We start from the raw sequence: 144,179 nt of genomic DNA, 5'->3' as shown, positions 1-144,179 counted from the left end.
AATCTTTGTCGTTGTTACAAGGTCATTGTTCGGAGAAAGACGCTTTGCACTTAAAAGGGATCAGGTTCAGTGGTTTTATTTTCACTCAAGCCTGCAGATGACAGACACTTCATCGAAGGATCGCACGCAAGCATGTTTTAACTCAATAATTTCACAAGCGATGTTAATATTTCTACAAGTTGAACAAAATAATACAGTAAACCCTGCTACACGATTAACATCGCAACTGATATTTTTACATCACCATAACAACGCATGGTCAGCAGTGGGTAAAGATGTCTCAAACACGTTCATTCCTTATGTCACAAAAACACGCAAGAAGTCTTCACATACAACAATAAAAAATTATAAACTGACAGCTTTCGACAGGTGGGCCTTTCTTCTTTAGGTTGTACTAAATGGAGAAAAATCCACTTTTCGAAAGCAGTCGGATTATAAAGTTTTCACCATTTTCCACATGTGCATACTTTCAGTTTTGTAAACAATACATTCACAATCTATTCTTTCCTATTATATCTACACACTATAACGATGCTAATTTATCGCGACTGTAAAATTACCGCCAGAGACGCAGTACCTTCATATTTATGTTTACCTAGGAGAAGTAATTAATTTTTTATTGTCCATCTTAGCAAATAACACAAAGCTGAGACGAACCACACATACCTGAGAGAGCCTGTACAGTCTTATAGAATGTTGGAGAACCACACATACCTGGGAGAGACTGTGCAGTCTTGTAGCGTTCTGGAGAACCAAATATACCTGGAAGAGTGTATCTCAAAACGGCTGGTATGGATATTAACACTTCAGGTTAAGAAGATGACCTAGGAGGTCGAAACGTTGTTTTCTCCTTATCAATAAAAGTGTCAATACCCATATCAGCCGTTCTCAGATACATTTTTATTTCACATGGGTTTCTCGTTATCAAGAATACCTGGGAGAGACTGTACAGTCCTGTAACATCTTGGGGAACCACAAATAACTGGGAAAGGTCACAGAATACTCTAGGAGTTACAGAAATAGCGTGTTCCATATTTGGAATCGTGAGTATGGTGTAAGAGGTACTGTCAAATAATATTATCCGATCATACAACAGAAGCCCAGGAGTTCGCGGTGGGTGTTGTTGGGTAACTGTCTTATATGGTGCGTCAGTTCAAAATTAATAACGGCTACGTGAAAAGCCTTTGTGCAGCTTGACACGATATTTGTTTTCACGAATTCTTTTCAAATAATCTCTAAACAACAATTCCGTCGTAACACGGAATACAGACAAGTTTCAAACAGTAAGACAGTTTATATCCGTGCCATCACAACACGAAACACAGACAAGCTTCAAACAGTGAGACAGTTTATATCTGTGTCATCACAACACAGAACAACAAAGACAAGTTTCAAATAGTAAGCCAGTTTATGTCCGTGTCATCACAACACAGAACACAGACAAGCATCAAACAATGAGACAGTTTATATCTGTGTCATCACAACACAGAACACAGACAAGCATCAAACAATGAGACAGTTTATATCTGTGTCATCACAACACGGAACACAGACAAGCTTCAAACAGTGAGATAGTTTATGTCCGTGTCATGTCAACACGGAACACAGACAAGCTTCAAACAGTGAGACAGTTTATGTCCGTGTCATGTCAACACGGAACACAGACAAGCTTCAAACAGTGAGACAGTTTATGTCCGTGTCATGTCAACACGGAACACAGACAAGCTTCAAACAGTGAGACAGTTTATATTTGTGTCATCAAAACACGGAACACAGACATGTTTCAAACAGTAAGACAGTTTATATCTGTGTCATCACAACACGAAACACAAGCAAGCTTCAAACAGTGAGACAGTTTATATCCGTGTCATCACAACACAGAACCACATAAAATAAGGAAGATAATACCTCTAAGAACAAAATATTTTCCTCAGTTTATCAGTTTTTCTCTACAGAAAGATAAAAGTGCTAGAAGTGTCATATTTGAACAATGATTCGAATACAAATTCACATTTGACGAACAGTGCTATAGTGTTATCCAAATACAAACCCTTATTTGAAAAGCATTCGTAAGTGCAGTTCAACTACATACCCACATTTGACGAGCAATACTATATTATGGTCAATATATTATACATACACAGATTTGGCGTGTATTATTACTCTGTGGTATGAACAGAAACCTATATTTGAGGAGCAGTAGTACTGTGTGATTCAAACAGAAACTCAGATTGGAAGGGCAGTACCGTAGTGTATGCGATTACAAACCCATATTTGAAGCGCGTGCTTCGTGTGAACTGTCCAAACAGGAAGAATACAGAAAAAAAAGGAAGTCACATTTTAAAATCTGAGACAGGAAAAGTTTTCACTAAGTTGTTTTTTTTCCTTTTTTTTTCACATCAGTCTGTAATAATTATTGTCCGTCAATGCAGAGAAACAATTACCGTATTGTACGATTTTCAAACATTTTGAATCAGTCATTAATAATTTCAATGAGAAATTTACTTTAACAACCAGTGAATTATTGTATATTCAACGAGCAGTAGTTTTCCTTCATTAGAATAAAATAACAGCAAGAATTTGAATCCCATCAAGTTACAGGATAATTTTTCCATAGTGACATGAAATATATGTACACACGTGTGTGATTTCCATGACACTTTTAGTCACCGATGCTTGTCGCTGCGAAAGTGAAGAAGAATGAGTGAAATTAACAGTCAGTGAAGTGAAAATTTTGTTATTTTTGGATATTTCCTGAATTGGTAGTAAGTGTGGCCTCGTGTGTAATTAAAGACGCACATTGTGTTCTGAGTGAACAGTTTATACACGCTCGCTAAAAGACCTGATTGTTGAAAATACATAAACTCAATTTATCAAACAATGCCTTCCACTCCATATACAATATTAACTGTATTGTTTACTGCGGGGTGGGCTGGTTGTCATTAAACCAAAAGTACACAGTCCCCTATGTTAACTGTGCCAAATAGTGGGATTGAACCCCGAATTTAACGGTGTGTGCTCCAAACGCAGGGGTCTGTTCAAACAGGTATTAATTTACGCTGTCAAGACTTTGTTTAAAGTTCGAGGTTTCATATCGTACCATCTCCATTCTTCCCGAACGAATGTTGACTGCTACTCTTTTAAAGTGCTCTACAGAAATTACACATGCAAGACCAAGAATATTGCTGAAACAGTAAATCAACTTTATTATTAGAACGTTATGTTTATCTTAATGTTGTTTAACTGCTAATTCTGATCAATAATTTAATTCTGTTTATTTTCTTTGGCTAATTTTGTCATAAGTGGTTTTAATTTCACGCCAATCAGTATTTAGGGAAACGTTTGGAAGACGGTATAGATTTGTCACGCGAAATATCCTAGTCAACAAAAATTAATGAGGAGCAGGTTTCAAAAACACTAATAATGTCAAGTAATTCGTAAATGGGTCGCATCGTAAGATCCTCCCGGGTGTATCTGTATACCCTAACCTCATTGGAACCATCCCAAATCCGTTACACCCCACATCCGGTACGCATTGTTGAAAACCCCCGACCTTCGGTTGAAAGTGAGTCACGTGGCTCCTACTGCACCTACCACCACAAAAACGTAATATGTTAATAAGAAAAATAATGGCAAACAAACTTTCACGACGCTTTGTTAAATAGCCTTCAACAATTAAACTCGTTGGCAATACGACTCACCAGTCACTTCAGTAAACATCACAAAGTATCTCATACCAACTTAAAAGAAGAGCAACTGACAACATACTTAATTATAGTTTACACCCTTATCAACAGAAACTAGTGTTTCGTTAACTTAACTAAATAATAACTGACACGTCTTTCAAAAATATGTCTACATTTTTAAAAATGACAACACTAATCATATAATGTCTGAGAAATTATGGGAGTTTCATGTAGGTTAATCGTTGCAAATACACAATAATATTTAAATAAACACCATTGTTATCTCACCTGGAAAAGAATTAGGTTGTCGAAATCGTTAGCAATAGGGTAAGCTGCTTTTCTAACCTCCTCCTGTCACTTACGATAAGCAAATGGATTGCTGTAGAGTGAGACAGAGAAAAAAACAACACAAGTTTAACAACACGTAATCTTTCTTAATTAGACTAATAAAATTGTGAATATGTTATAAATCGTTGACATGGCACTCGCTACACTTTCGTCTCTTTTCTGTTGTCCCCCCAAGCGTCTCTAACATACTAATGCCAGACAATCGTTGCTTTTCTAAGGCCGACCAACCGAACTACCTGTGACGCTTTAAACTTGGAATGTGAACGTGGTTTTGATTGGCTTATATTTCCAACAGGTGTTTTCATGCAGTGCTGCCGTCGGCCCTCCAAGCAGGTTGTGATGATGTGGGTAAAGATGAGGAAACCGGTTTGGTATTGCAAAGAGACTTAAGATCTGACCTTTTATGCGTGAGACCGAACAGTACCATAGAGTTTTCTTAGTTATGAAGAATATGAAACGTTACAATGAATAGGTCAGTATTCCCAAACCAACACTTTAACTGATCACAGTCACATCATCTCAAGAAGAGGGCCACACTTGATGCCACTGGGTCTTTTACTTGGCTGAGTGGTACTAGCTATTAATAATACAGCTTTTATATAAATACTACAAATATATCTCCACAGGTCAGCAGGTAAAATGTTTTTCTACATTTCTTCAAAAAAACTTGTAATATATATAGGAGCAAATCAACGAAAAATGTCAAATGTTAGAAAAGCAATTACCCCGCTTCCAAACAAAAATATAGAATAGTGAAGCCTGACAATGAAGTACTAGTTTTACGTTTGCTGTGTGTGTATGTTTATATGACCACGTATGATTACACTCTCAGTTAAGAAAAATCAAAGAGCTATGACCTTTACCCACGCAAAAATAAAAGTGTCACACGCCCCACACCAATTCAGTTTCGCTTACGTTGATAAAATCACTCTTGTGCTACGACTCTACGCGGTTTGCTATCTTACACAGTACGATTAGAGCTTTTGGTCAAAATTTAACGTTTCAGACTGTATATAGGGAGATCCAAGTTCGAGCCGTTATATGAAAACGATCCATAGTTTCATTTGTGGTAATCAATACCGCTATTCAGTTGAAGAGTAGCTGTTAATTAGTTCCTCATCTTTTTTAAAACAAGGGCGTCTTTGTCTGGGCTGTAGCGGTCTCTGATCTGCCCCTTTAGCTCATGGATCACATAATATCTGTTCATGTTAAAACTACCTAAATACTCTTTGCTTGAACCAAAATTTGTTTCATTACGAGAATAAATTATAAAATGTTTAACTATGAAACATTATATAGCAGTAATTGAAAATCATCTACATTAATTTGATTTTTTTTAATATTTGCTTTGAAACTTGCAATAATTATGAGTTACGTGCGCAAGAAAAAGTTAAGTGTCATCGTATGGAAGTTCCAATCGTTATGTATAGATTTATCAGGAAATAAAGTAATCTGAAACAATAAACTTTAATAACTAGTAATTAAAACGACACATTAGTGAACTCCAAACTCGAATTCTTAAATAATTCAGAATTAACTTATTTACATGTGGAAACCTTATTAAATTTGTTACTTAATTCACTGAAGTACATTTTTCTTTATGGTACGAAACTTGAAGAAATGCTTAATAATCGCGAAATCTGAAATTATTGTGGGCAGGATTAAATTCAATTCATCTATGACACCTTTATTTTTAATTAGCTATATTTTTGTGCACCAGCAATACCAACTATGAGACCCACCAGTGGCACAGCGATATGTCTGCAGACTCATATCACTGACAACCGGGTTTCGATATCCGTGGTTGGTAGAGCATAGGTAACCCATTGTGTGGCTTTGTGCTCAATTTTAAACAAATAAAACCAAGCGTAGTGTTCGCGTATACCCCATTCATTATTATTATTCATTAGGATGTCTACTTACCTACCCTCTAATGAAACTTCTTTTAGACAGGATTACATTAAATTAATCTGAGACATTGGGCGTGATTAAATATATCAATACAAAGTGTTTGATCTCCTGAGTCTAAAACTGTAATTAGATTTCAGGTTTGACAAAGAGATAACGGAGTTATGAGCTAAAAGTTTGTACTCGAAAAGAACCAACAAACCTAGAGCCATTCCATGAGCCGCTATGCCGCGGCTGAAAAAAGAAAGTGACTTAAGACACATTCTATACTGAATCTCATTTATCATAACAGCAGTAATATCATTACTTTTCACCTTCTTGAAATCATTATTACCTAAAACAAATTGTCAAAAGTAAGCTTTCTTTGCATAATAAATAAATAAATATTTATATTCAGAATGGGAACTGCGAATATGCGATTGAAACGAGTTTTTTATATATAAACAAATCCCAAGTATACTATCGACATCTGTCTTTATGTTTGGATATTAAAGCTTACTTTCTTTCATAATCATACGATTAAAATTGGATTTACTTTGTTCTTGTTTCTGCGTCAGTAATATTCTGGTAGGTTATGTTTGTTTCTTGGGAATTAAGCACAGACTTAGACAATGGGCTGTTTGTACTCTGCTCACCACGGGCATCGAAACCCGATTTCTAATGGCGAGAATCAGAAGACATACCATTGTGGGGAAGTATATTATGATAGAACGGCCCTACAAAATTATAGTGTAATCTTCTGGTCATATAAATCAAGTGGCAAGTCGACAATATATTTACTTCTACTTTTTTTTTCAACATGAAAGGGGTACATTTCCTTATTGACAAAAAAATCGTAACGTAAAAAAGCACATTATATATATGGATGAAGTCATGTGTTTGAAAATCCTTCTTTTTTCCTTTTCCAAATATCAGATTATTAATGTTTAGGACATTTTGTGATTGAAGGAAGAACGAAATATTTGTATAAGTTTTGTTTTTGATTTCTTCCATGCTCAGTAAAGCACATTTCAAAAACTTCTTTTGAAAAACAAAAAACTAAATTAACATTTTTATTTATCATGCACCTTTGTTTATTTGCAGTTCTCTCTGTATGGGTATTTGGGTATTGATGTTTATCTGCCCACGAGGGTCAGGTTTCGTTAACTTCTTCCTAATCCTTCAACTTTTGGTTTTACAACTGTCAAGTGTATTTACATATGGTACACGAGGGCCACTTACTCAGGCCCCTTTCAGGGCAATGTCCATGCACAATATACACATACATTTGGTGCAAATAAAACATTTCTCTTAAAGTTCCATAGATTATTTGCACTTTCATCAGTTAGGTATTAACTAAAAAAACGTTTACATGAAAGAAACCCTTTCAGCGTTTTATAATTAATCCCTAATCTAATGTGGAGTCTAGTCAATATGTGGCCTTTTATTTTTTTTTATTATTTATTTAGAAAATATATATTCACTGGGGAAAGGTGCTTAGGTCTATCATCATCATGTAAACAATACCTTGCAAGTTCGCTCACTAGTTCATTTTTTCTTCAATTTTTTTTTTAAAATAGTTTTATTACTATGTAGGAGTCTATCTCGTCTTGTTTCCATGCGTGCATATTTATACATAAATTCAGATGTTGTTGTTCTGGGTACTTTATAAGCTGTTGTGAGAAATGTATTTTGTATTGTTTGTAGTTTCGTTTCAAGTAATTTTTGCTTACATTTATCCATGCAGGAGCTGCATAGTCAATGACGGGTCTAATGTATGTTTTATATATTTTCATAATGTTGTCTGCCGTAGCTCCACTGTTTTTGCCAGTTAGACTCCTAGCATAGTTTGACCTTCGCCAATTTTTTGTTCTAATATTATTTATGTGGTTTACCCATGTAAGTTTTGAGTCAAACGTAAGTCCTACAAATTTTGCTGATGTAGCAATCTGGAGTTGTTCACCATTCATAGAGATCCGTGTTTGTGCTTTTTTATGTTTAGTTAACTTAGTGAATAATACTAGTTGTGTTTATCTTGATTCTATATTTTTGGCAATATTCACTTACTCTATTTAATTGTGGTTGTTTGTGGCTGCTATTGCTCCTGTTGGTACACTTTTCCAGATTGCTACACCGTCTGCAAACTGTGATGAGTATCCATTATTTGGATCTTTTGGAGACATATTATTCACATACATCATGAATAGGATAGGGCTAACTACCCCTCCTTGAGGGATACCAGCTTATGGAGTGAAACTCTCAGAGAAGGTCCCTTCAACATTTATTCTACATGATCTGTTTTCTAGAAAGTTTGACAGCCAGCAAATAGTTCCCCGCAGCAGTCCCATTTCTTGCATTCGGAACCGGAGACCATTGTTCCATACAGTGTCAAATGCTTTCTCAATATCGAAAAAGCAAGCGACAGTGCATTCTCATTCATTAAAACTATTTACAATTGTTTCTGTTAATCTGACTAAATAGTCAGTTGTTTGTCTGAATTTTCTGAAACCAATTTTTCTCCTGGTAATTTTGATGTTGTCTCCAGGAATGCTAAAGCCTGTTACTAATTATTCTCTTTAGAATTTTGCCTACACAGCTGGTCAGACTGATTGGTCTGTAGCTATTTGGGTTATTGGCTGACTTCCCTTCTTTATGGAACATAAATACATTTGCATGCTTCCAAGAAACTGGGATATAACCAAAATATAATGATAAATTAAAAATTGCTGTAAGTTGTTCAAATAATTTTGGAGTGCCTTTTCTAAGAAGAATGGCTTGTATACCATCTTCTCCTGGTGATTTATTTTTAGTGTTTGTCATTGCTTCTACGAATTCTTGTGCTGAAATTGTGTTTGTGTTGTTGGTTTGATAATTAAGTCTACTGGGAAGAGTGGTTTGAATAGTTCACTGTTGTTTGTTATAAAGTTATTTACTTTATTATAGAAGTATGTGTTCATGTCTGGGTCGTTGTTTGTTTTCAAGTTGTTGTTTGAAAATTTCGGCTTTTTCTTTATTTGTATATTTTGTTATTTGTAGTTAAGCACAAAGTTGTTTGTTTTTTGAATTTCACGCAAGACTACACGAGCGCTATCTGTGTTAGCCGTCCCTAATTTAGTAGTGTAGATGAAAGAGAAAGTAGCTAGTCATCACCACCCACCGTCAACTTTTTGGCTACTCTTTTACCAACGAATAGTGGGATTGACCATCACATTATAATGCCCCCATGACTGAAAGGACGAGCATGTTTGGTGTGATGGGGATTCGAACCAGCAACGCTCAGATCACGAGTCAAACGCTTTAACCCACCTGGCCATGTCAGGCCAAAGCACAAAGCTGCACAACAAGCTATCTGTGCTTTGCCCATCAGAGCTATCAAAACCAAGTCATTATGAGATATTCATCATGTATCTCAAATTAATATTCGTTTTTAGTGACTCACACACAACCATTCCTATATTTGAACAGATAAGACTAGATTTTTTGTTTGTTTCAGGTTAAGCACAAAGTTACACAATAGGCTGTCTGTGCTCTTCCCACTGCAGGTATTGAAACCCAGTTTCTAGTAGTGCAAGTCCACAGACATACTGCTGTGCCACTGGGGGGAGGGAGCAATAAGACTAGAAAGGTGGAAGGCAGCTTGTGAACAGCACTCACTGCCATGTCTAGACTGAAGGAATGGTGGGATGTGACCTTCACTTCAGATTATCAATAACTCTAAAGTGTAGACTAGTGCCAATCTAAACTTTGTAAAAAAAACAATTCATTCACTAAGTCACTCAGATAAAAATCTAACAATTACTTTATTATCTTGGTTCAGGTTACACTCCAAAGTTCAAGTATCAGTTCATTATCTTGGTTCAGATTATATGTCAAAGTTCAAATATCAGTTTATTAGCTTGGTTCAGGTTACACTCCAAAGTTCAAATGTGAGTTTATTATCTTTGTTCAGGTTACACTTCAAAGTTCAAATGTGAGTTTATTATCTTGGTTCAGGTTACATTTTAAAGGTCAAGTATCAGTTTATTGCCTGAATTAAAGTTACTCAAAATTATTACTCATCCATATAAAAAAATGATTTAAAACAGCAAATAAAAAAAGAGGGAACAAGTTACAGTATACAAGTTGATGTGATGCTGTAATGTTGTTCACTCATTAATGTTGCACAATAACTATTTTTACCTTGTGCACCTAAACTAATGTTTGGTGTATTAAATATTTCTACATAATTCAGATTGATTTGTCACAGCAGTTTATTGGCATTTATCTTAAAAACAAATATATTCTGTGTGACATTTACCCAAAATCTTTAGTAATTTTTATCAGAGATTATTGGTCCAAAAAATTTCTTCGTAACAGAAGTTTTATCTCAAGCTTTCATAAGAAATTCAAGTCTCATTAATAAAACTTGACAAATTCTAGACTACAGATGCTTGCATGTCTTTAATATCTAAAAATTATTTTATTAAAGTCCAAATTTGTTTCAGTTACATTACATAGCTTTCACATCTTATTAATCTGTTCACATTAAAGTTCAGTCAACAAATGTGAAGATTTTCTAGTTTGTTTAAATGAAGTCTTCTACTAATTCCAATTACTCACCAATATGAGAAGAACCAGATCAACTTTCTCATACTATTTTCGTTGTTGTTGTAAGGCATAAAAATTCTATTTTCAACAGCTTTCAAATTAACTACATATACTTTCAGAAAGCTGGACTGGATATCAATAGAATTATACACCATTACTGTAATTTGCAGTGCTTTTCAATTCATTCCAGTGATATATGCTCCACCATTCGTTATATGTAATATCAAAAAAGAAGAAAATTTGTATGAAAGTACAAACATTCATGAGAAAATAAGTGTCAGGATGTTTGCCAACTCTAGTCTGGGATAAAGTTATGCCTAGATGCATAATATGTAATCATAATGGCTTTTTATATTAGAAATTATACATCAAAGAATGTGATATTACCACAATCCTATGAATAGTTTAGTAACAATGTGGGTTTAAATGTAACAGCTACAGGTATACTAGACACCAGAATTAGTTGAAAGGCATGGTTCTGTTTACTACATAACTAGGATTAATTAAAATAATATCTTCTGTTTTCAGCATAACTACGATTAATTAAAGTAATATCTTCTGTTTACAACATAACTAGGATTAATGAAAGTAACATATTCTGTTTACTTCATAAGTAAGATTAATCAAAGTAATATCTTCTGTTTACTTCATAATAAGGGTTAATGAAATTAATATCTTCTGTTTACTACATTACTAGGTTCAATTAAAGTGCTATCTTCTGTTAACTACATAACTAGGATTAATTAAAGTAATATCTTCTATTTACTACATATGTAAGGTTAAGGAAAATAAAATCTGTTTACTATATAACTAGGATTAATGTAAGTAATATATTCTGTTTACTATATAACTAGGATAAATTAAAGTAATATCTTCTGTTTGCTACATTACTAGGATTAATTAAAGTAGTATTTTCTGTTTACAACATAACTAGGATTAATGAAATATCTTGTTTACTACCATAGAAGGATTAATGAAAGTATATAATTTCTTTAGTAGATAAGTAGGATTAATGAAAGTAATATCTTCTGTTTACTACTTAAGGAGGATTAATTAAGTTATATCTTCTGTTTATCATGTTACTGGGATTAATGTAAGTAATGTCTTCTGTTTATTATGTTACTGGGATTAATGTAAGTAATATCTTCTGTTTACTACTTAAGGAGGATTAATTAAGTTATATCTTCTGTTTATTATGTTACTGGGATTAATGTAAGTAATATCCTTTGTTTACTATATTAGTGGGATTAATGTAAGTAATATCTTCTGTTTACTACTTAAGGAGGATTAATTAAGTTATATCTTCTGTTTATTATGTTACTGGGATTAATGTAAGTAATATCCTTTGTTTACTATATTAGTGGGATTAATGTAAGTAATATATTCTGTTTACTACATAAGTAGGATTAATGAAAGTAGGATATGCCATTTACTACATTACTAGGACTTATTAAAGTAATATTTCTTGTTTGCTATGTTGCAGGAACATGGGGGATCAAAGCTTAATCATGCAACTAATGATTTATTGATATAAACACTAACTGTTTATAAATAATAAATAAATAAACACTTAGATTACTTTCTGAATGACTTTACTTTGCTCATGAACAAGCTGTAATAACACACAAGAAATAAGAGATGGGGCTTTGTTTAGCCTAATGATTTATTAGAATCAAATAAACACCAATTAAAACACTTAAAAAAGAAAAAATCTACTAAATTAAACATATTCAGCATTTTTCATCGACAAAGGCTGATTGTTTTGTCAGATCCCAGTCATGTATAGCATTAAAAGAAACACTTTTAAATACATCAGAATATTTTCACATTCTGTACATTAGAATATCATCTCTCCCTGATCATTTACTTGGTTCAGTGACAGGCGTCTGTCCTTGTGGTAAAATTCCTTCACCACTGTCCAGCTGCTTCAGAAGCCGGAACAAAGCAGCTGCTTCTCTGATACGACTGAACTCAATACAAAATGCTTGGACTTCAATAAATAAATCCTATACAGAGAAGGTATTCAAAAGAATAAAGTGATTTCAGATAAATGTGACCTCAGAAAAACAATAAAAACTTTTTTATTTTTGACAAATATGATCACAGATGAACATTAAAAAAAATTGTGATTTAAGACAAATATAATCAGAGATAAAAATTAAAAAATTAGTAACTTCAGACAAATATAATCATAGATTAAACCATTGTAAATTTGAAAATTCTGGAATTAAAATGGATTTCCCTTCATGTAAAATACACTATATGGCCAAAAGTATGTGGACACCCACCCATCACACCCATATGTGCTTGTTGAACATCTCATTCCAAAACCATGGGCATTAACATGTAGTTGGTCCCCCCTTTGCTGCTATAACAGCCTCCACTCTTCTGGGAAGGCTTTTCAGTAGATTTTGGAACATGGATGTGGTGATTTGCTGTTGTTCAGGCACAAGAGCATTAGTGAGATTGACACTGATGTAGGGTGAGAAGGCCTGGCTCACAGTCGGCATTCCAATTCATTCCAAAGGTGTTTGAGGGGAGGTTAGGGCTCTAGGTAGGCCAGTAAAGTTCTTCCACACCAACCTCAGCAAACCATATCTTCATGGACCTCGCTTTGTGTACGGGGACATTATCATGCTGAAATAAAAAAGGGCCTTCCCCAAACTGTTGCCACAAAGTTGGAAACACAGGATTCTCCAGAATGTCATTGTATGCTGTAACATTAAGATTTATCTTCACTGGAACTGAAGAGCCCCAGACTATTATTCCTCCTCCACAAAACTTTACAGTTGGCACTATACATTCAGACAGGTAGCATTCTCCTGGCAACCACCAAACCCAGGTTTGTCCATCAGACTGCTAGATAGTGAAGCATGATTCATCACTCCAGATTACAGCTGCTCAGCCAGAGAAACCCATTTCATGAAGCTCCCAATAAACAGTTTCCAGAGGCAGTTTGGGCCTCAGTAGTGAGTGTTGCAATTGTGGACAGATGATTTTTACATGCTATGCACTTTAGCACTCAGCAGTCCCGTTCTGTGAGCTTGTTTAGTGCACCACTTCATGACTGTGTTGTTGTTGCTCCTAGATGTTTCCAATTCAAAATAACAGCACTTACAGATGACTGGGGCAGCTCTGGCAGTTTAGAAATTTGATGAACTGAGTTGTTGAAAAAGTGGCATCCTATGACAGTGCCATGTGAAAAGTCACTGAGCTTTTCAGTATGATACATTCTACTGTCAATGTTTGTCTATGGAGACTGCATGGCTGTATGCTTGATTTTATGCACCTGTTAGCAATGTGTATGGATGAAACAGCTGAACCCACTAATTATTGATTGATTGATTAAGTGTTTTATGGCACAAAGCAGCTAGGCTGTCTGCGCCAAACGTCCAGTAAAAAGGTAAAAATAAATTAAATGAAGTAAAAAAAAAAGGAAATGAAGGTTAAACAAAACATCATTGAAAAACAGAAAAAAGTATAAAATCAATGTTGACACCTAGTCTACAATGTTAAGAGAGAAAGCAGAGTAAGAGAAGTTGTAAAGGACTTTCTCTAGCAAAATGGTAATGATCATAACCCACCAGGAAGACTAATAGGTAAGTACAAGAACCACTGTCAGTCACCTGAAGTTGGCCTTTCCAGTCCTGGTTCCAGGTTATGTTGTCATAACAGCCATTATCAAAAGGTAAAATAAGAAAAGTGTTAAAAGACATACAGCAAAATTGTAATAAAAATTAGCCAAATGTCCTGTGAAAAGGTAAAAGTAAAGTAAATGTAGTAAAATTTGTAAAAGGAAACAAAGGTAAAAACAAAACAGCAATTAAAACAGAAAATGGCATAAAACCAATGTTGACATACAGTCTACAAAGTTGTAAAGGACTTCCTGTAGCAGAATGGTAATGATCATAACCCACCAGGAAGACTAATAGGTAAGTACAAGAACCACCGTCAGTCACCTGAAGTTGGTCTTTCCAGTCATGGTTCCTGGTTATGTGTCATTATGGCCAGTACTAAAAGGTAAAGTGATAAAAGTGTTAAATGACATGCAGCAAAAGTGTAATAACAACTTGCCAGGACGACTAACAGGTAGTTCAAATGGATAGTTCAAACAGCAGCGTTAGTCACCTGAAGTTGGCCTTTCCAGTCCTGGTGTTGAGTTATTTAATGTTCTGGCCATTTTACAATGTCAAATTGAACTAGAGAGATTGAGACTGAAAAGGGAACCACAATTAAAAAAGGTGTAATGAATAAATATCAAACACTTAAATGAGGTTAAAAAAATTAATGGCCAGTAAAAAACTAAAAACATTATCAAGGTGGACAGTGTCACCATCACCAACAACACTCTAGAATGTTACAGACAAACCCTGGGACAGAACATGTTTAAAATAGTGCCGTTGTTGAGAGTTGTAACGATGGCCAGAGAGTAAAATGTGGCGTACAGTGATTTGAGTGTTACACAAACTACAGACTGGTGCATCAGTTCCAGATAAAAGAAAATGATGAGTTAAAAAACTGTGACCAATGTGTAGTGTAGTTAGAACAACTTCCTCCTTCCGAACCTTACGGAAGCTAGATGGCCAAAGCCCAATTTTGGGTTTTATTTGAAAAAGCTTGTTGTCACATTGCTCATTCCAAGTGGACTGCCAGCTGGCACGGAGCCGAGCCTTGAATACAAGACCATAGTCTATGTACGGAATAGGCACAGTGGTGATAGTGCCGGAGCAGATAGTTTTAGCTGCCATGTCTGCAAGCACATTCCCACGAATACCAACATGGCCTGGTATCCAGAAAACTGGATAGAAGTAGATGTTAATGAGAAATGGGCCAGTCGGTTTTGAAATCAGGGATAACAAGGTGTGAGCCAACGTGAAGTGAATCCAAGGCCAGCATAGAGCTAAGGGAGTCAGTATAAATAGTGCAGTTGGAGTACTGCTAAGCTTCAATATGATCCAGGGCAAGAGATATGGCGTACAGTTCAGCAGTGAACCCTGAAGCTGTAGAGGGGATTCTGCGTGCAACCACCGAACCACAACAAGCTATGGCAGAGCCCACAGAGTCACCTGATTTTGAACCATCCTTATAAAGTGGAATAGAAAGGTTGTTCGAAAGATTTTCAGTAAATAAAAGAGGGTACTTCCAATCGTGAGTATCTGCTTTTCTCAGATGACTGAAAGAAAGGTCACATTTGGGGGCTGCTATAAGACATGGTGGGATGGGCTGACCAGTGGATTCTGCAATGTTATCCAAGGATAGACCAAATTTATCTAATTGCGCCTGGATGTAAAGGCCAAAAGGAGCAATGGCAGACTGTCTTTTTTGAAAAAGTAAGGCCCACTGAGGAAGGAAAACACATCCCCAAGCAGGATGCTCTGGTAAGGAGCAATGTTTCGAAGAATACAGTAAAGACAGTTGCAAACGGCAAAGGTGCAGAGAAGGTTCGTGAGATTCCACATATAAGCTCTGAACTGGGGAGGTGTGGAAAGCCCCAGTGCAGAGTCGAAGTCCTTGATGATGAATGGGGTCCAGCATCTTTAAGGCCAAGGGTCTGGCAGAGCCATAGACCATTGATCTATAGTCAAGTTTTGAACGAATAAGAGCACGATATATCTTTAACATAGAACATCAATCCGCTCCCCAACTGGCAGTAGAGAGGACATGGAGGATGTTCAGTGCTCTTGTGCATTTGACCCATAGCTGCTTTAAGTGTGGTATAAAGGTCAGCTTACAGTCAAAGATAAGCCCCAAGAACTTGGTCTCAGGGACCACTGGCAGCGAAACTTCACCGATACGGAGTTCAGGATCAGGGTATCCACCCTGATGCATGCAATTGTGCCGCCAACGGTTTTAGAGAGAGAAAAATTAAAGCCGTTCGCCATAGTCCACTTCAGTACACGATTGAGGGCAGTTTGTAGTTGCCGCTCAATACATCTCATGTTCGATGACTGACATGAGATGTGAAAGTCGTCAACATAGAGTCCATTTGCAACAGCGAGAGGGAGTTGTTCAGTGATGGCATTTATCTTTATACTGAAAAGTGTGACACTCAAAACACAGCCCTGAGGGACTCCAAGTTCCTGTACAAAAGAGCGGGAAAGTGTCGAACTCATATGAACTTGTAATCTCCTGTCCATTAAAAAATATTTTAATAAACATAGGTAGATGGCCAAGTAACCCATATATATATGGAGGTCTCACAAAATGCCATACCTCCATGTTGTGTCATAAGCCTTCTCAATGTCAAAGAATATTAAAACAAGATGTTGGCATTTGAGAAAGGCTTCTCTGATTGATGTTTGAAATCGAATTAGGTGGTCCGTGGTAAAATGCTGTCGTCGGAACCCACACTGGGTGGGTGAGAGGAGGTTGTTTGATTCGAGGAACCAAACAAGACGAGCATTAACCATCCTCTCTAAGATCTTACAGAGACAGCTCGTTAAAGCAATTTGACAGTAGTGTGAAGGAATCTTGGGATCTTTCCAAGGTTTAGAGAAAGGTAAGATAATATCCTGGTGCCATACATCAGGAAAAACATTCTCCTGCCAGATCCGTTTAAAAACAATTAGAAGAATATCAAGAGAAGCAGGAGAGAGATAGCTCAGCATGTCATAGTGTACATCATCACGTCCAACAGATGTACTGCCAGACTGATGAAGGGCCATTTTCAGTTCCACCAGTGTAAAGGGACAATTATAGTAAAAAAGACAGTAAATTAGAAAGGAAAGAGGTGAACGCTCTGCCCAACTCTTGATGGCCAAGAAGGTGGAGAAACAAGCAGAATTGTTAGATACCCGGCAAAAGCTTTCACCTAGAGTATTGGCGATGGTCCGGACATCAGCTACCTCTTGGCCATCAGAGAGTAAGATGGAGAGGGGGACAGAATTTTAGTGCCCACTGACCTTTCGAACCCTATCCCATATGACCTTGGAACTGGTGGTAGAAGATATGCTAGTTGTGAACTTAATCCAAGATTCCTTCTGGCTTTGATGTCTTACCCACCAAGCATGTGCACAGGCCCATTAAAAAACGATGCGGTTCGAAAGTGTGGGATATCTACGGAAAGTATCCCAGGCCCATTTTTGAGCCTTCCTAGACAAGTGGCGAGCAGGACTCCACCACGAAGAAGGATATCGTGGAAAACGTGTTGAGGCTTTAGGAATACACTGAGCAGCTGCTTGTATAATACAGTCAGTTACTGCTGCCACACAGTTGTCTAATGATGGCTGATTTACGATGGCAGGATCAAGTGCTGCGAGAGCAGTGAAAGTGGACCAGTCTGCCTGATCCAGCTTCCACCGGGGCACGTAGGTAAGGTGGCATCGACCACAGCCAGTCTCTCTCAAAAATATAGGAAAATGATCACTACCTAGTGGATTATTGTCAACCCTCCATGAAAAATGGGAAAATAATGAAGGAGAGCAAACCGAGAGATTAATAGCGGTAAAGGACTGACTAGGTGCATGAAAATAAGTGGAAGAACCAGTATTGAAGAGAGAAAGATTGTGATCAGAGAGCATACGTTCTGCAGAGCAACCCCTCCTATCAATAACAGCACTTCCCCAGAGGGGATGATGTCCAATAAAGTCCCCCAGGATTAGAAATGGAGACGGCAACTGTTCAACGAGAACATCAAGGTCTGATTGATCATATGTCTCTCCAGGGAACAGGTAGAGAGAACAAACAGTGATGGTATGACCCAAGGAAACACGGATAGCTAAGGCCTCCAAGGGTGTGTTGAGTGACAAAGATAGGGTGGGCACATGCTGATCAAACAATAGTGCCACCCCTCCATGTACTCGCCCATCACACAGCCTGTCATTTCTGTACAGAGAAAACTGCCGAATGGTGATTGTATCAGCAGGTTTTAGAAATATTTTTTGTAAGGAAAGACATACAGGATGGTAGGAAGCAATCAGTGTTTTGATATCATTCAGATTAGAACATCAACCTCGACAGTTCCGTTGCATCAAGGTGGTCATATTTAATGATGGGTAGGCGAAGTGGCTGGAGAACCCTTCTGTTTATGACCACGTCTTTTTTCCTTACTGTCCTTATTCGGAGGAGGTCTATCGACCTCCATGGATCCTGCCCTGGATCGATGGGGCTGGTCTTTGTTGTTGGAAGGGGATTCCAGTGACTGAGAACACAAACGAATGATTGTTTTGCATCTTGGGGTTGGAGAAAAAGATGTATCAGAAGAAATGCCTGTATTTGAAACCGAAGGATGTGGACCTTGAGATTTGTTGGACTGTATGGGAGGAACAGAGATGGGTGTAGAAGTCGATTCATCAATCTTTTTAACCATGGAGGTCAAAAGGCTTTTCATTTGTTTTGAAAATGATTCTCTTGGAGGTACAGAGAAATCTGTCTGCACTCCCACTGTAGTCGTGGAACAAAGTGCAGCAGCATATGTCCGAGATGGAGTGGTGGACAGCAATTTCCGAGCCTCAGGATAACTAATGTTATGGGTCATTTTCAAACGCTGCACCTCTTTTTCCTCCAACCATTTTAGGCAAGAACAAAAGTAGGAAGGGTGGGAACCATTGCAGTTGACACAATGTGAGTCTGTATGACACTCAGAGGCATCGTGGTCCTTGCCACCACAACAAGCACATGTCAGGGAACCACGACAGGACGTCTTTGAGTGGTCGAACCTCTGACATTGGAAACATCAAAGAGGGTTTGGAATGTACGGCCGTACCCTGCAAATTAGATAACCTGCCTTGATGGTGGCAGGTGCATGGGATGATATAAATGTCAAAACGAGGATATTTGTCAGCAGTGTAACTCCAACATTGCGAGTCGAGATGCACCTCACTGTAGAAACTTCTTGAGTGGAGAGACCAGCGAGAATCTCAGATTCGGGAATGCTCTTCAAGTCCCTCTCAACAATAACTCCTCGTGATGAATTCAAGGTAGCATGAGGGGTAACCTCAATAGGTATATCCCCAAGTACCTCTAGTCCCTTCTGAATAAAAAAGGGAGACATTTGCCCTAAAGGTTTTTCTGAAAGAGAATGTAATATAAGAAAATGGGGTACAGGTGTTACAGATGTTGAAGATTGCTGCCCAGAGTCTTCAAGACGTGGTCGTTTACCTATTGACTGTTTTTTCACTATTTTATTTAATTTTTTTATTGGAGGATCCATAGGAAAAAAGGAAAATTTTGGTACCCACTGACCCCACCCACCATGGAGCTCTACGAGGGGACACACTACAACACCCATTGAGAACTTCCAACACTGGTACTTGGTTGACTCATTGGTCAAGTGGACCAGCCGATTGACCCAAGGGGGGCCACCCAAAGGCTGCCCGTCTACAGGAATTCAAGGCCAAAGTGGTATGTTAGAGTTGGACCCCTCAACCACCAGGATCCTCTCCTCCCCTTCACGGGTCGCCATGCATGGCAAACACCTGGGTGGATGTTTAGATCCCAGAGGAGGTAAATTGAAAGAACAGAACCTTCCCTTGGAGGTCCCCTCACCACGTTCAGGAATCCACACTGAGGGGTCCACTAATTAGAAGGGATGTCCATATACTTTTGACCATGTAGGGTATGTTACAAACAAGGTGTTTGAAATTATTTTACTTGAGAAGATATTCAGATGAGAAATTAAAATAATTGATTTTAATTCTATCCCAAACTTTAAACCTACTTTCCTCTGTTTTAACTTTTAAAAGTAAGCCTAGAGGTAATGAATAATATTCTGAATGGTACACACCTGAACATTTATTATCTTGTTTCGAATCAGAGACTGGAGGAACACACAGACGAGCCTCACAAGTCTGTTCTGCATGTAACGGTCTTTGATTGTCTCGCAAGTCGAGATACAGTTGGAAATATAAAGGTGAACAAACTCAGTTGGCAGCTCAACAGCCTAGCCACGATGGAAAACAGTAGAAAAACATGATTCATTTTAAGAAGAGGTTTTGTTGTGCCTTGTACTATTAACACTAATGTTGTAGATAGTATTATTATCAAGGCTCAGTATACAAGGGTAAGAGTTGATACATTTCTTACTAATCTATATGCATATAAATAAAACAATGTAAAAATGATTTTAAAAAAATGTTACTAGTTGTTGTGATACATTGAAAGCCATCAAAGTTACAATTTCAGTTATACCACAGACACGGATTATGCTATGAATTTATGTAAAGTTGACACTACATACAGTTGTCAATCTGTTGACTACTTCCATCGAATGAAGAGACATCTCCATGTTGACAAGCACTGAAAAATACCTGACAAAAAAACAGAATGCTACACTGTAAACCACTCACTGCAGAAAAGTTTTAAGGCATGTTGATATACTTATAAAAATCCCTGATTTAAGCTGCAAAAATGAAGAATAAAATATCCAATTTTCCTTAAACTAAAAAAATACTCCTTGAATCCAGAAATAAACTTGCAGTATCATAGTTTGAGACCACTGTTATTATTTTTAGTATAATTACTAGTGGAATATTTATATTTAAGCTTTAATAGGGCATATTCACAATTCATCTTCACTAAGACTAATTAAGGTACTACTTTGAACCTGAATTTCAACAAAACTAACTGATGGTTATGTTCTGAGTTTACTTCCTGATTAATTGTGTTATAAGTTACAGATTTTAAAGTGAGGAAGATTGTTTTTATAACAGGTATGACGTTTCAATCATAAGTGTGATCATCACCAAGCACACAAGATTTTACAGTAAAGAATGTTTTAATATTTAAAGCAACATTTAACAATCTAACAATGTATTCATTACATGGTTAAATAGAAGAAAAAAGATATAAAAAATATTCAAGCCATAAACCAAAACACATTAACAAAAATTAATTTTTTTTTTAATACGTTGCACATTTTTTTAAAAAAGGGACCTTAGGATACAAGCTGCAATGTGGGATCATAAAATGTATCCTTGGTTTTGGAGGTGACTACATAATTAGGACCCACACTGCAGTGGGGATATACCTTCTATCAGTCTTAACCTCCAATTTTACTAGTCTCAAATAAGAAAATTACTTTTTTTTAAAAATTAGGAGAGTGAGATGTGGGTGCTCAAGCCCACAACTTCCCACATCAACAGACAGTTGTGGGAAGGTGACTACTCTCCCAAGTTAGAATAAGAAAATGATAAAGATAAAAAGATGAAAAAATAAAATAAATAAAAAATGAAAATAAGGTACTATCGTTTGGGAGTAAGTAAGTTTGAACTTACCTCTTGAAGTTAGCATTCTTGCCCCCAATATGGTAGAGGCACTAATTAACACGATATCAGCAAAGTGATAGTTTACTGTGACTGTAATGCTTTAATATGTAGCTCAAGGTGTACATCTGCATAAAGTAGTGCCAAGTTCTTATATTATCTTATTTTTAACTAAAATTTTTTTTAGTAATTTTTAATAGAATTTTTCTGATTTTAATTTTTCTGTATTTATTTAATACATTTTTATATTTATTACAGAATAATTTAATCATTTTATCCAATATTATTAATGAATCCATTAGCTATTAGTTTTCATGTCAGTATATCACATTGTTAATAAAATATTGTAATTTGGGTCCTACTTCTTCAGTTACCTCCAAAACCTAGGATACATTTTATAATCCCACATTGTAGCTTGTATCCTAGGATCCCTTTTTAAAAACAAATGTGCAGCATATTTAAAAAACTTTTCTTAATGTGTTTTGTTTTATGGCTTGAATATTTTATTGTTATAATATAATTCATCAGAGGTTGCGATTTTCTGTTTTCAATGCAGTCCTTTCCTCATGACTTTGTTTATTCATTTAACTTCATTTAGATATCAATTATTTAATTTCACTATATATATATATATCTATGAGGAAATAATGACACATTTAATCATGTGTAGCAACTGCACACGTACTACATGACCAGTCCTTCCATGATTTTGAAACTAACAATTTCAATAACATATATCTCAAAACTACTCTAGACTGTAAGGTCCTTTTTTGGCATAGCATGTGTGCAAAACAGTACATGATCTAATTCATCTAACATAGAGATGTTGTAAAACATATAACAATGTAATAAATCATTGTGGATAAAAAATACTTGACTCATAACTTGGTTCAAGTTAATTTAATGATAACAGAAATAATGAACTAGTGATTGTGTTACTTGCTTAGATGAACTTAAGTTATTGTGTTACTTATTGTGATTACTTGATTTTTGCTTCTTTACCCTTCATTAAATTCTGAATGATGTAGTACTTACTCAGTAATTTGGTTAGACTGCATCAACTTAAGTAAAGCTTCAATTGCTATTAAAGGATTCTTCTCTACTAAGTCTGGCAGCTGTGTAGAAAAGATTATATGAAAACTTGAATCAGATCATTTGAAAGTTATAATATTCTTACACCAAAGATACACTTCCGACAGGTACTTTCTTCCCCACACGTGCATAGCTATTCAGTGCTGCCCTCTATTTGCATTTGTTTTTTATAGCACACCACAAGCCTTTTAGTGCTATGTACCCTCTCAGTTCACATGGTTCAACTGATTCATGTATGCACCAAACCTCCATCAATATATGTGCCACACACTCAAACACACGTGATGCATGTGACCCCTTTTATGTTATTCTTCCTAACTATCAATTCAGGTTTAAGCAAAAGGCTAAGCAGTGGTAGACAGTGGGGGAAGGAAGTATGAGCAGAAGCACCTGTCAGAAATACATTTTCAGTGCAAGAGAATTATAATTTCTAACAAGGTACCTTACTTTCACTCGCATGCATAGCTAGAACATCACATTGAATAGATGGAGAGACTAGTGCAAGTAGTAAAAAAGAATCATCCTCCAAATGTGCACAAAGGTTTTCCCCAGAAAGGAACCCTTACAGAAGAGGATAATACATGGAAGACTTCACCACTTCTATACCAGGTACACTCTTTACCCAGACATTGAAAATATGAGATCAAGTCAGGTAGAGAAAATGAAGAGCACATCTCATTGTGGAGAATAGAAAGGATGCACCTCAAGGTGAGGAGTGGCAAAGATGTAACAGGCCATACACAACAAGTCAACTGTATCCCAAACTCTACTCTTGGGAGCATACATCCAAGCAAAGATAGAACAAATATCAAATACTTTTAACCTCATGTGCAGTCAATCAGAGGGAGAATTATCACTACTGATTGGTAAACAAGGCACATGTGATCAGAATGAAATATAGATATATCCCTCTCAAATCAAACATACTGAAACCATCCCAGATGCAGAACCATACCCATAAAGATATAAAGAAGAGTGCAAGAAGAGGAAGCAGAGCAATCACCAAGTGAACCCACTGTGACCCATAACACAGGGAAATGTGCCAGGGATAAATGAGTAAGTTAACAAGAACACCTAGAACATATATGAAAACTTACAATGATTGGTTCAGCTCTAAATCTAAAACCCAACTGATGGATCTAATATCCATGTGGGAGTTGGATGAGGGATCCCAAATGAAGAGATGAACTGCTTTGACACTTGCACACTATTTGTATGAGTACATCATGTCAATTGATTCAGTTCTAAATTCAAAACTCAACCACCAGAAACTGACATCCATGCAGGGGTAGGATAAGGGATCCCAAATGCACAATATGTGTGAGAACATACTGTTGATTGGTGCAGCTCTAAATCCAAAACTTGATCACCTGGAAGTGACATCCAGGCATGGGTAGGATGAGGAAACCCAATCATCAGCTCATGTTTGCACAAGCAGAACACAACCAACCTATTATCAACTGAATGGATGTGTTATTTTAATATGGTATATTTCACATTCAGGAGGAAGCCATGATCCACTACCCCAGCAGCTTGGAACTGGAAAGTGAAAAGAACTCTCTTATTCCATTGGAAGAAACACAAAGAAAGATGCAATAGAGGTCTCCAGTGCAACAGGTTACCATGAAACCCAATACTGAAGAGCAGACCAGACCTGATTTATATATGTAAAAACGGCTTGTTTGGGTTGAGAAAATTTTTTACGTAGAGGAGTGAACAACGTTTTGACCTTCTTCGGTCATCGTCAGGTTCATAAAGAAAGAGAGAGGTAACTGACCGGAAGCTGACCACACGTTTGAAAGGGGTTGCGTAATGAGTGTCGAAATGTAGAGGGTGGGCTTAGATGTTTGAATATACAATTTTATATATTTTTTATTATTATTATTTATTATGTTATATTTTAATATAGATATAAAGGTGTTCCTTTGTATTGGTTTATTTTGGGCTTAAGTTGTTGTATAAGTAAGGGTTTTTTAATTTTGCGTTTGTTTATGTTTGTTTCTTTATTTAGTATTTGAGTGTTTTCTATGGTTATGTTGTGTTTATTTGACTTGCAGTGTTCCAAAACGTGTGAAGGTAACTTTTTATGTTCTTTAAATCTGGTTTCCATTTTTCTACTTGTTTCTCCAATATAGAAGTCGTGGCAGTTATCACATTGCATTTTATAAATAATGTTGGTCTGATGTTTGTCAGTGTAGTTTTTACATAGTATAGACCTCAGTTTTGTGCCTGGTTTTTGAATAAATTTGGTATTAACTGGAATGTCATATTTTGTTACTAGTTTTTGCCAGATGTTGGGTATTTTTCTGATGATGTCAGTAATATATGGTATGCAGCAGTATATGGTTTCGTGATTTTTTGATTCGCGAGATATATTTACTTTTGTTGGTTGATTTTGCTTTATGTCTAGATGTGTGCATATAATGTTTTCTATGGTTTGTGGAGGAAACTTATTGATGTTGATGAAGTATTGTTTTATTTTGTCTAATTCATTGTTAATTTTATCTGGTGAGCATAGTTTTATGGCTGTGTTTATTTGGTTTCTTAGTATGTTGAGTTTTTGTTTTGTTTCATGTGCTGAGTCCCAAAGAATGTATAGTCCAATATGGGTGATTTTTCGGTGGATTTCTGTTTTAAATTGTGTATTGGTTCTTGTAATTTTGAGGTTAAGAAATGATATTTGATTGCTTCCTTCTTGTTCACATGTGAAGTTGATGTTGGGATTTATAGAGTTAATGTGATTGAAGAAATTAAGTGTGTGTTCTGTAGATGTGAATCTCACAATTGTGTCATCTACATATCTGTACCAGTAGAGTGGTGGATGTAATGCTGTGTTAATTGTTTGTGTTTCAACTTGTGTCATAAAAATATTGGCTAGAACTGGTGATACTGGGTTGCCCATGCTTAGGCCATTTGTTTGTATATAGTTGTGGTTGTTGAACTTGAAGTTTGTCTTCATCGTGGTGAATTCTATGAGGGTTGCTAATTGGTTGCTGGGAATGTCTATAGATGGGTTAAGGTCTTGGATATAGAGTTCTAAGGCTATCTTGCAGGCTTCAGTGGTTGGAACTTCTGTAAAGAGGGATATAACATCGAAACTGGCCATTAAGGCTTTATGATTGAGTTGATTAAGATTAGACTTGAAATTAAAAGAGTCTTTGATGAATGAGCTGGCTGATGTTACATATTTGAAAAATGCCCATGCTATGTATTTACCAAGATTGTAATTAAACTATTCATATGTGGACATTATTGGTCATAATGGACAATCTGGTTTATGAGGTTTGGGGATGCCGTATATTTGTGGTGTGCGTGAGTCAGTTATTCCTACCTATGCAAAACCGACTCACGCACACCACAAATATACGGCATCCCCAAACCTCATAAACAAGATTGTCCATTGCGACCAATAATGTCCACATGTATCACAAGGAATAACCTCCAAGTGATGTTGTGGAGCACCTCATCTCTAGTATATTACAGAACATTTGATGGCCATGGAATAAAAATAAAATCAACATAGCCTTCCAGTGAATATTTGAATAACAAACTAAGTAAGTGAAGTGTACACAGCCAAGTACCAATTGCCACAAAGTGGGATTGAGATCAAAACATGGGATAGGTCCCTTAAAAAAGATAACTAAGGACAAAAAAGGAAAACTTATCCAGTGATAACTGCACAGGACTCTGAAGGATGACTGTAGATGGAAGACAACAACCAATTACAAAGAAACAGCAACATGATACAGATAGTGAGAGATGAAAGTATGTGGAGTGGTCCAAATGCCTGCTTGGAAAATGTCTTCTAAAGGGCAATTCAGATGAGATGTCAGCATAAATGTAAGGTGTCTGATCTGAGAGGAAGACACCTAGAATAAATTATGGGAAGAAGGAGACAAGGAAAAATAAGACATTCAAACTGAAATACAAACTCAATTAGTAAAGATGGAAGGAGATAGATCACAAACAAAGGATAGTTGCCATGAGGTGAATAGATGGGAATGATTATGACAGACAGCAGCTGTGCAACATAAAAACAGTATCAACAGGAGACACCAAACTATCCAGATCAGATCAGGAATAGAGGTGAGAAAAGGAAGGGACATTGGAAAGGAGGAGGAATTACCCTCCCTAACTGTCAAGGTATTGTGAAGGAAGGATTTATCTAGATAAAGGAGAAGGAAATATACTTTAGGGGATAAATAAAACATGAAGGCAAAGTCTAAAACTGAGGTAAAGCAATGCAATTAAGCACTACATTAACATTCCAATCCAGAATAGCTGCAAGGTGTGTGAGGCAACTCATTTGATAGTAACATAATAGGAGGGACAAGGTATAAGAGGCAAAAACTTTTTGGTACCAAGAAACACAAAAACTGAGACATGAAGCCATCTGATAACTTGCAATCAGGGAGACCAAAGACCCCTAGTCAAACAATCAAGTGAAGAAATCTGCAATAACAGGACCAATGGAATGAGCAGGGGAGAACCCCCAGCCCAAAGGTCAATGGCAATGGTGGAAGATGTTCCACTTATGTTTATAAACCTCCTTGTAAAAAGGTAAAAAAAGAACATACCAACAAAGCTACTTGCCATGATAAATTAGATTTCTTTGCCAAGGTCTTGACAAAAACTAGGTGTGAAGACGAAGTGCAGGATTGGCAGGATGAACTACACAGGGGTGAGGCTGCCATACAAGGAATGGAGTGTTGGGAAGAGGTAATGGTGGAGCAAACTGGATCTGAACCAGCCATAGAAACAATGGATAAACCATCCAATATGGAGCAATCAGAAGGATTGAAATGAAGTAAAGTGCATGATAGAAATCATCCTTTGAAGGAGACAGACAGGAAGATAAAGGGATCTGTCTGTCCAATCCTGACTGAATGCATCAACAGCAAGAGCAAGTGACGAGGTACTGGAAACCAAAACTGAAGGAATTTGGTATTGAGAATGGTGACAAATGCATCCAGGTGCTGATTACCCCCCTAAATGCATAACCACTGTAAAACCTGAGGATCTGAAGGCCATTCTGTTGAATAAGTTTGTCCAGGTGGAAAAAAATTATTTGCAACCCGGATAAAAGCACCTGGAACACGACATGCAAGGAGATGAATACCTTGTGTGTGTGGGTCCAAAACAGACAATCCAGTGTTTGAGAACAAAAGTGAATAAGAATGTGTGTTACATTAGAGACTGATATACATCCATTATAACTGTAAAATTGTCTGTATTGATCAAAGCTAGATAATTGCAGATAAGAGGAAGAAAATAATCCAAAGCCAACTGGAAAGTAAGCAGCTCTAAGGTCTTGATATGGGAAGACCTTTCTGTTACAAACCACAGACCTGAGGCAAGTTAGTACTTGACCCATGCCCCCCATGTGGGAAGTATCCATAAAAATATAAAGATTTGAATGTGGAAGAGAAAGTAAAGTCTCTGCCAAAGTGTGAGCCTTGTTCAATCATCAATACAGGTTATCAACAATAGAAGGAAAAGGATAATATGTGTGAACTTCAAGTGTGCACAAGGTTCTATTGGTTATAAAGAGTCCACTGAAGGGATCTCACATGAACACAACCCATGGGGATAAGAGCCACCATAGGTGATCACATCCCCAAAAGAGACAGAACCTTGCAACTAGTAAGAAAGGGAGCAGGAAGGGTATTGATGACTGCTTGCTTCAATGAACAGAATCAAGGAGGAGAAGGTTAGACATGACTGAGATGTGTATTGAATATAAATCCCAAATGGATAAGACACTGGGTAGGAATAAGGAAAGATTTCTCCAACTTGATTAACCAACTACCCCAAGCAACTTCCAAGAGATGAAGGTGAATGTGTTGGGTAGACTCCAGTTCAGAATGAACCAAGAAAGGCCAGTTGTCCATGTAATGGTGGAAGCACAACCTTCAAGTGTGCATAAGACCTGCAAAAGCCTTGGCCACCTGACAAAAAGACATATGAGGCTGTAGCAAACCCAAAAGAAAGAGTGCAAAATTGATAAATCACACTGTGATGAACAAACCAAAGATGGTGTATCAATACAGAAATATGAAGATAAGTATTCAAGACATCAACCTTGGTCATCCATAAACCCAGAAAAATGTCTATCTGAGAGTGACAAATTACTCCATAGTAAAATGAAGTAGCACCAAGAAGGGATTAAGGCATGACAGATTTGGCACAAATTGTCAATTTCTTTCTAAACAGTCTGGAATAAAACACTGGAGAAGGATGAATTATGGGTTTGATGGCATATTTAAAGAAAATATCTTGTCATGCCTTATACAGATGCTGACATTTGGTAGGATTCTTATGCAACAGAAAAGAAATGGGAATCTGACATAATGGAGAAGGGGAGAGGAGTTGGATGACAAGTCCCCCTGATAAAACTTAAAGGAATGACAGATTCCTGCCAAAATCATGTTGCAGAAAAACAAACTGGGATGAAAAAGCCCCCAACAGACCAGAACTCACAAGGTGGTCACTTAAACTGTTCATGATCCTTGTCATCAAAGAAAAAGATGAGAAAAAGAATCCCTTATGGAAGGAACAGGTAAGAGTTGGGAAAGAGTAAAATGGGAACAGATGTAGGGGATTATTGAAAATCCATGCAAAATAAAATTAGAAGAGTTAACTGATGTCTCACAGATTCAACCCAAGATTCCAAAGTCACCAGAAAATCTACAAAGACGGACTGATAGAGAAATGGTGTGAGGTGAAAGTCGCAGAGATAAGAAGATGGTAAGTTAATATGGGAAAAAACTGCATATCTCCCCATAAAGTCCTAACAACAAAGGAACCATGTACATAAAAGAAAGAGCCAAAGTGAACAAACATGCCAACAAGAACATAATTAGGGCAAATGTATGCCCCAAAAAATCCTCAGATTCACAATGGATTACTTTGGAGAGAATACAGATGTGGTCAAGTACTACAGGATAGATGCAAGGGCAAGATGAAGGAAGAAAATTGGACACGAGACAAGAGAAAAGGACTATCAGAATCATCCTGCAAATGTATTCCAAATTTTGTGAATCCAGGAATGAAAAATAAGCCAAAGAAAACTGGTCCGCAAAAGGTGAGGCATGCATGTGCCAACATATAACTGAGATACAAAATGTTCATCGTGAACTCCAATATTAGGAGATAGTGGAAACACAAAATCTTGAAAACATGGAACAAGAAAAGGAGAGGAATTCAGGAAATCAGGAAGATGAATAAAACAGAACACATCCATGAAATCATGTCTATATGAGGTCAATTGCAAACTCTCTTAGTTGACCTGAAGATGACCTAAGAAAATAGAAACATTGTTCTGTGCTTTATTCCAATTTAACTTTAATACCCATGACAGCCGTCTTGAGAATAAATTTGTATGAGGCCTCGTTGATCATGCAGTATAAACTTGGGAAGACACAACAATATGAGTGGAGGTAAAAGATTGTTAAATACTTTGTCAGCCCTAACAGTCTTGGTTTATTCATGAAGGTTATCAATCAAGAGAAGAATAATTCAAGTAATGATCAATATTAATGAAGAAGTGCCAATAATTCCTTAGTTGAGGTCCCCCCACCTGAAGCCTGAGTAAATATGTAAAACCTTCAATGTGTGAACAATTATACTGGAATTCATAAAGTAAACCAAACACAGCTGTGATGGTAAAAAAAAGACAAACATGGAAAATTAATTAATATTGGTAAATGAGTTTCAAAGTGAAATAATTCCACAATAATTAATAAAATAGAAATTACTGGTTGTAAATTTATACTTTAAAAAAATTAATTAAAATTTGATTTGAAAGAGCACTAAAGAAAACATCTTAACACAAACTTTGCCAAATGAGAAGTGATAGTTAGGTAGAATAGAACAGAGGGAGTGACATGAGTCGTGTGCATGAAGCATATCTTCTGGGGGAGGTTTGTCATAGGATAAGTTGCACATGTAAATTAGCTAAACCACATGATCTGAGAAGGTAAGTAGGAATAAGAGGCTTGTGAAATGCAAAAAGATTTTTTTTAATTGCTTTACTTGTTGAACAAGCAATAGGGATTTGGTTCATATCAATAAAATATTACATTTACTTGTTTTACTGTTCAACATTTAAAAGTTATTGTCTTGTCTACAATTGGCTTTTTGGAATGTTAAAAAACCAGTTACTACTCATAACTGTTTATGAAGTACTTCATATTTATATATTATTTGCATACATTCAGATTGTTCTTATTACTGCTTACACTTTTTCAGGTTTGTGTGTGAAATTTCTATAAAATCAATCTGCTACACTAAAAGGAAACACCTTTTGTTTCAGTCTGACTGATATAAAACAGAAAATTAATCAATTCAGTCGTTAATATTTTTTTAATGAGTATAGAAAGCAGTAATGAGTTTTATACAACTGAAGCAGAATACTTGCCTTTGCAGGAGTTAGGCCTATGTGGTAAACTATCTTGGGATCTTGCTTCAACTCTGACAGCAGCTGTGACTGTTGGGCCAATGTTAAGGAACCACGAAATGCTTTAGCCATTAGTCTTTTAGCTTCAACCCCAACGGCATTACTGACACACATTGACGTATCCCAGGCTACTTTGTGATCCGCTTTCTGAGTGGGATTCATCCACACCAGCTATCATGTAGGATAAAATCTAATCTTAGGTGCATGTTTAATTTTGCTCAATGATTTTCAGAACTGAAAATATGCTTTTCACAATATCTTACCCAATTAATTTTCAGTGAAACAGAAGCCATGACTAATTGTAATTAGTTTTCCATCTATGTGGGTAACCTGATTTTGTATTTTGCTTTTGTAATTTACGTTAAAAATCAACCTTTTATTTTAGATATGAAATCAATTTCTATCACTCTAATTTAGAAGAAAAAAAGTTATATATTCTGGAACTTTCAACTTTTCCTATATTTTGTTATATATCAGAGAGAGTATATTTCACATTCCAAATCAACTTATAGCTTGTAAGTTGAGATTTAAAATTAATTGTTGCTTTAACTTTTAGATCTAAACTTGTTGCTGTGTATTTTAGATTCATAACCAGCTTTTGTCACTCATTCAAGACATCTTTTAGGGCTATTAGAACAAATCAACTTTCCTTCAAAAATTCACACACAGGTGGCATTTTTATTGGCTTGGCTGCAGTACACGATTGCTTATTTGGATAAAAATGTAATACAAAGAAGTTTTTAAAATAGTGTTATATTATGGATCAAGATCCTTCAACACAACCCAACATCAAAACTACAGACTGTATGGCTGTCTCTACATAAGATTAATCAACACTTTTAAAATACACAACCTGATGAAACAGCACAATTTGTTGTACTTCATATGATTTCTAAGGTAAGATGTGAAATCAAATAATTCATAAGAATAATATCCTCAGATATGTGACACTATAAAATTAAATTATCCTCTTTGTTTTTATTATTATTATTACTGTCATGTTACCTACAGTTTTTGGAAATTTAAACCAGGTGTATGAATCTACCAAATAAAACTGATATTTCTGATAATGCAAAAAAGAAAACAATTACCGAAAGCTTTCATTACAATACATGAGAAACTCCATAAAAAGAAAAAAAACATGATTATTACCAAGATCTTTTTCTATAACATATTAAACTTCCAAGGTTAAAAAAAATAATAACACAGATTATCAAAAGCTGTTATTATGAAATATCAAAAATATAAATTTAAGTTAACAAACAAGGGTTAGCATAGCCACTGTAACAACTGTCTGTTTGTAGTTGAGCACAATTGGCCAACTATCAGAGCTGTGGTTATCAAATATATTAAAATCCAATTTTTAGCATTATGGATCATAAGACCTACTGCTGAGCAACTGGAAGGGGGAGGGAGAGAGAGCAGCTTGATTCACATCACAAGATTTTGTATGTGAGGTACACACAGAAAAAGAAATATAACAAGCTTTGTTTCTGAAACTGAACTAACCTCATCTTCACAGACGTGGAGAGGTGGAGCTAAGCGAACAAACTCAGGTCTGAAACACTGTTCGACAGGAGCATTTTGACCAGTTAGAAGAAACTCGGCAGTTTTTCTCTCTGAATCTTTTTCTGCTGTTGAATCTCTAGATGAAATAAAAACCTTGTAGATATACATATACATAATTATGATATTTTCAAGTGAACAAATAGAAGCCTAAACAAAAATCAAAAACATTGCACAAAAATCAAAAGAATCCCAAGAATACAGGCTCTAATATGGGATAAAAAATGTATCCTAAGTTTTCGAGGTGACTGTAGAAGTAGGATACACATTGTGGTGGGAATACACTGTCTATCAGTTTTAACCTCCATTTTCCAGTCTGACATGAAAAAATTAGATTAGATTTTTTTAGTATTTAATTTTGATTATTTTATTATTATTATTTATAAAGTTCTTCATGTTAGATGGGTCCTACTTTTGCAGTCATCTGAAAAAGTAAGGGTACATTTTGTATCCCACATTACAGCCTGTACCCTGGGAATCCTTTTGATTTGTGCAGAGTCTATGATTTTTATTTGGTCTTGTTTTTATTTATCAGTAAATATCATTAATCAGAGGTTTAAATTGCTATTTTTAATGCAGTCCTTCATTTTGGTTTGATTTCATTTGACTGTTGAATATTAATCTTCTATATGTAATTATGATATACATATCACTAACCATACCATCAATTATACATTACACATAAAGTATGTAACCTGGAACTATATGCTTGCAAGGCAAAGAATATCAGCATTTGTATATAAATGTGAAGAAATAACTATTTTGATTTCCACACAGAACTGAAGGTAAAACTTATGAATAAATTCTACCATTAGTAATAAACTGAATGAAAATTTCATGATCACCAAATTCTGTCACAATTTATAAAACATCAAAACAAGGACAGAAGTCATCTCTAAAACTTATTGTAAAGTAAGAATTAAAGTATTAGTGTTTTAATGAAGTCTTTAATTCTAAAATGTCTGTGTGTGTGCACTGTCAATTCAACCAACCTCTCAAACGGGTTTCTTACTTTACTGTAAAAAGAAACCATTCAAACCTTGATGTCAACATTTTAGACATTGTGTAACTTCTACAAATAAAATAATTTTTATGTGCAATATATATAGAAATTCAGGTGAATGGAAATGTAAAAGATTTCACTGTAAAAAAAAGATTTTAACAAACAAAACTGTTACACCTCTTCTTGTAAATGTCAATTACTTTGTATTTTCCTACAATGTTTTAAAACTGTCCTATAAAATTTTATAAAATTATAACGTGTTATCTTTGGTTTAATTTGACACATACGAAATGTGTCACACCTCTTCTTGTAAATGTCAATTACTTTGTATTTTCCTACAATGTTTTAAAACTTTCCTATAAAGTTTTATAAAACTATAACATGTTATCTTTGGTTTGATTTGACACATAGGAAATTATACCATATCATCATGCTAAGCAAAATTTTGGGACTTGAGATTACCAGGATAAATCATTCTGAAAATAAAATATCCACCAGTAATGGTTGACATGTTTCCAAATGATAAAATTACTTAATCTTATAAGTTTAAGAGTGCCTAACTTCTATAACTACACTTATTTGAATTAAAAAAACAACTAATTGTAGCTTACATCCTGACTGGATAAAATCACACTTATATTGATATTACAAGGTACAAATTAGTGCTATTTTATTTTAAAACATTATTTCCACTTTCAGATGTAGTACTACGGGTACCATATTATGCTTCATTTGTGGTAATAAATGTTTTTAAGATCAACAAAAAGTAACTTCTCACCCACTGTTTCTGGTATCAGGATCAGATATGACCACAGGTATGCCCGACTTGCTCATCTGAGTCATTTGAGACTGCTTTTCTGCTAAAGCCAACTGCAGTCCACTTATATCAAAAGACTGCAAGCACAAGATCAAACTTTTAATTGAAAAGAATGTAAAAATATGCCTAACTTACACAAATATATTTCAATGTTTATTACACCTAAAACTCTAGTAAACTGCTTTACGACTTAATCGTAATTTGAGAGGGAATGGGTAAAACATTAAAGCAACAAATCTAATAGCTCATTACACATTTACATTTTCACTAAAAACAATTTACCCCTCTATATCTGTATTCATAACACGTGTTTACCAAGATATTTGTCTATATCTGTATTCATAATGTTTACCAACACTTCCGTCTATACCTGTATTTATAACACATCTACCAACACTTCCATCTATATCTGTATTCATGACATGTGTCATGTACAGTCACTAAGTATTCTTAGTTTCTAACATTTGTTTGGATTATTGAAGACAAACATGCGCATAGTACATTGATATTATAAAAAGATACATATACAGTTACTAGGTAATCTGAGTCTAATATTTGTTTTAATTAATAGACATAAACATGTACATAGTATATACATTTCAATAAGTAATCTTATATTCGTTTTGATTAATAAACTCAAACAAGTACATAGCATACACATATCACAAAAAGATGCCCATACAATAACTAAGGATTCTCAGTTTCTAATATTTGCTTCTCAGACTTTTAATACATGATATGAGCATATAAGTCAATTTTTACCTGCATGCTTCCAGTGTCCATACTTAATATTTGTGTTGGAGTTTTCTTAAATAGCTGTAATTATAGTAAAGCTTTGTTAATGAAAATAATCATCATGTTATCTGTTTTATGACTTTTACTTCATTTCCCTAAAACTATTTCTGTTAAGAAAATCAAACAAGCACTGAAGATAATAGTTTACAAGAAAAATTATCTCAATATGTATGGAGGTCTCTTCTGAAACACACCGTATCCAGAATCTGAGCAAAATTTTGGGTCTCAACATTACCAGGATAAATCATTCTGAAAATAAACTATACATCAGTATTGGTTGACAGGTTACCAAATGATGAAATTACTTAATCTTGTAAGTTTAAGAGTGTCTAACTTCTATAACTACACTTATTTGATTAAAAACAACTAACTGCAGTTACATCCTGAATGAATTTGCTTAGTGTTTGATTATACAGAGCCTTTGATTGTTTAGTTGAATTTCCTGCAATGATACTCAAGAGCTATCTGCATTGCTGTCTCTAATTTTGAAGTCATAGACAAGAGGAAATACAGCTGGTCAACACCGCCTACAACCAACTCTTGGACTGTCATTTATCAACAAATAATGGGATTAACTATCATATTACAATGTCCCCACAGTTGAAAAAAGCATGAAAATATTGTGAGTTAAGCTCCTTAACCATCATGCCATTTTAACTGTTGACAAAGTATACTAAATTTTTATCACTAACTATAAAAGGCTTATTCCCTTTGCCACTCTATCAAGAATGCTTCCTTACTCCTTTTTTGGTAGTGCTCAAAAATATACATCACTGCTTAGCGAAAAACTATCATTTGATTATTCTTAAGCTAACTATGGTGTTTATATTGGATGCTCAATATTCATGTTGATTTGTTAGAAAGGTTATACATACACATATATATATATAATAACGAAATAGTTTAATTCAAAAATTTTACGACATTGCTTTGTAACCAAAAATAAAATAAAATTTACCAAGTAGTGTTCAGCTAAGCCTTACATTACATTCATTTATTAGGCCTAATATTTAAATTAAACTATGAATAGGACTACTATTACTAACATCATAAAGTCAGTGTATAAAAAGTTTTAAATGGCAAATAAACATTAGTTAAAAAATATTCTTGTGGTATTAACACATATATATTCCTACTTGGCCTTAAAACATAAAGAAAAATAAACGTTTACTGCTACTAAATATCTTTTACTCTTTGTGCAGTTGAAAATGTGCCAGTGTTAAAAAGTTTTAAGTGGTAAAGAAATGTTAATTGGTGATATTACTTTGGTATTTTAACATATATGTATATTATCTACCAAGTCTTTAAAAAAAAAGAAAAATACACACTTATAACTACTAAATATCTTTTATCCTTTATAGACTTGAAAGATTTAAAACTTGTCTCAGAATGTCTGCTATGTTTTCTACTTCCTGACCTACAATACTGTGAAAAGGCTTAATAATGCAATTTAATTTTCTTTCAGAGTGCACACATACTTTTGTTTACAATAAAACTTTATTTTTCTCCATAGTTTTTAAAAAATGTGGTGTTTGAAGAATTATTTTAAAACTGAAGAAATAAGAGTAGGTGCATTCTGAATGTAGGGAAAGATTCATTTTAATTGAATTCTATAAATTTCGTTTATCATTCAACAATGGTTTCCCATCATTTTTATGTGTTTTATACTAGTTTTCAATTATCTGCCTACATGTTTTATAATCTGTAATACTTCACCTAACAGTTTTAACATTTTTCCCACCTAACTGTTTTATCATTTTTAATATTCTAAATAATTCTTTTATCAAATAATAATTCATTCTGACTAAAAATTCACACATGAATAACCTGATAATTATTAGAAGAATGGCTGATATAAGAATACTTAAAATCATGATTCTTGTTATATTTTTTTTCATTTTAATCACTACAAGTTAACATTTTCCTAAACTGAAAATGTATTTCCAATAGAAACTTAACTCCACTCATAAAAACCTTTCTCAATTTGTACAGACCAATACTGGCACAAATGTTCACTCATCACTAACCCTGTTATTCCCACTTATTAATGTACACTAACATACCAATCATACAGCAACCTTATAACAACAGGAGTGCAATACTACCCTTATCATAACTAGAACTCTCTCTAATTGTATATGTTAATCACATTGAAATCAGTTGTAACTAATCAAACCGGTTCACACAAAAAGTTACATATCTACAGAAATACATTACCAGTTTAGGAAAATTTTGACTTCCAATATGATGTATCACCTCCCCTCAAAAAAAGCTAAAAATCAACACTGAACTGGTGGAGGGCTGGTGAGAAGACAATCCTTCTTCAGAAAGCACCCAAATGAAAACCATAAGGTAACAATAAGGAATTTGAAAAAAGCATCCAAGTGGGAGACTGCACCACTTCTGAGCCAGATATACTCTTCATCCTTGAGTAACGAGTCACCAAAACATAAAGAGCAGAATCTGGAAAAAATACAAAATAATGGGAACCTCTGATGTAGAGTGGCTAGGGCATGACAGACTGTAAATTGGAGTTATATCTCAGCTAAAGTTTGGCTGAATCTGGAATTGTACATCAGGCCTTTGGTAAAGAAAAAAGTCCTCTACCTTTCATTTCAAAAATGGGTAGAGAAGCTCCCATCCCAAGCACCCAGATCTGGATGCACCTCAAAAATAACCAACACCAAATCAACTGTAAACTGACAGATGGTAAGAAGGAGGAGGACCCAGGTGAATGTTCATCTTTAGTCCAAAAACTGGTTGGCAATGGATAATTTGTTCGTCCAGTTCATAGTAAGAAGAGAGTACCCAAACTAATACAAGTGGGAAGTTGTATTTTCTCTAGTTACAACCTACATCATATCCACCAAAAAATAACATCCAGTGGGTGGTAAGAAGAGGGTACACAATTTTGGCATTACATCTTAAGTCCAAAGTCTGGCAGCATTGGGAACTTCTGATCTAGTGTGTGGTAGAAGGGTACCAGTCAAACACATATGAAGACTTATATCCCTGAACCTTCTCTGACCAATACCTGATCCCCAGGAACCAGTATCCAGAGGACAGTTGGAAGGAGGAATATCTCAGGTAGAGGAGCAAATTGCATTTTTTATTAAGTTTTTGTTTATATATATATATACATAGCAGAGTGCAAAATCAACACCTGATATCATCAGGAATTGTATATCATGTCCACCACAGGAAGGGTATTACACCATTAACACCCATAGAATACCACTTCCCTACTCTCAAACTGAGTGGTATTGTGCACATCTAGGAGAACATGCCTCTATGGTCCACTATCCCAGCAGCTAGAAATTGACAAGTGGCAAGGACTCCCATACTCCACTAAAAAGGGAAGAAATAATGCATTGAAGAATATGGAGGACCACAGCATCGAAGATAGAGCAATGGGTGAATGACTGTAATACCCTATATTGAAATGTAGAGCAATCATCTTGATTCAGTGTATCATCCACCACTGGCACCATCTGGAATTATATATCAGGTCCATGGGAGGATGACCATTAAATACCACAGATCATCAAAGATGGGAAGCAATCCCTGTCTGTTTTACTCATGTTAGTCCATCAGTGTATGGTCTAGGACAAACACACTAATGATGCAAAAGGATGTTAAGTACACTTATAAGTGATCCAGTGAAAGACCCCATCTCAATGGTGGACAGAAAATGACCTTGTAATGTGTTATTTTGCTTCTGTTTTTTACATTTTATCGATGCATAAAAAACGTATGGGGTAGAGTCAATCAATTAATGGCTAGTGGCATCTGGGACAGTATATCAGGTCTGTAGTAGAAAGAGTCTCAACATACAGTCATCTAGCATATTCACAGGTCATGCAGTGTGAATTTAAGACTAAGTATACCTGGTCAGCCAACACATACCATAGAATGGGATCCAAATATGCTATAAAAGCCCCTGTAAAGAAAATGAACAGAGTATTCACCACCGTAGATAAACAGTTACAGCACCAATGATGTCTCCCTAAGGAAGATGAAAATATACTGCCAGGAACATAGTAAGGTGACAGGTCTAACAGGAAGATAACAAGAAAAAGCAACAATCATCAGGAGAAAGGGTACAAAATACCAGACAAATGAACTGTTGAATAAAATCCAAAAGAGTGATGAGGAAAGCTCACGGAAAAGATGAGTATTTCAAGGAAGAAACAAATGGACTTGGGAACCATGGAGGAGAACAGTATGTATCATATAACCTCAGAAAGCCCTAACTTGACAAAGGAGGTGGTAAGATTTGAACATTCTAGAATGACAGGGGTGGAATATAAGAATGGGGTGATAAGTACAGAACAAAACATACCTGAATAACAAATACCCCAAAAGGGGAAATGGTCTGATCAACTTGTGAGTAAGACACATATTCAGGAAAGGTGAAAAGGCTGTCCAAATCCCAAATTAAAAGATCACTAAAAACCTTGTTAGGACCACCATCAATGTTCTGACTGTAGCATGAAAGTGGTCAACTCTTGATGGACCAGAGCCATCAATTCGTGAACTGAGAATCATGGTTTCAACCAATTAGATGTGTTCAGGATTTTCACTACCACATTAATAGCATTTGTAGTTATAACCACCCAAAACTAAGAGCACACAACTCTCAAAATGGAAAGAAGAAAGAAAATAAACAAAACAGAAAGTAACTTTCTAAACAAAACAACATACAATAAATTAACTGAAGCAGAAAGTCACAAAAGTAAAAACATGTGGATAAGTTAATTAAACCATAAACAAAATCCATGTCTAATTAGTAAACTGCCAATCAAGAAGTAATTAATGTGCATAATTAAAGAGTATGCTAATTTTGATAAAATTAGTGTTGCACTTCTATTGATCTGTGGTTCTTGCATGTTAATATGCAATAATAAGTTGTAGTAACAAGGCTAGTGGCAATCAAAAATTTATAAATGTATGCCAATAAAGGGTGGTACAAGTTGAGAAATCTTTTGTGACAAGTAGTAAGATATTATACCAGAATAAACACTTATTCATCTGTACAAAAATAAAAGACTATTACATCTTTTGATGGCATAAGTATTAATTGGGACAAAAAGTATATTTCAGGATTTGACAGTGAAGGCATTATTATTCGAGCTTCCTGCTTCTTTCCCGACTCTTCTTCGGATGAATGCTGTAGAAGAAAATAAAAGCTTTATAAATATATATCACCTTATACTAAACAAGTACAAGATAAACACCTTGTATTAAAAATGCAAAATAAAAACTTATGATAATTAATTATGTTTAAATTAGAATTTAACAACTGTAAGAGGTGTTTGTTTGTTTATTTGTTTTTAATTGTGCTCAAAGCTACACGAGGGCTATCTGTGCTAGCTGTCCCACATTTAGTAGTGTAAAACGAGAGAGAAGGCAGCTAGTCTTCACCACCCACCACCAACTCTTGAGCTACTCTTTTAGCAAAGAATAATGGGATTGACTGTAACATTATAATGCCCCCACAGCTGAAACAGACAGCATATTTGGTGCAATAGGGATTCGAACCTGCAAACTCCAGATTACAAGTCAAGCACCTCAGCCACCTGGCCATGCCGTGCCAGTATGAAAGGTACTGTTATTGTGTTTTTGAATAATATTAAGTTCAGTATGTTCCTTGTTAAGCAATGAATACAAGATAAACACCTTATATTAAACAGTACAAAATAAAAACCTTATATTAAACAAACACTAAATTTTGCTATATGTTTATTCAAACATACACTTAAAAGTTAACACTATCCTTGTTCATCTTCCCAATAAGGTAAAGAATATCTGTGTATAGTGATTAGATACTCAAGTCCAGAATGTAAATGTAATTATCAAACAGTTTAGATATTTCAGTGTTTGCAACACTAAGACACTGGTAACTAAACAGTGAAGATAATTTAATCATTGAAAGAGAAGGAGAGCAGTGGGCAGTGTTTACTACATGGTTTGGGTGCTCATGCTCCAGTCCTAACAAGAAAAAGAGGCAATGGTTACCACACAATCTGGATGTTTCAGTTTTTGTGGGAAAAAAAAAAAAAAGACCAACGATTACCATATGGTTTGGATGTGTCAATTCTTGTGTGAGAGAGAGAGAGAGCAATGATTACCACAGTTTCAATGCTTCAATTTTTGTGAGAGAAGTGATTACCACACAGTTTCAATGTTTCAGTTCTTGTGTGAGAAAGACAGCAGTAGTTACTGGATGCTCCAGTCCTTGTGAAGAAAGTACAGCAACAGCTAAAATTATTTGCAAATTTCAATTATTGCAACCAAACAGAATAAAAACTAAAAGGTCAAAGTGTCTTGTAAATGCAGTTTTCATGAAAGCAACCACAGATTTGGAACACTTGTTAGATTTTAAAAGCATGCATGTAATGAGCAAAAATAATACATTTTATTAAAATATATTAATATTTGAAGTTGTTCAACAACAATCACTTCAAGATTTATTTCTGGAAGACAGATATACTTGTTATCTGACAGACAATCTTAATTTAGAAATAATATTTTAAATAAAAGTTTTCTCAATTATCAAGATTGTTTTCAAAATGATTCTCAAGCACTCTGACATTCAGAATTCAGTTAAACTACAAACATACTGATATAGAAAGCCAATAACTATTATGAAAAACCAAATCAAGAAATTTCATATCAAGTAAAAATGTATAAATGTTTCTTTGTTTTTTATTGTGCAAAGCTGCTATTTGCAGTTCCTATTTTGAACTGACAGACTACAAAGAAGGCTGCTAATTAATAACACCCACTACCAACACTCATCTGGCTAAATAGTGGGAATTGACTGTCACCCTTATAATACACCAAAGATTCCCAAAGTGTGGATTACAATTTTTTTTCTTTACTAATGGGGCACAAATGTTGGAACCACAGGTTTGCAGTCCAGCACAATACCCACCACATCACACTCAACCCTTTATTATTGCAGTATTGGATAAAACCTAGTTTCAACCCATAAAAAATAAACACATATTCACACAATAGCATTCTATCAAATAAGCATTACCAAAAGATGCACAAACACTGTAGCAAAAGGATTTGATGCTGGTGGATCATTTCGATACATTTCATACAGCAGAAATATAGCAGCTAGTCGCTGGGTTTTACCAGGAAGCAGATCATGTTGTTGCAGTAGAATTACCTGTAAGAAAAACAATGTCCTGTGGTATCCATACTCTCGAAATTAAACCAAACCAAAATTTTCAATATTAATTATTTTAATACACCAAGAAATAAAACAAAAAAACCCAACCATTATTTATTAGCATAAATAACATTACATCACCATTTATCTTTATACCAAAGACAAAAACTATTAACTCTATTCACAGACTTTAATGTTTATGATACATAGAAAGAATGCCAAATATGCACCACTGTCATCACTGGATGCCAGTCTGCATCATATTGGCAGTAATAAGTTAAAAGTGATGTTTGAAAAGCGTGGTATCTCTTACAAATAAAGTTTCACAGACTTTAATGTTTATGATACATAGAAAGAATGCCAAATATGCACCACTGTCATCACTGGATGCCAGTCTGCATCATATTGGCAGTAATAAGTTAAAAGTGATGTTTGAAAAGCATGGTATCTCTTACAAATAAAGTTGGTTAAAGGGTCTTAATACAAACAAGATAAATACGAAATTCGGAATTTAAAAACCTGCAATTAAGGGTTGTAAAATAACATAAGCAAACAAGGCTGGAGATATTGCAGACATTACTTGCACTACAAACCCATATTTTGGCTCCATGCTACAACCTAGAATTACATTTGAGGGTGTCATAACAGTAATTTATAGTTTGACTAAATAATTTCTATAGTATCTCCAGCCTTGCTTTCTTACTTTTTTAACAATCCCTATTTTCAGGTTTTTAAATTCTCAATTTCTTATATTTATTTTATTTGCTGTCTTTTTTTATGCTTAACTATGGACAAAGGATTACTTGGTATGGTAGCTAATTTTAAACATTGTAATGACAATAAACCTAGCTGATACAGTTCATTATGATTTACTGTAGCTATGAACTATTTGATCTCATTAGTTCAAGCTGTAAATCTCATCAATTAACACTCCTACAAAAAGTGGGGCCTAATAGGCTCCAGAGCAACTTGAAAGGTTATTAATATTAGGCTAATAATTATACTAATTATGAAATGGCAATTTCATTTAAATACAAAATTATTAGCCTAATATTAATAACCTTTCAAGTTGCTCTGGGGTCTATTAAGCCCCACTTTTCGTAGGAGTGTTAAAGATGTAAAAATGTTCAGCTGCACCTGAAGACTTGAATGAAAATATAGTAAATATTTCTAAGCAACTAAATTGTCAATATATAATGCACAGCAATGGGTAAACATAATCTACACTAAGAAACAACCCAACTAATCAAACATAAAACTTCACAAGTCAAAAAGCAGCATTTTCAAATAAAACATGCATCTAAAAAACTTTCATGTCTTTAAAAGTAATTATTACATGAAAATGTGTTACAAAATTTAATATTATGATTGATTTTTTTTATACTCCTACACTTCATATGAAATATATGGGTTGGCTGTCCAGAGACACTAATTGTATAAAGTACAAAGCAGTAAGTATCTACATGTTACAGTCATTTATGTTTCATCTATTACTGAGTGCTAATTCTTGTTACACCCTGTATTTAAGTTGACTTCAAAGAATAATGACAACATTATTTACACTAAAATTATTATATTTTTCACCTTATGGAAAATACAGGAAAAACAATTTCATTTTTAAATATCCCTACAATCTTTGTAGTACATTTAATATCCTATAAAAGGTTTGGGTACACCATACCAAGCCATGTTTGTCGTAGGCTGTAAAGAGAATAAGAAAAATAATTACAAATGGGCCATTTTGAGTGGGTTTTCTTTTCCTTGTAAGTCTAACATGCATGCTTTTCTTGTATATTTTTATTTGTGTACAGTCTTTAACAGTCAGTAGTAAAGGTTTTGAAGATTTGTTTGTACTAAAGTTTTTACTATTTAAGGTGACTTTTATATGAACATTCTGTTAGATTTCCTACAATTCCTTGTAATTCCTATCATAAACCACTGTTGTCGTTTACAATATACAGAGCTGGTTGATAAAGTTTGTACTCTCTTTTTTTTGTCACAGAGTAAATATTTCTTCTTCCCCAGTCTATAACAAGAAAGGGATTCAACATGATAAAAGTAAGATTCACACTCATATATTTATGGCAATTACAACAATAAATCTTAACATCTATTATTCACAATCATTAACCAAGACCTGCAGGTCTGTGTCTGTTAATTCTATTCCACTGTCTGAGAGTTATCAAAGGAATACCATAAAAGTCCATACCAAAGCACAGCCAACTCGAAAATGGTCTGCTTTACTAAAACTTTGGTGAAAACTTGAAGCCAATGATTCAAATGTTTGCTGTTCTGTAACATCCTCCTGCAAAATACTATCAACAAACCACAAGTTACTCATTTATAGTCAGAATGTTCATAGAGAATTTTATGTAACAACAAACATACTGGCAAAACTACATGTTTTACATTTCAAGTTTAAATCTGCTTTTGTGATATTAACTGTATATTACAGAAAAAGGAAAACCGAATTAGCAAAGCAGTGACACAAAGCACCTTAAAATAACAGGATTTTAATGTTTCAGTGTCTCTATACTGCAGTCAATTTTTTTAACCTCTAAATTACCTACTTGTTTTCATGATGGCTACATAGAACATTATATTGAGTAATGTTTTATCTGCCACAACACCCAGTGTAAAGTTCTAATAATTACAAAAAGTTGCTAATTTTATATTTAAAACACATAGGATATCACAGCCAGTAATTAATTATATTAATAGTATTTCTGTTTAAAATATTTTCTGAATCATGTTATTATGGAACTTATAAGCAACAAAATTATGTACCCACTGATAACTAAAGTGTATAAATATTTTGTCATGGTTACAGACTGTACAATCACTGAAGTCTAATTGATAATTAGTAATAAATTAATAATTACTGACAATCATCACACTGAATTATATCAAATCACCAGGGCCTTACCATCAATGCTTGGTGTATGAATAGTTCAGAAAAATGAGTTTCAAAAAAACTAATGACAGTTTTTTAGGGTTAACTGTGATATGATGACATTTGAGTAATTAGCCTTCATTGCTGATGATTTTAGATAAGTTTCAGTTAAACATGTAAATCATCTGTTCAAGTGATACCAGAAATTATAGTTTTCCATGTAATGCATAAAAAGTGTGGTTTACATTTAACATAATGAAAAATTAATAAAGACTTTGCAATATAAATTTAAAGAAATAAAAAATATGTAGGCAGCAATAAGAATTTTAATTCTAAATCTCTTTTAAAATTCTTTATATAAACTACACACAATAACCAACCATTTCATGCATTTTACAATAAAGTTAGTGTTACTAAATAAGTAAATTCTCATACAAGCTTGTTACCACTGTTTCTCACTACAAATAATGATTGTATACATGATAACAATATAAAGGTAATGCTTAAATATTCTAAAACTATATTAACAGTAAGTATGACTTGGTTATTACTTTACAGCACTGACAATCAGAACAATATTACCAACTCAGAATTTAGTGTGAACTGATCAAGCTGGAATAGTCATACAGAACAGCACTTGCTCAGATCCAACCCTACATCACTAACATAAGCTGACACCCTGGATAAACTATGCAATTTGCAGCATACTTACTTAGATGTAAAAATGTAATTCACATTATAATTATCTTAAGTACAATAAAAGAACAACATTAAAACATCTCTTATTTATTCTAATGGGAAAAATGAAATTGCCAAGAGCAAATGCATATGTTGTTGACTAATTAGATCATGATACTCTATTAGAAGTGATTAACCTTTGAAAAACAAGGCACTGGTTTATTGTTGACAGATGTAAAAAGATTTTGGGTTTTGCATGATAAAAGTTTAAACATTGTTGTGGCTGTTGTTTGGGATAGGGCAGGAGGAAAGCATTTTATATGACATTAGACAAATATCAATTTGCAATGCATACAAAGTCATCTTAGAAATAACTTTAGTGTTTCCAACTTTATATTTAACAAAAATAAATTAAAAAAAAATATACAAATCTCATGTCTAGATAGATAGATCTGGCAAATATTAAGCACTGACTATTAGTATTAGTACTAGAATGTTTTTAAATGAATTTGGTTTAGTTATTTTTGTGATGAAATTATCTGAAATTTACCAACAACCATATTCACTGATTCTGAACAAGGATGTACGACACATTCTATCACTACATCACTTGACAATATATGTTAATAATAACAATTAAATAAATTAACTGCTTTCATAAGAACATATTTTGCAATTACTCAATATCAATACCATGAGGTAATACGGCAACATGTAACTTTTTTTTTTTTTTACTTTTATGTTACTCTTACGAGTTTCACATAAGTTTATTATCAATGTCATTCACGTAAATCTAGGAAGAAACCAAAATTTTTTGTCCAGATTTAACGAAATTGTTCACCTATAAATTGTTAAGTTAAACTTGACGTTTTGAATTTTTTAAGCCTTAAGTATATTTGCTACAAATATAATGTTACGTATCTGGAAGTATGCACTTGATAATGGTAATTAAATTTTAACCTGGTGAATAATATAATGACACGGCTTCAAGAATGAATTTTGTATCAATATTGGTGTTAAATTAACACGTCCCTAACTTTACCTTCAACTACTACTAGTAGTAGCAATAGGTGTAATAATACAAATTTGAGAATACTTGATTAATTTATATCTTATACTATACTACCGTTAATAAGCTTTAAAATAAATGTATTAGTAAAGTGTTTCAATAAATATTATATGTTCCACCCGGGTGTATTTTTAATAACCACTGACCTTAACAAAGAATTTAATTCTTTTATGGACAGCGCCATATTCGATAAATACACTCTGCCACCTGCCACAAAGGACTAATTTATGGTATTTTATTTGAATAAATTATTAAAGAGGTAAATTGTCACAATAACAGTTTTAAAGCAAAACTTTCTTAAATTGTTTACGTATATCAAATATAGGGTAAGCCTTTGTTATTATTAGTAGCAGTCTTATTTTATATATATGATTAGAGTGAAAAACACTGTTAAAAGCATTTCGATTGTAATCAATTTTATGATATTATGACTCCTGACTGAGCATCATGTGACTAAAGACGAAAAGTACCATATTAAAATTCTTGTCAAAACTTGTATTTGCCTCTATGCGTATTACGATCTTCCAAACCAGGCCCAGCATGATTAGGTGGGTTCGACTCGTAATCTGAGGGTCGCGGGTTCGAATTCCTGTCGCACCAAACGTGCTTGTTCTTTCAGCTGTGGGGGCATTATAATGCCTCAGTCAATCCCATTATTTGTTGGTAAAAGAGTAGCCCAAGAGTTAACAGTGGGTGGTGATGACTATCTGCCTTCTCTCTAGTTTTACACTGCTAAATTAGGGACGGCTAGCGCAGAAAGCCCTCGAGTAGCTTTGCGCGAAATTAAAAAAACAAACAAACAATCTTCCAAACCACCAAGCAGAAAACATTCCCTAACTTTTTTGCATAATCAAGTTTAGAGTGGGTTACTTTGTTTAACCTATGATTAGAAAGCAATACAACTCAATAGCAGATAGTATTACTTAATTGAATGAATATTTTATGTAAATTATCGATTTTTTCTTCTGAAACCGAACTTTCATTACAATATATTGTACACTGTGCTGATAATTAAAGTGTATTAACACTAAAACGTTAAAACATCAGATCTAAAACACTGACAGCAGGATTATTATTCGAAAAATCGTGTAATGCTAAGTTGACTACTAATTTTGTTCCCCCACTCCTCAGCGACTAATCTACGGGTTGCAACTACTAAAACCTAATTAGACATTCGTGGTGGAGATAATAGAGATAGATCATTGTTTCGGTTTGTGCTTAGCAACAAACAAAGTAACCCATCCACCCAAAAAAAATGCAAATCTAAAAACTATGATTAAGTGGCATATTTAAAAACATGCAAAAAGTAATCATATGATTTCTATTTATTCACCAATAACTCATTTAGGTTAAGACTTTGTTTTTAGCAAATATAAGGATTTTCACTTTATTATTCAATAATACCTCAGTGTATTAACAGTAATTTTACGGGCTTACAGTGCTAAAATTTGAGCTTCGATTCATCCACAATGGACAGAGTGTCGATAACTCATTGTGCAGCTTTGTATTATGATAAATAACAATAACATTATTCAGTCGTCGATTCTGTGTCGAGATTTGGTCCAGCGTTGAACTCTTCCTCCCTGTCAGATGTTAATATTATTTTATTTGACTGAAGCTGATTCCTATGTATTATCCCCATTACTCACGGTAAATTAGCTATATTGTCCATTGCTTACAATTTTATTTTATATTTAACATACCCTTTTGAAGCCTAGTCTATTTTATAGGGTTATATTAACAAGTATATTTGCATTAAGTTTCGTATGTTCTATTAGAGTTTTTTAAGCTCATAGGCGATTCCTACCATGAACCACTATGGTGGTTCACGAAAACAATTGTAATTATAGTTCTTCAATAAAAACCTTTTTGTTTATCTGGTATTTCTTAACGAATATTTATAAAGGACAAAAATAAATAAAAAAAAACAAGGAAAGGAAACTAATTAACAACAGAGCCAAAAATCTGGTAACCTTACTCCAACAATGAAAGTTCCCAATTATTTTCTTAAAATAATTTTTTCATTGTATATCGTTTTATACTACAACCGACGATACAAGTGGCAACAAACACGACAAAAAATCAACTTAAAGCATGGTGACAAATTACTAGCGTCTTGTTGTGGTTTGTTGTTAACTACTGAATATGCGAAAAGTAAGAAAATTACTTTCTTTGAGTACGTATATATAAATATCATACGTGTGTTTCATTTTGCACAATTTGTTGGTCTATGAAGCTCTTATCTGAATATGTAATACTTTGTGTGCAATGAACGCAAACAACACAAAAATTAGCAAATAACAGTTGCAACACCATCACTTAATAGAGTTTAAACTAATCTAATAATGATAATATTTCACTGTTAAATAATATTGATGGGACATAACGTTGTTGTAGTTTTTTAACAAAAACGTTCAAAAGAATTTTTACACAAACATTACCAGGCAAATTGTTAGTGAGGCTCTGTTCACACGTCCTTGTCCGAGCTGGAAAGAGTTTAAATTGTGTTCTGTAGAGTGTTTCATTTATAAATATTCGGAAAATATTTTGAAATATAAATTTACAGTACATTTTAAGCTCCTTTCATTAAGTTAAATATGATTACCAAAATCAACTGTAACTATTAGGAATTGCGATTTAACTAATGTCGCAAAAACGATGCTTTTACATAAATCTGGGCTACAAACATTTAGAAATCTGTTTGATGGTGACTTTCGAAGAAGAAACATTTTAGTTCACAATGAAATGTTGATCATAGCATTAGATAAGTATACATTAAACCTCACCTTCCCTCATCCAAATATTATCCGAATCATGATGAAGAAGATTAACGTGCTATTAGCACTGCATACTCTAACATTTGGAAAGGGAGAAGATTGCTCTTAGAAGTTTCTTCTTTCACTGAACTCAAATGAGGCATAAACTAATGAATTTCCTTGTTCATTACGCTGATTTTAAAGTGGACCGAGCTAGTCAAACAACCACAACATGTTATAAAAAGCTGCTAATTTAACCAAAATGTGATATTTTTATGTAGTATTAGTGTTTTGAAACATGTGAATAGGTTATTTGTTTTGGAATTTTGCGCAAAGCTACAAGAGGGCTGACTGCGCTAGCCGTCCCTAATTTACAAGTGTAAGATTAGAGGGAAGGCAGCTAGTCATTACCACCAACAGCCAATTCTTGGGCTACTCTTTTGCCAACGAATAGGGAGAATTGACCGTCACATTATAATGCTCTCACTGCTGACAGGGCGAGCATATTTGGTGTGACAAAGATTCGAACCCGGGACCCTCGTATTACGATTCGAGTGCCTTCGCCACCTGGCCAGCAGGAGTGATAGTTTAGCGATTTTTCATCTCCTGTAGCTCAGGTAATCCACACTATCACATATTTTCAGTGAATGTGTTCTACTGGACTCTCACTTCACATACAAAATTTCAAGGTAATTCATTAAGAAAGATTTGAAATATAGCATCTCCAATGCCGATTGTATTTCTTCTTATTCTTCGCACTAAAAGTACAGTTTAACAAATATACTTAACAGTTATGGATATTTTTTTTAAATTTGGGAAAAAGATCTTTTTAACCTACAATTAAGGCATAAGAAGAAAGTTACGCAAGTTATTGATCTAACGTTTTTACTACAGCTTTAACTAAGAGTAGTATTTGACCGTTTTTAGTTTTTCATCCTTCGTATTAAAGATAGCTGATTTAGCGCAGCAAAATTATAAGATGGAAGATGATTGGTTAAACCAGGCAAACTAGATTATCAGTTTCTAGCTCAAGTTTTCAGCTGAATCATACGATTGGACAGTTATTATTAATTATTCATTATCAACTATTCATTACGTATTTACTAAATTTTATGAAATTATCATATTTAAAGAACGTTTAGCGTCGTGTGGTATTAGCTTAAGCAATTAGCGTAAATAATGATGTTTGATACAACTATATTTATTGCATTAGATAGGGGGTATTGAAGAGAAACTTAATCTTAATTCCATGGCATTATTGTAAAGGAACTTATTAACACTGTTTTAGATAAAAACACTACCATCATATATTTTAAATAAGCTGGTTGGTTCTATAAAGTTTTGGTCTGTTCTGGATAATAGGGTTACGATATTAAAGCTAATTATGGTTACTATCAAGAGTCACTTTGTTACTTACCATGGTTTGTTGGTGTGTATTGGTAAAATTTATGATGTACAATACAAAACACTTTAGTTGTGAGAAAACTGCAGCCAACAAAAGGTTAAGCATGCACGTGCAAGGAATAATATCAAAATTGGACAAAAAATGGCGTGTGGTTAATTAATCAATGAGTATTTGCTGCAAAATTCTTATCAATACTATAAATGTAGCTACCAGTTTTGATTTCATTCCTTTAAGTTTCACACTCAATCTCTTTTTCTCGCGTCGAAGGTGTTGTTTTTTTTTATTATATTTACGTTACATGAATATGCCAATCTACGTAATAGCTCGTGTTTAGAGAAACATATTAAAACTTGCTTATTCCAAGGTCGAAATTAAGTGTCGAATGTTGACTGGGCTTAGCCAAATGAATAGTGAATCTAAACGTGGTGTTCACGGTTTACCACTTATTGTAAGAACACGCTCAGCCGTCTGGGCCATGAATATTCTTTAAATGAGACAGCCAAATCCCATCCTTTAATCAGTCCAGAACTGATGGTAAATACTGTTGACTGGCTGGCTTCCTTTAGTTCAGTGGTTATTAATCTCTTCTACGTTAGTATGTCTACGGATTTACAACGCTAGAAACTGGATTTTGACACCCGTCGTGGTCACTGCACATACAGCCAACTGTGTATCTTTGTGCTTAACTTCACATACACACACACAAAAAAACCTTCCAGTGATCTAAATCATATTATAAATAATAAATTAATAAATTTTAATAAGCTTTAATAAACTATTTATTTTCAAAATCAGTCATAACATGACACAACCTGCTTTACTTAACAATGGAAAACTTCCAAGCTTTTAATATATAATTACAAAATAAAAATATTCATAAAAACACATACAAAAAAGAGCGCCTTCTAGTTCTAACATGGGTAATTCATGGTACTATTCGTGTTTTTACTTCACATTTCTCAAACAATATATAAAGGCTTCACATACTCATGGTGCTAGTTTTTTTCTATGTACCACATCCAAACTAAACAATGGTGACCAGGGTCTTCCACAGATCTCTCCCCCTCTATGTACCATATCCAAATTAAACATTAGTAACCAGTCTTCCGCAGATCTCGTCTTCTTGAGACACAAAGATTTTGCGGTGGGGTTACATTTATCCATTTTAGATAGACTCTTGACGTAAGTAAACCTCTGTCTTCATGATCTCTCCTCACTTCACTTTTTCCAGTTACAATGAGGCTTTTGTTTTCTGTTTTCCTCTTAACGTCTCCAATTGTCTCCGATATTACCAACTTCCTCCTAAAACCTACTCTTTACAAAATATTTTAAGTTGAGGTATGGCTTGTCCAATGTACCTATAAGATGCAACTTAAAAACTAAACTCAATTCCTTCCATTCTCCTTTTCATACTAGGGGTTATTGTTCAAAGATACGAGTTTTGGATTGCTAAATGTTGTCCTCGGAAGTTATACTATATTGACTTTTACTTTCGAAACTGGGGACGTTTAGCCCATTTAATCCTCAGAAAGCTTTACGCAAATTTCAACAAATAAATACAATTACAATGAAACTTTAGTGGGTTCTGCGTCATCAGAATTAACTGACGATCCCTCACGGGTTCAGGTCGACTGTAGAATCACCCACAACGCCCGATAAAAACAAAGCATGGTCCTAGTATAAAGCTTGAAGTACTATTGTGTTTCTTTTCCAGTTTAACGATCAATTGCGCTATAACAAAATTTAATTTCTTTGTTTAAATTACAAACGGTAATTTCTTCGAATGGGATCCGAAATCCGTCTGGAGAGGTCACCTGCTCTAACCAGTCATGCCACTACCCACTAGCACGCTCTCTGTCAGTACGCACTAACATGTACAACTATCGTGACGTCACTAAAAGTTGTGCGTGCCATAATCACACACAGAAAAAAAAAATTACACCTAGTAAGCTACAAGAAAGCCTGACAAGGAATCTTAAAAAGCAAGAAGTAAAAATATTTTTTACTATCAATTTACTGTTAAAAAATCTTTCGGAGACCGTTTGAAAGTGTATTTAGTTATCGACATACTCTTATGTAAACTCAAGAGGTGAACTTCTATTGGTATTTAGTACCTGAAATTATTTGAACTGCTTTGTTGTTCTTAAATCGTTTTTAACTTAAAAAAAACAAACAGGTTCACTTCACCCAGTCTGTGCCTCTACATTTTTTTGAATTTCACCCCTGTATAAATCTATGACAAATTTAGAGCCCGCTTCGGGAAAATACTCTTGCGTATTTTCTTGAAATATTACGTTTCCTGAACAGCTTGACCTCTCTTCCAAGTGGCAGGTTTTCATACATGTAAATACGGATGGTATGGATAAAGAAAGCACTATGCAGAGGAGCCAACAACTTTTCGATCTTCTTCGGTCATCGCCACGTTGACAGAGAAAGAAAGGGTTACTGATCACGTTTGAAGGCGGTTCTGTAATTGAGTGTAGGAATGTAGAGTGTGCTTAGATGTTGGATATATTGAGCTTAAGTTGTTGTATAAGTGAGACTTCTTTAATTTTGCATTTGTTTTTTTATTTAGTATTTAGGTGTTTTATAGTTGTGTTTGATTTGTAGTATTCGAAAATATGTAAAGGTGACTATTCGCGTTCGTTGAATTTGGTTTCCATTTTTCTACTTGTTTCTCCAATATAGAAATCGTGACAGTTAATACATTGTATTTTATAAATATTGGTGTCGTGTTTGTTAGTGATGTTTTTACATAGTATAGACCTTAGGTTTGTGCCTGGTTTTTGAATAAATTTGATATTAACTGGAACGTCTTTTTGTTAGGAGTTTTTGCAAAATGTTGGTTATTTTTCTGCATTTTTGTGGAATTTATCTCTGACAGTAATGTCTATTTCTACATGCGCAGTAGAGTAGACGGTAAAACGTCGAAATGTTAAAAATTGCTAAAACTTATATTCAACATTTCGTACATAAGCCTTTCGTCAGGCAGTTTAAATCGTGTAAAACAGAAAAAGGCTTAGACTCAGACGCTTTCATTCAGCCAGAGGTTAAAAAAAGTCATTTGTTTGAATCACGTGTTTACACTAATGACCGAATTTTTTAGTCGTGAAAAATATGGGAATTATACTTTAACATAGGAAAGAAATTTCAACTTTCTAATAGCTGAATGTTTTCTGCCATTGCATTGGTTTACCTTTACAGTTTTCATTGAGTTTCCGGCCACATCGTCGGATAGTACGCTACATTGGGAAAAGATGGCGCTGAACCGAAGAAAAATTATTTCCAAGTAAATCCCAGAAAACGTGGCAGATAATTTCCGACCGCATTACCTGGATTGATGTTAATGGTGATGCAGCAAAATGTTAATCAAGAATAAGGTTTTATAAAAAAAAAAGTTGAATCAGGTGTACGTGTCATAACTTAAATGACTAATCAAAAGTCCTCGAAAAGTAGCCATTGCGTTCATTACAAGGTAATTTTACAGTCAGTCTAGAATTATTATACACTCCTTATAGAAACCATGGGCATCATACAAGTTTCTTACTTTGATACATCGCACTAAGACTTAATAGGATTCTCGAAGAAGAAAAAAAAAAAAAAATGGAATTACTGACTAAAACCCTCCCAAGGAATTTTATGCTTCATTCCCACAACATACGTTACAGTTTTGATTAAAAGCTATAAAACATTACATTCCAACCCAAAAGTCACATAAAATGTTCCCAAAGCTAATAAGATAACTAGTATTCACCATTGATAACAAGAATGACTCACTAGGAAGATATTTCACACCGTTAAATCACAGTTGCTTTATTTGGAAAGCAAGAACTTTACATATCTTCAGAAATTTTTAAAAAAACATTACATATAAAAGATTATAATACCCATTTAAGTAAAAACTAAAGATTTTAAAACAAATAACAACTGGATTTAGTACATCTAACTTTTGAACCACACATACCAAAAGTAATTCTGTATGTATTAAATAAATGATTTTAACAATTGACTGAGCATGGGCAGTAAGAATTCAGTTAACATGATGTATAAATATCTACAGTGTGAAGGATTTAACTGGCTTTGAGTAAATGCACACAAGTTTTAAATAATGCTTCACTGGTTAATACCTTTGTAAGCAGTACAAAGAGGCATACTACTAGGAAAAGAAATTGTGGTACCAGTATTAAACGGAACAAGTTGGATGGCTATTTACATAACAACTCTATTGCTTTATTGATCTTGTCTATGGCAGCTCCACTGATAGTATGAACCTGAAAGTTTCAAATATATTTTTTACATTTAAAGTTTTCTTTGAATAAAAAGTTTAACATTTACTAAATGTGAAAAATCCAAGTTAGATAAAGTAAAGGCTACCCAAACCTCAAATCCAAGTTTAATGTATCCTTAAAAGATTCATTGTCTTTTAGTTAAAAACTAAAGTTACCAAGTACAAACCATAATACCAGACAAATCATTCAACAATCTATTATATTCCCAAAACTAACCTGCTTAAAGCAGTGCTCTTGAAATTAAACATTCACACAAGAAATACTAACCTACTAAAGCAGTAAAAACACTAAATTCTGACTGGAAAAAAAAACAACAAAACCTACAAATTAGTACATGAACACCCACCACTTTCTTATTCTTGAGAAAGACAAATGTTGGCATGCACGAGATTTCATATTCAGAAGAAAGTTCCTGTAATGAAAGAATGTTACACAATTATGATTGCCGTTTAGAACACACCACAGCTATTTTCACAGGTTTTACTGTTGTCAACAAATTAGACCAATTTCTCAGTCTTACAAGTACAGGCAAGATATTATAATACTTCAATACTTGGTATTTAAACATGTGGTTCACTCAGACCAATTTCAAATCTGTGGGTGTGTTTAGATTATAAAAATGGGTGAAATACTATGTATCATTAACCGCCAAAGTAACACCATAAAACATTTGCCAGACATGGAATTGTGATTTGAACAGTTCTCTTCAGGTTTCAAGATCTATCCTGGGAAAGTTAAGTGCTATTGTAACAGGTATATCATATTTGCCTTTGCAGACTTAGTTGTGTGCTAAAAATATTAGATGTTCATTAATTCTCTCTGCACTGCTTATCACATTTAACTTTATAGCATTGCAGGTAACCTTTGTCAATAAAAATTATCTTTGGAAATGAAGGGATATGGAGGTTTATAAACAATGATCTGAGCACAAAGTGTATCCAGATCATTAGCTGTTTATAAATATACTCTTTTTGTGAACTAGCTCAACCACTAGGAAGTCTTCAACAAAAACTATATGAATACCTAGCATTTTTGCTGTTTAGAAACTCCAAAAAATGAAAAATTATGCTCCTACAAGTCCTGTTGGGAATAAAACTGCTTTTTTAAATTTGGCTACAGATAGCCTACACACTAAGGAGTCTTGTGTAGATCACAACATTACACATGGCTTTTAATGTGCATTTAATGTTTGGAGTTTTAAATACTTAGTCCACTCCAAAAAATAATCAGATTAAGGAACATATGTTACCTCATTTTCATCCACATCCACTTTCAGAAACAATACTGTATCTTTCAACTTTTCGGATAAAGTCTGAAAATATAGTTTGCAAGAAAAAAATTGACAATTGTTATCATAAAACATTCACAGCCACGATTTTTAGATACCCTACCCTAAGTTTTAAAATAAAATTTGATAATGACAAATTACTTGAAGTGGAAAAGAACAACCCCTTCTAGATTTGTGCATTTCATCTCTTAAACTAGTTCCTTAATTATATCCAATCACAAAATAAATCGCGTCAGCTTTCGATTTTAAACTAAAAAATTTCTTCTATCATGCAAACTATCTAAACATACCTACTTTACAAAACAAAAGATATGTTAAAGTCACAACTATCTATATTCACAAAACAAGTTGTCCTTGGATATGAAACAAACTACATGGGTTTCTGACTTACTTCCAGTTGTGGCGCTATCATTTTGCATGGTCCACACCAGGTGGCAAAGAAGTCTACTATTACTAGCTTCTCGCCAGCTGCCTCCAACTTGGCACTGAAATCATCCTGTATTCATACGAAAAATAAAGTACAGTAAATCAAATCTAATTTCATATTCTCGGTTTTTACTGTAACATTTAGAGTGAGTGAGTGCTGGCTGAAGATACAGATGCTATCACTTCCTCAAAAGTACGAGTGAGACTACAATGCCCCACTGGTTATATTCCGAGATATTCCAATGGAGTCTAGTGTTATATTATTGATTTATGGCATTCTACATCCAAGAAATTTATTTACAAGAAAGCAAAAATTATAACAATGTAATGTTAGCTATTACGTTATTTGGATTTTAGTCAAGGCTGTTTTGAAGGGTGCAGAAAGTTATTAAGCCTAATCTCATGGCAAGGTTTAGTTGGAGATCAATCCATTTAAATGTTGCACCATCACTTTATAAAGGTGATATATATTATACTACACACAGTAGTGACAACAGTTTTACTTCTGTTTGAAAAATTAAAAGCAGTACGCAAGCTTGTTTTTCAAAGTTTTATTTTTAATCCAGTAAGTACTATTACTGTTAGTATTAGAATTAATATGTATAACAACTTCATTGTATTTTTTAAAGTTCAAGTTCCGAAAATATCCGGGTCCACGACCTATCTCCGTAATTTCATCAATTTTTTCTTTAAATGATGTATAGAGTAAAAAACATTTCTCGTAAAAGTATTTACAAGACTTAAAAAAAAAATTAGTTTTGAAATGCTGCTTTTCGTGTACCTGGTATCCTTTTCAGAACAAAAACATCGATAAGTTTGAAAATTCAAGAAATAATTTATTTTTAAAAGAGGTCCTAGGATATTTAAACCGTTAACTTAAATTTTAATTGTTAAAACTAAATCCGATATGGTCGGGTACATTAGCAATATTACAAAATATTACTACATTCTAGTGAAGTACTGGATTTATTAAATCTCATTTCACATGAATAGTCCTGCGATATTATGAAACCTTACCAATTTTCAAGTTTAAATTACGATAAGGCTGTAAGACTAATCATAAAACACATAAATAACAGACTAGTAACAATATTCTTCGCTTACCTTATCTACCACAGAATGAACCATTTTGCCTAAATCAAAGAGAAATGTAAGGATACCGAACAATAACTGTTTAAAACGCGAAACTTAATTTATATTAAAACTTCCAAATATTACTAAATGCTACAGAGTCTCAAACGTGAAAGAACAACACAAAGAAAGGAGAGCGTTTCACAGGGTTCCTAATATGTGCGTCTCAGTCACGTGACTTACACGTACGAGTAGACCGGGAAATCCACATCGTGTTTACACATAACGTGTGTAACACCTATTTGATATTTGAAATAGGTCATTTTGTGAATAATACGTGGAAAAATGATCGTCAATCATCAGTCTGAACAGTATTTAAAGTTAACAGAAAATTTTCTGGCACGTCTAACTATAATCCTTCTTCCTATTGGCTCATATGTCAAGTGGTTAATGACGTGAGGTGCCGCCGGACGACGTAACCACATTGCCTTGCGGCAACTGCTTGTAATAGGGTAAAAGAATGAGTCAGCGAATTTTCTAGATTTCTGCTGTTTACAAGAGTAGCAAATCAAATAAAAGAGTAGGCTTTTACTTATCCACGGATATTTGCTGTTTTTATTCCATCTAAATTATATATTCTAACCCAACAAGAAAAAAAATCACAATTAAAATCGAGTATTGTTTCAAAGTTTTCTGTTTTAACGCAGTGTTGGGGCAGTGGAGTTTTAATTTAAATAAAAGGCCAGACAAAACCTTTTGGGTGGATGACTTTTTTTTATTAACTTTCTAATAACTTTTTGACCAATCATATGATTATAATCACAAAGTAAACTGTCTATGAAATATTCCAGGACTGTTGAAGACCGCAGAGGTTGTTGTTATAAAGTTAAAATGTATATGAAATAATTCACTCAAAAACTGTGTCTCTGGTCTTTCATTTAAAATAAACAAAAAATAGCACATGTTTATCTTTAATGGACCTTTCCTGCTGAAAGAAAGCCTCAATATAGAAGCCAAAAAGTCGTCCGGTTCGAGAAATCTATAGGCCGAACCTTTAATTCTGAAAATTTTGTATACACATAGATGAATTTACTTTTATTGACAGTGCCGAAATAAATGTCAGGTTTTAGAACAGCAAAAACTTCTCTCATAATTTCTCTTCTCAAATATTATACTGGGTTACTCTACCAGAACTGAGGAGACTTTTTTAAGGATTAGTTGTTCAATTTCTTTTATTCACATTATAGCCCCCAAAATAAACAGAATGGAGATCTCATAACACTTCCTCGTTCTTTTAAACTGGATTTGCATTAAAATCACTGTTCAATGACGACAAACATTTCTTACATAGGCAATGCCAAATTGCCAATAGCTGCTTGAGTTTTACCTTGAACCAGCTTCAGATCAGTTGTTGCATATTATGATTCATTACCACTCGTAGCGATGACGACTAATAAAGAAAAAACGAAACGTCATCACAACTAACAGTTTAATCGAACATTATTAGTTGTAAGGGCGTCGCTATTTTTCGAAATGAAATGGGGCTTGGGTTATATGAACGGCTACCACTCGAAGTAGTTCAAACGTAATCGAGATATATCAGTTTAAATAAGGCAGAATCGGGGTACAAACACAACTAATGAAAGTAAAATGTATATTTAACACGGAAAGTGGTAAACTCATCATCAGAATGTTATCATTGGAATAATTTTGGTATATTGATAGTTTGTTTGTTTGTTTGAATTTCGCGCAAAGCTACTCAAGGGCTATCTTCGCTAGCCGTTCCTAATTTAGCAGTGTAAGACTAGAGGGAAGGCAGCTAGTCATCACCACCCATCGCCAACTCTTGGGCTACTTTTTTACCAACGAATAGTGGGATTAACCGTAACTTTATAACGCTCTCACAGCTGAAAGGGCGAGCATGTTTGGTGTGGCGGGGATTTGAACCCAGGTATATTGATAGAACAGTTTTGGCGTATTTATATAACTATTTTGATGTATTGGTGGAATAGTTTGGCATATTTATAGAATAGTTTTATGTATTTATAGAATAGCTGTAATGCACTCATAAAAAGTTTCAGACATCATTACGTGGACATGCTTTAAAAATTTTGAACACGAGGCATTGAACAGAGAACCTGTTTTCAGAATATATCCAATGTTTACATTCTATTTTGCTTCTAAAGATTAAATAACAAAACAACAACACACACAGAAAATTTTTATATCTCTCGTATTATATTATATTTCATTGACAATAATTTCAAGGCCTGGCATGGCCGAGCGCGTAAGGCGTGCGACTCGTAATCCGCGGGTTCGCGCCCGCGTCGCGCTAAACATGCTCGTCCTCCCAGCCGTGTGGGTGTATAATGTGACGGTCAATCCCACTATTCGTTGGTAAAAGAGTAGCCCAAGAGTTGGCGGTGGGTGGTGATGACTAGCTGCCTTCCCTCTAGTCTTACACTGCTAAATTAGGGACGGCTAGCACAGATAGCCCTCGAGTAGCTTTGTGCGAAATTCCAAACAAATTCCAAAACAGACAATAATTTCAGAGTGTCACCTATTTTGGTTTGTTTCGTACAATTGTGCAGAGTTACACCAAGAAAATTTGAACTAAGTCCCATAATTTTGAAATAATAGACGAGGGCAGACAGTCTTCTCCATTCAGTTAGCGGTTTGGTATTATTGTTGCTTTTTGTTATTGTTAACAAATGAATAAATGGAAGACATAATATCTTACCACTCTTGTAGAGCTCCCGCCTCAAACAATCATTCTACTGTTTCGTTACTAACAGATTATCGGGTTCTCCGAGGACATTTAAAATGGAAGAAGCATACTTACAGAAATGTTGTTTTATTTAATTCGGCCATTGAGCAGAAATTGAAGTTTGAATTAGATTTTCAAGACAATAACTAGTAAAATTGTAAGTCCGGCATGGCCAGGTGGTTAAGGCATTCGAGGGCCTCAGGTTCGAGTCCATGTTACACCAAAAATGCTCGCCCTTTCAACCGTGGGGGCGTTCCAATATTATGGTCAATCCCACTATTCGTTGGCAAAAAAGTAGCCCAAGAGTTGGCGGTGGGTGGTGACGACTAGCTGCCTTCCCTCTAGTCTTACACTGCTAAATTAGGGAAAGCTAGCGCAGTTAGCCCTAGAGTAGCTTTGCGCGAAATTCAAACCAAACTAAGATTATAAGACTATTTTCTCAAGACGGCTTTATCTCAATTAAAGTGCTAATACCCATACCAGTCGCCTTGAGAATACATTTTTACTTCAAGTGGGTTTCTCGTCATCGTGAGATTGTTTTGTTTGTTTGTTTTTTAATTTCGCGCAAAGCCACTCGAGGGTCATCTACGCTCATGAGATTGTAAAACGTTTTTAACCTGTATGATTTGACCCTTTATTTTGATTCATAAGTTTTTAGAAGAAGAAAAAATAAGAATGGTGCACGATTGGTATCTAATAACTCGATGTACAGGATTTCACTTTTACAATGTCACGTGAACATAATTAAGTTTCCTTGTCTATCGCTTGGTAAATCTTTCTATCCAGCAAACGAACAGAAGTATTTCACACAACATCCATAAATGTTTTAAAATCGAGGTCTAAAAATATACGTTTATAACAATACAGATCAGATATATCATACCGAAGTTGTTTGTTGTTAAGCGCTAAGTTCCACGATGAGCTCTTCGCACCATGCCCACTACAACACGATTATGAAGTGTTATAAATTTGCAGATTTACTGCCTAGCTACTGGGAGGCGTAAAGCCGAAATTTCTTTTACTCCAAAACAGAAGATGTAAAGAATACGTTTAGTGTTTCATTAAATAAAAACTACATTTTGATGTTATAAGGTCGTTTATTTCTGGCATTAATATATGTTCTACACGTAAATGTGAACTAAATAATTTAAATAATGTATTTTAATCTCTTTCGAACTGTCTCATTATGCTCAGCCTACATTGTTAATGTTATTTCATTTTTGTTTTTCTGATAGCAAAGCCACATCGGGCTATCTGCTGAGCCCACCGAGGGGAATCGAACCTAATGTTCTTTAATCAAGATAAAAAAAAAAAAAAAAACAGAAAGTATTCTGATTATTGAAACACAAGTCTATTTCTTAGTATCAACCCTAAGTTGGAAACATGGGAAAATTGAGCTTAAAAACCTAGTCAGCTAAAAAACAAATTGGTCCTAGCTACTTTATGTCAATACTATGCATCAAGCGAAGATAATATTAATAGACATCTGAATAAATTAATAGACGTCATAAATAAAATGAGATTAAACTGAGTTGAAGTAATTTATACCCCAAAACAAAAAATAACACATTATATATTTATAATTGTTGGAAATCTTTGTTACTTGTACCAAAAGCTTTCTTAAACCGAGAGATTTTTCAAAGATAGGCCTTCCGAAAGTTACAAGTTTTTAATTTGAACCTGCTTAGTTTCTTAATATCCTGAATAATTTTAGTGGATTCTATTGTATCTAACTAGCGTATAGGCCGTCAAAAGTGTCGAGGAAAGTACTATTACCCCTAACCCACAGAATATATACACTAACGTCATATTTCCTAGGTCACTGAAATATAAACAAATTTTGTGAAATCAAACTTGACTATCAAAGAGGCAGAAAAGAGCAGCCAACTCAGTTAAACATCAGTAATTTCCTTTGTGAGCCAATCAAAATTAAGATCACTCATGAAATGAAGGTGATCCTTACTTCAGGTTTTTATACCAAAATATCATATTTGTAAGGTTTCAAAGCCCTCTTGCAACTCCGTCTCAAAAATCCTAATTAACAAACAGTAGTCGAATTACTTTATCTGGATATATACATTTTGGCTTTTTTGACACACTTTCTATTTCTAGAAATCATTGGCTTTCACACAGGTAAATGAAGGTGAAAGAGCTGGTCACCGTAAATTACGACAAAAGGTGGCGCTACTGTTTTGTTTCCAGTGAGCCTTTTCAACTAAACTGGTTCATCACTTCATTCATTTATTTATTTTTCAGCGCAAATCTATACACAAACTGCGTGTAATGTCTGAACTGTGAGTATGAAACACCAATATTTAGCGTTATAAGCTTGCAAGCCTTTTACTTAGCCACATAGGAGGTCGCAAAGATGAAAGCTGTTTTCTCTCACATAATACTGCAAGTAGTTGGTTGTCCGACAAAGCTGTAGTAAGATTTCGTATATTATGTTTCTAATTCGCAAAAATATGTGAATGAAACAACGACAATATACCTCGAATCGTATAAACATAGAATTTTGTATAAACTCTAATTTGTTCTCCAAATATAGTTATAAATACATTCATGAGATAACATAAGACTTATTTTTAGGAACCGTAATACAACAAATGCTGGGCGAAAAATAGACAAATACTTATTTCCTTTTACATTACTGAAGTCAAAGGTTTCATCACAATCGTACAACTTTACAATAAAATGTTTTGTCACGCAAATCAGAAATTCGAAACAAATTTCATTTCCACCTGCTTATTACCGAAATGCAGGAATACTAAAACATACTTGCTTTAATACGATCATAACCTGTATTTTCAATGTTGTTATTTGTTTGTTAGGCAGAAGGCGCTTGACACTAAGGTCAAGGTACTTTGTGGAAGTAGGTCTAGAACATTCAAAGTTGACGCCACAAAAACCTAGTGAATTTGCGAATTATCTAGAATAGTCATTAAATATAAACACAAGTCAATAAGTCTGCAAAGTGAATCAGTGAAGAAGAGATAGAATTAATCACTCTGAGAACATTTGTAGGTTTTTTTCGTTTACTTGAGCAACCAACTGTTAAGTTGTAAAAGTAGGCTTATTTTAACGTTGGCCGAGATATTTCCGTTCGATCGCCATTTCTAAAGTTACTTTGCCTGCAACTTAAAAGTTACGAATGCCTGTGTGGAAACATTAAGGGAAAGAAAAATAATTTGTTATAGTTTACGTGGACTGGACTTTGAACTATTTTTCATTAAACAATTTTGAAAGAATAAGATTATGGTTAAACATAAGGTTAACCACTTTATCAACAGCTTATATCAGTTTTCTTATGTTTAACAAGTTTCACTGTGGTGGTCGAGTTAACCATTTTGTATGAAAAGGGGATTTTAGAGTACTTTTTTTTTGCGGCCAAAACTTTTGTTACGTCGTGACACAATTGCGCATTTTCTTTTTTACAGATCTGGTTGCAAAATACTAGTTTATTTTAAGCCTATAAACTCAACAAATATGATTTATTACTTCAAACAAATTGCGTCACTGATAATTTCAAGAGTTTGGCGTCAGATAGAAAGCCTTTTCATGCAATAAAATAGTACCTTTAACACGGTATAACTATTCTAGAAATGCATACAAGACGAGTTATAACTGCTAATATACGTTATCCAGAATGCAGTTTGTATTAGACGAAAAGCCGAATCAGATATGGACATTATAGATATAGTGTGGTTGACATGTTAATCATATATCTTTCCTTTCTTTATCAATTGTTATTTCTTCGTAATCAAATAATGCGGAAAAATAAAGTTAATACGGCGCAAATTGGTCATATTATTAGATTTTGGAGTTACAAGCTGGGTTAGAACCCATATGATACCAAAAAATATTTTACCCATTTTACATAAGGTATAAACGTGTTATAGGAGTGGCAGCTAATCCCTTAGCGTGAGTGGCATGGTGTCGCTCTCTAGCTGACTTTTCTCTGGTTAGAACTTCAAATTTAGGGACGGCGGGATGTTGGTAGCTGCGTTATAAGTACTAATATAAGATAAGAATAAGACATACTTTTTAGAAGATAAACGATTACAAATCTGCTAGAATGATAAGAAATAATTTTCGGGTTTCAGTTGAGAGTTTGTTTGTGTTCGTTTTCTTATAACAAAGCCACATCGGGCTATCTGCTGAGTCCATCGACTGGAATCGGACCTCTGATTTAGCGTTGTAAATCCGGGGGACTTACCGCTGTACCAGGAGGGACTTCAGTTGAGAGAAAAGATTAATACCTAAAATGGTACACAGCTCATATGGGGACGCCTTTTAGCTCCCCTCCTACGGGCTTAATATAAATTGTTTGTTTTGGGAACTATTTATTAACATACCTATAAACCTCCCCTGTCCGTCAAATAAAATCCACCCTTTCTTATTGAAATCATAAATATCGGTCCCAGTTTGCATTTTTTTTTCTTTTTATCTTGTTTATACTTTTTGTTAGACAACAAAAAGAAAATTTTCTTAATGGAATAATGAGAATAATTAAACTTATAAATATCTTTGTTTACATAAATTGGTAAAATCAAAGTGTAATACGTTAATTTAACTTCATGCAATTTATTTTGTATTTTCTCAAAGAGAAATATCTAAAATGACAACTGCTTTCACAATTGTGATAAAATCTAAAATCCAAAGCAAATAACCTATTTTCGGAAAATGCTTGTAGATGGCAAAGCCTTTTTGAAAGTAGATATAATTAACATTTATTTATAAATATTCAAGATATTTATTTCAAAAACAGTTCGTTTTACTTTACTTATCGATAAACTATGTGTGTATGTGGAAAAATTACACATATTTTTTGTGATCTCTCGGACATATTATCGCAATCCGCCTTACAATAGATTTATTAACCCTTTTGAGATATTGAATTTTGTTTCATAATACAAAGTAAATAACCTTCAATATTTAATAAAATATTTTGTGTGAAGTTCTAGTAAAGCATGAACTAAATATTGAATAAATCTGAATGGCGAGTCAAAACTTCATGTTAATTAAGTAAAATACCCTGCTTCAACCACAAAGATTGGACATTGAAAGATACAGGGTTTAAGCCAACGTTATGCTACTGAATATACTTCACACTTTCTGATTTTGTTACCGTTTCAACAATTAATCCCTTTATTTAAGTAAATGTTGCCGTGTACACGTCAGGTGCTATTGACTGATTGTTCTTCTTCTGGTCAGTAGTTCTAAACTAGTGCTGGTTGAGCTTTAATCTTGGGATCTTTGACCTGGATGTTTAGCCCATATTTCACATAAAGTGCATAATATCCAACTTCAAAATATTCATTTATTAACACAAATATTAGTCAGTTGAGATTAAATGAACATGGGGTTTTAAAGGCTGGATTACCAAAGTTATTGGCCCGGCATGGCCAAGCGTGTTAAGACGTGCGACTCGTAATCTGAGGGTTCACATCCCCGTCACGCCAAACATGCTCGCCCTTTCAGCCGTGGAGGCGTTATAATGTGACGGTCAATCCCACTATTCGTTTGTAAAAAGTAGCCCAAGAGTTGGCGGTGGGTGGTGATGACTAGCTGCCTTCCCTCTAGTCTTACACTGTTAAATTAGGGACGGCTAACACAGATAGCCCTCGAGTAGCTTTGTGCGAAATTCAAAACAAACAAACAAACAAACAAACAAACAAACCAAAGTTATTTTTTAAATATTGTTTTCCTCTGTAGGTGAATTAATCTCAAAATAAGGTGCCGATTTTTAACCAAGTATAATTATTAAAATTAATTAAAATGTTTTTATATAATGGCAAAAAATATCTCCATGTTGATAATTTAATCACCTCAAAATTTTCTGTGTATCAACAGTAGAGCGTACATGTCAACATGGGTTATTTACCTCGTGGTCGAGCAGCTTCTAATTCTTATGACGTCATTGTGTGGATAAGCGTTTGATACCCATAATACCTCTGTGCTTAAACATGTCTAACGCCATGATTTGAGGTGAAAGTCGTATCCCTCAAATCCATTCAATCACGGTATGTTTCATTGTAGTAAAGGTAATTAAAATATCATTCTGTGAGATGAGTTTATTTAATTGTCTGTTACATGGGTATTTCTGTCAAGAAAATGATATTTATCAGAAAGTTTCATCGATAAATTTATATTTTGATGACGGACGCCATTATATTGGTTAAGCTTATACAATTATTAATATTAGGAAGGGGTTGAAGTCGGTTGCGATAAAAGTGAGTGGTATAAAGTTTGTTTGTAAACTTACTTTAGTCTGTCGTATGGAACGCTTACGGGAAAATGTGAAAACAAATAGTAGTTGTATATATTCATACATATATCGCGAAAGTGAAAAAAAAACGAATTTTTTTTTCAAACACGAGAGATCTGCTTGTCTTTCTGCAGTATGAATGAAGTGGTATGGGAAGCACAAACACACGATATGCTCGCCAACGGTCAGTCAGATATGAGCAACGTTCCATTTGTTCGACAGGGAGCGACTCGTTCCCAAGACGACGAAATGGTTGGATACTTTTTTCAGCGACCACAAACAGACCCTGCTTTTCAGAATTATCCTAAGCAGGCACGATGGGCATTAGGGGATGACAGTGTACTGGATGTAAGTACCACTAGTTAACCACGCTGTAGTCGTTTAATCAGGTTCCATTTTATTCAGTAGAGGAACTGCTATTTAGCTTTAAAAGTAGACAAATTAAAACCGCACTTAAACTCAACTATTTAGATTATGGCTGAAGCTTAAGTTAAGCTTCAAGCTTTATGTTTACCTGAGTTTGATTTACACACAGAGAGAAGTGCATTCCATTGAATACTTTTAAGTTGAACAGTTAAACTGCACAGTTTTTTGTTTCAAACTTTCTTTTATAGCGACTTTTTTCCTGGAAATACGTTGATTTGGGAGGAGAAAAGTATTAATATCATGAAAATTGCAAGTCAAATATTTTCAAAATTATCGGTTTGTTTTACCAAGTAGAGATTGGTTTAGTCGTAGATACTGTGGTTAATATTAACTCTCAGACAGAACTAGAGGAAAGATAAACATTAATGTGGCAGGAATTATGGCTAATTAATAGAATGTATTTAAATTTATATTTCCGAAGAAGAGAAAATATTTCATTTGTTGGGTACTCTTACTGCTAAATTTAATATTTTTGGCAATAATTCCAATAAAATCTCACAATATCCAGCCATGTTAGATTTACTTAGGTTGTTCTAAATGCATATGTTAATCTAAGAGTATGAAACAACCTGTTGTTATAATATAATAATAACCAGTACTGTTACGTGTGTGAAAGAAAGTGGTGGTTAAATTAAACCACGATGATGCTGAGAAAATGATAATTTCAGCTTCAAAAGTCTGAATGTTTTTTTTTTTATCTAAGGGTAGTACACATTAGTGGAGGTAAAGCTATTAATGTTTCCTTGGATATAAATATTAACTGTTGAATTTTCAATTTACTCCTATAAAGCTAATGAAATGTTAGAATAAATATGTATATATATGCATACACACATTAACAATAGTTCTATAGTCCAGGCATAAAGGGTATACTTTGTTAATTAAACAAGTTCACCTTATCCGTGTGTGTTGTACTAAAGCACATAATGCTAAATAATTAGTCTTTTTTAACTATAAATGCATTTTTTTTGTTTTTATATCATAGTAAACCAAGCTGATCAAATGCTTTTCTTGGCAAACTTTGTTCACAGACTCAAAAATACATGTTCTCTGTTTATAAGGCAGGGCCCAAGGTCATAATGAGAACCTTCCACGAAGTGTAGCCCGATAAAAGCTTACTGATGCTTTTCATTTAGCTGTTTAATTTTGGTTTTTCATAAAATTACTTTGGATTAAAAGCAGAATTCAAGTCTGTCATTATCATCAGTGAATTCTATAGTTTTATCCAGAAAAAAAAATCAGTACATGCAGAATTTATTTTTGGAATGACAATGTTACAGCTATATTCACAGATGTTGATTCTTCACATTTAGTGTATTGTCATTAAATATTTAAAATATGGGAAACAAACTGAAGGTGTATCAAAGGATGCTTCTCTTTAAAGATTAAATCAGTAATTATGGTAAAAATTTTTAAGCAGTTTGTCAGTTTATATCATGTTTCCTCATTACATAAATTTGTGGTTTGTCATCTTCAGGAATGTTAACCATGACTGGTTTTAATAGCCTTAGGAACTAGGCAAGAATTTTTTTTCTTTATATATCCATACCCATTAGCCTGATTGACACAGATCACATCTACAATTTTGTCATTCCACACTTATTGTCTACTCATTTATCAGCTCAAGTACAAGAAGTGGGACATTGTTTTGATACTATAATGTAGGGCAGTGGTTCCGAACCTTTTTTATGCCCTGCATCCCTCACAGTAATTATTTATTTAAGAATAAAGGTGAAGGTGGCCAAAACAAATGTTATCTCGCACCCCTGGTTGGGAACCAGTGATGTAGGGGTATAGAACCTTTTTATGTATACATTGTTATGATACAATAATATAGGAGAACAAAACCTTTTTATGTGTACATTGTTGTGATACTATAATGTATGAGTATAGAACCTTTTTATGTATACATTGTTGTGATACCATAATGTAGGAATGCAATAGAACCTTTTTATGTGTACATTGTTGTGATACCGTAATGTAGGAGTACAGAACCTTTTTTGTGTGTACGTTGTTGTGATACCGTAATGTAGGAGTACAGAACCTTTTTTGTGTGTACGTTGTTGTGATACCTCAACGTAGGAGCACACAGAAGCTTTTTCGTGTGTACGTTGTTGTGATACATAGCGTGGAGCACACAGAAGCTTTTTGTGTATGCGTTGTTGTGATACCGCGAACGTAGGAGCACAGAAGCTTTTCGCAGGTAATGCTTGTTGTGATACATAACGTGACACACAGAAGCTTTTGCGTGTGTACGTTGTTGTGATACCGCAACGTAGGAGCACACAGAAGCTTTTTCGTGTGTACGTTGTTGTGATACCGCAACGTAGGAGCACACAGAAGCTTTTTTGTGTGTACGTTGTTGTATCACTTGGTGTTGGAGTATGGAATCTGTGTACAGGAAAGCTTAATATATTTTGAATACTACTGTATCAGCAGGGATACTGTTCTACTAGTTTATTACTGACACTGAAGTGACAGTGTTGAAAAGTGTCTAGTTTACTGTCTTTCTAGACAGAACACTTCATAGTGTAAGACTTGTAGTTATGTATCACGCACATCCGTTCATCGTATAAAGCTAAGTTATAATGGAATTTGAAAGATATGTTAAAGGTTTAATGTGCAGAAGATGTAATGTGCCCAAAAGAATAGCTAAAGAATTTAATTTAGTGTGAAGGTTGTAGTAATTTCACCATGTTGTTTCTGGTTTTGTTTGTAATGTGATGAGAAATTTTCTGTTTAGTTACACCTGAATCAAACAGAGCACAGCACATACAATGAGTCTTTATGGAAATAATCATAAAGATTTAAGATGAGAATCTAAAAGATGGTTCTTTTCATCTACATGGCTAGTCACTTTTGTAGCTAACAGCTAATTTTAGCCATTTTGTCAGATTTATAACAGATATCGATGTATTTTGAAGGAATGTTCCTGTTTAGGAATGAAATTGGCACAATTAAAATGCGCATTTCATATTAGTCTTTTTGTTTCTTATGTAACTTGCAGAGCATCATATCTAATGGTTGTGTCACACATCTGTATCTTTGCCATCTCTGATCATCTTGTTTGGAACACATTACAATTTTTTAAAATCATTTTTCTACTGATATAATGGCATGGAACTGGGATGATATTTTAACTGTGGTGTAACATTCTTTATGATCATTTCATTTTTCTTCTCCATTTTTACATCTATCAAGTGTAAATTTAAACATTTTTATCTTAGCAAGTTACACAAGTTTTCAAATGAAATATAGATTTTAAGAAGAAAATTAAAACTCGTTTACCCAAAACATGGATCCTGTGTGATTGAACACTCTCCTGTTCATTTACGTTGTTATCGTGTATCTGTTTGGAAATGAATTCCCTTGTCATAACAAGTCGTGCCACGAATAATACGTGATTGTTTTGTTATTTGAGTGACTGTTGAGCTATTTTAATTAAAATGTCTTTGACTTTTGTAAGCATGTTTTCTGTAGTGATGTTTTTTTGTTATTGGAATAACTTAGAATCTTCAGTTACTCTCTCCAGAAATTCACTTGTTATAGTTTGGCAATTGAATTTAGCCTCAACCTATGCCAGCCATAATATGTGCTTGTTCCAGACAGTCTGATAACTGTTATAGGTACATAATTTAGCCTCCACATTTACTGGCCTAGTATCTACTTGTCCCAGTCAGTTTAACAACTGTTGTAGTTACATAGTTTATAATAAATTATTGAAAGTCTTAACTTACAGTTTCTCTTTCTTTCAGGTTCGAGGAAGTGATACAACCGAGCTAGAGACCGACTTCCAGGCACTTGCTTTAGAGACTGGTCATCCACTTGAGGTAAATGTGTACTTACATCACATTGTATATAAATTTTGAACTGTGCATTTAAGCCATATTCTTTTTATTAGATTAGTTTTTTTTTCTCTCTAAATATTTTAAAATTCCAGTGAAGTCTGTATTGTATCGTAAGCTTGTCTGCCTTTTGCTTATTTTTATTGTAAACTTTATGTTGGACGTTTGGTCCTCTGCTTGTCTTTGTAGTAAACTGTGTTGTATGCTTGCTCTTCTGCTTATTTTTACAGTAAAATTTGTTGTATTATAAGCTCTGTATTCCAATACTATACATTACCTCTACTCTCATAAATAGTGCTGCCATCAGTATGCGAGATCTTTCTATAATGGGTGAATAGGGTAGCTGGTTCAGAAGTGGTTGTGGTCTTTGACTCCAAAGATCTTGTTTTGGGGAATGTTCTTTGGATGCTTCTTTCTCTCCCTCACACAAGTACTTCGACTTGTTCAGCGTGTGGTTCTAGCTAATTACATGAAAGGAAGTAACATACTGTATCAACAGTTATAGTTTTCCTACGTGGAAAAGTGTATTTCCAATAGATATTTACGTATTGACACATTTCCCACCCTTCCTCCCAACTGAAAACTGGTGCTTTCATTTTCTGCTGAAACGTGAGTGGTAGTTTGGTAGAATTGAATAGAGGGAACCGTGTCATGATAATACGTCACTCTGTTATTGGTGGAGGGTTGATACGTGATGATTTGCATGAGAGATGCATTGGAATCGGTCAGTTCCATTGGACGGGGTGATAGAAGACTTGTGGTATATCTAAAAAAACATTTCATATAGAGGGCAGCATTGATAATAATAGCTATGTATGATAAGAAGTAAGAACCTACCCACACCAGCAGTTTTTAGAATACAAGACCTTATCAGAAACACATTTTCAGTGTAGAAAATTAAAACTTTCTTTGCTCGTATATGTGCAAAATCGGCTCGTTTGGGTTGAGAAAATATTTTATGTAGAAGAGCGAACAACGTTTCGACCTTCTACGTAAAGTATTTTCTCAACCCAAATGAGCCGTTTGTGCATATATATTTCTCTACAAGTGGGTTTTCTCGACATCACTGATTTTTTTGCTCATGTTTAGGGTCAAGTTTATTTTATTGAGATCTCAGTTTTCTACTTGTAATTTTAATAATGTATATTGTATTTGAAGTTTGGTATTTTACTTTTGTCTTGACAAGTTTGTACATTCTTTATTTTAAAGGTTGTGTGAATATCATGTTTGGTAAATGAAGAATTGTTTCTTTTCTGAGCTGTATCATCATTAATTATATTTTATAAGAAGAATTGTGTAATATAGGAACATTAACTTAAAAAACAGTTCCACAGGTCTGCCATTTAGTTTTAAGATAATGCATTATCCATCTCAGTAACTTCTGAACATCATTGAGTCTGTAACCATAGTTTAGAAATTTCTGTTAATTACAGGTGTGAGCTTAGAGGGCAACAGTGATTTGATCCATGAACTTCCTATGTTTAGATAAAATTAACAGTTTTGTTTAATTAACATTGTGAAACTGTTAGAATGAAGATGTTTTAGTTACAAGAGGTATTCAGTTTTTCCTTCAAAATATCTGGAAATTATCTCTGAAGATTTTCTGTTTGTTCTGACTTAATGTTCCTCACCTGTCAATGCTATAGAGATTACACTTACATAGGAAATTTTAATGAAATCCCAGAAAGTTAACAAAAATAACAGCACAGTATTTCTAAAATGCAGATGTAGCAAAACCTAGTGGTTTAAATTAAGTATTTTGATAAGAAAAACCATTCTTAGTGTCCTTTTCGAAATTAAAGTAAGAAAAAATACTTTAGGTGTGTATATTAAAATATTTCGGAGCTCAATAACAAAAATTTGTATTATAAGGCCTATCTTCCCATTTGAGAATTTAATCAGCATTATTACCATGATAAAACTGTTATTTCAGTAGACTTTGGGTTCTCTTATTATTTATTCCCTATTGGGTTTTAAAGTTTGTCAAGTAAAGCTGTAATAATTAAAACGTTTGTCACAGAATAGTTCATTTTGATGTATTTAGGCTGCTTTGTTATTGTATGATCAATATTAATTAATCCAAAAATTCTGTATTATTATAGGGGAAGTTTCTCTTCTTAAATGAAACAAATACTGAACATTTAATACTGAATATTACACAGCTGACGTTCAAGTAATTGATGCAAGTAATAGAATTACCATAAAACATTACTGTAACTGGAATGAAGAAATTAAAAAACTTTTTACAACAGTATTGTAATATTTGAATAAACTTTCTAGTTTCATTTATTCCTTAATGGTTTTTATACTTTGTAGGATAGTTATCATGAGTTTTATTTACAAAATTATTTGACGTTTTACTTTTTATGTTTGAATTCAGCCTACTTATAGAATATCTAGAATAGCAGGTTTTTGCTTTGGCTGAGTACCCATTTGCTTAATAAATAAAATGAGTTATGGTTGTATATTTCATGTGATTGCAGTGTTTGAGTTACTGCGTAGTTATAGATACAACACTTAAGGTTACAATATTGCTGTAAATTCACACAAACATAGAAAACCACACTGAATTGTTAGGAAGTATAAACACTATTGTTGCAACAGTTGCTTGATAAGTGAATAAATCTGTTGTTTTTTGTTTTGTTTTTTAATTTTTAACAGTGTATGAGCTTAAGATATAGTTTGAGATAGCTAGTATTCCCATATTCCATTATGTATATGTGTGGTGTTCATATGGTAGGGTTTAGGCACTTAAGTGATATGTTATCTTAGTTGATTTGAAATAATGTTACACTGGAAAGTATCTGTTTTGATATAATATTTGAACAGGTGGTTGTTGTGGTTACAAATGCAGATTGTTTTAGAAAATGTGTAAAAACTAATTTTTTAAAAATGCTAGAATAGACTCTGAAACTGTTAATGACTAATAGATAGTGTGGGTTGCTGAACTATCAGTAATGTATTTATCAATTCAGAGCTGGATGATTTGTTAAATTTGCTTATTATTTGTAACACATTAAAAGGTTATATTCAGTTAATCTATGATATTCATAAGAGACTCACCTTAATATTTTAATGTATTTGAGGTTTATGTAAAGACATGTTCTAATTAACTTTCATTCTGTATGATAGGACTGTTTGAATACAGTAGTGTAGGATTAACATACTATTGTAATATGATTTGTAATACATGAAAATGTATCGTGCACTTAAGTATGTGACATGTAACAAGCAGAAAATACGATTAGGGCCTTTCAGTGGACTTATAACTTTTCACATGACTGTTAAAACTATTGTTGATGAAAGGAAACTGTACTTTGTAACATTGATTGTAAATTAGAAAAATACTTCAAGTGCATTTGTGATTAGTAAGAGGCTAGCACAAAATACTGTGTTGGGTTGTGGGTTCATTTTATGATTTTCTATATCAGAACTATATCAAGGCAAGCAAGCACATAGTGATTAACAGAATATATACAATTACATCTAAGCAATAAAGCATAGGTGCTGCTGATCAACCATGTGGAGATGTTCATATCTTTTGATGTATCTTTACATACAGACAATGAATTGAACAATGCATAACACTTGGACATCATGAATTGCACCACACAGTAAAATTGTTTTCAATTTTCGGTGCTTCTTACATAGCTGGTTAGTAAAATAAAACAGTGATTCTCTTCTTGTAAATGAGTGACTTGTGCATTGTTGGTCTGTCAACATCTGTAAGTCACAGAATATTAACTTGTAACTTTTTTATGGAAGCAAATCTTACCCAAGTAACACTTGTTTGTATCTTGTCATAAGTAAGCAACAATTTAAGTTAAAGCTTCACTTCTGTGTAGTCCAGACAATATACCCAATGGCCACTAGGCCACACCCTCACATTTATGGTAGATAGCATAAGTGACTTTGCAGTAACTTTGAAACAAATATAACATTCCCATGGGTGAAAGAGTCAGCATACTTTGTTGGCAGTAAAGATTGAAATCCTCACTCTTGAACCAAGAGGCAACCACCCTAATCATTGGACCATGTTGGCCTGAAGCTGAAGTAAATGTTAATTAATCAAAAAGATAATGAAATCATAATAGCACAGCACTATATCAATTATTTGGATAGTTGGAGTAAGTGAAAACAATAAACCAAGCTCTGTTATATCAATTAGTTGCTTAAACAACACTTTCACTAGATGCATCTTTTTCTGCCCATGTCACAAGGTTTTAGTGAGTATATACAGATAAGTTTGGTATAAAAAACATAACTAATAATCCCAATTTTAATGTTATTTAAGCTTTAAGCTCTTAGTTCTATGAGGCAACATGTAAAAAAATCTTAAATTTCATCCTGTTTCCATTTGTCTGCTAGATGTTCCTTGTTCCCTAATTAACATCCCTCTGTGAAGTAGGAGATTTTAATGTGAATTACTTGGTTAAATGTTGTCATTACTTAGGCAAAACATAACTTTTTATAGCTTTTAATCTTATTTGGTTACAGAGTCATCAAATAGAATATCAGACCCGTTTTGCCATACCCACATCACATCCTCTTTCTGAAATTGCTTATAGTTCTCACTGATATTTAATATTCAATAATTTATAACCAACAGAAAACCAAGGCTTTACCACTCAAATGATATAATACTTTGTTTTTCTCTGTTTAGAGAATTATTTTGCTACTAATTCAAACTATTCCCATGGAAAACATGTTTAGCTCAGCTGAATTATTGATGGTTTTTGTTGCAGAGACAGAAAGCCAGAGAAACTGTGATAATTATTGGACATTGTCTTCTTTTTGCATTCTATTCTTATTTTTCTGGTGCAACATATAAATTATTTAATATAATGGTACCATTAGTATAAAAAGTAGGGTTAAATGTCATCAGTAGTTGACAGCAATGAAAGAGGTAAGTACTTCATTTCTTGTATTTTATGTGTATTCTTTATTTATTATTTTAAATGTACTAAAATGTAAAAATTTTTTAAAATTATATAAAGTAAAATAAATGGTAATAATAAATGTTCACAAGATACGATAGTGAACAACCCATGAATTGTGTGATTTGAATATAGTTACCTGACCTATACAAATTGACCAGCCTTTTATAGAGTTAGAGTAAAGAAACATAAAATACATTTCAAATTTATTTAGGAGGTTTTAGAGATTATGTAAATGCAATTTCATATTTTTAAAGCAAATAGTATTTTGTTATCTACCACATTAGAAGATGTGATATGGAAATTATGAAGGTCAGTTTGGGGTCACGAACTTGCAATATTGACTGAGCTTGTAATGAGAGCATTAATTGTAATTTTTGGTTCATTGTTAATATTATATGACTGATGTGATTAATGGGCTTAGATTAATTATGTTTGTTATTTGACAAGGACAAGTGTAAGTAATGAGTTAGTTTAAGCTTTATAAACAGTGTGCATCACATAACTGAGGCAGATTTAAAGCTTTTCTAATTTTTTCAAACAGATTTCAGGGTCCATAAAGAAGCTTCCAGTATGGGGGATGGAAGACAACAAACCAGATGATAAGGGGCTGTTTCTTGCTGATCAGTGGAGAGAGGGAGCGTGGAGCACTGAACATGACAGTGTTTCAGGTAGCAATTTCATGATCCCCCTATGTCAAGGGTCAGAAACCCTTCAACGAATAAGTAGCTATTTTTGATGATTTGTGTAAAATCAAAACATTTTGAGAGCCAGAAAGTGCCTTAATAGTCTAACCTTAAGATGCAACAGGTAGCTTGAGAGCTGTACGTATTTCCTTAACCTTCTTTTCCCTACCATCATTTACTGCTTATGTCACAAGGTTTTTAGCTACTTCCATTAAAAATTTAGTTAAACTACATTTTGTTTATGGAATAAAATTGTCACTAACAATCCATGTTTTAATAGTATACAAGTTTTAAGTTCTTAATTTTATGAGGCAGTATTTTAAAAAGTCTTGAATTTTCCACAGTGTGAGAAATGTGAAGTGTTTTCTCTAGGCATCCATTCTTCTTTATTTTATTTGCCACCCCATGGTAAGCATGAAATTTAATTTAAATTGTCATTGCTCAGACAAATCATCATTTCTATAGCCTTCAATTTTATTTGGTTATAGAAACATCAAATAGAAAATCAGACCCTCTCTTGCAATAGCCACATGCCACGTCCACTTTTTCAGGATTTGTAAAAACTTACCTCTTACTTACTCCTAATACTATACTGTAATGTAGAAATCCAAGGTTTTCATCTACAAAGTGAAATATTATATTACATTGTATTCTGAATAGAGAATTGTCATTTTCTTTATTAGTACAAGCTTTGTTCTGATGGTAAAGATAATGACTATCTCTTATCGCAAATGTAAAAAGCCAGAAAAATTATGATATTATGGGGAAATTGTCTGTCTTTTGCATGTTGTTATTCTATGATCTTCAGTGCATTGTTTAATTAAATATTTTGTACCAGTAGTATAAAAAGTAGGGTTAGTGTCACTGATAGTCGAGGGGGGAAAGAAATAAAAAAAGTTCTAGGTTAGTACTTTATTTTTAATTTTTATTATAAAATAGCTAAAAGATAAAATTAGGGATCTCTTTAGGTTAAGTAGGATTAGATTAGTTGAAATAATAATTAAAATGTTTCATGAGGTACTCACACAAGCAGTTTGGAGTAGCTCATGGATAATATAATTAGATAGTGTAGTGTGAGCTCCACATTTTCCAAGTGATTTACAACATACAATGGTGTGAATAATGGTAATTAAATATGGTTCAAAGGGCAATAATACTACAGAATTTAAGTATAAATAATGTATATTGTTATGAGTTTGAAGTTACTTGAGATGAATGGACATAGTTTCTTGTTATAATTTGAAGTAATTCAAGAAAGAAAAAATGGGGGTAGATTTATTTATATTTTTTGTGTGATTACAATTTTTTGTTTGTAATTAGTGACAAAGCAACATAATTAGCTATCTCTGCTCTGCCTACTATGGGTATTAAAACCTTGTTTTTAGTATTGTAAGACTGAAGATATACTGCCATGGCACTGGGCATTGTGTGGTTGTGATATGGGTCAAATTGACCAATCTTTTATAGCAATAAGGTAGAGAAGATAAAATATAAAGTTCTACTGAAAACAAAAAAAATTAAGTGTATTCTGGAGGTTTTAGAGATTATGCAAATAAAATTTGAGATTTTTGAGATAAAGAAAAGTATTCTTAATCTTAACATGAAGATTTTGCACACAGACTAGTGAAAAATATTCAATATATTCACAAACGTTTTTTTAGGTTGTTAAAAACATAACTAAAAGTATGTTTTTTTTTTTTGGACATGAAAGGCTTCTAATGTTTACTGAAAGTCTGCCAAATTTATATACATACTATATTAAAACTTGGTAGTATTAGGTCTAAAAGACTTTAAAAAGAGTACAAAGAGGTCATGGTCAGTCAAATCATTTAAACATGTACTGATAGAGTTAAAAGAGTTGCAGGTTACTAACCCCTGCCCTAACTTCATTAGATGCTGTTGATTCCTAACTCATAATTCCATTGAATAGATTACCCACTTCTTAGCCATGTAATTTTGTGCCATATCCATTCAGGTAGTGATCCCACAGCTTTTTTGGGTAAAATACACTTATCTGTATAATGTTGTTTCTTAACTCTCAATGCAGTGAGCTTATAATTTTGTTGTGTAAAATACCCTCTCTTATAATGTTTTGAATATAAAATGACTGTCTGTGCATGTGTATTGCTGACACTTTATGTTCCTTTATTACTGCAGTCATGAGTTGAATTCTGTAAAAGCTTTCCTATTATTAACTTCTAAATTATCGAGCCAGGAGATAAGAATGATTATAAATAGTTTGTGTAAAGTGTATAGTGGATAATAATTAAAAAGTTTAAAGCAGAGTGGGCAGGTTTATGTGTTAGCTTCAATTTATTTGTACATTTTGTAATTAAAGAAATTCCTCTAAATGTGCTTCAAGTGTAAGTACATTTCATGAAATGTTCTATATAATTAAATCTGCATCACCACAACAATAGGCCATTTCATTTTGTAATAAATTACAGTAAAAACTGTTGTGTAAACTATAACATTGTGTTACCACAACAATAAAATATTTCCATATTTAACAGATTATTGTATAAATTGTAACTTGATTTGTATCAAAACCACAGGAAAACACTTCATTTTGTGGTGTAGTATGACTTATAACTAGAGCTGTTGTTATAACCTTACCTCCACTGACATCTTGGCTATTCACAACTTTTTGCTGCCCTCTTTCTCTTACCATTAGCCACAAGGTTTTCACCCAAACTTGTGTTCCCATGTTTTATTGCTGTGAACTATTGCAACAGCTCTTCACCAGTAAGAGTATGACGTATTGTTCTGGCACAACTGACTCGCCTGACATTGATTTCTTCAGTTATCATTTTTTGATTTGGCACTTGCATGTTTACCCTATGTGATTTCTTTCCCTATTCAAGCTATACAAACAACAACTGTGGTGTTGAGCTCATCTTTGTTTAGGAGCCCCTCAATGTGGATTCCTGTACATGGCGAGGGGACCTTCCAGAGAAGGTTCTGTACCTTCAGTTTACCTCCTCTGGGATCTAAACATCCACCTGCATGTTTGCTGAGCATGGTGACCTGTGAAGGGGAGGATAGGATCCTGATGGTTGAGGGGTCCAACTCTAATACACCACTTTGGCTAGGCTATGTATTTGTCATGGGTTTTTAACTCGGTAATGATGCACCAATGTGTGGTCTGTATGGCACTCAGGTCACAATTGTACATATTTTATTATTATGTTGTCATTACAACCAAGAAGGAAGATGCCATTTTAAACGTATTTTTAAGGTAGGTTTGCCTTTGACATTAGGAAATGTCATAGGTGATACTGGCCGCCTCACTCACGTTCTTACATTTTTAAGAGCCATTGGCCTTTTAAACTTAATTTAAGTGTTTTATTAGACTATACACTGTTTTAGCATGATTTCTTTTCCACGTTTTAATTTTATTTTGACCTGAACCCAGGACTGGAAAGGCCAACTTCAGGTGACTGACAACAAGTTTGCACTTAATGCTTCAGTCTTTCTGGCAGGTCTTAATTTTATATATTTTTACCTTAATTTCCTTATACCATTATAGTATACTACATCTTGTTTGGCACAGATAGCCTAGTAGCTTTGTGCCAATAAACGTGAAATACCTACCTACCTGTTTAGGAGGCGTTGGCCATATTGTGTCGAGAGCTAGAGCCCTACATGGGGTCTGAACTGGGGACAGATACTCCCTTATTTATGGGTTTACGGGAATGATTTTGACAGCCTTTTTCCTCCATCGACTGATGCTCTCTCACCAGTAAGTGAGATGGTAGATGCTGAGTAGACTGTTGGGCAATAGTGAGCCTCCTCAAGTTAGGAGATGTATTGTTGACATCAGAGTAAACCATGAAGGAGTTTGTGGTTTGACAGAGGACAGAAACAAGCTGCTGCATGTGCCTTACCCCCTCGGTGTGGATTCCTGTACGTGGTGGGGGACCTCCCAGGGAAGGTTCTGTTCTATCTGGTTACCTTCTCTGGGATCTAAACATCCACCCACGTGCTTGCCGTGCGTGGCGACCCGTGAAGGGGAGAAGAGGATCCTGGTGGTTGAGGGGTCCAACCTTAACACACCACTTTGGCCTCGAATTCCTGTAGACGGGTGGCCTTTGGGTGGCCCCCCTTGGGTCAATCGGCTGGTCCACTTGGGCTAGAGTCAACCAAGTACCAGTGTTGGAAGTTCTCAATGGGTGTTGTGGACATTGTGCCTGATGCTGGTGTTTGGGTATAGTGCTCACGAAACCCTGGCGTTGCTGCATTGTCCTTGCATGACTTTGTAGTGCGTCCCCTTGTAGGGCTCCATGGTGGGTGGGGTCAGTGGGTACCGAAATTTTTCTTTTCCCATGGATCCTCCAAAAAATTTAAATAAAATTGTAAAAAACAGTCAATGGGTAAGCGACCACGTCTTGAATACTCAGAACAGCAATCTTCAACATCAGTAACACACGTACCTCATTTTCTTATATTACATTCTTTTTTGGAAAAACCTTTGGGGCAAATGTCCCCTTTTTTTATTCAAAAGGGAGTAGAGGGACTTGCTGGCTCTTCAAAGTCCGTAAAGAAACTTCGATCTGGTGACATATTGGTTGAAACATCCACATCCCAACACAGTGAACTCCTCTTGAATTCAAAGGCAATTGGGGATATACCTATTGAGGTTACACCCCATGCTACCCTGAATTCTTCACGAGGAGTTATTGTTGAAAGGGATTTGAAGAACGTTCCCGAGTCAGAGATTCTCGCTGGTCTCTCCACTCAAGGAGTTTCTGCAGTGAGGCGCATCTCCACTCACAAAGATGGAGTTACACTGCCAACAAATACCCTCGTTTTAACATTTACTTCACCACGTGCACCTGCCACCATCAAGGCAGGTTATCTCATTTGCAGGGTTCGGCCATACATACCAAACCCTCTTCGTTGGTTCCAATGTCAGAGATTTGGCCACTCAAAGACATCTTGTCGTGGTTCCCTGACACGTGCTCGTTGTGGAGGCAAGGACCACTATGCCTATGACTGTGACATGAACCCACATTGCATAAACTGCAATGGTTCTCACCCCTCTTACTTTCATTCTTGCCCAAAATGGTTGGAGGAAAAAGAGGTGCAGCGTTTGAAAACGACACATAACATTAGTTATCCTGAGGCTCGGAAATTGCTGTTCACAACTCCATCTCGGACATATGCTGCTGCACTTCATTCCACAACTACAGTGGGAGTGCAGACAGATCTCTCTGTGCCTCCAAGAGAATAGTTTTCAAAACAAATGAAAAGCCTTTTGACCTCCGTGGTTAAAAAGGATGATGAATCGACTTCCACACCCATATCTGTTCCTCCCATACCTTCCAACAAACCGCAAGATCCACGTCCTTCAGTTTCAAATACAGGCATTTCTTCTGATACATCTTTTTCTCTCACCACGAGACAAAACAATTATTCGTTCGCGTCCTCAGTCACTGGATTCCCCTTCCAATAACAAAAACCTGCCCACCCGACCCAGAGCAGGATCCATGGAGGTTGATAGACCTCCTCCGACTAAAGACAGTAAAGAAAAAAGACGTGGTCGTAAACCGAAGGGTTCTCCAGCCACTTCACCTACCCGTTCTTAAAAATGGCCACCTTGATACAATGGAACTGTCGAGGTTTACGTTCTAATCTGGATGATATCAAAATGCTGATTGCTTCCTACCATCCTGTTTGTCTTTCTTTACAAGAAACATTTCTCAAAACTGCTGATACTGTCTCCATTCGGCAGTTTTCTCTGTACAGAAATGACAGGTTGTGTGATGGTCGAGTAGATGGAGGGGTGGCACTGTTGGTTGATCAACACGTGCCCACCCTGTCTTTGTCACTCAAAACACCCTTGGAGGCTGTAGCCATCCGTGTTTCCTTGGGTCATGCCATCACTGTTTGTTCTCTGTACCTGTCCCCTGGAGAGACATATGATCAATCAGATCTTGATGCTCTCGTTGAACAGTTGCCATCTCCATTTCTAATCCTAGGGGATTAGATGCTCTCTGATCACAATCTTTCTCTTCAATACTGGTTCTTCCACTTACTTCTATGCACCTAGTCAGTCCTTTACCGCTATTGATCTCTCAGTTTGCTCCCCTTCATTATTCTCCCATTTTTCATGGAGGGTTGACAGTAATTCACTAGGCAGTGATCATTTTACGATCCTTTTGAGAGAGACTGGCCGTGGTCGATGCCACCCTACCCACGTGCCCCAGTGGAAGCTGGATCAGGCAGACTGGTCCACTTTCACTGCTCTCGCAGAACTTGATCCTGCCATCGTAAATCAGCCATCAATAGACGACTGTGTAGCAGCGGTAACTGACTGTATTACACATGCAGCTGCTCAGTGTATTCCTAAAACCTCGACACGTTTTCCACGATATCCTCTTCCGTGGTGGAATCCTGCTTGCCACTTAGCATGGAAGGCTCAAAAGCGGGCCTGGGATACTTTTCGCAGATATCCCACACTTTCAAACTGGGTTGCTTTCCAACGGGCCCATGCACATGCTAGGTGGGTAAGACATCAAAGCCACAAGGAATCTTGGATTAAGTTCACAACCAGCATATCTTCTACCACCAGTTCCAAGATCATATGGGACAGGATTCGAAAGGTTAATGGGCACTACCTGTCCCCCTCTCGATCTTATTCTCTGATGGTCAGGAGGTGACTGATGTTCGGAACATCACTAACACTCCAGGTGAAAGCTTTTGCCGGGTATCTAGCACTTCTGCTTGTTCCTCCACCTTCCTGGCCATCAAGACTCGGGCAGAGCGATCACCTCTTTTCTTTCGAACAGACTGTTTCTTTGACTATAATTGTCCCTTTACCCTGGTGGAACTAAAAATGGCCCTTCACCGGTCTGCCAGTACGTCTGTTGGACCTGATGATATTCATTATGACATGCTGCACCATCTATCTCCTGCTTCTCTTGATGTCCTTCTGATTGTTTTCAACTGGATCTGGCAGGAGAATGTTTTTCCTGATGCCTGGCGCCAGGCTATTATTTTACCTTTCTCTAAGCCAGGGAAAGATCCCAAGATTCCTTCAAACTACTGTCCAATTGCTTTGACGAGCTGTCTCTGTAAGACATTAGAAAGGATGGTTAATGCTTGTTTTGTTTAGTTTCTTGAATCAAACAACCTCCTCTCGCCCACCCAGTGTGGGTTCCGTTGACAGCACTCCACCACAGACCACCTAATTCGACTTGAAACATCAATCAGAGAAGCCTTTCTCAAATGCCAACATCTTGTATTAATATTCTTTGACATAGAGAAGGCTTACGACACATGGAGCTATGGCGTTTTGCGAGACCTCCATACATATGGGTTACGTGGCCATCTACCCATGTTTATTAAGAATTTTTTAATGGACAGGAGATTCCAAGTTCGTGTGGGTTCGACACTTTCCCGTTCTTTTGTACAGTAACTTGGAGTTCCTCAAGGCTGTGTATTGAGTGTTACACTCTTCAGTATAAAGATAAATGCCATCACTGAACAACTCCCCTCACTGTTGCGAATGGGCTGTATGTCGACGGCTTTCACATCTCATGTCAGTCATCGAACATATATTGAGCGGCAACTACAAACTGCCCTCAATTGTGTACAGAAGTGGACTCTGGCGAATGGCTTTAATTTCTCTCTCTCCAAAACTGTATGCATGCACTTTTGCCGTCGACAGGGTATTCACCCTGATCCTGAACTTCATATTGGTGAAGTTTTGCTGCCAGTGGTCCCGGAGACCAAGTTCTTGGGGCTTATCTTTGATCGTAAACTGACCTTTATACCACACTCAAAGCAGCTTCGGGTCAAATGCACAAGAGCACTGAACATCCTCCGTGTTCTCTCTTCTACCAGTTGGGGGGCAGATCGCTGTTCAATATTAAAGGTATATCGTGCTCTTATTAGATCGAAACTCGATTATGGATCAATGGTCTTTGGCTCTGCAAGACCCTCGGCCTTAAAGATGCTGGACCCCATTCATCACCAAGGACTTCGACTCTGCACTGGGGCTTTCCGTACCTCTCCAGTTCAAAGTATATACATTGAATCTCATGAACCTTCTCTACACCTTCGCCGTTTGCAACTATCTTTACAATATACTTCGAAACTTCATTCCTTTCCAAAGCATCCCACCTGGAAATGTGTTTTCCTTCCTCGGTGGGCAGTACTTTTTCAGAACAGACGATCTGTCATTGCTCCGTTTGGCCTTCGCCATCCGGGCCCAATTGGATGAATTGGGTCTGTCCTTGGATAACATTGCAGATTCCACAGGTCGCCCATCCCACCATGGCTTATTACAGCCCCCAAATGTGACCTTTCTTTCAGTCACCTAAAAAAGGCTGATACTCCAGATTGGAAGTACCGTCTTTTATTCAATGAATATCTTTCAAACAATCATTCAGTTCCCATTTATACAGATGGTTCCAAATCAGGTAATTCAGTGGGCTCTGCTATGATTTGCTATGGGTCAGTAGTTGCACGCAGAATCCCTTCTACAGCTTCTGTGTTCACTGCTGAACTGTATGCCATATCTCTTGCCCTGGATCATATTGCAGCTGAGCAGTACTCCAACTGCACTAGTTATACTGATTCGCTTAGTTCTATACTTGCCTCGGAATCGCTACACGTTAGCTCACATCCTATTCTCGCTGATATTCAAAACCGACTGGCCCATTTCTCATTAGCAGCTACTTCAATCCAGTTTTTCTGGATACCAGGCCATGTTGGTATTCGCGGGAACGAGCTTGTAGACATGGCAGCTAAATATGTCTGCTTCAGCACCATCACTCCTGTGCTTATTCCGTACATGGACTATGGTGTTGTCTTCAAGGCTCGGCTCCATGCCAGCTGGCACTCCACTTGGAGTGAGAAACGCGACAACAAACTTTTTCAAATCAAACCCAAAATTGGACTTTGGCCATCTAGCTCCCGTAAAGTTCGGAAGGAGGAAGTTGTTCTCACTAGGCTACGCATTGGTCACAGTTTTTTAACTCATCATTTTCTTTTATCTGGAACTGATGCACCAATGTGTAGTTTGTGTAACACTCAAATCACTATCAGCCACGTTTTACTTTCTTGCCATCGTTACAATTCTCAACGACGGCAATATTTTAAACATATTTTTTCCCAGGGTCAGTCTGTAACATTGGACAGAGTTATTGGTGATGGTGACTCTGTCCACCTTGATAATGTTTTTAATTTTTTAATGGCCATTAATCTTTTTAATCTCATTTAAGTGTTGGATATTTATTCATTACACCTTTTTTACAGTTTTAATCTCTCTCATTCAATTTGACATTGGACAATGGCCAGAACATTAAATAACTCGACACCAGGACTGGAAAGGCCAACTTCAGGTGACTAACGCTACTGTTTGAACTATCCATTTGAACTACTCTTTAGTCGTCCTGGCGAGTTGTTATTATACTTTTGCTGCATATCATTTCACACTTTTACTACTTTACCTTTTAGTACTGGCCATATTGACTCATAACCCAGAACCAGGACTGGAAAGACCAACTTCAGGTGACTGACGGTGGTTTTTATACTTACCTGTTAGTCTTCCTGGCGGGTTATGATCATTACCATTCTGCTACAGGTAGTCCTTTACAACTTTGTTGACTGGATGTCAAGATTGGTTTTTACACCATTTTCTGTTTTAATTGCCATTTTGCTTTTATCTTCAATTACTTTTACAAATTTTACTCCATTTGCTTGACTTTTATCTTTTTACTGGACATTTGGCTACTCTTTATTACGATTTTGCGGAGTGTCTTTTAAAACTTCTTTTACATTTTGGTAATAGCTGCTATGACACATAACCCGGAACCAGGACTGGAAAGGCCAACTTCAAGTGACTGATGGTGGTTCTTGAACTTACCTGTTAGTCTTCCTGGCGGGTTATGATCATTACCTTTTTGCTAGAGTAAATACGTTACAACTTCTTATACTCTGCCTTCTATCTTAACATTGTAGACTAGGTGTCAACATTGGTTTTATACTTGTTTGTTTTACCTTCATTTCCATTTTTGTCTATTACTACATTTATTTTTTTATTTTTTTACATTTTTACCGAATGTCTGGCGCAGATAGCCTCGCTGCTTTGTGCCATAAAACACTAAATCAATCAATCAACCTTTTTAATCCACTGCTTTTTATCTTTCTTTTCCTTCTTGGATATGATTTCTCAAGTTTGTTACTATTTGTCCCTTTATCCAGTGTCAGCAATTCTTCTTTTTTGCACTCATGCCCCATGACTGATTACTTTTTCTTCCATTACCTGATATTCAGGTCCACACTGATCATTTTTTGTTTTCCTTTGTGCAGAAGCCAGCATGCCTTCTTGTTTAGTGAATGTACATGCCTTGGCCTGTTATTGATCTGAATTTCCTGTTCTGGGGACTATCAGGATATGGAATTGCTTTTGAGGCATGGAGGTTAGATCATTATCTTCAACTTTCACAAGTTCACTACTCCTATCTTGCACATACTATTTTTTTGTACTGTTCTTTCCCTGTCCACTTTCTTTTATTGGCTATCCACCAATCACCTGACTTGTGAGTCAGGGATGTTCTATTTTCTCTGGTGCTTTTACCTACCTCTTATCTCCACGATCTTTGTGTGGCTTCTTTCTTCCTCCAAAATGTTTTTTGCAGAGTCCTGGACTCTATGGAATCATGTGTAAAGATTGTGCACTAAACTTTTTACATTTCTTCTCTGATTTCCTGTCTTCTGCAGGCCTCTCCTTCACTTGTATCTTTATCCAACACTACAGCTTCTTCTCCTTTCCCTATCCCTCATCCTCTTCCCATGTTTCTACTTAAGTCAGTCATTTCTTTAACTGTTGAATTCAGTGAAATCGGTATAGATGATTATTTGTTTCATCTGAGCATGGTTGGCTTAGTTTGTAGTTTTGGCATCTACTTGCAACCAGTTGTTGCTTTCTTTGGTTGCTGTTAGAGGTCCCAACTCTTCATTTTTTCTTTGTCTTCTATTATGATTTCTTTCCTTTTTCCATGCAGTCTGGTTTCTTGCCATCATCTATGCAACGTGGGTGTGGACCTCTTAGGATAAAATACTATTGAACAGGTTGTTTTGTTGTTGTTCTTTATCCCATCTGTGCAGTTCATTGTTATATGTCTTGCACTGCTCCTTTTTTTCAGTTTAACATCTGTTTATTCCTTGGAATTCCTCATCAACCTTCTAGCCTATACCTCATTGGATATAGGTTCACAACAACATGTTCAAGTCATCTTTTACTAAATTTGACAACTTGGTCTTTCTCTTTCTCTGAGAGAGATCACCACTGTACATACACCTTGCTAGCTCTGAGTGGGAAAGTCTTTTTCTTTTCTCTCTAAGTAACATGGTGCCTGCTAGATTATAGTTGTATATAAAAAATCTACACTGTGTAGCCATTCAACTCTGTCACTGATGAGATGGGACATTTGAGGAGATATCTAGAATTTCTCGCAGTATTTTATTTGCAGAACAAAGTCTGATCCAAATTGTACCTACCTTTGAACTGTTGTGAGTTGAGTGTTTAGTGGATAGTTGCCCATCCTGCTGGTTCTAGTTGAATAAACCAGGACTGGTCTCCTTAAAATAGATTTTTATGGTCATAAATTGCACTGTCTCAAGATACTGTATTCCTCTGTGCTCCTTAACATACCCTTATCCCCCTTTCTTTTAGTTGAATAGTGGAGTTATTTCTATTGACCAGTTCCTAACCACTAAGATGGTAAATTATGGAGGCTTCCTCATAAATGTGACCAGTTTCAGTTCCATCCATTAGAGAGTAGGGTGGTGGTGTTTTGTTGGAGTAGATGGTGCAGTCCCTTCTTTACTGTGGAACAGACAAAATATTTGCAATGCTATTTGGTTGGATGTTGGTTCCTGCAGGATCAACCAACATATGTCCTCACTTTTACTAGGATTCTCCTCTTACTGTTGACCAGATGACCATTATCTGATGTTGCCTGATTCTGAACTGGGGTTGACCCATCACGTACAGTCTGATGCATTCTAGTCACAGTGTTTGGCATGTTTGTTTGATCATGTTCTTGATTGTGCTTATTTTATCCTGATGTTGCGAGACATATCATTATTAAGGGTGAAGAATATACTTTGATTCAGGAGAGGTGTCTCCAGTGGGTGTGCCCTTTTAGTGTTCTGTGGCTTATGGCATCATACTTCATGGGTTTCCTTTGCATGCTTTCTGAAGGGGACTCTTCTCTCTAACTTTTGCACTAGTATCTCCACCATTCTAATATGGGTTTCTAGCTATTATGTGAACAGAAGTTGGGTATCATGTTGAAAGTTACCATTTTCCAATACTCAAACTGTATTTCCAATATATACTTACCAACTCACAATTTCCACCTATCCTACCCACTTCAAGTGCACCTTTACTTGTCTAATCTGGAAGTGATGATTGAAGGTATGTTGCACTCATACTGATGAAGAGTTGTTACATTCATTTGCATGCTGCAGCATAGCAATAGTGCCTGGGTACATGTAAAACATAAGTGAAAGTCTCAAAGCTAGTGGTGAATAAAACATTGGGCATATAGAGGGCAGCACAGACTTGGGAAAAGTTGATACATGACAGGAAGGAAGTATCCATCAAAAATATGTTTTTATGTTGGAAAATTGTGGCTTCCAAGTCATCACAACAATAACTCCAATAACATTTATTCTATAGAGCATGCAGTCTCACAGCCAATTATGGTACAGCGTAGCAGTGGTTCTTATCCTGGGAGTGATGCAAACTCTGTACTCTCTCCTCGATCTTCAGAAACTAGTGGGTTGGGGGTGAAGATGGCAGAGTATGTACTTGGGAGCTCACCTACCACCAAAGACCTGGATTCAAGAATGGCTCCACTTCATGTAGAATTGGTAAGCTTAATATCTTAATTCAAAAGAATAGTAGCTTATCTATAGTTAAGTTCCATTATTAAGTTTATAAATTTGTTAAGAAGAAAAACAACAGAGCTAAATATATTGCCACTATTCAGCTAAAATGTGAAATGTCTACAGTTTTTAAAATCACTTTAACTATTATCATTATTATTAAAATACAAACCATTTATGTTTATAAAAAATTAAATTATATTTATAAAACAAATATTTTTATATCCTGGAAAGATGTTGTAATGAGAAGATCTTGTTTAAGCAGTTGAAAAAAAAACTCTCCATAATCACCAAATGTGTTGATTGTTAGACTAGTCTCTTGTTTAAGATTTATTTAGCTTTGTAGATAAAAGAAAAAACATCAGTTCTGGAATTTCTTTTGTCTTAGAATGAAACAGATGGTAACAGCAAAGGTAAAAATGCAAAACTTTACAACAACGATGTCAAGGAAAAAGGAAATAATGGTGGAGGTATTATACAAGCCAATGGAATAATTCAGAATGGTCTACAGAACGAGCAGGTGTTTAGGTAAGAAAACTGTAAAAGTTTCTATAGAACAGTACAAGACTATTAAGAAAAATGGATCATTTAAATAAGCTATGTTTTATCTCTGTGTATTTTGTTATATTGAAATTTTGTTTAAGAAGATATTATAACAGTTATCTTCCCTAATATCTTGTTTTGTCAAATTGAAACACTGGAGTTTCTTTACAAGAAAATAATTATCATAGTTTTAATGTTTAATTTAAAAATTTTTTTTATAGAAATCAGACTTCTATTATAGTAATGTACTGTATTGTGATTCAAAATGTTTACTATTTATGTTCATGATTTATTCACGTCTGGTTATTCTGACTTTAGAGAGCAGCAGAGCAACAATGTTTTTACATTTCCTCTGTGGCTAGTAATTTGATTTGTGTAGGAACAAAAATGGTTGGAGTCTATGACAGCCATCTTTCAATGAAAATCTGGTGTATTATAACCAATAGAATGTAGTTCTAGGTCAAACCACACAAGGGCACTTTTATAATTGGTCAGTCAAACACCACTTTCACATAGTAATATGATGTTAATAATTGTACAAATAAAATTTGGTCATTTAAGAGTCAGTGAAGACCATTGGTGTGATTAAAAAAAACACAACAACAACAACAAAAAAAAAAAAAAAAAAAACATCCAGTGGTGACATGGTGTTGTGTTTGAATGACAGTAGTTGTTGAGCACACAAAACAGGATGATATTTATTTCATATGAAAAAATAAGTTAAAATGCTCTTTTTTTATTGTTATTATTAGTCATCAAAATCTTTGTGGTTATTATTTACGATTTTAAATTTATAAACAACAAAAACCAGAGGATACTGTTATGCAGTACAATACGTTTAGCATTTCCATTGACATCAAAATAATTGAGAAATATCGTGAAGGTTTCACTTGTATCATTAGTGCATCTACAGATACTTGTCAGTATATCTTTTTGCCCCTCTGACTAGCCTTTTTTAGTTTTTATTGGTTGATTTTTAAAATTCTTTGTCTTTCCATAACTTTCACATGCATCCATTCATTATCTTGTTCTCTCCATATTAGTAACTTTACTGTAGTCTTCTGTTTAGCCAAGTGGTTCTTAACCTTGTTGGAGGAACTGAATCCCTGAAGTTTCGTACTGCATTCACTGAACCCTTTGTAATTGGAAAACTAAAATATGATTTTTTCAAATTCAAAACATAAGTAGATATTTTATTAGTGCACAAGATGAACCATTCTTCAGTTGCACACAATGTCACTGTATTCAAAGAACAAAACCACCAAAACATGAATTTCACACAAAAACAAAAACATAACTCAATGAATATTTACTGCAAATCAATGTGACTTTTGCTGTTGCCTTTCAGAGAGAAGTTCAGAAATGCGCGGCTTCACCTTGGCAAGTGCCATTCTCATATCATTTTCGCAACAAAGTCTGTTCTTTTTCTTCGTTTTTATGTCTACCATCCTCGAAAAGGATTGCTCGCAAAGATACATTGTAACAAACGGTATGAGTATCTCAAGGGCTTTCTTAGCAATAAGAGGGTACACTATGATTTGATGACACCAAAACATTGAGAGCATTGTTGTTCTAAAAGGTTGCTTTTGAACCTGGCTCTGCTGAAGTTCAATGATTTCGTTGAGGTATTCATTATTGACATCTGCTTTTGCAACACTAAACGTAAATGGCTGTCTCACCCATGCTGAATATGACTCTCTGGTGGGGAAGTATCCGTCAAGAGACTTTGCGAGCTCATCTAAGTGCATGGCAATTGCTTGTTTCAGTTCCCCGGGTACAGAAATATCTACGATTTCAGACACATCTTTGATCTTACTTACAGTTGTCCAGCAGGGGAAAGTTTGCGAATTTTTCATTTCTCTGTTTATCGTTTCCATAATGGTAGCTTTTTTGAAAAGCCTTCAGGTTTTCTTCCGCCTCGATGATGTTGATTCCACGTCCCTGCATCTGTTGATTGAGATGATTGAAGATATCGGCCATGTATTCCAAAATGAGAATGAACTCAGATTTTTCGAAGCAATCTGCATGACAGTGTTGGTGCTCTCACAAAAACAGGGCTAATTCCACACGCATGGCAAAAACACAATTCAGCACCTTTCCCTGGGATAACCACCGAAAGTTAGAATGAAAACAGAATTACCTCGAATTCAGAGCCCATTTCATCACACAGATCTTTGAAGATGCGGTGCTTCAGGGCACTATTTTGCACAAAGTTCACACATTCCATTACAATTTTTAATACTTCTGCCAGTTTTGAAGGCAAGGTTTTTTGATGCCAATGCATGCCTGTGCAGAACACAGTGCATGACAATGATGTGTGGTGCATCGGCTTTTGCCAGTGCACCAAAACCAGAATTTCGTCCTAGCATGACTGGAGCTCCGTCTGAACAAACTGCAGAAACCATATCCCACAAAAGATCATTGTCTCTGAAGAAGTCATCCACAAGTTTCTTCACGTCGGCTGCCTTAGTTGTTGTTGTAAGAGGCTTACAAAATAAAAAAATCTTTTATCTCATCATTCTTCACATAGCGCATGAATACAACAAGCTGGCTTAGATTGGAAACGTCGGTGATCTCGTCGAGTTGAAGGCTGAATTTTGCTGGGCTTGAAATCGGATCTGCAACTACTTGAGCCATTTCTACTTGTTTCTCCAGATGGAAAATGGAAACCAGATTCGAAGAACATAAAAAGTCACCTTCACACGTTTTCGAACGCTGCAAGTCAAATAAACACAACATAACCATAGAAAACACTCAAATACTAAATAAAGAAACAAACATAAACAAACGCAAAATTAAAGAAGCCTTACTTATACAACAACTTAAACCCAAAATAAACCAATATAAAGGAATGCCTTTTTATACCTATATTAATATAATAAAATAAATAAAATTATATATTCAAACATCTAACACTGCCCTCTACATTCCGACACTCAGTTACACAACCCCTTTCAAACATGTGGTCAGCTTCCGGTGAGTTACCTCTTTCTTTGTGAACCTGATGATGACCGAAGAAGGTCGAAACGTTGTTCACTCTTCTATGTAAAATATTTTTTCAACCCAAACGAGCCGTTTTTGCATATAAATCTCTCAACAAGTGGGTTTCTCAACATCACAGATCACAATGCCATGTATCCTACTTACTAGCATGAATACTGTACCTACTCTGAATTAAGAACCAAATCCAAAACATAGGGGGGTGGGGGAGGAAGCAATTCAGTTGCCAAGAAATTATGTTCTGTTTACCCAGGTTTTAGACCCACTGAAAACCCTGAAGGAATGAGAAAGGTAAAGTTTAGTGTATTATATATATGCTTACCACAATTGTATGCATCCAAGTTTAGAGCATCCCTTTGTATACTGTGTTTTTAATTCTTATCTTACATTTTTCAGAACATTGATACATTTTCTGAAGCCTTTGAGATATTCATCTAAAAACATGTATAGCTCATTTTAGTTTGGCTGACAGGTTATTCGTAAAGTAAAAAATTATCAAAGTCAAACCAGGTTTTTAATGTTTTCAAATAGGCATAGGTAGTGGCAAAGGTGACTATCACATGCATTGAATATATAGATTATCTGTGAAATGCAAGTTAACCCTCGCTATTATTCAAGAACATTTTATTGACAAAATGCAACCATGTTAATGAGTTAATTATTTCACCAACCCTAAGGGTATATTGAAGATTAACAGTTATGCATCACTCAAGGTCACTCTTAGTGAGAAAGGTTACATTAGTTCATCTCTTACTGAACTTATGATTGGTTAGTGTATGGTGTAAGGAAGTGTTTGCCATCTAGGGGAAAGAAACTTTTTCTGATGCATGTTTTTAACACATACACTGATCCTTTATATTCACTACTTCGTTGTCGTTTATTGAAATTGAAGGGTGCATTGAAACATGTTTGTGTTTTCCTGAGAAATAGAAACAACACAAATGCAGTTTATTAGCTATTTATCAAGAAGGAACTTTTGATCTAAATTTAAATTGTATTTGTTCTCCAGTAACCCATTTTAGGTTTTTAAAATATATTACTGTATTTTTGTAACTTGTAACAGTGGTAAGTCTATGGATTTACTATGCTAAAATTAGGGGTTTGTTTCCTCTCAGTGGACTCAGCAGATAGCCTAATGTGGTTTTGCTATGAGAAAACATGCACACACGTTTGTTACACTGTATATTGCTTAAGATCATTTTAACCCCTGTTTTCTTTTAAACATTTGTTGTTTTTGAAAATACTGTCATAAAAATAATACATGTAAGGTATACTGTGTGTTACATACTGGTCTTAATTCCAAGTGAATTTGGAAGATGTATGTACAAGGATAGTGCAGCTGGTATATTTATGGCTCTCTAGTGTTGACTCTCCCTAATCTTTTCTGTGACCTCATCATTGTAGAATGCTTTAGAAAGACCACTGTAACATGAAAGCAAGAACATTGATCCTTGAATTACACATAGACCTGTTGAAACAAGTACTTAAAACATTGACTTCTAACATGTTGCTCTCAGTCTTGAGTAACAGTATCATTTTTAACAAGATATTTGTGACATTTTCAAAATCCTAAGCTATTGTATTTTCAAGTTATGGTAAGGTGACTGGAAAATAGATTCTGCTGAGATTATATGTATTTTTTTTTATTATAATCTGTTTGAAATACTTGTACATTACTATTAATTTATAGTGAGTTACTGATTAATGTTTTAAACAAAGGTTGTACATGCTTTACTCTTACATTACTGAAAGATATTTAGCATTGTTGAAGTTCAGTTATGTAATTAGTTACATGTACTGAAAAATACTTTAGTAAAAACATGTATAGAAATGAGGTGGAGTTAATCTTTAGAACAAAAATCATCTGAGTGTCGTTGTGTATGTGGAAACTTAAGGGAAGTGTAGCATTATTCTTCTCAGCCTATGATTAATTTTAACATTGCTGCAAAATATCATGTAATTATTCAACTAATGAAGAACAGAGTTGTATGGTATCTATAAAACACACTGGAAACAATTGATCATAGTTAATGGTTAATAACCTTTCTGAAATAGTTGTGTGTACTTTGTTGGAGTTATACTGTTAAGGATTTGAGGTTTTACAGTATGTTCAATATTGAAGACATATCAAGAAAAATTCACAATTGAACACATTAAAGTGTTTTTGTCTGACATCGTGAGAATACCAGATTATGGGTTGTTATTTAGTAGAATAAGATTCTGATGATTTTGCAACATAAATCAGGCTTCGTATGTTTATGTAATTCGGATATAGTAGAAGTGACCTGTAGAGATTTTTTTCTTTTATGAACCTGCCTGTGAGGAAAAATAATTGTTTTAGTTTCATGTGAATAATTCACCTTTACATGTAGTCGACAACCTGGCAGTAGGGAACAGTCTCCAACCAAAGAGGATGTGAACAAAAACCTAACGATGTTGAAACTTCAGAACCCTGGTGGAGAACATTTAATTGTGCACCCTATAGCTGGAGGACTCCCTCAGATTCATGATACACTGGGAGGGTTTGATCCTGTTGGAATCGACAACTTACCATTTGATTATCCACCTCACTTAATGCAACCTGTGGATTCACCGAGACTTTTAGATTACAACAGTCAGGTATGGTTGTGAAGCAAAATGTCTGCTAAATATTGTTGCTTTTTTCTTAATAATTAAACCCTGTGGTTAGATGTTTAGTAAGGTCTCTCTATTCAAAACAAATGGAGAATTAGAGTTTGTTGTTTATATTTTAACAGCATGATTAGCAGTTGAAAAAAAGGTTTTCAACCCAAACTGGATATATCAGAGTTTAATTAGTGATGTGCATGCTAAAGTCTGTCATTGGCAAGGTCAAGGTGGCATGTTAAAAAAGCAGTTAATTTTCACTTTCATATGCAGATGTCTCCAGGACAAGAACATTGACATCTTTGTGTTACTTGTTTTTGTTGCTATTCAAATGGATATGTTGAGAAGCGAGTTGAGAAATTTTATGTTTCAGAGAGGCGAACATCAGCTACTGTACCACCATAGGAACCAAACAGCTGCACAAGGACAGCCACTATCAATGATACCCCAGCAGCAGTATCCACTTCCATCTCAGCAACAAGGACAAAATATGGGAGCATCAAATCCTTACCTTGTGAATCAGGATCCCTATGCTTTGGGTACAATCATGCCAGGTGAGACTGAGTAGTTTCAAAATATTTACATCTTAACTGATCCAGAAAGTATGGATTTAAGGTGTGAATGTGGTTGTTACATCATGTTGGAAGTAGTTTTCCAACTGTTTTGTTAATGGTGTATCCATTACAGTTTTAAAACCTTACAGGGCCAGCTATGATGCCTCAGTATTATGGAATGCCTCCTTGGGGCATGTTTCCCACTCCAGGCCTAATCCAAGGGAATCAAGGGCAGCCCCATGCCCCAGCAGTGCAGCAGCAACTTTTACGAACTAATGGTACCCATGCCATGACACCCCAGGGGAATGGAGAAAATCTCCCTCAGGGTACAAACAATATTCAGGGTACTGGTATGTCTCACTTTGTATATTCTAATTATTTGAGTTATTTGGACACATCTGTTTGAAAATGTTCTTAGCTCTTAATTGTAAAATGTTTAATGTACAAAATTGTATAAATATAGAGAAGTTGTAAAACATTTTACTGTTTTACAAGAGCCAACAAGAGCACGTAATTTTTTTTATATTTTAAAAATGTTGAGTTGTCTACAAATTATCAAAGGCTTTTAGAAATTGGTTTGGATGAGCATCTAGAAATCATTAAATTAATCATCATCAGTGAACTGGTCATGCATAAAAAATTTATTTTGCTTATCTTAATATCTTGTTTTTTAAATTTTTGTAGTCGATATTTCAAATGCTGCATTGGTTTGAGTTTTTTTATGAACTGTTTTAAATAACAAAGATTCTTGTGTCATTAAAAAAAGGTAAATATTCATAACTTTACATATTTGTCTCATTGAGAAAAATAAATTGATATATTCTTGGTTTAAGTTTGGTACCTGAATGATGAGTTGATACGTTCTCTGTTGAGTTTGGTACCTGAATGATGAGTTGATACGTTCTCTGTTGAGTTTTGTACCTGAATGATGAGTTGATACGTTCTCTGTTGAGTTTTGTACCTGAAGGCATTGTTTTAAAATATTTTGTTAAAAAAAATAGTGAAAAGCTGATTTATCACGAGAATAGAAATGTTTTGTGACTTTTTATGATGGAAGAACTTTTAGAAAAAAGTGCTACTTACTCAAAATGGAAATTACATTAAAATATAAACTGTAATGATAATTATAAGAAAAAATATGAATATCCTTAAACTTATGTTTCCCTTTGTGGTGTCTAGGTGGCCAATACCAAATGGTGGCACCCTCTTTCTATGACCAGAACGGTTCATTAATGGTTGGAAATGCCAGAAACATAGGTGCACCCCCTCCAATGAGATTAATACCACCGTTAATCGTCAACCCTCAAGGCTCTACAGGCAATTCTTCTGGTATGTAGAGGGTGATGATGATAAAAGTGTAACGATTATCGTGCAGAACATATGGAGTATAATTAATACATATAGTCTAGAAATATAAGGCAGGAGATTTATTTTTTCAGTCAAAACTTTAGTGCAGTTTCAATTCAAGGATGGCAATATTACATACATGTAATGTAAAAGAAAACGTTTTCCCGAAGCTCCTATGTTAAGAACAAGCTCCTTGTTTTTATCTGATACAAACGTAATTATTTGTATTTTCTACTTATTTTTTTCTTTGTTTTATGTGTTACCGAATTGTAACATCTAACATGAGATGGTATTCTATCAAATCTGTAATGTTGTGTGACTGTGTTCTGACACATTTAATTATGTGTTTTACTGTTGTAATTCTTATAACTTGAGTGTGAAAGTAAACAAATATCTTTACCAATTTGTAAAACACACTTTGTTTACTATGCCCAGTGTTCTTTGTCTACTATATCTAGTGTTCTTTGGGGGGTGATTCTTTAATACCAGGACAGATATATGATATGGTATGAGTCAGTGTGTTGTGTAGATTGTCATGTTGTAAGTTAGTATGTTGTTATATTAGAGTAGTAATGTGGTATGTTACGAGATTGTTTCACTAAATTGTAGATACATAGAAAGAGGTGTTTTTGTTAGATTGTTTTATCAAATGATAGACTGAAGTACACACATAATAATGGATGTAGTTTGTATATTGTTTCACCAAGTCATAACCTGGGGTAAACGCACAATATAGGTGATGATGTTTTATCATCTTTAATACCAGGACAGATATATGATACGTTGTGAGTCCGTGTGTTGTGTAGACTGTCATGTTGTAAGTTAGTATGTTGTTATACTAGAGTAGTAATGTGGTATATTACAAGATTGTTTCACTAAATTGTAGATACATAGAAAGAGGTGTTTTTGTTAGATTGTTTTATCAAATGATAGACTGAAGTACACACATAATAATGGATGTTGTTTGTATATTGTTTCACCAAGTCATAACCTGGGGTAAACACACAAAATAGGTGATGATGTTTTATCAACTTGCAGATTAGAATAGAAATGGGTAGTATTTGTAGGTTATTTTATCAAGCTGTAGTAAGTTGTTCTGGTGTGTTCCTTAGCAGATTTTTGTTGTTGTTGTAGGACTTATCAGTGTATTCATTATTTGTGGAGGAACTGTAATTGTGAATAAGTTGAAGAATTTTAAGACAAATGATACTTTCTCAGATGTTTTGGTGAGAACTAATGTTTTATCTAAACAGCTACATCTAAGCAGATCACTAATGGAGGCCTGCCCATCCTTCTACCTGACATTCAGCAACAACTGCAGAACCCAACAGCTAGTCACTTCTCTACTCACAACTCCAACCCTGTTAATAGTTCCCTCTATACATCTGCTCCCAACAGTAACTTACCATTCAACCAGCAGACAGCCAACCTTTGCTACTCTGGCAACAGTGGGTTTGCCTCAGGTCTTGGGATGAGCCACAGCCAAACACAAGCCAACATGGTATATGGAAGTAGTCCACTAGGATCAGTGGGTTCATCAGGTATAGGAACTATTGGATCAGGTAATCCTTAAACCTGATTTGTGAAAAATAAGTGTCATCTCCCCTTTAATTAATATTTTTACTGTTTTGTGTAAAGTTGAATATCTTCTTTTTTTATAGCACATTGTTTTTTTTCCACCAGCCATTAGTACAGAGTAATCACTTAGTGTGGAACTTCTTCCTTACTACTTTTAAAAAGTAATTAGTTAACAGCCAGCAGAACACTTGCTAGAATAAGTTTTAAAAAGAGTAGTGTTTGGATTCACCTGTCATAATCAAGGTAAGGTCCCTTTGAAGTCTGTTCTGATTGCAGGCATGACTCGTGGAAGTCTGTCATAATTGCAGTCGGGACATAATGGAGACCATGAAAAATATTTGTAAAAATGATTCATACCCTTCAAGTTTTCCAAGCACACTGTCTGTTTCAGTTTACTTTTTTGTTTTGGAAACATTTGAAGATAAATCTTGATTCGTGAAGTGTGTTAAAAATTATTGACTGGTGTAAAGTGAAACAAATGTTTCAATCTCATTGCATGAATTAATAAATCAGTAAAGTTTAGGTATTGTTTAATTTTCAATGTATAACAGCTCATCATTGTATGATTTTACAAATAAATATGTAAAATGTGCACCTGTCTTAACTTCAGCATAAAATTATGCCAAAGTTATTTTGATTTTCTCTGTACTGCCAACATTTGTCATCAGCAAAGACTTGCTGCAGTGTAATGTATACATGGCAACAGCCGTGATAACCAGGCATTGTTGATGTAACTTGTTGACCAGATTTGCAAGGCAACATTTAAGATGTTCTATACAATGCTATGTACTTTCAGCTAATCACAGCAAAGAATTTCTGCTAAGTTGAATTTTCCTGTATGGTATTAAATTTTGGTTTTGAGATATGAATTCTATTAACTGGCTCCACCCACTGACAACTTGTGAAGATGTCCATTGTTTTACTACATCAAGTTTTATATGATTTGAACTGTTAAGTACCAACAAAGCTTGTTCTTAAAAGTTTCAAATTATGAAGAGATTTATATTGCCAACTTTCATTAACCTCGGTAATGTTAGATTATAATTTCTAAATCTTTTTGGAATATAGGGTTGGGTAATACCATGGGTTCTCCTCGTCGAGACTCTTTGGACAGGAGGAGTAGTGCAGGCCTAGGAGGTGTATTCTCTAATAGTGTGGAAAACCAGTTTTCCTGTCAGATGACAGCATCAAAAAGTGGACAGTTTTTTGGTCCCTTAGGAACAGTGACAGCTTCTTCTGGTCCTATTGGAATGCTTCCATTGGGACAAAGCCTCACTCCACCACCTTCAGCCAGTGCTCCATCTAACAACTTGAACTTGGGTAGGTAATGTTGGTAAATTATACAGAAATACTGGTGTTCATGGTATATTCATATATGTGTGTATGTATAGAGAGTGCAGGATAATTTTTAATTAAGCAGAAATTAAAATCAAGTGCAAGTATTGTATTAACTCTCTAGGTAGGGAGCTGGTCAAATCAGCTATTGTTCATGATCTCAAACTGACCTTTATAGTTTCCAAACTAAAACCTTTTAATGTGTTCTGTGTATCTTCACAAAATTTCATAACCTTTTTAGTAAGCTTTAAGAGTTTTTTGTGGACACAAAAATCAGAATGTTTAATGAAGAATCTTCACTAAAATATTTTTTCATGAGTGTATGAAGTTGAGTGTTGGCTGCTCTAATGCAAAGTGATTATCATGTTGAGATTAAAAATACTTGTATAATAAATTTCAAATTTTTAAATTCTTGTTACTTTCATAATGTGACTGTTAATGAAACTAGTTTATTTTTTATATTAATGATACTACTACACTTAATTTTGTTTTTATTTAACTAAATAGTACACTAAAAACAGAATAATAACATACAAAACTATTCATGACTAGAATGATTTGTTTGGCTTTCTAACTATTCAGTAAGAGCCATTAAAACTTCAGCTATGTGTTTTGTGTTGGGATAAAGTTTGAACTGGAAGCAAAATAGAAAACATATAGCATCATTTGACACATAAAAACTTTGACATCTTATTGTTTCTGAATAATATAGCATTAAATGTCAGAACAATTGGCAGTTTGTGAATGATATGACAAGTGTATGTGTGTGGCAAGAGGGGGTTTGATTTTATATTTTATGAATGTAACAAGTAAGTTTGAATAATATAAAAACTACATTTTACCTGAGTGAGGACAATATTATAATGAGCAATTACATTAAATTCTGTATTTTCAGAGGGGTGGTAAATAAATTATAGTGGAGGAGATATTTAAAGAGCAAATCTAATGATTCTCATACTAAAGTGAAAATGAGGATTTTAAAAAATATTTACCTGTAACAATGTAAAAACTTAAGTTGTATGAAAACTTATTTAATTAACTATGTTGTTGTATATTTATATTCCTTGGAAAACAGTTGCGACAATGACAGTTTGATCTAGCTGTAAAGAGAGGGTTAATCTACTTTCATTTTGGTTATATAAATCAGATTCATTAATTCATACATCTGTAGTAGCTACCTCTTAAAATACTGGCATAGATTATATATGTTTCATCAATTCGTATAACTGTAATAGCTACATCTTTTTAACATATAACTGCCATGAGTTATATAGATCAATTTTATTTATCCATATATCCTTAACACCCATATCTTTTTTTAAATGCCATATTGGGAGTATTTTTTATTCTTTTTTTTCCTAGTTACAAAAAACTTATTATAACTTTAAGTATATTATTCATTCTCTAAAAAAAATAAGATCAAACAGACTAAAATTAATAATATTAGTTTTAATTTTATCAGCTTAAATAAGGTTGTTTATGGTTGAGTGATTTTTAATGTTTCTTAAAACATGTCTTCCAGGTCCCTTAAATAGTCGCATGATTTCTGCAGCTTCTGGTCCAGAAGCGAAATACGTGGTCCGGAATGGACCACTGGGAAACAGTAATATCTTTGGTTCTTCAAACTCTATGTTCCCTAGTCGACATCTTCAGCGAAAGTTAGTATCTTTAAAAACACTTCAGTCATTTTTGTTTATTTTTCATATCAAAAATGAAAATGTACAAGAGAAGCAAACTATCTTACTCTTAAGAGAATTTGCTTTCAATCCTTTTTCTCCAATTTTTATGACAACAATTTATTTACTGCTTTCATTCATCTAAGCCTATTCTTAATTTCTTTTCATCAGTTCTGAGTGATAACAGGAAAACTTTGTGTAGGTGTGGTTTCTTAGATTAGTATTAGTACCTGATGTCTTAGTTTTATATTGTGTATCAAACAAGAAAAAGCTTTGCAAATGTCAGTTTTCTTTGCATCCCTTCAGTGGAGAGTAGAACTCTGTAAATAGTAAGATAGTTCCAGATGCTGTGTTTTATGTTATTGGAAATTGAAAGCCTTTAGCTCTATGACTACACTGGCTACTGATTTTTTAGTTGGTAATGTTGTTCTCTTCATGTTTTATTACTAAAAATATGTAGTTTCAGAAAATTACATTTTTGATTTTTTTTTCTACTTAATTAAAAACTTCTTTGCATTCGTGCTCTGAATAATTCACAAAGTAATTTTCATATCAAGTATAAAAATGCACTAATTTTTACCTTTCAATTTTTATATTTCTCCTGTATAATATCTATAATCTACTTAATGAATATAAGCAGTTTTCTTATTGTAAATATTTATATTGTATTTGCTATTTTCTCTACAACATCACTAGCTCTTGCTATTATCATCAAATTATGATGGACGGAAATGTTTGAAGTTACAAAATATATACCTTTTGATTACTTTAACGACATCTCCAGTGGTTGGCATGTGTAAATTTATGTCTGTATCTTTTCTCTTATAATTTATTTTTAATGTTTTATTGCCATTTTGTGTTATTTATGTTGACATGCATTCAAGTGTCTGCAGGCAACATTACATTAACATTGGCTGTTAGGCTTAGCCTCTCCACCATAATCGTCTTTATACTTGTCTCAAAACTGCTTTAATGGTTCTTAAAACACAAATAATGTGTAATTAACTAAAATGTAAATGGAATCTGTCTGTCAGACTAATTCATATAAAGAGAACTAAAATTGCCAGTGTTTATAGACATTCCTCTTAACAGTGAATTTGGCCTTAGTATAATGGATCTGAAAGTAAATGTATGCCATATGTATAATGTAAGGATAAATCACTGAAGAGAAAAGCCTGCTCTTTCTAATCATTATAATTGTACCATTGAACTTTAAACACATGCTAAGCAATGCAGCTTCTTCTTTTGCAAGTGGGTGTGGAATAGCCTGCACTCAGGAATATTTATAATGGTTTTCTTTCATAGCTAGTTCTAGGAATGTATATGAAATAACTGGGAAATAAAATGAATGTACATTTAGTTTATTGATTGTTTCTTTTAAAGTCCAAAGTTCAGGAGCTATAACCACTTCCACTTGCTGTGAGAGCAAACACAAAGTTTTTATTTATTGTTTTAGCAGTTTTCTTTGAAATAAAAGATGAACAACTGAAATAATATAAGACATAGAATTATTATTTAATTTTTGTAGTGTGTATTGGTGTACAACACGTACCAGTGCTAGAAAAAAAGAACCCTGTAACACCGAAATGTTTTTATTTAGTAAAATACTCGATGTTTCGTACTACATCTTTTTCAGAAGTGTTCAATAAAACCAGAAATTCTAACTGATAGCTTAGAAAATGGTCTTAACATCAAATTACTTGAAACCAGGACTGGAAAGGCTAACGCTGCTGTTTGAACTACCTGTTAAGTCATCCTGGCGAGTTATAACTACAGTAATGCTACAGAAAGTTCTTTTCAACTTGTTTTACTGCAGTTTTTATCTTGCTGCTGTAGACTAGATATAAAAACTGGATTTAATGTTATTTATGTTTTTAATTCAAAAATTAAACTTTGTTTTACCTTGATTCTTTTATGAATTTTAATAATTTTATTTAACTTTTTTACTGGATGTTTGGTGCAGATAGCCTAGTTGCTTTATACCATAAAACATCAAACCAGTCAACCAACCAACTAACTAATAATGCAGAGTGTCAGAATTATTTCTAGTATCAATTGGCTTTGAATTGTAACATGATTAGGTTAAATTCTATAAAATACACTGATATTGAAGTGGATGAATTAAGTTATGAATATAACTGACATGCACTGAATAGGATTTAAAAATGGTAGTGTAGGTTATAGATTATAGTCAGAAAAGAAAAGTAATTTTTACATGTGTTAGAAGTCAAGATATCTTTAGAGTTAAGTTCAAAACTTTTTATGTTTTGTATATTTCTGGCATTTACAGTTCAAGCATAGAAAAAACCACCGGTAGAAGTCGTCTTTTGGAGGATTTCAGAAATAATCGTTATCCAAACCTGCAGGTCAGAGACCTAGCTAATCATATTGTGGAATTCTCACAAGATCAACATGGATCCAGGTAAGCCATAGAAATCTCATAAAATTGAACTATCATAAATATGAGCTTAATGTGACAACTAAGACATTGATTTCTTTCACAGGTTCATCCAGCAGAAGCTGGAACGAGCAACCCCATCAGAAAAGCAGATGGTTTTCAACGAGATCTTGGGGGATGCATATGGCCTGATGACAGATGTCTTTGGAAATTATGTCATTCAGAAGTTTTTTGAGTTTGGTACTCCTGAACAGAAACAGGCCTTAACACAAAAAGTTAAAGGTCATGTCCTGCCTTTAGCATTACAAATGTATGGCTGTCGGGTCATACAGAAAGCACTTGAGTCCATACCATCAGATCAGCAGGTGAAAGAAAGAAATCCAGTTTTTATTGTAAATTTAATGATCATGTTATGAACCTGTAAGATTAAGCTGTACAGTTACGACAAAAAGTGTTTGTACTCCTGTGTTCAGAGTAGTTTTTTTTGCTCATAACTTAAAAAGTGTCATGATTAGGCTAATAGATGTATAATATAAATATACTTACACACATCTACATAAATTTTTATGTAAATTAAATGATAAATAAACTGTTTATAAACAAATAACCAAAAATAGGAGGAGCAGAAAGTGTTTGTACAGTTCAGAACGTGTGAAAAAACTGATATTCCCAAAAAATTTTGTTTAGTTTGGTGAATAAACTACATTATACCATTCCAGAACTAGACACTGGGTTCATAATTATTGGAATTTAGCCAGCAAAAAATGTACTTCTGGCAACTTAGCACTGTCTCCGTCATTATCTGCTTGGTCATCATGGCGAACAGGAAACAACTGTCCAGTGATTAAAAAACTGACTTATTGTAAAATACAAGTCTTGTGTGTGTCTTTCCTGTATTTATACACCACTTAATGTACTGAAATCTACTGTTCAAAGCATAATTGCCAGGTTTAAGCTTACAGGATCAACTGCTAACCTCCCTCGTTCCGGACATCCCACCAAAATTCCAGGGAGAACCAAGAGGAAGGTTCTCGGAGAAATTAGTAGGAACCCTCGTTTAACACGTAATGACATACAGAAACTGGTAAGGGAAACTGGGGTTGAAGTAAGCACCTCCTACAGTTATGAACATGGTACGTTCTTTTGGGTTCAAAGCACGTTGTCCTCATAGAACTCCATATTTAAAGCCTGTTCGTTTAGAAGCATAAATGAGGTATGCAAGAAAGCATCTAGATAAACCCTTTACCTATTGGAAGAGTATTCTTTGGTCAGATAAGACTAAAATCAAGCTTTTTGGCCACAGTGATGTTCACTATATTTTCTGTAAGAAGGGGGAATGAAATGGAATCATGCGTACGTTGATATATTAGGCACTTATATCAAGAATGATGCTCAGAACTTGCGGCTTGGGCATCGTTGCATCTTCCAGCATGACAATATGTGCAATCCTGATTGCAGAGGAACCATATAAGCGTTCTGGAGTTGCCATCACAGTCACCTGATCTCAACCCAATTGAAAACGTTTGGCATGAGTTGAAGACCAGGGTTCATCACCGTCATTCGAAAAACTTGCAAGAATTGGAGGCCTTCTGTAAAGAAGAATGGAAGAAAATACCAGTCATGGACCATCAAACAATCATGGAGGGCTATGAGGAGAGATTGCGCCAAGTAATTCACCTGAAAGGCTACACAACTGACCATTAAAGTAGATGCATGAATACTTTCTGCCCCTCCTATGTTTGGTTATTTGTTTATATACAGTTTATTTGTCGTTCAATTTACATAGAAGTTTATGTAGATGTGTGTTAGTATAATATTTATAATATACTCTACTTTCATTATCCTAATCGTGATACTTTTTAAGTTATGAGGAAAAAACTACTCGCGACACAGGGTTACAAACACTTTCTTTCGTAACTGTAGTTGTATCTATTTCTGCCTTATTATTGCAATAATGTTGCATAAAAATATATAAATTGTGCAGTGTTAACTCTTTCCATTTGGGAATAATTTTCTGCATGTCACCGAGATTTATGGAGTTACCTTCAAAATATAAATATAATTAAAAAATGTAGTTAATAAATCAAATGTTAATTTTACACAAGTTATAAGTTCTTACTTGAAGAAGGATATATTTAAAAAATTCTTAATCTCATCCTAGTATATTCTCTTCTTTATTTAATTTACCACCTTTCTGAGAAGTATGGAATTTAATCTAAATTACTCATAATATTGTAATCATCCATGCAAAGCACAGTTTTTATAACCTTCAATCTTATTTGGTTACAAGTTATCAAATACAGTCAGACTCCACCCTCTTGCTATCCCCACTTGTCATATCCTCTGTTTTACAAATTATCTGTTTTTTGTTGGGTTTTTTTACAATTAGTGTTATATAACATATAAACAACAAAAAGCAACAGTTTTAATCTATTAAATGATGTTTTATATTGTTTATTTGTACAGATAAAGTTTTAATTTTTGCTTCCAGTTCAAACATAACTCCCATAGAAACACATCAATATTTTTAACTGAATTTTGAATGGCTAATGTTGAATAGTTATTGCAGTTATTGTTATTGCCTGATTTGTTGTTCTGTGTTCTTGGGTGCATTATTAAATTAAATAATAAAAAATAAATGTAGTAATACCAACAGAATAAAAGAAAAAAAGTGGTTAAGTTTCATTATTAGTCAACAGAAAGAAAGAAAAATAATGATCCAGGTAGTTTTTATTTTTTTGTTTTTCTTGTGTATTCTTTGTTTGTAATTATAAAAGTAACTGAAATTTTATTTAATGAGATAAGGTTATATCACATAAGAAAAAAACTAGTTTTTCTCAAGGTATTCTTATGAGTAGTCTTTACATTATGTGATTTGATAGGATAAAATGAGCTGCATATTCACCACGTGGTTTACAGCTCGTGTGGTGGGATTATTAAATACACACGGTTCAAAGGGCAGCAAGATAGTAAAATGCAAGTAGAAACAGTTGTGTGCTGTTACAAGATTTAAGCTATTTAGGGTAAATGAATGTACTTTTGGGTTATGATTTGCAGTAATTTAGAAAAAAGTGAGTATAATGTAGGTTTATTTTATATTTGGTTTGGAGGTATGAAATAAATTAACCAATCTAGTATAGACATAGGATAAAAACAATATCAAAGTTTTTTTACTGAAAAAACAAAACAAAAAAACTTTGAAATTTATGTAAGACATTTTAGATATTACAAATATGAAAGTTAACAATTTTTCAGATGAATAATCTTAACATGAAAAATCACTTTGCAATCTGAATAGTCAACACTTTGACTCAATATATCTGTGGAAAATTTTTCTGTGAAAGTACTGATTTTCTTCTCTACATAAGACTTGCTGTTTACCAAAAGTTTGCACAGTTTAGTGAAGAGGTACGAAATATAATATAAGTTATAGTATTGAAATTATATTAAATTTAAAATGACATTAATTTAAAAAATTTAAACACAACAGTTATTTAAGGAAAACTTTAATAGTACACTGTAAGGTTTATACGAGACTATCTGGGGTCTCAAAATACTTTAGAGTTTACACTTGTTTTGGTCCGTGTGATGCTATGATGTTTTTGACTTTGTTTTTGTGGATACTTTTACAGAAAGAAATTGTGAAGGAACTAGATGGCCATGTCTTGAAGTGTGTCAAAGATCAAAATGGAAACCATGTTGTCCAGAAATGTATTGAATGTGTGGATCCATTGATCTTGCAGTTTATCATTAATGCCTTTCAAGGACAGGTACTGTTCAACATATAAGTACATCAGACTTTGGTTACATCCTTTCTATTTGAAAACCAAATACTGACTGATGAATTGTTCTTACTGATGAAGCTTTTCTTCAAACAAGATAACTATTGCATTGGTTTCCATTGATAAGGAGATTTTAGAATATGGCTACTGAAGTACATTGTTTTATAGTCAAAGAAGTCCACAATTTTTTTAAGTCTTAATTAACTATTCCTCCTTTGGGAACCATTGATTTAGTATGCATATGGATGTAAGTTACCTTTCTGAAGGTGTTTGTTTTGAATTTCGTGCAAAGCTACTCGAGGGCTATCTGCGCTAGCCATCCCTAATTTAGCAGTGTAAGACTAGCGGGAAGGCAGCTAGTCATCACCTCCCACTGTCAAATCTTGTGCTACTCTTTTACCAACGAATAGTGGGATTGACCGTCACAATACAACACCCTCACAGCTGAAAGGGCAAGTGTGTTTGGTATGACGGGGTTTCGAACCCATGACCCTCAGATTATGAGTCGAGTGCCTTAATCATGCTGGGCCTCTGAAGGTGGGGGAGTTGTTATAAATAAATCTGAAAATTATGGTGATGAAGGTGTGGAACAAAAACTCTAGGGGAAGCATGAAAGGTGTGTTGGAAGTGTAATACGGTTTAAATGTAAGAGATTTTAAAATTAATAATTGAGAAACTTAAATTTGTTACTGGAGATTTAAAAAAAAACTCAAAATAGTTTATCAAAAATAACTTAAAAATTTATTATATTTAACTTCAAAGCATGTAAAATTTAGTGCAAAAATAAATTGTGATGGAAAGTGTGGTTTGAATGTAGAAAGAGTAATAGGCTAGAATGACTTTTTTATTTCCCTTTATTTTTCAAGGTGTTTGCCTTGTCTACCCACCCGTATGGTTGTCGAGTGATTCAACGAATTCTTGAACACTGCACCACAGATCAGACGAACCCAGTTCTGGAAGAATTGCATCAGAACACTGAGCAGCTGGTTCAGGATCAGTATGGGAACTACGTCATCCAGCATGTGTTAGAACGTGGCCAGCCTGATGAGAAGAGCAAGATATTAGCCATGGTTCATGGGAAAGTCCTTCCACTTTCTCAGCATAAGTTTGCCAGGTTTGTATGAAATTTTCAAATGCAGGTCACTTTAGTTACATTTTTAGTTTGTAAATAATCAAACACATTCTTGTCTGTATGTGAAGAGGGGGGGAAACAACGTGAAAACTTTTTGGGCATTTCTTTTTGATAAACTACTCAATGTAGATTGCTGTATGTGTTCAGGGGACTTCCCAGAGAAAGTTCTGTACTTTCACTTTACCTCCTCTGTGATCTAAACATCCACCCACATGTTTGCTGTATGTGGGGACCCATGAAGTGGAGAAGAGTATCCTAGTTCTTGAGGGGTCCAACCCTAACACACCACATTGGCTTTGAATTCCTGGCTCTCCTAGGGTCAACCAAGTACCAGTGTTGGATGTTTTCAACAGGTGTTGTGGACATTGTGTCTGATGCTGGTGTTTGGGTATAATGCTCACAAAACCCTGGTATTACTGCAGTGTCCTTGTTTAGCATTGTAGTACCTCCCCTTGTATGGGCCCATGGTAGGTAGGGACAGTGGGAACTGAAATGTATTCCCTTTATTATGGATACCTCCATCCATGACAAAATTGAAAAAAATCAGATTATTGGAAAACAACCACACAGGGATGACTGTTGTACAGTCACTGTCACAGTCAGATCTTGTACCTTGATTTCTAGTTATGCATTCCTTATCCGAGAAATCCTTAAGTCAAATGTCTCCATTTTTTATTCAAAAGGAACTAAGGGAGAAATTATGATGTGGAGACATTTTGGGGAAACATTTTCACCACAACATACTAAACTCCCCTTGAATTTGAAGAGCATTGGAAATATACCCATGGAGTTACACCTCATTCAACTTTAAATTCTTCCAGAGGAGTTTTAGTTGAGAGGGATTTAAAGAACATTCCCGAGCCAGAGATCTTAGCTGGAGAAATCAGCCTTCTAAGTCATCAAAACTCGGGCAGAACGATCACGTCTTCCCTTTTGAGCTGATTGTCTCTATGACTATAATCGTCCCTTTACACTGGTGGAACTTAAACTGGCCCTTCATCAGTCTGAAAGTACATTGGTTGTACCTGATGATGTACATTATGAAATGCTGTGGCATCCATCTCCTGCTTCTTTTGCTATTCTTCTGATTGTTGTTAACTGGATTTAGCAGGAGAATGTTTTTCCTGGTGCCAGGGTGTTGACCTATCTTTCTCTAAGCATTGGAAGGATCCCAAGATTCCTTCCAAATACTGTCCAACTGCTTTGACGAGCTGTGAGAGAGGATGGCTAATGCTCGTCTTGTTTGGTTCCTTGAAACAAACAACCTCTTCTCGCCACCCAGTGTGGGTTTGACGACAGTGCTCCACCGTGAACCACCTGATTCGACTTGAAACATCAGTCAGAGAAGCCTTTCTCAAATGACAACATGTTGTATCAGCATTCTTTGACATTTTGCGAGACCTCCACATATATGGGTTATGTGGCCATTTGTCCATTTTTATTAATTTTTTAATGGACAGGAGATTCCAAGTTCGTCCTAGTTTGACACACTTTCCTGCTCTTTTCTACAGGAACTTGGAGTCCCTCAGGGCTGTGTTTTGAGTGTCATACTTTTTAGTATAAAAATTAATGCCATTACTGAACAACTCCTTCTCACTGTTCCAAGCGGGCTCTATGTCAATGACTTGCACATCTCACGTCAGTTGTTGAACATGAGGTATATTGAGCAGCAGCTACAGGCTGCCCTCATTTGTTTACTGAAATGGACCACAGCAAACAGCTTTAATTTCTCTCTCTAAAACCATTTGCATGCATTTTTGCTGCCTTTGGGGTATTCACCCTAATTCTGAACTCCTTATTGGTGAATTTGTGCTGCCTGTGGTCCCTGAGACAAAGTTCTTGGGGCCTATCTTTTACTGTAAGCTGATCTTTATACCACAAATCAAGCTGTTATGGGTCAAATGTACAAGAGCACTGAACATTCTCCCTGTTCTCTCTTCCACCACTTAGGGAGCAGATCAGTATTCTATGCTAAAGATATATTGTGCTCTTATTCGATCGATACTCAACTATTTGATCACTGGTGTATGGCTCTGCCAGACCATTGGCCTTAAGGATGCTGGATCCCATTCATTATCAAGGGCTTCAGCTCTGCACTGGGGCTTTCTGCACTTCCCCAGTTCAGAGCTTATATCTTTACTATATGCTTTGAAACTTTGTTCTTTACCAAAGCATCGCAGCTGGGTTGTATTTTCTTTCCTCAGTGGACCATTCATTTTCAGAACAGACAATCTGCCATTATTCCTTTTGGTTTTCGTGTCCATCTCACCATGGCTTTTAACAGTCCCAAATTATGATCTTTCTTTAAGTCATCTGAGAAAAGCAGACACTCGTGATTGGAAATACTGTCTGCTATTTGCTGAACATCTTTTGAACCATCCTTCCATTCCTATTTATACAGTGACTGTGTGGGCTCTGCTGAACTGTACGCCATTTTTCTTGTTCTAGATCACATAGAAGCTAAATAGTACTCAAACTGCACTGTTTATACTGACTCACTTAGTTCTCTACTGGCCCTGGAATCGCTTCACATTGGTTCACACCTTGTTCTCGCTGATATTCAAAACCGACTGGCCCATTTGTCTTTAATATCTACATCTATCCAGTTTTTCTGGATACCAGGCCATGTTAGTATTCGCAAGAACGAGCTTGCACACACAGCAGCTAAATCTATCTGCTCTGGCACTATCACCACTGTGCCTATTCCATACACAGACTATGGTCCTGAATTCACGGCTTGGCTCGATTCCAGCTGGCAGTCGACTTGGAGTGAGCAACGCGAAAACCAGCTTCTCCATATAAAACCCTATATTGGACTTTGGCCGTCTTGTTACTGTAAGGATCGGAAAGAGGAAGGTGTTCTAACTAGATGATGCATTGGTCACAATTTTTTAACTCATTATTTTCTTTCATCTGGAACTAATGCACCAGTGTGTAGTTTGTGTAACACTCGGGTCACAATAAGTAACATTTTACTTTACGACTCTTAACAACGGCACCATTTTAAATGTTATGTTCCAAGGTTTGTCCATGATATTAGATAGTGTTATTGGTGATGGTGATACTGTCCACCTTGGTAATGTTTTTAGTTTTTTAAAGACCATTAATCTTTTTAATGCCATTTAAGTTTTTTAATTGATACATTAGACCTTTTTTAATGTGACTCCATTTTAAGAATCGAAATCCATCTAGTTCGATTTGAAATTAGAAAATGGCTATAACGTTAAATAACTAGAAACCAGGACTTGAAAGGCCAACATCAGGTGACTGATGGTAGTTTTTGTACTTACCTGTTAGTCTTCCTGGTGAGTTATAATAATTATAGTTATGCTACTTTTTACCAGATGTTTGGTGCAGATAGCCTATCTGCTTTGTGCCATAAAACACTAAATCAACCAACCAACCAACCAATTATGACTTTATTAGTCCCTTTACAGTGGTAGAACTTGAACTTGCTCTTCATTGATCAGACCTGATGGTGTACGCTACGAGATGCTGCATCATCTCTTTATTGCTATTCTTCTAGTTGTTTTTAACCAGATTTAGCAGAATAATGCTTTTCCTGATGCATGGTGTTTGGTTATTGTTCTACCTTTTTCTAAGCTTGGGAAAGATCCTGAGATTTTTTCAAACTACTGTCGAGCTTTCTCTGAAAGACCTTAGGGGATGGTCAGTGCTCATCTTGTTTGGTTCCTCAAATCAAACAGCTTTCTCTGGTCCACCCATTGTGGGTTCCAATGACAGACCTCCACCATGAATCACCTAATTTGATTTGAAATGTCGATCAGAGAAGCCTTTCTCAAGTAACACCTTGTGTCAGTATTTTTTTTACCTTGAGAAGGCTTATGATACTATGTGGAGGTGTGGCATTTTGTGAGACCTCCTCTTTATTGTTCCTTTTGGCCTATTTTTATTAAAATTTGTTTAATGGGCTGGCAATTCCAAGTCCCTTAGGGCTTTCTTGAATGTCACAATTTTTAGTATAAAGATTAATGCCTCCTACTGTTCTTCACAGGATTTGTGTCGACAACTTCCGCATCTCATGTCATTCGTCATATTTTGATAAAATATTGGGGGGAGGAATGAAACATTGAGACTTAATAGGTAAGTGTAGGTTATGTTACTAGTGGATGAAGTCTGGATAGTGAAACCAATAAGATTTGGATATTGAAAGTCTATAGGTTATGTTTAGGTGTAAAGATCAGGTTGCAAGAAAGAAAGTTTGAGATATTCAATACATGTATGATATTCCTTGATCTGCAGTGTTATGAAAGGAAAACTAATTTTAACGGTTTGTAAATGATTTATCCAATAAAGTGTTTATAGAAAATAATATATGTTAGGTATGTTTGTGGCTTATTGTGTAAATGTGCATTTCATTATTGGTGGACGTTTAACTTAGTATCAGAAAGGTTCGTAGCCTGGACATAAAACTGGTGATTTAACACCCATGTATATGTAAAGATGTGGACATCATCAGTTCTTCTGTTGAGGTAATATTTATATACATCTGATGTCTTATCTGTCTCTCTGTATCTTTATTTTGATGTTGGTATTCTTAAATGGTACGTAGGTATCTCCATTATACTTTAGATGTGGTATTGTTTATGAAGAAGTTTTGCAATGCATGCTACCATTAGCATGTTCATTCAGAAGTTGTATTACACTACAAAGTAATTACATCATGAGTTGTAAGGATTATAGCCTAAACCCTTTTCACACCTGTTAAAACTTTTAACGTTTTCTTGCATAAAATTACAGTTCAGAGGTAAATAAAAAGCTTAGGTAATTTGCTGTGTTTTCAGCTGTTAACAAGTGTTTATAAATACATCTACATTAAAGACAAATATTTGTTTTTACAGCAATGTTGTAGAAAAATGTGTCACTAACTGTTCAAGATCTGAAAGAGTAATGTTAATAGAAGAAGTCTGCACTTATAATGATGGGTAAGTCATTCTCCATATTCTAATGTTGAGCTATGTTTATATGAATTTATGCTACAGTGATGGGTACGTTGTGTTTTTATAGGTTCCAATGTAGAACTTGGTTAATATAAGTCTGTATTACAGTGATAGGTAGGTTTTGTTTCTAATTTAATGTGAATGATCATTTCTTCTACCTAATATGTTGCTCTTCATCCAGTGCCTTATACAGTATGATGAAGGACCAGTATGCTAACTACGTTGTTCAGAAGATGATTGAAGTGGCTGAATCTCCTCAGCGAAAGCTGCTGTTACAAAAAGATCCGTCCCCACTTCACGGCCCTACGGAAATACACTTATGGAAAGCACATCCTGGCCAAGCTGGAGAAATATTTGGTAAAAACGAATGATCTAGGTCCCATTGGACCACCTCCGAATGGTAACTTGTGACTAGATGGGAAGAATAAATCACCAAAAGTGTGGTTTTCAGTCTTGTCCTGGTTGTTTTGTTTATAGGAAAACAACTATGAAAGTTCAGTGAAGTCAAACTGCTGATGAAAGTTGGTAAAGTGGTATCCTGTGTGAGTGCTTTGTTTGGTAGAGTTGTATTTAGTTGAAGAGAACTAGTACGCATCATGTGTTTAAGTAAAAAGTCAGAAAAAACGTAGTACGTGCAACATAGTGTAGAAACGGGCTTACCATAATGTTAGACACACCCACACCCTTATAAATACATGTCTATAACAAAACTGAATATTCTAACAGTTCAGTATGAAATGCAGTAAAATATTTCCCCTCACCCAAAGGAATGTATGATTATATATTTTAACTATAATCACTGACGTTTTCTTAACAAAACCGTGCCATTGTTGCACAGGTTTGTTTCATCTTTACTTTCTAATATTAATACCATTGTTAGAAAACCACCTGTTTGGTTCTCAACCCTCGCCTTGTACAGAAACCATGGAACTTGTGAAAATTCATTGTTTTTACTGTAAACTTTCTCTTGTACGTAGGGCTTTTCATTAATAAGTCATCACTGTTGTTTTTTCGGGGGAGTTAGTTGGATAGCGGGTTTGCTGTCAAGGTTCAAGTTGTTTTGTCAGTCTCTGTTAAGGTCATTTCTGCTATCTTTTTTTAATCTGTGTACTAAAATTAAACCCAAGACATAAACAGCAGTTAAAAGTGTGATCTTATTACTTACTTGTACCTATCGTTGAGAGTTAATGAAATGTCACATCCTATGAGAGTTATCTATGGCTGGTTTTGGTAAGGTATGTAGGTAGATGTACTAAAGATTAGGCATTAAAATCAGAAGATTAGATTTAGGTTTTATATTTAGTAACACCACTCTGCACTATTAAACATTTTATGGTAAGATTAAGCATTTGGAGCAATTTGACACTCAATAGGTTGTACTTTCAGTGCCATTACAGACCTTCAACCAATAACATCCTTAGAGTAAGCACCTCACCCAAACATTTCTCTTAATAGCACATTCTTGGATACATGTACCCATTATGTGAAATCCCACAGAAGTGAAGCCCGATTGGCTGTATTACTTGCATTCTGTGTGTGTTTAAAAACGTTCATAATTTTAATTTCTATAAAAGATATTTTTCCAGGTATTTTGAGCCTATTAAGAAAAATCTTATTTGCCAAACTGTCTTGATCAGTTTTTTTTTGTTTTTTTTCTTTATCTTGCATGCTCTTTGTTCTAGAATGAAAATTGCTTTATCATAATGACTCATATTAAGAGCTAAGGGCACACAAGTAGTAGAAGTAATAAATGTGTGAGTTTTGTACAGTGTATTTATAAGCTTTTCATTTTCAATCTGCACTTTTTGTCAGATCTTTTGGACTGAAATAAACCACATCATATGTACATCTTTGTTAAGTGTAGGCCCATTGTAAAAATCATCACACTGCCTTGACAAGAACACAATCATGTATAAACATTTGAAAACAAATTTTTCTGAGGTCTCAGCTTCTGTTTTGCAATATAGCGTGATCTGTTTGAGGATATTACTGTCTGGTTTAGGCTTTTTGTTTGTTTGTTAACCCTCTCAACAATACTTGTATTGGTTAGCCACATCATTTTGTTACAATACCGGGTAATTTGTAAATATTAATGTTGAGAATGTCTAAGCCTTCCAAAAGTGAAAAGTATGGTTTCCTTTTCAACCCCATACTGAGTATTATATAAACCGTTTGAGAATAAAAGCTGCATTCAAGAATGGGAAAAATACAATATGGAAGGTTGACATTTCACATCACATACTGAATAACAACTTTTACTGTTTGGCATGGCCCTGAGTCTATAGGTTTGATACTTCAACTAATTATGGTATCAGTACTAAAAGCATGATATTTCAGCAATAATTCAACAAAAGTCCCTGAAATATTGATTGATTGTACCCAATACTATATATGTTAAATTCAATACACAAGAATAACAGGAATAAAGGAAGGTCACCTGCACTGCTGAGCCTTCAAATCGATTGTGGTCACCAACCTTGTCAAAACGGTTAATATAAATTAAAAATTGTCTTTTATGCAGTTCAGGCATTAGTGTTCTATTCTCTGATGTTACATAGTATGTATATGAATGTTATATGTACTTTCACAAGTGAGAAATTACATTATGGTTGGCAAGTAAACGAGTATGTCTATGGCCTTACGCTGCTAGAAAACACAACTTATATTCAACCCACGAAGTTAAAATATAGGTCACAATTCAGTTTTAAAAAATTACTGTAGTTATATTTTCTGTAACACAAAGTTGAGTTTTGTACTAAACATTTCTCTTAATGTAAATTAATAACCAAACTATCTTTCCTAGCTCAGTATTTCATTATTATAGCTTTGTCAGAAGGTGTGGATTTTCTACACATTTGTTTCTTATTTAAAGCATAACCAAACATTAATATGTCAGAAAGGTTCAGGTAATAATAAATATGACACGTGAATTTCTAAAACAAATATTAACAATTGTAAATAAATGTAAACCGACAAGTAAATATTAAAATCATAAGATTTAGGATTTGTTGTGTATATGATACACACTTTCAAGGATGTTTTAAGATATTTGCATTTTTTGTCTTAATCTTCCAGTACATAGAGGTGACTCGTTATATGCAGGGATTGTGTTCTTGAATTGTTGCATATATTGAAAATACATAAAATTGGATGCCAACAACATGTAATATATGATGGTAGTTGCATTCTTAAACATGTAAATTTTGCCTTTCAAATTAATGACTAATCAACCTACTTGTACATAAATCTGAACTGTGGAGAAACGTGTTGCTCTCCAGATGAATTCAAAAACCACAGACGAAATGGAAGATGTAGAGCAAACTCGCACCTTTTCTTTTAAGAACTTCTTGATGGAAACTTTATTTGTTCTTCAATTTTTGATTTTAAACCTCCTTATAAAAGTTTTGACTTCCCTTCTGCACCTTAGAACTTCTTTCAAGGTCTGTATCTTGTTCATTAAAGACATCCATGGCATTGTCAATCAACTTGAAAGCCTAACACGTGGCCCTTGTGAGAATCCTCACAGGATGAACCTCCTGCAGACTTGGTTCCAATTTCTTTCATCTGCTTCTCCTTAGCCATAAGATATTCATTGCTCACATCCTTCTGGTGCCATTCCTACAGTCAGCTCATCCACATACCCTTGTAGACTTTTTCAAATCCAACCTGCTGAGCTGCATCAGCACTGGCTTTCTTTGAGTTTGTAATTTCACTCTCCATCCTGAGCTTTTAATGGTATTCACACACTTGAGTTAGTTTCTTCCATGGGCCATTCATACAGTGAGGTCACACTTCATCCGAGGAACAAAATCAGTTTCCATCTTAATGTTAAAAAGGCACCAGAAATCCTCGATGCAAAGCTAATTATCTAGATCACACTTGCATGTAAGCCTGGAGAAGGTTCAATGACAACAATAATTTCTTAAAAGTTGATATTATGCCATGATCCATTAGTTGTAGGATAGAAATGGTGTTGTGAGGACAAAATAACATCTGAATATTTTTATTGGTATCGGTAATATTTCTTTGGTGTTCTGGAGGACTTTCAACTACAACAGAATTTTCTTTTCCCAGTAGCTCTTAACAAATATGCACAGAAAATTACTGTTATCCAAGCCTTTTTATTTGCTCTCCAAGTGACAAGGTAATCTTTTTTTGTACCACTTTGGTATCTGCAAAATTATAGACCGTGAGAGGCCTTATTTTGTAGTTACTCGAAGCCTCAAATCTAGGACCCATTGTCTCTTGAATTGAAACACGAGTTATACTGAGAAGATGTTTCTGGAACTGGCCCATTTTATCAATGATGTATCCATCTTTGGTGTGTAATCAATCTCCTCCTTTAATCTTTGCTTTGAATATTCTTTTGTGGCAATGCTAACTATGGCTTCTCCAGTCATCTTCAGATTGTGGAATGTGAGGGGAATCTTAAAACAGTTGAACCATCCCTAGCTTGCAGCAAAGGGTGATGGTTCCCTTTCAGTTTCTGTCAGCTCATGGTACAAACTTTAGCATTCTTAAATTATGGTTACAGAGAAAGGAAAGTCTGCTCAGTTCATGCTCAATCCATGTGAAAGCATAGTTTCCATTTTTTTCACCACATCTGATTTAGATTTCATCACTCAAGTGACATTAAAATTTGTGTGCAACTTGGCACTCTTCCATATTGTAGCAACACTGTCACAAATGGTTCTTGCTGTAAAATCATCTACTCCAATGGCTCTGACTATCACTGCTATGCTCACCTCTTTTAAACATTCAGTATCACTTCCAAAGAACAGAATTTTTTAGGTTTTTTTCACTCTGGTTTCGTCACTTTTTTCCATCCCGACATTTTCAATGGATCCAAAATGGTAACCAGATCTGATAAAGGTGAATTGAAGTGTGTCCATTGATTATGACCATGTAAGAAAATTCTGTTATGGTAAAGAAAAGTTAACAATACAGACACTTAATTCAACAGGTCAAACTGTGCACATCACAATGGTTTTAGAGTTCTATTCAAAATTTAATAAAACTTTGTTGTTAGTGTAATATAAAACTTGTAGCTAATATTCCATATTTTAATAGTAGTAGTGTAGTTTTAAAGCAGTATTTGAAAGAGTCATGAATTTTCTCTAGTGTGAGAATTGTTGCATTGTTTCTCTTAATTTATTCACCACCACTTCAATAAATGAAATTTAATGTAAATTACTCACTATAATATCAATTGACAGAAAAAGCAGAACTTTTACAGCCTTCAATCTTGCTTGTTTACAAAGCCATCAAATAAAATCATACCTCTCCTATACACTCCCATCCATTCTTTCAAGATTTGTCAACAGCTCTGTATTGTTTATGACTATCTTCATTGTAACCAATAGAAAGCCAGGGCTTTCATCTGTCAAAGGCCATGTTTTAATGTTGCTTGGCCTAAAAGCTTTAACTTACAGGACTGTTGGAAGACTGTTTCTTCCTGGAACTTAATGTGCCAAAATAAACTGAACATACATCAAAATCAGAGTTACCTGTATTATCTTACAATGTAAAGACAACCGGTTTTGACTAGAGCTAAACCTCTATATTTTGTTTACTTTTGGCATATTCTTCATTATTAAAATGGATTCTTTGATCTAGAAAAACTGACTTTTAGATAAAGTCTTGACATCTAATAACAGATTATGTGCTGGTGTTATCCTTTGTTCTTTACATGTAGTGTTAGTAACAGTATTGTTAGGTTTGACGTTTTGGATATCAAGTACACTGATCACTCTAAGAAATAATAGTAAAGAGCTACAGGAAGTTCATCAGTTCAGAATGTAAGTACTTGAAAAAACTGGTTGGAAAGAATAAGTTTTTGCAGACAAACTGTATATATTAGTCTTGTCACCTATCACACTCTCATACGTGCCTGACGGAGACTATACTATTACTGTAGTGACTAGGTCTGTCTCCTAATAGTTTAACTTTAAACTTTTTTTAATATCATTATCCATTCTTTGAAAAAGTACATGGAGCAGTGCTTTCAAGAGGTACAGACCCCAGCTGTACCTCTTTACTCATCACAGAACAGAGTAAAGTGTCTTGGCCAAGCTCCGTGATGGAGACCCTCACTTAAAGGGACATTCCAACTCTGTGGTCAGAGCTTTCACGATAACCAACTGTGGGAGGAGAGAAAACTTCAAAAACCATTTTACTAAAAAAAAAACTGAGTGAGGTGTAATTTACTCAAGTAACTCCATTTATTTATTGTAAGTAAGGAGAATGTGAGCTTTCTCATCTATCCTTCACCCATTTGGCTTTTTTCTTAACCAAATGTATAATCCCTGTTTTATTTTTATTTACTTTCCACAAAAGATACGATGGGGATAAGTGAGTAATAAGTCTGGTAATATGGTGTGTTCCTAGTTTATCAAATATATTTTCCAGTTGTGTTAGCTACACATTCTGTCACAATGGCTGCCAGTACAACTTTACTGAATGAAGTGGTAGAGGTGTGGAGAAGAAAGGGCTTGTGGGAGTAAGTACTGTCATTGGAAATTAATTACATTGAACAGTTTCTAGTAAAAAGATGCTGTTTACAGACATGAAAGTAACATGAAACCAGCCCACTGGGTGTACTTAATATAAGAATTAAGTCAAAACAAATTTCTTTATTCCCACCAATCCTGGTATGTTAATCCTGTATTTGAACAACAGGTAGTGGTGGCATTGTTTTCCACTAATTCAGTCCTTACCTAAAACAGCAATCAACAGTGGTTAGTTTCACAGATAACAGTTTCTTGTAACTGTGCATAGGGGGTGAAACCAATGTTACGTTTCTGCATCTCGACAAGATTTTGTCAATACGTAAGACTGACTTATCGTCTAGTGTATATATACACTAGAAACTTCACTGTAAGCTGCTAGGTTAGCCTTAGGATAAAGTCTGCTGTTCAAACTCTTCTATCAAGTAAACTCACACATTTTGAGGAAACAACCTTGGCACTACTATTTTACTGACTTTCAATCATGTTTATTGATTTATAGAGAAACAAATTTCATATGTGTTCTTATACAGTTGTGTAGTGTTTATAAATAAGTGCCAAATTTTACACCCATGGCCATAGTAGCTAGTGACAATTTACATAATCAGAACCTTCTCCCTATCTATGTTAAAGTGAAAGAAATGCTGCTTTCATTTTATTAGACAATGTTGAGGTGATAGGATAAAATAGACTGATTAAAGTTGGTTTATAGTATCTGAAGCTCGGTATAGCTTTAAAAAAAATTTTCTTAGTCTGGGGTCTACAACCACCAACCTTCCATCTCCTCCTCTCTTCCTCTAATAAAACAACTAGAACCAGTTGACACATTCAATGGACAAGAATACGACAGTAATAATAGCTCTGGCTAACACAAAACTTGTATAAACAGTAAGTGATAGGTAGAATTTTTATAATTACTACACAAGCAACAGCCATGGTTATCTGCATAACACCCTTTTAAATAGTGTAGCTGTGTGCTTTTCTTGTGTTTAGAGTAAGGTAGTGACTTTTGGTGTTCTGGGCTTTGTATAAATGTAAATTGTAACACTCAGAATCACATGATGTAAAAATTCAAATGGAGAATTCATCATCAAATCAAATTTGTACATTTGCTACAGACATGTTATGGCCTTTTGTAAATGAGTCATTCCTAATTATTCCCAATTAAGCTGCATGCATGCCTAATATTAAGCAACCTTTGTTTTGACTGTGGTTGTAGGTGCAAGTAAAATTTGACTACGTCATATTATTAATAATTGTAACTGACATGTAATATATGCTGTTTGTAAAATTGGTATACAGATGTTTTGTTTTAATCTGGTATGTGTGGATTATATTATGCTAGATTTTATGTAGGTTTAGGTACCTCTCTATTCAAAGGCCATCCTTGTCCAATTTACCTTTGTTACAAAAGGGAATGAGCAAAGGGAAATGCATTTTCAATGAGTGTCCCTTCCACGACAGCAGGTGCGATTCATAGACTTAAGTTGAAATTTCTATAATTACATCATTGTAGGTGACAGTAACAGTGGGTAAGGATGAGTTGTTTTTTTTTCCATTAATTCTGATTTAAGTGTTGGACTTTGGGATGCTTTGTAAATGTTGTATATTTCAAAATGTAGGAAATAAAATGATTTTCAACCACACTAATGTTAGGGGTAATTTTGTACCATTCTGAAACCTTAATTTCTTCCATGTGGAAACTGCATGAGAGCTTAGTACCTATTACCCAGGAGCAAGATGAAATGTAGTAGACAGGACAGGTTGATCTTTATTTTAAATGATACATCCATGTAACAGTAGTCCACTCCTACTCTGAACCCAGCCATGGTGATAAGAAGAAACACCCAAAATTAACTATATGGTAAAAGGACTTCAAGTAAATAGAAGCATTACCCTAGATGAGTAGTGTATGGATTTTTCGAAGTTTCCAGCTTAAGCCTCGCCCACTCCAGGTTTACGGACTAATGCTGTCTGCTTTAGCTGGAGAATAATAGACCGCATCCGAGAAGTGTCTTTGGTGCCACGCGATGTCTTGGGAGTGAAGTCACACATCCGAGCAATTCCCTCCCATTCTGGCCCAGCTTGGTGAGGGGTGTCTTGTTCATTAACATATTCATTTTCTGCATTCCTAAGAAGAAAAAAAGATTTAAGTATTTCACATTGCCCCTAGCCAACTCCCCTAACCATTCTTACACAACATATAAACATTCTCCATGTTAAATTCAAGTTGTATTTTGTAGGAACACTTAAGACAGAATCCATGTAGAAATGTTAGAATAAACACCTTCGGCCAGAGAGACCGAATTTATAGTCCTTTACACATGATAGCAGTATTACAAAGTCACTTAGGGGCCAGACAAAACAGTTGCAATGATTATAGGAAAATATTAGTATGTACAAACTTAATACCAGTAAGGATGCAACTTACGTGTTCATGTGGGTGAGAAGACAGACATGAAACCTTTTTTTTTTTTTTTAATTTAAGTAACATAAGAACCTTTCAGCATCTATTCAAGAGCTGAGCTTTAAAGAAACAGATCACACACCAGCACCTGCTTAATAATAGTAATAATTTCCAAGTGTTCAAAATATTTACTTACTTCAACACCTCCCTGAAAGAACAGCAGCATTTGAAGAAAAGAGTGCAGTTAATACAGTCAAACTCAACATTTTAATGTGGCTTTTGTTTAATATCTCATTAATAAATGAAAAATATTTTTAAAATAAGCATTTTCTATTTTAAAGATGGCTTATGAAACTGCATGCTAAAGAAATGTACAAATGTTAATAATATTTAGATTAAAAAGAAATGGATGAACCATTGCAGAGATCCACAACACAGATCTTCTCTAGACTTAATCTTTTACAGCTGAATTACATTGGCAGTAATACTTTAACAAATACTAAATATTCCCTAGTATTTTGTTCCTTATATTTTAAAGTTTGGATCTTACAAAAATAATTCCTTAGCTAGTATAATAATCAAGAAAAGTCACCTGTTGTTAAATTTTGCTTTCTCTATCTGTTCGTAGTAACGAGCATACCACTCTTCAAGTTCTCGCACAGCAGTCTGGTGCATCTCTTCTTTTTTAAATCTTTCTTCTTCATCTGAACAATATGATACATTAATTTGTTGTTTTATAATAACTCAAAACAATATTGTCTTTAGATAAGGAATATGGTTATATTTGGTCAATACCAACCTTAACTACTGTAAAGGATTTGCAACAAGATGGGAGAGAGAAAAGTAGACTGGGTTGATTTGCTTACAATGTCAGCTTAAGAAGTTTTAATCTCATTTGAAGAAAAGTAGATACACATCTCACCTTTCCTTTCCAACATTTTCTGATGTTCTTCTCTCCACTTACAAATCTTTTCCGGTTCTTCTCGGGCCACTGGCTTTGCACTGGAAATTAAGTTTGGTAGAGGTTCTTGTGGTCCGTTCATCTGCAACGGCTGAAACAAAAGTGTCCGAAAAAACTGTCAAACCCCCTTCCCTCACATATACTAAACAATTTTTTTGTTCTATCAAGTAAATATTAACTTTTTAAATATACTGATTTTTAACTTTTATCTGTGAAATATGTTGCTAGAGAAATGTTTATAATGATACATACTATAATAAAAATGAAACGTGGGCCTAACACATGCTTAAGTGAAGTTAAAAGGTACATCAAAACTTATTTCAGTGCTACATTTACGAGTAAATCTTACCTCATTATCTGCCTCAAAGCCAAACATGTCTGTTTCCCCATCTCCCATGAATTCTACAAAAAAGGAATGTGATCAGTGACAATTATGTATTTAAAACACCATAAACAGTACATCCACAAACTACTTTTAGTAAAATTTTGAATTGTACATCAGGCCAACTAGATCACATAGATCAACTAGATCAATATTAAAAAAAAAAGCTATACAAAGCTGACAAGACCAATATGTTTGTCTTTTTGCTGTGTAACTGAAAAAGGTAAAGCATAACACTACCCAAGTACCTTATCCACTGAAGGAAAACATTTGATAATTGTACCTGAATTTTTCACAAACTGGTTCTGCACAGTTTTCCTCCTAACCAGAGCAAGAGGATTAGAATCATGAATCAAAGTTTCAAAAATAAATGTTTTAACTCATGAAAACATTTTAATTTGTTTTTCTCATCAAAAGGTTAAATGAAAGAAGGTCAGTCAGCCTTTTGATGTCATTCTTCGACACACAAATGATTTAAAGTTTAACTAGCATTTCCCAACCACATTACAATAAAACAGCCTTAAAGCTTAACACACTGCCAGTTTCTGTTGAAGTGATATCCTCTCATAAAGTACACAATAATAGTGGTGTCAAATTTATTTCTGTATACTTTCTACAGTATTAATGGATTATAATAAAGTATAGGCTAAATGCTCAAAACTATACTAATTCCACTGATAATATTGGGTACCTTTACTTTTGACATAACCTTGAAAGAACAAACTTAAGCCATCATATCAAACTCAAAGAACAAGCTTTTGTCATTCAAATATTTATTGGGCTTTCTTTTAAATTAACAGCATCTAACACTGAAAAATAACTCATTCCAAAGGCCAACTACTCTCTTAGAAAAATGAAACTGTTAGCTGAAGATGACTCCTACCTTACCAAATTTGTGTCCTCTAGACCTACCATTTTCAACATTAAGGATGAAAATATCAATTTCCTTAACAGTCTTAAACACCTCATTCTCATCCTGTCTTAACTCTTCTTAAGAGGAAAAAAGTTGAGATATGAACCTGGCTGTAAATGACAATTTTCTCACCCCAAATGTTTTTAGTAGCCCTCCTCTGAGTCCCTTCTAACAGTTCAATGTTCTTCCTAGTACAAGAAGCCCAAGACATAGCACTCGAAATGTAGGCTCACCAATGATGGCATGGACTTGTATTCAATATTACTGTAGACAGAATCTAAAACCCTCTGTGCCCTGCCACAAAGAACAGCACACTGCTTACATCTAGCAAATTCTCTACACTTACGAAAACAACCTTTAAAGCATTCTGAATATCCAGATAAACCAAATCCACATGTATACCATCTAAATAAGGAGTAACCTCTTCAGAGAATGGCAAAAGAATGTTTCCCTACTGAAATCATTAGGATATAATGATGAAAAAGTAGAAATTAATAATCCAGTCATCTCAACTATTGGACATGAACATCCCTGTTTCATCCTTCAACAGTTCTACTCCATTCCTAACATTGTTTATTTTGACACATCAACTGATAAAGAAAACTATTTTCAACAAAAAATTGTCTCCCTCAAGATCCAACATTTCTCAGTCTATATGCCTGAAATTAAAACTTCCATAATTATAACCTCTGTAACAACTTATTCTTTATATGACTAGACAATTTGTCATTAATTTCACCAGTTTCATCGGGTGATTTTGAAATCCAAAGAAAAGCTTTCTGCTCTAATAACTAATAAACACAAATAGATTCAACTTGAACAGAACTCAAATGTTACAAGTCATTTCTTCCCTCCCTTCTCTTGCAATCAAATACTCAATGATCTTGTGCTTCAAAAGAAACTTCTGTCACCAAATCTCTGCATTTAACCAGGTTCCAGATATTTCCAATATATCAAAACCTTGTCTTCCAACCAGTGCTCTAAAGTCACCTGTTTTTATTTCTCTACATCCAATTTACTGTGCTCCTTACTACAGTAAGAGTAAACAGTCCAACCCCTAACCTATTTGCATTTAAATCATCTATTTCAAAAGGCTCCCTTTTCCAAATCACCAATGCAACCAACAAAAGATGCTCATCTTCTTGCAAAGAGCATAGCATCAGCTGTAGTAACCTAAACAATGTCATTCCCACAGTTAAGCCAGTCTTGCCAGTATACTCGACATAAATCACTGGTTTTGTTTCTTTAAATGCTTTTATGAATTCCTTGTGCTTGTCAAGTAGTTCCTTTGACTTACCCTTCACAATATCATTAGCCCCTATGTAAAGAACAAAGACTGCATCACCAGTAACACCCTTAATTGCTTAGTTGGTTATATCCTTCACCCCCTTTCTCCTGGATAACAACCTAATTCTTCCTGTTTACCACACAAATCATTCTATATATTTGCTATATTAGAGTCACCTACAACAATAATCTCCATGTTTTTTTATATTTCAATCCTAACTGTCCCTTTTGTCTTCCACCTTTCTTATACTGCTTCACTTTCTCAAGGTACTGTTCTATAACAAAACCTGCTAATAATTACTCCACTACTTCTATCCTCAGTAGTCCTGTTTAACTTATTGAAAGTTATCTTACTAGCCATTGTATCTCCAACAAATAGATGCTTAAATTTCTTTTCAAATTCAGATATTTTTTCACACAGAAAGGTTAAGGACCTGGCTACCTTTACTGGTACCTAAAAGATGGTCAATATAATATCAACAAAAAAAGGCTAAGGATCTGGTTGTCTATCTGCACATAATGTTCAAGAACAACAAGGGACCTACTGGTTCATTTACTCTGTCCCATTCTCTAAACTAATACATAATAAACCTCAACATCAACCATTATTAATCATATTTAGCAAGATTTTCCTTGAACTCACTTAAATTTACTGCCACCACAATATATAAAGAAACCTATTGTAAAGGCCAACCACCCTCTTAGTGAATTAAAACTAAGCTGAAGATGACTCCTATCCTGTTAAAATTTAATGCATCCCTTAGTCCTAAAGTTTACTATCAGTTCACTTGATCTTGAAGACTTCAATCAGACCCCTCAATTCTTCTTTTTTAAAAAGAAAACCTCTCCTTCTATGACAACCCCCCCACCCCAGGCACTCTTAATAGTTCTCTTAATCCTTTCCAAAGATTTCATGTTCTTCTTGAGGTAAGAAACAAAAGATGAAACAATACTCCAAATGTGGCCTAACCAGTGACATACAATGAAATTATAACCTATTTAAACTTCTACTCTATTTCTGTATATACAGCCTAACATCCTATTTACCCTACCACTAGTAATACCACACTGCTTGGATGGCTTAAAAAACTGATCAACCATCAAACCAAGATATCTTTCCTTCACAACACTTCAGGTTGTTCCCAATCAAATTACATTTATAAATAAAGTTTTGATTATGCATATACATTACTCTGCATTTATTATTATTAAAATGCATCTGCTATTTATTTGTCCAACACACTAAATCCTTTTGTAAAGTAGCAGTATCCTTCTCACAGCCAGTAACATCCAAGATCTTGATATTATCAGCAAATTAGGTTATTTATTGATCATTCCTTAAAGATGGTCAATATAATAACAGAAAAATGTTATCTGGTTATCTTGTACATAAATAAAGATAGGCATTACATTATATCAACACAAAAAGGTTAAAGATCTGATTATTTTTCACAGCAATTAAGTTTCAATGCTCCTTGACTGCAAAAAAGTTGCTGAAACCCAATATTTATCTTATAATCTATATAATGAGTATGGCTTTCTGCTTTTAATATTTTTCACCCATGTTATAATTCATTTGAAAAGCAGTACAGTTTATAATAAATATGCAAGAAATTACTCTTATTTTAGTGTTGTCCATTTTCCTGCCAAGTGTTCCTCATGGGGAAAACTATATACAGAGCCTAGAAAATCAGTTTCAAATTAATTTCTAGCCCTACTAGCATTTTCCACATATTGATAACTGATATCCTCATCTCTGTTACAAAAGAACAAAATTGATCTGGTATTAAAAGCTTGATAAACACACAAAATATAACAATTTTCACCAAATGCAACAATATGTACTATGCAGAAACGGCCAGAGCTCAAACTATTTCTGCTGAATACTACAATTTGGCTAACATATTCTAGTATTCCATTGCAAGATGTATGGTTTTGTTTTTCAATATTTAGTGGTTGAAAATGTCCATGTTCTTTATGTGGGGAATTGCTGATGTGGTACCACTGGTATATCAACTGCTTTAAAAGTGGCACTCACCCAACAGCAAACCCATCCATGTAATGAATTTACAAGTTTTAACACTTACAATATTTTTTGTTTATGATCACAAATAATGAAAAAACAATTTAAAAAATCTGATTTACAGATCATGGATGCAAGATCTTTTTTATGGAGTCAGAAAACCTATGACAGTAATTACAATCCAAGAAGACACTGCAGAAAACTTCAGGCATGCACTCAACATTTTCATATTGGCTCCAACTACCAGGGACTCAGGTAGCCAAGTAAGTGACACTAAAAATGTTCCCGATAGCCCACAAGAAGAATATGAACCAGGGTAAAACTTGAAGTGGAAGAAGAAACTAAAAGTGATGATGGATGACAGTTTACAAAGAAACAAAAAACAGAACTTAAGTGTAAGATAAAATGTGGTTTTGGTAAAACTCTTCCTACAGCAAACACTGGTTTAACAGAAAACTTGCTGGAACATCACTATGAGAGTTGGAAAAACGGTATTTCAGATGACATGCTGGAACTTCTCACTGGAGAAAAAAACTCAGTTGTATCAAAGAAAGGAACAAAAAGCCCCACAGCAACCACTGGACATATATCATTTCCACACTGGTTGATGTCATAGATGCTAATTTTGATGTTGAGAGTAGTAACAGGAATGTGTACTTAGCAATATGGTAAACAAATCTGTTGTTGCAATTACTAGCAATGAGGAAACATGCTCTGGTCCATTATACAAAACAAGAGGTGTAGAGAGGAGAGAAAGATGTCATAACACCCATAACCTACACCATAACACCCAATGATTTGTGATAAAAAGTGGTACTGGCCACTTTTTCTGAAGATCCTGAATGTAGCCACAATTACAATGTGGTGAGTTCACTGCACAGTTAACCAGAAAAACTATTTTACCTGGATTTCCAGTAGTAAGCAACACAGTGTTTGCTCCAAGCTGACACAAAAGGTGGTCAAAGGGTACCTGTTGGTACTGCTGCATTTCTGGATAATATTTACTTCAATGGACTAAACAATGTTTTGAGGTCCACATTGCAAAGATGGTATAAGTGTGCAAGAACATAAAAAATTCAATGTTTGGCTTCATGCTGAAAGGGATAAGCAGTGTTGAACCCCCCCCAAGTTCAACGAGTATACAGAACACACAGTTTAAAGTTTCTTATATATTAAACATCAGTAGAATGAAAAAATTGAAGAAAAATATAAATAAGTATCATTCATTAATTTTTGTTATTTAGAAAGTCAGAAGGTCATAGTTTCATATCTTTACACCAAGCTCCAATGTTTCTTAAATTGAACATGCTATAACTAAAACAGGAAGTGCTTCAGGTCTTGTATTATAACTGTGCTCTAGTTATGATAATAGTACACTTGTATGTAAATATAAATCAAAATTTAAAAGTGTAATCAATAGCTGGAAGAACCAAAATTAATCCTGGAACACCTCAAGAGGGTGTAATTCCAATAGCATTTGATACTAGAAGTAGCAGCTGAATGGAGAATAAATAGTTAAAATACTAAAGCAGTACCAAGCATCTAATTATTAAACTTTAAAAGTTAGAACACAAAAATAATCAAAATAATATACAAGTTTAAACTTTAAAGGTAATTTCTACAATTCAAAGTCTTGACAAATCATACAAGTACTAAATAACAAAGTCTGAATCCAATCCAAAAATTAAAATCAAAACAGGTTAAAAGCTTAAATTTCTTTTAGCCTAAGGGCTGCATGATTTGAATGGTATATAACGAAAACTTCTCATTAACACAATTTATAATATATCTACAGAGCTACCGAAATTAATGTATTGATTATGAAAGTCATTTATCTGACCTATTATCTCACACATGCATTAGTATTCAAAACCATTTTTAAGGTAAGTTAGCAACTTCCTATACTGAATTCTGTTCGACTGTCTAAATCTAGATCAAATTCAGCATGGCAATGATCTCGAAAATCTACCAGATTACAAAAGCTGCTTCACTGAATAAAGAAAATGTGGTGGTGCATGCTCCCAGACACTCTTCTTCTACAGGGCTTGTGGCACTTTTATGAATGCGAAAGTTTTACTATATTAAGACAACATCATTAAAAATTATTCATAAAATTTACCTTTCTAATGCATCATTATTCAATTTATTGTTATTATTGCGAGAAAATGTCTTTTTGACATGCCAATATTTGTAACTTAACTAACTATTCAATTTTAATTACGCGAAAAAAAACCCAAAATCATCATTAATTAGATCTTAATTAATCATTGTTTATATCAGTTGTGGTGGTCAATTTCATTAAGCTAAGTGTTTTAAGTCACTTTAAAAAAACCGTGCAGTAAATCTCACGCCAGTAGGCCATTATGGTTCACTCCATCTTACGTAGCATTGATTTCTAAAACGATATTCAATATCGTATTTACAAACTTTTCATTCAGACTGTGTAATTTCAAAGCAAAACATTATGGTAATACTTCTAAAATTGTAAAAGATTTACCGTTATCATTCTGATAATTAGCAGTGACTTGGTGTGCCTCGGATGGTGCAGTTGTCAATGTTGAAGGCTCAAAATTTACATCATCTTCTAGGCCTGCTAATTCATCCTGTTCTCTTGCCAGAAATTCAGCAGCTGGGTCATCTTCCGGTGAAATTCCATTATTAAATGCATCAAATTCAGACATTTCATAAATTAATGAATTTAACTATTAATTACAATAACAAAAATTTTACTTCTCACAACGTAAAAGTGGGAGTATGACGTTCTTATTTATATAAGGTACGTAATAAAATCCTTTTTACTTGCTCCAAGCGCCATCTAAATATAATAAATTTAACGTGTTTCATTTAACCATATATATATATATATTGCTTTTAGCAAATGGAATTAAAACAAGTCAAATAAAGTAGACAATAAAACCTTTAAATAAAATATTCATGATTTAGAAATAAATATTATTTTAGTTTCTGCAGTGAATGAGAAACAGTTTGTCTCGATCAGATTTAGTCTTGATTGTCAGGACATTCAATTTATTTGTTCGGTGTTTTAAGAACTGAATTATCGGTCTTCTGATCGTTACAGAATTCTATGTAAGGCTTGATATATTAGTTTGTTGGTTCGAATAAAAAACATATGACAGCTGTTTTAAGTAGCTTCGTATTAGATAGGGCTAAAAAAGGTCTCAGCATGAACACCAAGATGTAGTCGAAAACAATCCACAAGCACTCAGGATCAACATTAAAAGTGCTTGAAATTATATTACTTGTTTTGACAGCAACTGAATATATTTATTTCGAGAGACATTTGATAGGTCAACTATCTATTATAAAAATTAAATATATATTTTGGAATTCAAATAAGATAATTACATTCTTTCACGGTTAAGTGTCCTTCAAGTCAGTGTTTAACTTTATTAATTGCGCACAAAATAAACAGATTCAAAGATTAGTCAATGGTACTTTCATTTTTGTAGTATAAGTAGTGATTATTCCAAAGACAATCCAAGTTATTGAATAAAGTTGCCATTTTATTTTAAAAATAATATTTCACAAAGTCACGTTCGTAGTAACAATCTAGAGGATGTTAAAACCAACATTTTACTTCACAGCACAAAATAGCGGCTTTAGTGACTCAAGTACAATATTATCAAATAATACATCAGGTAAAACTAGTTAAAGTAATATGTAATCAACCATAATTCAAATATGTTACAGCGTTTTTAACAAAATTCATTTCTTATATGACGTTTTAAATATATATCCTCCTAGATGGCAGCACCACCTGGAAATTCGTTTATTTACACATAACAATTTAAAGGCAACGTGAGACTTATTGTGCTATATACGCCGTCTCAAACACTAACCTAACTTTTATAATGAATGCCAAATACTCAAAGTCAACTATTATAATTTGAATATTTATTATTCCTTCCCGTAAAATAACCGCATCCACCACATTTGAAAGCTATCGATTTCACATGCAATCACCCTGAGAAAAAAAAAAGCTCTGTGAGTGACTTCTACACTGCCAAAATTTATATTTATGGCTCCTAATTCTAACATATTAATTAACCATTAAATAAGAAACAATATAATGCATTATGACTATCAGTTTAATTAATAATCTTAAAACACCTCAATCAAATTACCCCTCACTTATTTTTTTTCAAGAGAATGTTTATAGAGAACTTAACCTGTCCTTGTACGACAACTTTTCCATCCTGGTAACTCTTCTCTGAACTCTTTCCAGCAAAGGAATGTCCTGTCTACGATAAGGATCCCAAGATTGAACAAAGTACTCCAAACGTGCCCTAATCAATGACATATATACTGGTTAGACCTGTATTTCTTCAATGTTTCTGTAGATACAACCCAAATTCCAATTTACCTTGCCATAAGCAATAGCACACTGTTTGGATGGTTTAAGAGGCTGACCAACCAGAAAATCAAAATCCTTTTCTTTCATATCATTGCTAAGGTTATTCCCATCAAATTTATCGTCAGTATTATAAGTTTTGCTATATTTGATTTACTGATGAGTCCCAGAGTATCCCACTTGTGGCTTTATCCTAGTTTCTCTGAACTCCATTTATAAAAACAATGTTTTGTTCTATTTAGTCAGTTTCCTATCCAATGAATCAAATTATTCCTCACACCTAAAAAGAGATAATTTTTAGAAGCTTTTTATGTGACATCTTGTCAGATTTTTTCTGGAAATACAAATACACCAAATTCACAATGCCAAATTCATGACATATTAAAACGGTTATGTTTGTGATGTATGATATTGAAGTTTATTTAGCTTTCAAGATCCACTGTCATTTAATTTGTGTGGTATTACTTTATAAACATTTCAACTATCGCCAATGCATGGATATATGATATTATATGCTGTTCATAGATGATATGTGCACTTAAATTATATTGTTAATTAATGTAAATGTTTTATGGAGAAAATAAATACAATTAATCATGAACTGCATATTAAATCACTTTTAATTTGAAATACATTATTATAATTTTACACATTTCATGCAACAGTTATTCCATGGTTATTAACTGAACAGTTTCGATAATAGATGAAAAAGTTGACATTTGTGTATACTTACTTAAACTACATAAATACTTAACCAACTACATGTTCCAATATGTTAATAAGGTCTTAATTATTTGTACATTATGTTATCGGTGTTTGTAACCTAATCAGCACCTTAAGTAACATATAGATAGAAATGGCTGGTACAGTAATCCTTAATTCTTAACTATTTATCAAGTAGATGACAGCCAATCACCAATTTTGAACCATATTGTATAACCCACTATAAGCTCTTATAATGCATTCAAACCTGGAGTTATGTGGAATGTGTTCAGTAACATAGTGGTGAGACCATGTATTCATAAACCTGAAACTAATTTAGCAGATAGAATAAAATATTTAATTTTACAAACAGTTAAAGTTAGGATTTTGTTATTTGAGTCTGGTTTATATTCTTTACTTTAAAATGTGTTTTTAGGATATTTCAATCTTACAAACTGTTCACATTTAAATTTAATTATTTGAGTCTGTTTTCTCATTGTTTACTTTGAAATGTATTTTTTAGAATATTTCAGTCTTAAAAGATGTTAAAGTTTAGGTTGTATTATTCTAGTGTGGTTTTTTACTGCATACTTTGAAATGTATTTTTTTTACAAATTTCTTCTATCTTACAAGCTGTTAAAGTCTATAAATTTTATTGTTTGAGACCAGTTTCTACTGCATACTTTTAAATTTGTTTTTTAGAATGTAAACTCATGCATGTACCACAGGATGTTGAGGATTTACTGTCTGACAGGCTATTCAGAAAATATGTTACAAGTTTCTGAAAAATACCCAAATAATTTTTCAAAAATAATTTTTGGATATCTTCCACATCTTCATCCATGTCTTAGAAATTTGCTTTATAAATAATCTTCCAATCTACAGATTTAATAACTAGTTTAATAAAGTCAGTAGCCAAGATACACATAGTAATTAATGTGCACAGTATTGCAGTTACGGCCCTTTAAAAACAACTGTCATCATCAAAGTTACTTATAAAAATGAGCTACTTTAATTAGTCATAGAAATATATACTGATAAACTTCCATGGGACAATAACATTTAACAACTATGATTGTCATATGAAAATAACCCAATAGCCAGCCTCACGAAACACCAATGTAGCCAACGGTCACTCAATGTAGCTTTACAGAGCCATAGACCAAATGGTATATCTTGAAGTTATTAGCCCAAACACCGTAACTAGTGTAAAAATAATAATAAAAACCCAAACAAAAATCCTTTATCACTTACATACATAATCTGACAATTATAAAACAATCATTTATAAGCCAGTTAGATCCTTCACAGTGCAACACCTCCATAAGTCAGCTAATATTAGTTAAAAAAGTACCTAAATGAAAACACAAACCCACATGCGATTAACTCATTGAACAAAAGAAAACATCAAACTGAGTGTATTTACAAACTCTGACATGGACAGGCAAACATATAAATTTTACAAATGTGAACACCAATGGCATATAATGAAAAGTTGTCATGATGACCTAGTGATAATTTATAGAAAATTCATTTGTACTTTAAGCCTACACAACTACTGCCTATGGCACATTTTTTTTACAGCCATTATGAACTTTGTACTACCTCAATGACCAGATGTTGGTTTATTAAAATATTTGTGTAACAGTGCCTTTGTCATTTTTTTTTATTCTGATGTTTTTGCACATGAATTGGGTTAACTAGAACAGACAAACATGTTGCATTCACTGTTTAATATATATATGTGTATATATGTATATATAAACATTCATGGAAAACACATACACAAGTACTTCTTTTACACTCTCTTGTTGAACAATATAATTTAATATTTTCTTTTAATTTCACAAAGATATTTTAACACTTGCTAACAGACATTCAAACGTTTATAACAAAATTAAAATTTCAATATAAAAATAGTAACGATACTCAATGTGACAACTAGAGCTATATAAATGTCACATTTATTTGGGTTTTGAGCATGCTCTGTAAGGCCTATCATGTTGCAGTAAGAAGAAGTTATCAATAGTTTTACTCATACTTCAAAAGTTTTGCATGTTTTGCCATCGACTGGTAACCCATTTAAAGAAGAAAGTTTAAGTACAAAAGGGGGAAAATCCAAATTAGACTAATAAGGTTATTTAATACAAGACATAGTTATTTCGATAACAAGGAAACTGAAGAAATCAGTATTAATTCTATATTTTATAGGGAATCAGGAGATATTCTGAGATTAACAAGGAACAAGGAAACAATAATATTGATTCTTAGTATATCATTTCAATCTTTCACAAATATAAAATGTTATATAACACACAAAGATGAATTTATATATCTTTAAAATACAATATATATAAATAAAATATTTCCAGCCAGCACAATGAAAACAGATCCTTCTTATGTATAGTTTCACAATCCATTACAATTTTACAGACCTCATCATGTTTTTTTTACACATTTAAGCTTATCACTTCCAAATTTTATAGAATTGATCCAAATTTATTGTCAGTATAAATGTAACAGTTCAACCAATTCAAAACCTCTCTATAATACAAAAGTTTAATTAGTGTATATATATATATATGTATTTGTTTGTATATTTATACACATATAATCTTCTTCATAAATATTTTACTTTTTTTCTTTGTTTTTTTACATCTTTACAGGTATCAAAATCACATAAGAAAAAGATGACCAATGTCTTTCAAAATTTGTATTATAGTTTTCTATAAACGTAATAATTAACAAAGGTTGGAACTACTACTTATCAGTATTCACTTTTCTTACAAGCAATAAAACTGGTAAAAAAAGTTGCGGTGAGATCTGTTCCTTTATCCCAGGTTTTCTGAGATCACATGTGTCACGTTATTTGAATATCAAAATTGTGCTACATCCTCTGCATTTCCTGTCATTTCGGTCTCTGTAACTTAAAACGCCTTTGGTGAGGACCATCTACATTAGCTAAGAAATCGGGAACAAGCTTTCTTCCAGCGACACTGAGTACACCACTGCTCTTTATTTTCCATCCCATAAACCTTTCTACACTTGTGGACCTCAGAGCGGCCTTTTCTCTGTGTGGGAGAGCCTTTTATGGTAGGTGACAAAGATTTAGGACTCAGTCGCAAGTACTTTGGGGACAAAGCCTGCAGAATCATTAAAAGATTACTGTTTTCAACAAAGCCTTATTTTCAATATTTATAATGGCTTTATACTTTTACATATTATAAACCTACTGGCACACAATGGCTCTCATACTCAGCTGGATGACCTACCAACATTATAAATGGACAAATCTCAATAAACACATTTCAGAGAGCAGTGAAGGCCTACTAGGGGGTCCTCCAACCCCATAGCAAATGTTTGAAAATTTAAGTATATTTAAGGTAAATTTCAAGTTTATTCAAGTTAAGTTTCAGAAAATTCACTAGGTAACAAAACATATGATACCCCCCATAAGACTAATTTATAAATCAAAGTTCTAACATCTGATCACTACATTTGCACTTCAGATCATGTGTTGCACATATTCATCACAACATCACCAAATCTTCAGAACATTTTGGGCATTACATAACTTCACAATGATAAGTTTGGGTTTTTATGTTTAATCTTAGTACTTGTGACAATCAGTAAGTTCAATAAGTTTCACAGAAACACAACCAACTTTTAAAAAACAGTGATTGCACAAATATTGGAAATTGTACTTAGTGGATAAAATTTATAATTTGGAAAGTGGGTGAAAAAAAATCTAGATAGTTGTGAGGTATGCAACTTGTATTAACTACACAAGGTGTTCAAATTTTGAAAAACAATAAATAGTTCCTTACCATGTCACTTGGAGCACTGACAGCATATGCATGAGGTTGCCAATGAAGAATGGGTTGGAAGTTGGAGATAGTGTCTGGATTTGTTAGAGATGTTTGACTCTGGTCTCTCTGATTTTTCAAAACAAAACATCAGTTGTTTTAATGAATCATAAGCAAACAAAACAGCATAATAATAAGGGACGGAAAATATTATTTTATTACAGTGAGGATAACTAGTTGTGAAACTTAAGATTTTTATACAAAAGCCTTTAAATTATTTAAGGAGTACTGACACTAACAACTGAGTAAGAAGATAACAGTATTTCAGAAGGTACAGTCTGTATCTTTACATATGAAACCTTTCACTAGTGGCCAGAGATTTATACTGTTTATTATTCAAGTACAATTATTACTTCATGTTTTTCACGTAAATAACCCTGGACTTAAATCACTATCTTCAGGACTTATGATTACTTGAGAGAATGATTCAGAGGAAACGTACACATATTAAAAACAATCAAATAACGATATACAAGTTAACAACTTCAGATATTAATAATGAATACATAATACGATATACAAGTTCAAGTTAACAACTTCAGATATTAATAATGAATGAAATTTCATTACATTACAAAAAAAAACAGAACAGCCAATTATGGCAACACAGATATGTTTTAATAAACTGCTGGATTTTTACACTAATAGGAAAATTATAAACTCTTTTAAAGAAAATCTCTAAAAGTCATACTAAATAACTCTATGCCATTACTAGAGTTTTCTGTTTGTTTGTTAATGAGAGACTTAAAGAAAACACTGCTTAAAAGTATTCTAAATGTCTCATGTTACACTTAATGATGTTGGAAACTATTTCATCAACAAAGAATTAAACAAAGCAAAAAATTCCTCTTGTCATATAAAAACATAGTCTTGTCTTTACCTCCTTCTGAGGTTCTCTATATTCTGGGTTTTCATGGGGAGGTTTCACCATATCAAGGTGACTAAGGGTAGGGGCAGATGAGGTATAGATGTTGGCTAATTCAGGAGATGAGAGAAGGATCTCAGGGCTAGCACGTGGAGGAGTTGGCTTTTCATCTACTTCAATTTCTGTGTAATAGAATTCTTCTTCGTGGTCGTCGCTGAGGTCTGAGAGTTGATTCTTAGAACGACTAAATGAAGAAAATACCTGATTAAAAGCAGTAAAACCTGTTCTCTTAGCTCTGTATATCTTACTTGAAATCCGACAATTTCAACAGAAAGCACGCTATTAGGATGATTAACAAAACTTTATAAAACCTGAAAGTAAACAAATTGTAGATAAAAAAGATTTAAAATATTTTAAACAAAACCAACTGTGAATATAGGAAGTGTAGTTAATTTTCCAATGCTTGTTTAGTAATAACGAATTCAAATACATACAAAAATCTGGAAGTTTACAAAAACACACATATTTGAACGTGGTATCTATACAATAAGTAATATATGCATGTGTAATGCATGGAGCTATTTTACGTTCTTAACACCGTTGGCCAAATTTCAAATGACATGTCTTTTGGAAAAGAATAGTTCAGTAACTTCTTACTAGACGTCAGCACTTACCGTAAATGACGCATACGAACGTGTTTCTCCACATCTTCGCACAGATAATACTGCTTGCCGCAGCCGGGCCACGTACATTGGAACACAGTCCGCGTCTACAAAAATTCGGCCAAGAAAATATCTTTCACAAAGATGATGGAACCACAATCACAGAGCCATAAAATACATCACACTTTTTTTAGTTCAAATTATCGTTTCTACTAATTAAAATATTTAAAACTGAGATTCAAATTCTGAAATTACAAAACAAAAACCACAAAAAAAAAACGTATTTCGTCTTTATTTTTTGCATATCAGTATTTCCTTTTCGTGATAAATCCTTAACTTGGATTATATATATTACGTGTGAGAGAGGAGGGTTGAATATTAAAAATATCTAATCAACTCTGCCGCCTGAGTGATCTAATTAAAAACAAGGCTGGCGTTTAGTAGAAGTGGGTCACATATTTTCGAGTCCACATAGCCTCGCTCTACATGTTGTGATTAGGGTAATTAGGTTTTCTCGATGTAAGGCCGAGTACTTCCGACACGAGGCCGATTACTCTGGCATGTTTTGTTGTTGTTGATTTTTTTAAAATCATTTTCGCAGTTTAGTAAAATAATCTGGTTTATATATATATATATATTGATAGTGAACATTACCAACGAAAAGGTTAATGAGAAAGAAAACAGCTCCAAAACAAAACTTATTCACATGTGAAAGTTCAACAAAACAATTAAATAGAAACTTGACTTTCTACTAAAAAACTTGCTTTACTGGGGGTCAACTACAAAGGTATGAGTTAATTTTTTTAAAAAAAATTCTTACTCTGTATCATTGTAACTTCTTCTCGGCCCTGTAACTCATACGTCGCCCCCTATAATAATTTTTAGTAAGGCCGAATTAACAGACACACATAAATTACGTCTTAGCATATAATCCATATATGAACTGGAATGTATATGGGGGAAAGGGGGGTGCGACGTCGGTCTTTTTTACCCACCTCCAAAGCTTTTTGTAAAATGGTGCTCCTGACTACAAAATGTCAAAGTTCATTTATTTCTGGCCAGGTGGCTAAGGCGCTCAACTCGTAATCTGAGGGTCGCGGATTCGAATCCCCGTTTACCAAATCTGCTCGTCCTTTCAGCCGTGGGGACGTTATAATGTGCAGTCAATCCAACCATTCGTTGATAAAGAGTAGCCCAAGAGTTGGCGGTGGGTGGTGATGACTTGCTACCTTCCCTCTAGTCTTTTACTGCAAAATTAGGAACGGCTAGCGCAGATAGCTCTCGTGTAGCTTTACGCGAATTTCAAAATCAAACAAACAATTTATTTCTACTCTAAAAAATGTTTTTTTCTGGTATTATGATTTTGAAAGAACAATATACAGGTAATTTAATCCAGTCACTAAGGATATTTTACTTCGTTTCTATTTTTCCCTTTCTTTTTTGTATATATAGGTCACTCGTGGAAATATGAGCATGTTTTTTTGTTTTTCCTGGCCAGGAATTTTAAAAATAAATTCGCCCCAAAGCACTTCTAATCTTTTATTTCCCTCTCACTTGTTTGTGGTAATAAGTTCCTACAAATACTGCAACCCATCTACTCTACCCTGATCTCAACTAAGTGAAGTTTTCTGTGATTCAGTTGATTGTTCGTTCTCTCAGCTAAGAAAAGTAGTCGCGAAGCCATGAAACAAAGACACTAATTACTGATGCATGATGTTTTTACTCGCTGTGTACTTATATAAAAAAATAAACCACCCTGCAAGTAAATGTAAGGAGACTTTAGGCCTAACGTTCTGGGTCAAAGTCCTCGATAAGCCTCACTGCCAAACTGGGGCACGTCTGAACACCATAGTATATAACCCTAACAACATGAGTTTAAAAATATATATATGTATATATGTACATAAACACAACATATATATTTGTATATAGTAGTACTGATTCAGTAAGTTAAAAACATACATATTTAACGTTACTTAGACGCATTTATTACATAATATAAGACATATTAATTATCATTTGAGAAAATAATTTGAACAAATATTAAAAATCAGCTTTACGTGATACTTGTTTGATCGGTTACCACGTAGTAAATTCTACTGTGTATCACGTCTGCACTACGCCACGATTACCACATAATCAACTCTACCGTCTAATCGTGTCTAAATTCATCGTAAAACTTGCCCAAAAAAATTACTTCCCACTACTTTTGTTTCGTGAAACAAGTGGGCACGTGACATGTGTCACGCATTCTCTAAGAACTAAGAAACAAAACAATAACTGATGAAACGAACAAAGCTAATGACACTCGAGATCCTAAAGCTGAGAAAGTTTTTTTTTTTCAACAGAAATCTAACAGAAGTAAAAGGAAGTCGTGTTACTTTTACAGCCTAATCATGTGGTCTTTATCTGCGATGTCTAAACCGGTTAATCGAATACTGAAAATAGTGTTTCCTGGGCAACCTACATAGGCAGGAGTTGACGAACTGCCGGGTAAACTAATAAGAAATTAAGTTGCAAAGTGTTAGCTTTGATTTAAATGTACTTAACATAAATGACAGAGAAAGTTCTAAAACAGTCTACAGCACTGGTTTTCTCACGGCTTTATAACTGTCATAAATTCGATGAGACTTCCATTACATACAAAACTTATAATACAGTTTAAGCCAATCAGAAAACAGGTCATAATTAACTTGAAGGTAACACCGTTTAACACTTCGAAGTGCCCAAAATATTAAAAATGGAAGATTCGTGCTATTTTGTTGCTTTCTACAAACGTTTTAATGCGAGTGTTTTAGTCGGGCGTGTTGTAAACAATTATTTTAAAATAACTATTCTACATAATTAGCAACTACGGTTGTCTAAACAATGATTCGGTGCGATTAGCCTAGAAATATGAAACGATTTCCAACTGAGTGCCTATCTTGAATTTTGACGTCTTGTTACACATAGTAAAACTGGAAAACCAAGTTCGTTTCATAGCAACGGCCCCAATCTAAACCAAAGAGGGGGGGGGAGTATTTAGGTAGCTAGGCTGGAACCGCCTTCCGTTTAAAATTAAGTAACTTTCAAAACGAGGTCTTTCAACGCAGTGAGATTTAAATATTCTACATATTAGAACTGTAATAACATTACGACATACCGCCGGCCGGCGTGCTCACTGTCACAGCTCGCCGGCCGGTACAGAAAATCTGGCTTTGAGCCAAAGAAAGAAATTTAATGAGACTACAAATTATAAACGGTCGAAAGAAGGAACAAATCTATATTCCAGAACTACGTAATCGGCAAGAAAAGTATATCAATAAGGTTGAAGATACTGGCAGTCATTCACTGATTATACAACAAATTACGTGGACTTTAATGTTTTAAACATTATGGACCTGACCCCATTGAAGACTGTTTCTATAACCCATTTTGTTTCACAAAAGGGCTGTTTTGTCTAAAATAACAATAAGAAAAAAAAACAACTGATAAAACATGTATCTAGGAGTACGACGGGATATTTTAGAACGTACCACGTCGAACCACGAATCTAGATCTTTCGAATCTGATTACGTTACACACAACTGAAAAAGTTGATAAACAAAGGCTCATTTTCACGAGGAAAGCGAACTAATTTAAAAATTATTCATTATGTAAATACATGACAACGTCATGTAAGGCCTGACTGAGATATTTAGTTTTTAACCTGTACGTTTCCCGGTTACGGTTTACGTAGATAACGCTGAATTAGTGTTGAGAGTGAAAATTAAAACAATGCCCTATTGTCAGAATTCTTGTAGATTCGTAACTACTGCTGAAAATATACTACCCATATCACCGTACTATGAACAAATTAAATTTAACACGGATTTTGAAATATATATTCAACAATCTCTACCCACGATTTCAGCTAAAACTGGGGAAGAAAAAATCGTCATTACATCGAAAGTTTGATATTTAAAATAATTATTTTATTTGACGCCACGC

At 34.4% G+C, this 144,179-nt stretch overlaps 5 protein-coding genes and 1 pseudogene across 7 annotated transcripts in view; 1 reads left to right on the top strand and 5 right to left on the bottom strand.

Moving 5' to 3' along the window:
• LOC143236905 (ATP-binding cassette sub-family G member 5) overlaps positions 1-4,275 on the bottom strand; it is a 19,120-nt gene extending 14,845 nt beyond the window's left edge. The window contains exon 1 of the mRNA XM_076475574.1: positions 3,975-4,275. The gene's annotated coding sequence lies outside the window, so the exon portion shown is untranslated. The remainder of the gene's footprint in view (positions 1-3,974) is intronic.
• Positions 4,276-9,702: 5,427 nt separating this feature from the next.
• Not11 (CCR4-NOT transcription complex subunit 11) lies at positions 9,703-47,538 on the bottom strand. 2 transcript variants are annotated; one of them, XM_076474886.1, is made up of 12 exons: positions 47,410-47,538; positions 44,833-44,938; positions 42,486-42,620; positions 40,497-40,610; positions 35,408-35,461; positions 34,607-34,722; positions 32,769-32,904; positions 31,221-31,430; positions 22,745-22,824; positions 20,686-20,755; positions 20,233-20,388; positions 9,703-12,514 (listed from the first exon to the last, which is right to left on the bottom strand). In XM_076474886.1, exons 1-12 carry the CDS (start codon positions 47,445-47,447, stop codon positions 12,368-12,370), a joined length of 1,362 nt encoding a protein of 453 aa, XP_076331001.1. In that variant the 5' UTR covers positions 47,448-47,538; the 3' UTR covers positions 9,703-12,367. The 2 variants fall into 2 exon arrangements, with proteins under 2 accessions (XP_076331001.1, XP_076331003.1); XM_076474888.1 differs by lacking the exon at positions 20,233-20,388 and having other exon boundaries at positions 12,084-12,514.
• A 7,669-nt stretch (positions 47,539-55,207) lies between these two features.
• On the bottom strand, positions 55,208-58,928 carry Trx2 (Thioredoxin 2). The gene is made up of 5 exons (XM_076476555.1): positions 58,532-58,928; positions 57,393-57,497; positions 56,963-57,025; positions 56,060-56,125; positions 55,208-55,695 (listed from the first exon to the last, which is right to left on the bottom strand). Exons 1-5 carry the CDS (start codon positions 58,553-58,555, stop codon positions 55,630-55,632), a joined length of 324 nt encoding a protein of 107 aa, XP_076332670.1. The 5' UTR covers positions 58,556-58,928; the 3' UTR covers positions 55,208-55,629.
• Positions 58,929-67,221: 8,293 nt separating this feature from the next.
• LOC143237192 (pumilio homolog 1-like) lies at positions 67,222-115,713 on the top strand (annotated as a pseudogene). Its single transcript, XR_013019912.1, has 18 exons — positions 67,222-67,881; positions 71,715-71,789; positions 77,286-77,412; positions 90,125-90,318; positions 90,722-90,861; positions 96,249-96,495; positions 96,875-97,055; positions 97,205-97,405; positions 98,235-98,384; positions 99,656-99,964; positions 101,049-101,300; positions 102,838-102,973; positions 105,282-105,413; positions 105,496-105,754; positions 109,022-109,159; positions 110,038-110,285; positions 115,166-115,249; positions 115,446-115,713. The product of XR_013019912.1 is annotated as a pumilio homolog 1-like (transcript).
• A 7,805-nt stretch (positions 115,714-123,518) lies between these two features.
• Positions 123,519-132,555, bottom strand: LOC143237193 (clathrin light chain-like). The gene is made up of 5 exons (XM_076476172.1): positions 132,241-132,555; positions 125,488-125,540; positions 125,100-125,229; positions 124,770-124,881; positions 123,519-123,901 (listed from the first exon to the last, which is right to left on the bottom strand). The coding sequence occupies exons 1-5, from the start codon at positions 132,422-132,424 to the stop codon at positions 123,706-123,708; spliced, it is 675 nt and encodes a 224-aa protein (XP_076332287.1). The 5' UTR covers positions 132,425-132,555; the 3' UTR covers positions 123,519-123,705.
• A 5,183-nt stretch (positions 132,556-137,738) lies between these two features.
• Positions 137,739-144,179, bottom strand: part of LOC143236275 (zinc finger protein 704-like) — a 26,185-nt gene continuing 19,744 nt past the window's right edge. The window contains exons 6-9 of the mRNA XM_076474540.1: positions 140,223-140,317; positions 139,564-139,792; positions 138,645-138,752; positions 137,739-137,960 (exon numbers count right to left, since the gene is read on the bottom strand). Of these exons, the coding sequence (XP_076330655.1) occupies positions 137,775-137,960; positions 138,645-138,752; positions 139,564-139,792; positions 140,223-140,317 (618 nt within the window). The 3' untranslated portion in view covers positions 137,739-137,774. The remainder of the gene's footprint in view (positions 137,961-138,644; positions 138,753-139,563; positions 139,793-140,222; positions 140,318-144,179) is intronic.

The sequence above is a fragment of the Tachypleus tridentatus genome, chromosome 13, assembly GCF_004210375.1.
Source record: "Tachypleus tridentatus isolate NWPU-2018 chromosome 13, ASM421037v1, whole genome shotgun sequence".
Classification (NCBI taxonomy): Eukaryota; Metazoa; Arthropoda; class Merostomata; order Xiphosura; family Limulidae; genus Tachypleus; species Tachypleus tridentatus.
Note: the sequence above shows the minus strand (reverse complement) of the source record. Positions and strands in the feature narration are given on the sequence as shown.

What these genes read in the sequence shown, in the direction of transcription:
- LOC143237193 (XM_076476172.1), bottom strand. Translation starts at nt 132,424, where the DNA reads ATGTCTGAATTTGATGCATTTAATAATGGAATTTCACCGGAAGATGAC. An exon ending in GCTTTGAGGCAGATAATGAG is followed by an intron (nt 125,230 to 125,487) that starts GTAAGATTTACT and finishes CTTTTGTTTCAG; the next exon opens with CCGTTGCAGATGAACGGACC. An exon ending in GAAAATGTTGGAAAGGAAAG is followed by an intron (nt 124,882 to 125,099) that starts GTGAGATGTGTA and finishes CATATTGTTCAG; the next exon opens with ATGAAGAAGAAAGATTTAAA.
- Not11 (XM_076474886.1), bottom strand. Translation starts at nt 47,447, where the DNA reads ATGGCGCTGTCCATAAAAGAATTAAATTCTTTGTTAAG. An exon ending in TGGACACTGGAAGCATGCAG is followed by an intron (nt 34,723 to 35,407) that starts GTAAAAATTGAC and finishes TTGTGCTTGCAG; the next exon opens with TCTTTTGATATAAGTGGACT. An exon ending in TAGGCCTAACTCCTGCAAAG is followed by an intron (nt 22,825 to 31,220) that starts GCAAGTATTCTG and finishes TTTTCTACACAG; the next exon opens with CTGCCAGACTTAGTAGAGAA.
- Trx2 (XM_076476555.1), bottom strand. Translation starts at nt 58,555, where the DNA reads ATGGTTCATTCTGTGGTAGATAAG. An exon ending in TGATAGCGCCACAACTGGAA is followed by an intron (nt 57,026 to 57,392) that starts GTAAGTCAGAAA and finishes CTATATTTTCAG; the next exon opens with ACTTTATCCGAAAAGTTGAA. An exon ending in TGGATGTGGATGAAAATGAG is followed by an intron (nt 56,126 to 56,962) that starts GTAACATATGTT and finishes CTTTCATTACAG; the next exon opens with GAACTTTCTTCTGAATATGA.